The following is a 144,179-nucleotide window of genomic DNA, read 5'->3' as shown; positions in this document are numbered from 1 at the left end:
CCAGCCTACTGCTTGCCCCAACTGCTACCCACTGCCTCAGGCAGCCACAAAGATAATCAATTGCCTCTAATTGTCTTCAACAAGGCTTTTCACACTGGGCAGTTTCCAGTCAGGTCAAATAAAGATAAATGGCTTTGCAAGCGAGGCCTCCGGGGCCTGACAGGTCAAATAATGACAATTCTCTGGGTATTTGGCTTTGAAGGAACTCCAATTCCATTCTACCCCCTCCAGTGGCTGCCAGACTGCTGGTTTTCACCATAATTGTAGGCTGCTGGTTTTCAAGGTTTCTGTGGAACTGGAGAGGGAGGATGAGAACAAGCCAACTTATAATATCACAGTGCTCACTGTTCTTACAGAGATTCAGGCTTCTTGAATAAATGCTCCCCAGACGCTGCAAGCCTTTGCTTAATTTCTGAAGTTCAAAAAAGTTAATTCTGACTATTTTTGCTAGTTTCTCATTGGTTTTATAGAGGAGAGAATTTTCAGAGCTCCTCACTCTGATACCGGCTCAAAGCAAGGTTGACATGAGGGAAGCCATATTGTAGAAAGGAAACCATATTATAACTTTAAATGACCTCTGACTAACTAGCCCAGACATGCTCTGTAGATTTTGCGGCCCCTCACAGCTGCTTTAAGATGATAACTTTGTTCTTTTGAGTTCCTTAGGAATGTGATCACCCTGGGACAGAGAGCCTATGCTGATGACAACTGAAAGATCAGGGTATAGGGTGTTGCTCCATTCTATGACGCATATCTAGTAAAACAAAGGACTATCAGGAACTGGGACCAGATGTCTGTCCCCACCCAGAGGCTAGCTGTCTCCCCAACCCAGAGACCACTCTGTACACATCTGGCCTGTAGTCTTTGTTCCGTGAGATGGTTCTTTTGGACATGAGGTGGCCATCTTCCCTCTTGCTAGCAAGCTGTAATAAAGTCTTTTCTCTCCTATCAATTTGCCTCCTGACTATTGGCATGTCTTGTGGTAAGAAGAGGACCCACCTTGGGCAGTAACAATTTGGTGACCATGAAGGGACCACTATGTCCTGCTCATGGCCAGTCGACCTTGGATGGGCAACCCATTGGGTAAGTCCCTAGCAGCCACTGAGGCTCTTTGTCTCAGGGAACTGCCCTTCCTCCTTTCCTGTGCTACACTGGCTGCCTCCTAACACTGATTTTAGTAGAGACAGGAACGGCTGCATCCGGTGAGTCGACGCTCTCAATCTGGAATGGGTAAGGCACCTTGAGGACACTTATGAACTCCCTTCCCCTCCATCTGGGGTCCTTCCATTTATGGCAGGGCCATCTGGCATCCAATAGGACCATCTGGGCGCACCTTTGGAGTGGGAACAGTTGTAGGACTTTATACCCTAAATCTGGGAACTAGTTCACTGGTATCTGGTTTTTCTATGTGTCTGTGTCTGTGTCTGTGTTGGTAAATAGCTCAAAACTGGCTGTTTGGGGACTGAGTTTCTCGGTGATCATAACAAACTATCTTTAGAAATTACCTTGCTTGTTGAGGCCACCTTGGGAAAGGCCCCCTAAAATTGGAGATAACTGTAAATAGCTGGCAAGATAACCCAGGATAATTTAAGGTTACAGTGGCCCTATTGGGCTCTTTTTGAGCTTTCAAACCAAGAAAGAAAGAAATCTTTAGGGGCCAGCCCAGTGGCGCAGCGGTTAAGTTCACACATTCTGCTTCAGTGGCCTGGGGTTCATCAGTTCAGATGCTGGGTGTGGACATGGCACCACTTATCAAGCCATGCTGTGGTAGGTGTCTCACATATAAAGTAGAGGAAGATGGGCATGGATGTTAGCTCAGGGTCAATCTTCCTCAGCAAAAAGAGGAGGACTGGGGGCAGATGTTAGCTCAGGGCTAATCTGCCTACAAAAAATCTTTAAAGAGTCAAAGTCTCCACCCCTGGGATCCCTCCCTCTGGTTTCTGGGCCTGATTACCCTGGCAACCCCGAGAGGGGTGCCCTCTCTTAGCAACTGACTCATTGAGTATTTTAGTTGCCTACTGAGTCAGTTATGAGGATAGGAGACCTAGAATTTATTCTGTAATCTGTCCTGCCAGTGTTGTGTGCCCCAGCATGGGAACTGTTGTGTGACCCTCATCTTGATAACCCTTGGGAAGAGGCCATGAGGGTGAGACCTGATTCCCTCTTTTCCCTTCTTTGTCTGTCGTGTTTGTCACTTCCTTTGTTCTCACCAAGTCAAGGCTAGCTTCTCAGACTGGACCTGGGAAGAACCTGGACCTTCTGTACTTAACTCTCAACCCTGGCACTGGGAGCCCCAGCCCCCAGCCAGCTCCAAGCCCTTGCCTCCTCCTTTCCTGGCTCACCTTGTGCTGGCTCAGGGACAAAGTGCCCGGGCTGAGTGGGAATTGACTAAATCTTATAACTATGTTGATGCCCACAGTCAGGCTCTGCACCCTTTTTCTGGCTGATGTCAGTCAGACAACAGCTTTACTGCCATGGGGAACATCCTAAACATCCCAGGAGACTCACCCCTCAGGTGCCTTTTAACTAATTGGAAATGCTTTCAATTGGATGGTTTATGCCCCAGAAACTCCATCTTGGAGAAAACTTGAGTGGTTTCTCTGTGCCTTTGTGATGTAGTTAATTCCTAGGTCTGAAGGAAAAAAAAAAAAGAGAAAAGGAAAAAACACCAATATGAGTACCCTCGCCAAAAATCTAGCATCTTGAGTGTCTTCTCCACAAATATTGGTAAAAAGACTTAAAATTTGTATTCATATGGGGCCGGCCTGGTGGCACAGCAGTTAAGTTCACACATTCCGCTTCTCAGCGACCCGGGGTTCCCTGGTTCAGATCCTGGGTGTGGACATGGCACCGCTTGGCACGCCATGCTGTGGTAGGCGTCCCACATATAAAGTAGAGGAAGATGGGCACGGGTGTTAGCTCAGGGCCATGCTTCCTCAGCAAAAAGAGGACTGGCAGTAGTTAGCTCAGGGCTAATCTTCCTCAAAAAAAAAATTGTATTCATAACTAGGGAGCTTGATATTACATTACCTGATTCATGGCAGTAATTTTAAAGCAAAAGATCTGGAGACTCTGTGTATGTCTGTCTTTATGTATGTTATATATGTGTGATATTTTACCTCTGGATGGTATGGCCAAAATTAAGAGCTCTGTTTAACTGGCTTAAAGTAAGCACTTACTTAAATTCTAAATGTCATAGAAATTAACCCAATGTCTTTCAAGTTAACATGATATAGATTAATCTTTGCTAAATGAGAGCTTGTTTAGGATTGTTGGTTTGGTTGAAATAGGCCTGTCTTTAGAGTTGTCAGTATTTGGATATGATGCAGACGTGCAGCCCGGGTTTACTGGTCAAATAAGCTCAGGTCTGTTGCAAATTCATCAGCAAAATAATAGCTTTAAATAATGGCTGATTTTGTCTAATATCTCATGAAGTTTTCATGGATAATCTGAACATAATTGTTGGAAACAAATTATTTAGATGAAAATGGGTAACAATTTTTGGGTACAATAATTGTTTTATGGACTGTATACTTCAAAAAACAGCTTCCAATTTCTCGTTGGTAACTTAAAACTTTAGAGTTTTGCTAAGCTAAGTTAAATGATAAAAATCTGTTGAGTATCTGGGTCATTTTCAGATAAGATGGAAGACTGAAACATTATTGCTGAACATGTCTAAGTTATCTACTTTTGGCTTCTTATTGCAGAAAGGCTAAAAGTGTTTGGGTCTATCAATAAACATGCCTTGTGTTTTATTAAAAAATTGTGCTATGAAGTAGTATGTTTCTAGAAATTAAGAAAAGTGTTTAGAGTTCTGGTATAAAACACAGTTCGTAATTGCTTAACTTTTTAGTTTTTACTAGAGTCTGTAAGGGTTAAAAATTCTAATTAATATATGTAATGAAAGTTACTGGAAATTAATAAGGCAGACATCTTTGTATTCAAGGAAAGTAAAATGTATGTTTTCAGTAAAGAAGATATAAAAATGGAAGTACTTTTGTTTGTTGGGTTAAGAAGAATAAATTTATCCTAAAGTACTAGAGGGGAAGAAAGCAAGCAGGGGAAAAATGCTGAATGTAAAAAGAAAGTTGTAGAAGGTTTGTGAAGGAGTATTCAGAAAGGAGTTTTATGCTGGTCAAGTTGACTAAGATTGAAGTAAATCCAATTAAGTAAATGAGGTTTTTTTTAAAGATTTTATTTTTTTCCTTTTTCTCCCCAAAGCCCCCCAGTACATAGTTGTGTATTTTTAGTTGTGGGTCCTTCTAGTTGTGGCATGTGGAATACCACCTCAACATGGCTTGATGAGTGGTGCCATGTCTGCGCCCAGGATCCGAACCAGTGAGACCCCAGGCCGCCGAAGCGGAGTGCACAAACTTAACCACTTGGCCATGGGGCTGGCCCCAGTAAATGAGATTTAATGTTAAAAATAAGCTGGTGCAAAGATTAAAATTTAGTTTTCTCTCAAAGAATAATTTTCTAGAACTTTTGGCCTGCTCAAAGTCTACCTAAAAGACAGGAAATCTATGTTTTGCTAAAATAATTTCCTATGTTCAGAAAGAAAGAAGTCTCTCTCAAGATTTTTTGACTGTTTTTACTGTTCTTGACTGGTTCTGTTGTCACTTTGAATTGATACCTGAGCATTGTTTTGCAGTGAGCATTGTTTCCTATCTGAACAAGTATTTTAAAATTTTTTGATATTTTGGCAAACTCTCCGCCCCACCCCCCCAAAAATATTCAAGTCCTGAATAAAGGCTTTCTTTCAACCTGGAAGAAGGAAGTGAATTTCTCTGAGGGTTTTCAGAGGGCCCCTGAGTCTTCTCAAAGAAATTTGCTCTCTCTTCCTATAAGGAGGAATATACTAAACTAAATAGTCTTATTTGGTCTGGTAAATTAGACGGAAAGCATTGTCAAATAAGTGATGATAAACTTTCTTAGGTGGTATTATGTGGGTGAATGCTATTGATACAGGTGTTTTGAAATTGTATAACATTCCTAAAATTCTGGTCTGTCCTGGTTGTCAGCTATAACTCTGGTTATTTTAAAGTGTTGGACGTCACAAGATTAACCAAATTTCTTTGTCAATTTCCAGTTATGAGTCTTTTGTTGTCTACAGGTATTGTTTTGCTTTGATGCTTTTGCAAATATGTTTCATCTTCAGGGAAATTCATTGGAAGGACTCTGGTGCTTACTCTAGAGTACAGGTTTCTGATAAACTTTCAGATCATAAAACTGAACTAGGTAAGAAATTACAGAACTCTAATGGAGAAAATAATGACTTCATGAACTGCTAACAAGATTAAGGTCAAAAATCGATTACACAGGACTGAATGAAGCTGAGGATGATTATAATTTGTGGTTTTTCATTGAGATGTGGATTTTTTTTTGCTGTTTTGTTTCCTCAGATTTAAGGAAATCTTTTTCTCTTTTCTCTTATGCTAACTATGACTTACAGCAATTTGGCAAAATTATACCTTTGTGAGCAAAATTGAAACATTACATTTTTCTCCCTACCTGATCCTCCAGAATTTGGAAACTCTTAGTGAGTGAGTGAGTATGGTTATTTTCATGGCAATATAGTTTTTTTGCATAAGTTCAATAAGAATCTGTTCTCCTTAAAAGAGGACACATTTGGAAACATTGGTTATATTACTAAGGCTTTGACTGGAATGTCATATTTAAGAGAAACATACAGACTCAGATATGAAGACAGCGTTTGAGGAATAAAGCTTGACTTTCTGGAATAAAGCCACTTGGAAATATTGGCCTAGGACCTTATTTCTAGGTTCCTAGCAACCCTACCTGGTAAATAAGGAAGGTCACTTATCTGGCAGGGACCTGAAACCTCAAAATATTTTGGGGGACCTCCAGAAGAGAGGAATCCACCCAAAACTGTAGGTATTGCAGGAAAAATCTGATGGCAAGTCCTTGGCTTGGCTTTTGTGGCCTTGAGAGGGCTTCAAAGTTCAATCAGAGATTCCTTATAAAAAGTTCCAGCAAAGCAGATTTAAAAGAGCCTATATGATCAATGGCTATTCTTGCTGTACTTATGTAAATAATTGGACTAAGTTGTATTGAAACTAGACATTTGGCAAACCAGTTCATCTTAATTTGGCTATCTCTTATAAAAAATGAGGGTGTTTTTAGAGAGAAAAGTTATGTTTCAGTAGAAGCGATAGTACACATTCATGGATATTAGATTCTAGTTCTGTTAATTATCTTTGAAGTTTCTGTTACATCTGTTAACTGGACTGGATCATGAATTCTTCTAGTCTCCTGAAATATCTGGCTGCAAGTGTTCAAACTAAGGTTTTCAACTTTTTCCATCATTTTCACTTTGAATCATTGAGAACCGAACCTGCCCTTTTCCCTGAAGGTTTGCAATCTAAAGCTGGAGGACTTGATAGAAACTTAAGAGAGATTCATGTCTGCTGCTGTGGAAGCCCCTCAGAAAGGTACCTGAACATCCGATGACATCATCAGTGACACTTCAAACTGCAAAAGATGCTTCGACTAACACCTCGAGATCTTTTTGACTGTCTGCTATCTGGGCTCCAAAATTGGTTTATAACTTGCTCCCACCATTAACCTTGTTTTTCTTTTTGTATTTCTAGAAATACTTCTTATTAAATACCCAGTTAGCTGTTCACACGATATAGGCCTAACTTTGGGAGCACATCTGCTGCAAAAATAAGGGAACAAGCCACCTGGAAACAACAACTGTAAACCATCATACCCCTTTCTTATCAGATTTAGGTGACTGGTTTACTAACCTTTTCTCTTGGATATCAGCTGGGATCGGATCTATCCTTGTGGGTGTAATAAAAGGGGGCCTCACCTTAGTATTAATAGGTCTACTATTCTGCTTAGTCGTTAAATTGGGAATAAAATGTATATCCCCCTTATCCGCCAAAGCTTTCAAGTTGACAGCACGACAACTCCCTCTTAGAAATTCCCTGGCCCATTTTAAGAAGTGGGTAACTCTCTTCTATGCCAGGGTCCCCTCACACTGCCCTGATTCAGCAGGAAGTAGTCAGATTGGACATGACGGCCCTATTCCCTACACCAGCATATGATTATGCTGGGGGTCTAACTGACAGGGGGCAATTGATACCAGCTCAACACAAAGTTGACATAAGGGAAGCCATATTGTAGAAAGGAAACCATATTATAACTTTAGATGACCTCTAATTAGCTCAGGCATGCTCTGTAGATTTTGTGGCTCCTCCCAGCTGCTTTAAGACGATAGCTCTGGGGGCCAGCCCGGTGGCGCAGTGGTTAAGTGGGCACGTTCTGCTTCAGCAGCTTGGGGTTCACCGGTTCAGATCTCGGGTGCAGATTGGCACCACTTGGCACGCCATGCTGTGGTAGGCATCCCACATATAAAGTAGAGGAAGATGGGCATGGATGTTAGCTCAGGGCCAGCCTTCCTCAGCAAAAAGAGGAGGATTGGCAGCACTTAGCTCAGGGCTAATCTTCCTCAAAAAAAAAAAAGATAACTATGTTCTTTTGAGTTCCTTAGGAATGTGATCACCCTGGGGCAGAGAGCCTATGCTGATAGCCATCATCAAGGACAACCGAAAGATCAGGGTATAGGGTGTTGCTCCATTCTCTGATACGTATCCAGTAAAACAAAGGACTGTCAGGAGCTGGGACCAGATGTCTGCCCCCACCCAGAGACCAGCTGTCTCCTCCACCTGGAGAATAGCCCCATATATAACTGGCCTGTAGTCTTTGTTCTGTGAGATAATTCTTTTGGACATGAGGTGGTCATCTTCCCTCTTGCTAACAAGCTGTAATAAAGTCCTTTCTCTCCTACGACCTTGCCTCCTGACTATTGGCATGTCTTGTGGCAAGTAGAGGACCCCGCCTTGGTGGTACCAACTCTAACATTTTTGCTGATGTCCTGCCACATACTTTTTTTTAAATCTAGAATGCCTTTCTGTATCCAGTCCCACTATCCTGTTCAGATGTTACCTCCCGGGTGTAGGTGTGGCTTTTCTGAGGACACTGTCTCCTTGGTATTTGCTGTCATCTTTCCCCTCCAAGTCCACAGATGCCATAACAAAGAGAATTGGCAAAGAGGATTTGAATGCTTCAGAGCTATTGCTCCTGGTGATGCCAACTACAAGCTCAGGGTGGTCTTAATCATTGGAGGTGAGTAATCAAGAGTTGGATCTGTTTTTACAGTGCTATGTTCTGTCCTTAAAAGAACAAACTGATATAAGTTGAAAATCTCACAATTTTGCATAGTGCTTAAGGATACAGGTGCTGCAGTAAGACCATATGAGTTCACCACCTCCTGGCAGTGATAATAATGGTAGACATGTCATTGAGCTACTTTGAAGATTAAGTGGGAAATAATCCAAATGAAATTGTTAGCGCAGTGTCTGGCATAAGCACTGCAAGCATAGTTGCTGGGATTTTCATTATCATTGTCAGAGCTCTAATATCTAGTAGACATCCTGTATCGTATGTCTGAGTAGGAAGGGACTTCAGAAATCCACTAGTTCAATTGCATACACAAGGCGATTAACTCACTTTACCGCAATCCTTATCAAATGATACCTACCATGTTTTCATATTTCCAAGGACAAAGGAATTCACCATCTCAAAAGCAGCTTATTGCATTGCTGAATCACCCTCATCATTAGAAAGCTCTTCCCTCAACTGAGCCCAAAATCTTTCTCTCGTTCTTCCCTTAAACACTGTAAAATAAAGCTATTATCATTTCTGTATGACCACTCTTCCGCTATATGAAGGCTTCTCATAACCCTTTCCAGCTCTTCTTTCAGCTCTGGGGAAGAGGTTGATACTTTCTGTTGCACACCAGTTTCTCCCAGCCTTTAACTACCACGGCCTGAGGTGTCCTACCGAAATCAAGTGGAATCTGAAAGGTCGAGGTGGAAGAAACACATTAACTCTCTTTGAGATGACAAGAGGTCTAATCATCTCTTTTCTACCTCCCTTCCCACGCCCCTGCCCCACCACTACCCTGTGAACAGTACCAGTTAAAAACACGCCCACACACACATATGGAGAGGAGTTTCAATTTATTGGTTGCTCTTTGGGAAAGGTTATATAGAACATTATTGGGGTGAAATTAAATTCTAGCTACAGATTCCTCAAACTGCTTTAAACCAAATGAAATTTAATGAGATTAGCAAATCCCCTCTCATCCTTATACACAGCAAAGTACCTTACAATTAGAGTCTATATAATCCTCTGTTGTTTTTAAATGATTAAAGCAGACATAATACATAATGCAGTTGATATTAAATATCTTGAGAATGACAAATCAATAGAACTACTTTCACTCTTAAGCATTAACTGGTCATTTATAAATGTTCTGTACATACATTTTTCATTTTAGATTTTCTCCTTAAAAGGACTCGTGAACTATTCACTATTCTCTGCTATTTGTTTGTATACACATGTCATTAAGTCTTCCAAAATAATATTTAAAATCTTTCTTAATATTGCCTCAGAAATGTTAACCTTTAAGGAACATTCAATTAAAAAAATAAAAGCTCAGGTCTTGACTATGTAACACATGTTCAGCTATGTTAAGATTTTATTGTCTCCCTCCATAGAAAGCCTCCAACAACAGACGATGTGCCAGCCTCTTCTGCACTCAACTCAGAGGAAGTCAAACAAAGGAGAAAAAAAAAAAAAAACGCTTGAAATCACAGTGACCAAAGGATTTGAATTAATAATTACATTAAATAACCATAACTTTTTGTTTAACTATTCACATTCCACACAGTGGAAATTATCCTTTTCCCCAGATTTTTCGCTTACATTTTTAACTTTGAAGAACTACAATCACAAAAAACAACTTATAGACTTGCAGGATGTGTGTTTTTCTCTTTTAAGGCCAAGCACAAAATGTACATGATAAAATTCATATTTGGTGTTTGGCATTATTTTAATAGGAAAGATCGAGATCACAAATATCTGGCCATAAAAAAAAATCTACTATAGTAATGAAGAAAACATATCATTACATCATCGGCGACTCCAATACAATATGTAACAGATATGGCACTTTCAATAAATGTTGGAAGACACTCCGTACTTGTGCTCGTCTTATTATAGGCACAGTAAGAAAAGCACACGTTCCCCTCTTTGGCTAGTGCCGTGCTCTTAAGCCAGTTATGCTGCTGATTATCCCAGTGAAGTTAATTTTGAGGAAATTCTCTTTACTTAAGCCAAATCTGACTTACATGCAAGACTGTGGTACAAGCTACTAAAAGAAGATTACCGCTGCCAACTTAAGTCATCTCTTTTTAACAAAACTGCATGCCTGTGGCAGAGTTAAAACAGCAAGAGAAATTCAGTGTCTGCTATTCCGAATGTCATTTTTCCTCTCTAGTGTGGTTTTACATTTTCAGCTCCTTCCCCTTCCTTTTCCTCTCCCCCACCCTCAAAACTCTGGCTTAGCATTTGCGTGCTTAAGTAAATCCATTCTGTGCTCTATTGTTGGAGGATGTGGATGATAGAAAGATTTAGGGCAGGGGCATACAGTGTATACGAAATGCACAGACTATGTGTTCGCACAAATTCGCCTGGTGTAGAAGTATCAGTAGTGAGTTTCAAAGTTTTAAAATTAGACCCAAAATTTTGGGTGTTCAAGATAACTTCTGCCTCAAAGTATGGTTCCTGTTTAGTTGTAAGTTGAGAGAGCACTAGACCAAAATAAAAATAAAATAAAAGCAGCCTCTTCTGTTGCAATGGTTCTTTCAACATTGGAGTCATGATGGGCAACTGAAATGCAAGTCTACGGTGTTTGTCGCCCATGTTACATATGACTTGGCTAGGGAGGCTGATAGGAAGCATAAAGAGTGTTTGGCAGGGGCAAGGAGAGGGGTGTAACACATAAAACTTCAGGCTTGAAGAGAATAGGTTAGCCAAATCTAAAATGCATTATGGTTTACCCACCTTGCACGTTGGTTATTAGATAAATCCTAAATAGGCATTGGGAGTAGCCCAAGTTTAAAGAGAGGAGAGCATCTTACCAGTAGGTTCTGAATTGTTACCATGTTACATGATTCCCACCAGCAGGAGACAGGCAGCTAAATGCACTAAATGCTCTGATTTCCTAACTGGAGTTTCCCAGTAGACCCTCAGAGGGCAAAGGAGGAAGGGGAAGCCATATCCCTTACAGCTCCTCCCAGATATCAAACCACTCCTCAGCCAGAGGCAATCTCCTTTATTTCCTTACTCTCCTCTGCTCTCCAGCTCAAACTCCTATCAAAGGCTAAAATGAAAAGACCCAAAATATGCTTCTAGCTAAAATGGAGCAGGCCCTAAACTCTCTCCTTTAGACTGGTGTTCACTGTCAGGTACGCTCAGCAGACGCAGAATCTTTATAACACGGGGTTGTGGCTCTCAGAAACATTACACAGAAATAATGATCTGGGAATGAGGTGACTACAACCAGCAAAAGGAAAGATATTAGGTCCTTCTGCCTATAGGTTTTGTTTTTTCCTATCCCTGGGTAGAGGGTTTCTGAATTATATCTACTGTCCACCCGAGGGACAAAGCAGGAGGGGCTGTTCTGGTTTAGCTCACTTACTTGGTTCTGAAAATAGGAGTGGTCCATATGCATTTTGAAGGTTGGCATTGGGTTAGGACTAGTTTCAGCAGATCATAGTGACAGCCAAAGTTAATGATTTTTGGCAATCTCCTTTCTCCTCTGTTCACTTGAGTTCTGTTAAATACCAGGAAAACACTTGCTAAAGCTTGGGTCTCTGTGTTGGGGTTGGCCTTTCAAGACTCTGCACATCTCCCTACTGAAATTTTGCTGAGCCCAACTGGTCCTCATCCCCAGTCCCTCCCTTCTCTCACTTCTCTATCCTTTCTGCCCTTGTCCACACCAGCCTCCCCAGAGTCTGGTGGCTCTTCCCCAAATGGGAAACATTTACATCTATGGTCAACTGAGTTAATTCAGAACCCTTGGCAGATAGGAGACGAGGCTAAAATAGTCATCGAGCTCCTAAGAAGGATGGACCGTGGAAGGGAGGAGGAAGGGAGGAAGCAAGCACAGGCTGAAATACCTTTTCCAAGTCTAATGCAGCACTAAAACAGGTCTCTTGCCCTCAGAGTAGCCTCTTCCATTAACATTCATTCTGCAGGGAGATTCTGGTCCCCAGTAGGGCACACGGAAGACAAAGGAAGAACCAGAACACAGCCCTGCCCCTTTGAACGTGCCATCCCCTGTGGAAGCAGATACATTTACATAACAGGAAGTGCCCTGCAGCAGACACTGAGTTTCCTCTGGTGTCTGCAAACACCCACGGCACCCATGCACAATCATGCACACAAACTACGCACTAGCAGGCTTCTGTCAGGAGGCTGCTGATGGTTCTCCTTGCCTCTAGGTTTAAGCCAATAAGAATCAGGTCGTTTGGGATCTGGCTCTGCGCCTGCCCGGGGCTGCATCCCTAGGCCAGGCTGGGTGTGCCCGGCTTAATCCAAATCGATGGATATGCAGCGACACTGCTTCACGCGAGTGACCCTCCTCTTCTTGGTGGGTGGCTGTAGTTCTGGGCAGTTGAGGGTGACCATCATGGTGGTGAATTTCTTGGGCTTGCAGAAGGAGCAGGACTGAAAGGAGCCTTCCTCCTTCCGGATGTGCCTGGGGATGTAGAAGGAGTTGCATTGGCCGTAGCAGAAGCGGTTGATGATGGTGCGGCTATTGCAGCCCTCCTCGTGGATGGTCTGCTTAAGGGGCTGGGTTTTGCACCAGTCTCGCTTCAGGTATTTGCGTTCGGTCACATGCAGGGCCTCCTGGCTGGACTCCAGCACCTCCTCCCCCGGCATGGCAGTGCCCGGCCCTTGGCCCCGCCCCCGGTTCCTGGAGCCAGGCTGCTGGGGAGACTGAGTCTGCTCGGAGTCATTGTGCTGGGCCTTGTCTGGTGGGGGGATGGCACCTTGGGACCCCTTCTTTTTCCCTTCAGCAGCGGGCAACAGGGTCCCCAGGAGGAGAAGCAGGGCTCCCACAGCGTAGGCGGTGCGGCTCATGCTAAAGGAGGGAAGCACAGAGAGGGGAGACACAAAAGATGGAAAATTAATCAAAACATTAATAATAGCAACTAACACTTTATCAGGCACTTGTTAAATACTTTATGTAAAATCTTTCATTTACTTCTCACAATATCTCTATAAGTTAGGTACTGTTATTCCCATTATCCTCTGGGCCATCAAGCCATGAAGTAGCTTGTCCAGAGTCGCACAGTGAATAAGCCAAGATGTGAACTCAGCCAGGGCCTACCTCTTCATCACATGGACTCCCACAGGAATTTCTTCCTGCTTCTGACACCAACTACATTTGACTTTGTATTATGGTCACCTAACTATATTCATTCTTGTACATGACAATATTGAGTAGGTTCCCTCTGTATGAAGGCCAGATTACCTTTGCTCTTCTTTGGGGAAGCTTATTTTCTATGTGGTTTTGTAGCAAGATGAATCAGCCTCACTGCCCAGAGGACTCATCCGCCAGCAAACGCTCCCAGTCTTTTCTCCCCAACTAGCCTGAGCGCTTCTTGAGCTGTGCCTCATTCAGTTGGCTGGATGCTTACAAGATGCTGACTGCCTATCAGGCCTTGGGAGGAGACCGGGGGGGGGGGGCGACCAGAAAGCATGTGACAGAGAGAGAACACTTCCCAGGAAGAGCGCTGGATGAGAAGTCAAGACTGAGTTTCTAGTTGAAGTCCTGGGGTAACAACTTGCTATCTGACAGAAAGAAGCATTACTTTACTTCTCAACAAATAACTTCATTTGAGCAAAGAGACAAATACCCCGCCTCCCCAGATGGGTTGTTCAGATCAAATTTCATGTAGAAGTGAAAGCAGTTGAGAACTACCCAAATGTATGGCAGTACTGCAGACAGGACGAATTACTTTACCAGAAAGATCACATTACACCAAAGACTCCTGGACCCTTCACTTATTCTCATTTTTAAATTGGGCACAGATATTTGTTATACCATGATAGACATTTTTCTACTTTTTTTGTGTGTGTACGAGGCAGATTGGTGCTGAGCTAACATCTGTGCCAGTCTTCCTCTACTTTATGTGGGATGCTGCCACAGGGTGGCTTGACAAGTGGTGCTAGGTCTGCTCCCAGGATGCAAACCTACAACCCCGGGTACCGAAGTGGAGTACACGAACTTAACCACTATGCCAACAGGCCAGCCCCCATTTTTCTACTTTTAAATGATAAAATATGTCATTCACATAAATGTGTGCATGTGACAAAACTTAGAAGGTAGAAAACGGGCACAAGAGAACAGGTATGTGCAAATATTTACATTAGTAAGTGCCATAGATATGTTGAACAAATTAACAACAGAGAGTTATTGTGGATGGGTCTAGAGTTAGATGTGGGTCAGAAAGGGCAATGGCCCATGAACAATGACAAAAAAAATATTTAAATAAGGGGAAGAGGCAGAGGGAAAACTGACCAAAAAAAGCAAAACAGGAAAGCAAGGATGGAGAAACCAAAAAATGAATGGAGTGAGGAATGTAAATCAGAGAAAGGAGGACTATTCTAGAGGCAGGGTGTTCAGGGAAGGCAGGGCAGACAGAGAAGGGGGAAAAGGAGGAGGAGGAGAACCATATTTTTATTTCTGTATTTTTAAATTTTATTCCCTTTTTTTTTTTATTGTGATAACATGGGTTTACAACATTATAAAAATTTCAGGTGTACATCATTATATTTCAATTTCTGTGTAGATTATATCATGTTCACCACCCAAAGACTAATTACAATCCATCACCATATGTGTGTATATATATATATATATATATATATATATATATATATATACACACCACATCTTCTTTATCCATTCATCCCTTCCTGGGCACTTAAGTTGCTTCCAAGTCTTAGGTATTGTGAATAATGGTGCAATGAACATAGGGGTGCATGTATCTTTATACATTCATATTTTCCTGTTCTTTGGATAAATACCCAGCAGTGGAATAGCTGGATCATATGGTATTTCTATTCTTAATTTTTTGAGGAATTCTCCATACTGTTTTCCATGGTGGTTGCACCAGTTTGCACTCCCACTAGCAGTGTATGAGAGTTCCCTTTTCTCCACATCTAGGAAAAAGCATCGTTTTAAAAAGGAGAGTGCAAGAGAGAAGCATCAGCCTATAAAGATTCTCCTGGGACGGGGTTTCTCACACCTGAATGTGCAGACAATCACCTGGGGCTATTGTTCAAATGCGGACTTTGATTTAGCAGGTCTGCCTTTCTAACAAGCTTTGAGTAGCAAGACCTGTAGCGCTTGCAGCCACGGGGCACAGTGGGAGTTACTAAAATGTGGAAGGATTTTCTTTTCAATGAGTACAGTTTCAAATTCATAGCCTCCCTCCTCAGGCCATCACACCAAATCTGACCTGAATCCTGAGGCCTCCCCTGTCTCCCGCACCCGCCACGGATCTGAACCTGAGGATACAGCTGTGAAGCACCCATTGATTCCCCTGCTTTCTTCTGTACACCAGTGTTACCCATGATTACCACTAAGCGCAATTTAATAGTGACCTTATCATGGCCCCCCAAGGAACTGTCGAAGCTGGTATCAGTAACTAGAGCAATTACCTTTCAAAGACAAGGGCAGTGCGGAATCTACATTCTCTAAAGGACAGTCTGTGTAAGTCAAAACCAGGCAACCCTAAGGATAATGTCAAATTAAGATCATTAAATATTAAATTTAAAATATCCTTAAATGGCACCATCTTTCCAACACTAACCTAATACTCTTGGACAAGTTCAAGTTTGGAGCTGACAATGTGACATTCAGCCCCTGCTCTGTCTGTAGACTCCCTGGCTTTTGTCAGTTTATGTTACAACATCCCTGTTCTTTAAACAGAGCCTTTTTTGCCTCAACAACAAAAAAATCAATTTCCTTGTTTTGTCTTAAAAAAAAAAATCACTCATGAGAAAAGTCCAGTTACAAAGCAGTGCTGATTTCTCCAGAGACCAGGATAACCTGAGCCACGATAGGTCAGTCTCCAGGGCAAAAATATTGTGAATTTGAGAAGCTTCACAAATTTTTGCTATTTATTCAACTTGGGGCCAGTATCTAAACTAACATTCAGTCTCTCTGCCCATTTCAAAGAGGAGCACATAAGACAGCCCTGGGCCCACACCCACGTTCTTCCCCATCCCTCCTAAAAATGGCTCCAGGACAACTCAGCCTCGCAGAGCAAGGCCCTCAGAGCCCAATATCACAGAGGCCAATCTGAGACTGACTGGGGATGTATGTTGACTGTATATGACACAGGTTCACATCGTGAGGCCATCCCGTCCCACAACCATCTGTCCCCAAAATGCAATTTTCTGTCTCCAGACCCACCTTCTATATATTCAACTTTTCCTTTCTGGCATTTTCACATCTGTCATTAAATCAATACCCAGGCTGAGAGTCATGAGGGCTTATTTATAACCTTATCCTCAGGGCCCATTTGTCAAATGAATGATTGTTAGAGACCACATTGGTTTACAGTGTCTGTTCCTTGCATTCTAAAATGCCTCCACACGTGTCAAGGAGCAGCAGAGCCAACATCAATCCTTTTGATTTCTGACCCTCAGTGTAGCAAACTCCTTCTAACCTAGGGAGCTTCTTAAGACTTGTCTTCCTTTTTCTAGGAAACCTCCAAATATCCACTACTTTCTACCTGCTCCCATGCAGAATGCTGTGGGGTTTATTTTCTAACTGAAGCCATTGTATTCATTATGGCAGAAACCAACAATAAAGCAGTACATTCAAAATTAGTCAACTGTGGTTTTCAGTTTTAATTTGGACAGACTTCCTGTTCCCATGGGAACGTGTGTACCCCATAAGCCAAAGGGGTAGAGAGTGGCAAGCTGTTTTCTTGGTTTTTTTTCAAGTAAATGTTTCTCAAAATAAGATTTACTAGGTGTAGAAAATACTATGAAACAGTTTTTCATTTTTAAAAACCCTATGCTTTAAAGACCTTCAGCACTTATTGCAGGGCTTTCGAGTTCTTAAACCTTACAATTAATTAGTTATTTGGAAAGAAGTAAAAAGCAGCTTCAGGACTCTCCATCAATAGAGACCTGAGCTTCCTAGAGAAGAGCAGTCTCTGAAGGACTCTGCTTATTCCACGTGAGTAAGAGTAAGGGGCACGAGAACTATAATTAATATTAGAAGCAGGGCTCTGTCAAGTCATGTGGTCAATCGAAATAACCTCTCCCCCACACCAAACTCGTCTTGATTACTCAGTGAAGGAAACAGGACTGTTTGGCTCTGGAAATCCCAATTGTATTGCCACCAAATAATTCACACTTTGTAAATATCATAGGCATGGAGGAAATTAAGATGTAAATTCATGGAGGACGATTCTTTTCCACATCAACAGCTAGAAGAGTGCCCCATTATCAAAACCAATCTACATGCTTAATCCAGATTTAGGTTCCTATGAATTACCACCCATGTCCAACCAGCAGCTGCAAACATTGCATTCACGAAATGACCCACTCACATCATTAAATTAAAGCTGAAGCCCATGGTCCCAGAGTGCATGACAACATCCAAAGACCCCCCGTTATTCTCCTTTGCAGACAATATTCTTCTTTTCAAACCCTGCCTCAACTTCCCCTTACTGTATTTCTGCTTCTGCAAGTAATGTGATCCTATTTTCACAGTGAGCTTTCTCTGCTACTGTTCTCCACCAGCAAGACCCACACCACCCCCACCTTTCTTTTCCTCTCCCATTGCCCTCCCCTCCAATCCACTTGTCCCAGAGGACAGATACTCTCAGAGCTGGTCTTCTCTACCTGATGCTCTCCTTCAGGTTTCCCTGAGCTATCAAGAGCAAACATCTGCATGGAAGAGAAGGCTTATTAGCCACCTCTGTCCTATGCGTCATGGTGGTTTACTCCAATCTTCACAAGCTCTAACAACACAATCATCTGATTGTGAGGAATCAGAAATAAAAACACTATGTGTGAATTGTTTCCAATGTTCTCGATGTCTTTGGGAAAGTTTAGGCCAGCTCCTTCCAGCACTCTTCTTGCCCTGTTTCTCATTTTAGCTAACCAACCTGCTTATAATCAGTTAAATGGAGTATTGAGTGGGAATTACACTGAAGGGACAATGGTCAGCAAGCCAGATGTCTGTGCCTGAACGTCTGATCAGTTCCTCCTGATGAATTAAGTTCTGGAAAGACATTCAACAGGTACAACGTCAAATGATTCTCCCAGCATAAAAAAATAAAGGAAGTGCCAGCCAGGGCTCTAAGTGCAGGCCAGGTTTATAATCTATTCCTTTTCCTCAGGACTAAATCTTCAAGAAGAGCAAAGGTTATTTTTAATTTGCTCTTTAATTTTTAAAAAGATAGTCAACTTTCAGAAATTAAGTAGAGAATTTCTTAAGAATATAAAGGGTTAATTTTTTTTCCAGACAAGGTGCACCAGGAAGCTAAGATAAAGGCTTACCCTCTATGTGTTGCAAGTACACTAACTACCACCTCCCTATTCTGAAGACCATTCAGGCTAAATCAGGTGGGGCCCAACAAGGCGTAGGCAGGGAGCAGACGAGCTGGTAGTTAAGTACCCCAGGAGCTCTATGCTCATCAGAAGATTTTTTTGGTGAAGTTAAAGATTGTATCCATTTCTCGTGGTCAACAAGAAACAAGTTAGAAAGCAATAAATATTAAGTGTTCACTGAGCAGCACTACTGAGAGACAGCCAAGTTAGAGGTTCTGTACTGTAGTGAAACGTGTGTTCGTCCCTGTGTGAGTGGGATTTGGGCTTTAATTTCAGAACCACCTTGTCATATATCCTGGCGCCATATAATGTCATGGCCTCTCCCAATACCACTACTCATAATAAGAGTTACCTATGTTTTTGAACCTCACCATGCCGGGAATTATGCTAAATTCCAACCGAATTTTATAATCTATTTTTCACAACAAAATATGAGGTAGATGATATTGTCTTCCTTTTACCTGTCAGGGAATCCAGACTCAGAAAAGTTAGGAATCTCTCCAAGGTCACACAGCTCCTAAGTGGGAGAGCCAGGGTTTGAGCTCAGTTCTGCCTGGCCCCCAAACACACGTCCTTAACCACTATTCTATGGACACTCAGCACAGCGTTTACCAAGTGACACATGGACTTGTTTCTAATGCGATCAAGTTTGAGGAATATTGTAACTCAAGTAACTATCTATTTTGTATGTTCAGGTGTTGAAGAAAAAAAACTTCTCTTGTCCCAGGAATTACTGTTGCACTTTGCATTTCTAAGAGCATATGTTAAAACTAAAGAAAATTCCTTGCAGATGTAAGTCATAAGCTGGTAACACTTGCCTGATCTGTGCCTTTCAGCTGGATGCTCCAGTCATCCCACCACTTCCCCCCACCCCACCCCCATGTAAAAGGTTTAGGTTTTCCTGGCTGTCCTTTATTCTCTGTTCTAGGACACGCTCCACAGCTTTGCTGTTGACAAGCCTTTCTTGGGAGAGGGGTCTGTGGCATAAAATTTCTTGTCATTATTTCGCTTTTAGTACTTAAACATTAAGACTGAGGGCTTTGGTTTAGAAGACAAGGCAGGCAGCTCTCATTCAGAGATACGGGGATAGAATACCTTTCTATTCTTCCCCGTATAACCACTCATATAAAGACTGTTAGCCAACTTGGATTTCCTACGGATTGTGGGTTACCAAAACATTTCACTCAAACTGAACTTTTAAGAAAATAGGAAACCTGTGAAATTACAAAGTTTACAAAGACTTTAATTCCTACAATGCCCTCGGGTTAAACACACACACACACACACACACACACACACACAGAGTAACTACAGTTCCAAAGAATTCTTAAATAATTGGTTAATACTAACACCTGGAGAGTGCAATTTATCCAGTGATAGTAATCAAATCACCTATGTTGTAGACTTGGGTATGCCAGGGAGGAGATGAGAATCTGTAGTTTTCTTAAGATCTTTCCCTCGTTGCGTTGAAAAGTCTATCCCTTTAAGTCCCCCATGCACCCCTGCCCCCGCCCAAATAAAAGAAGGAAAGAACCAAAGGAAGGGGGGCTGGAAAGCCCTGGGGTGAAAGAAGACCCCTCACCCTGGGATCGGGGTTATCTTAACCTCTTCTCCAATATTTATTTAACTTGTGCGTACAGCCAGAAGGAAGCCGCTACTCTGGGGTCCCTGCGACAGCTTAAATCCCTTGTGACCCACTTAACACAATAGATTGTTTTAATCAACTCGTGTCCTGGCACCACCTCGAAGGGGAACATAAACAGACGCGCACACCGCTCGAATCTGCTGTTTCCAGCAGGAGATCCAATTACCTACCGATGGTCGCCTCTCTGCCCTTGTACTATTTAAGAAGAGATTTTTAACCCCTAACTTTGAGGCTATATTTCTGTCTAAAAGAGCCGGGATTCGGAGTCGCAGGGGAGGAGGAGGCGGCAGCCAGGTTCGTCCTGGGAGCCCATTCAGGCCCCTCTGGGCGCGGAGGAAGGGCTTCACTGACTACTACTTGGTCACCTCCTGTCTGCCCCCGACCTCGCCCGGGGACCATCACCAGAGCCGAGAGCGAACAAATGCCAGGCTGGGGCGCCCCCAAGGCGAAGCTAGGATCCAAAGACGATGCTAAGCTAAGCCAGAGTGGTGGCGCATCTGTTCCTCCCAAACCTGAAGTCTACAAATAACTCCGACTGGCGAGGTGACAGCCCCCACGTCCCAACACCCCCGGCCTTGATCCGCGAGCTGCAGAGGGGTCAGTGGGTGTGAGAAGGCAGCGGGCGAGGACCAGAGAGGACCTGGGCGTCCAAGCCGGGGACCAGCCTCCCGCCGCCAGTCCCGCGTGGTCCGTCGCTAGCGAGGCAAGGCGGGGCCCTCTAGGACACAAATTAAGAGGCACCCACGGAAGTGGGACCCGGCAGGTTGTCTCTGCCCGGCGCCAGGACGTCCGCGATTCAGCCGAGGCGCGCCTGGGGTGGAGAGATGCCTAGAAGAGGGAACCGAGCGCCCACGAGTGCACAGCCAGCACGTGGGTGTGTGCGGTGTTCGCGGCGTGAGCACAGCGGGATCACTGGACTCGGCGTCCGGGACAGGGCGCCCCACTTCAGCCGTCCGATTACACGACGCTAGCGTTTCTGCCGCAGCCGAACCGAACCCAGCGGCTCCGCTCTTGCCCGAGTGTCCATCTCACCTTGAGGATGGGCGAATGGACCCATCGCCGATTCTCCGCATCTTCCAGCCCGCCGCAGGATCACTCACGGCACTTGGACGGGAGCCCTCAGACGTCCCCAGCCCCAGGGCCCCGCCTCAAATACATGGGGGCCTCTCAGTGCAACTTGCCCCGCCATCTGCAGCGGAACCGCAGGTCCCCGCTGCTCCCTACTGTGCCGGCTCACCATAGCTCTGCTCCCGCGCGCCTGCCGCTGGACTCCGCGCCCTTGCGGTGCGTGCGCGTCTGGCAGGCGCGGCTGCCACGCGCACCAGGAGCGAGTTAGCCGGGCTCTGGGAGATGGAAACGCGATGCGGGGCCATCGCTCTGGCTCTTAACAGCCGCTTTCCCGGGCTTTCCCGGCAGATCGCGCAAGGTGAGGTCACGACAGCCACGACCTCGGCAGGAAGGACCCCGCTAAGGTTCTTCAAGCTTCATCCCAGGGAACCGCGGGGCCTGGGCCGGCGCCCACCGAGAGCTGCCGCGCGTCTGCACCGAGCGGGGAGAGGGAGTCGTTTGCAGACCCCTGCGCCTCCCCCTAATCCCCAACACACACATGCCCTGACCCGCGCCTGGGCGCTCACCTGTCAGTCCGGCGGGTCTTCTAGGCTTGCGCTCTCGACGCGTGGCGCGGTTGTGCGGCCGCGGCCCGAGCCGCCGGGGCTGGGCGCGGGGTCAGCCGGACAGAGCGTGACGCTCTCGCTGCACACTGGGTCGCCCGGTCCGCGGAGGGCGCACCGAGTGCGGGGCATCGCGCCGTCTCCCGTTTAAATGCCGGCAGCCGAGCGCGGCGCCCGGGCAGCGCCTCTCCATTGGCCAGGCGCCGCCGCCGCCGCTGGACCTGCTATCCGCCCCCTTTCCCGGTAGTGCCCCCGCCCCCCGCACCCCTCCTGCCTCCCCGCGGGGTCCCCTCTCCGCCTGCCTCGCCTCTTTGTCTGCTCCCCCCGCCCAGGCCGGCTGGGAGAGGTCACCCCAGGGAACCGCGCCTGGAATGCACAGCAAATCACATTTTCCGCTCCCGTTGGAGGGGGAAGCGCGGGAGGAAATCCCCCCCGGCTCCCGGCCCCTCATTCCTCCTCCGCCTCGGGCCTGGGCTTTTCCTCTCGCCAGCTCCGCTTCGCCTGCGTCGGCCCCGCGACGCGCCCGGTGGGGGAGACTGCACTGGGACGAGCAACATCTCCGTGGGATCGCGACAGATCGGGCGGTTCTTTCCCGCTGGAAGGAGCGGGACCGCAGGACGCTCTGGTTGAGCGGTCGCCGCGGCTCCGGCGCGGCTCCGCCCGCGGCCCCCAACTTCGAGGGCTCTGACCCCGGCGCCCCCGTTAACCCCGGCGGGCTCGCCGGCCGCCAGCAGGAGCCTGTCGCCAACATGACACCCTCCTCTCCTCGCCCGCCACGGGTTCTTTCAGCTCGGACGCTGGCGGCTTCGGCTGTGAGTGTACAGAAGGGAGTAACGGGGGAGAACAAACCGCAAAGGACCCTCAAAAGTCAAGATTTCCATTCCTGAGACAGCTTAAAAAAGAGAGAGAACAATCGCTAGGCGAGAAGAGGCTTTCTGTAGTACGTTAAAGATGAATAAATCAGGAAAATAAAACATGAGAAGAGAAATAACCCCCCAGAAATTTAAGACAAAAACCCACGTACGTGAAAAACCGATGTCACATTCTGTATTCATTAGTAAGAACCCTATGAATAGTGGCGAACACACCAAGCGCATAAATATTTTTTCAAAGAGGAGAGAACACTTTCGTTTGTTCTCTTAGCTTGAAAATTGGTTCCTCAAAGAGGCCTTCAGCTTCGTGTGTCAAAATTACAGCCTGTGCAAAAATCAAGCCCGCTGCAAGATCTGCAGACCGGCTGCGTCAGCCGCGGCGGATGACGACTTCGAAAAAAAGCTGTTAGAGAAGGGAATTTGAAGGTGTCTGTACTTACCACAGCAAAATAAACAAAACAATGAAACCCATCAAAAGATACTTATGAAACATTCGTGATTTAAGTACTTGGCTAAGAAAACAAAACAAAACCCCAAAAGAGCATGGTCTTTAGGCAGGCACTAGGGAGACGGGGCAGGGAACACTGAACGTCTGTGAGGTTCTGTTAGGAACTTGCAATCGATTTTTCAAAAGAAATGAAACAAGAAAGAAGTCTGCATTAAGTCAATATCTAGAGAATCCTCATTGCCTGAATGTTGTGTTTGTGCAAACCGCAGTTTCTACCCACGAACTCAGGGCTGCACTTTAAGTGTTTTCAGCAATTTTTTGTTAAATCATCCAGTGAGCCATAGCTTGCAGTTGGCTGCAGGATGGAAAATTCAACGGGGCTTAAAGACTTATCCTGGTCGAATGGGCTGCAGGAGAGAGAGGTGGTCAGAAATACACAAAACACTTAGGCGGTTAACAGTTCAGCCAAAACTCACCGTAAAGCCTAGGAGCCAGCTGTTCTCTGGGCGTGTAAACCATTCCCCAAAAGACAAGAGAGCATGTTTTACAGATTCATTAATTCCTTCTGATCTAAAATCAAGGCTTTCCTCACTTTTTTCAAGACTCATATAAACTGCTCCAAATAAAAATACAAAGAGATGGAGATTTCCTCCTGAAGTGGAAGTAATTGTTTCGAGCACTGACGCTGTGGTTTTGTATACCTCAATCTGTCTCTATCTAGTAACTGTTGTTGATAACTACACTCTGCAACAGAAATTCTCCCATCCCACCACCCCACAGCTCTCTATCCCATTTCACTGCATCATTTCTCTTCATTGTTACTTAACTCCCCTGCCACTAGAAAGTAAGTTTCGTGAGGGTAGGGACTTTGTCTATCTTGGTCACCTTGATTACAAGAAGCAGATAGAATACAAAGTGTCTAACACCGAATTGGGATTCAATAAATAGAAGTGGATTAAGAATGCTCAGCACATGCCACCTAACTAGGATTCTTAACTGAGCCGAATGCTGAGGACATAACCATCATGGATATAACAAACATGGGCCCTCACCTCCACAGGGTTTATACTCTAGTATGTTTGTAAATATTTATACAGCTATCCAAGCTTTTTGCCTCATATTTGTGTTTTCACGGTTCTCAACCAGTCATTGCAAACCATTATCCCATCAGGATGAAGGCATAAGAGTAAAAACTCTTCAGACCTCTTTAACCATAATTACATAACTGAAACCTGCTCTTAGTAAGAGGGGGAAGAAGTAGAATGACTCCATGTAGTCAAAGTTAACTTTTTAAATCTGAGATGCCTAAACAATGGTCACTAAATGATAAATTTCACTCACAGAAACTACTTTCAACTTACTTTGAGGCTGTTGTGAGAAGTGTGGATCCTACTCAGCTACTGATTGGTAAAAACAAAGTCCATTTCTCTTGTTTTGCACACCTATCCATAGAATGTGTTTGTCTCCATCTCATTCCCAAGATGCTAAGAGGGGGCTACTCTCCAGATTTGAGGAAGAACTGAAGGTCTTTATAGGGAAGTTTTTGCTTAGATCTACAGAAGCTGTTTATACTGTTCATCTAATTGCAGACTATCTATGCCATCTTGCATTGGATTAAAAACGAATAAAGCCCTATTTGGAACTGACCTTGTATGCCCTTCCTAAAGGAAAAAAAATTGATAATGAAATTAACAATGGTTAAAGAAAAAGATATTTGCAACTGTCAAATAATACTTAAATGATTCATATCCAGAATAAATTTCTCTTATAAATTAGTAGGAAAAAAACTCCACAAATAACCCAATAGGAGTTAGCAAAGCGCACGACTGGGCACTTCACAAAAGAAGAAACCTGAACAGCCAATAAACTTGAAAACATGCTAGATTACACTGGTAAATTGGGGAGATGCAAACTGAAATAAGAAGATACCCTGGTTTAGTTGGCAGATTCGCAAAGATTTAAATCTGTCAATAGCCAGCATTGAAAAGAGTATGGAGCAGCAGGTACTTAAATGCATTGCCAGTGAGAGTGTAAATTAGTACAACTATTTCAGAGAGAAATATGTCAATGTGTGAGAAAATTAAACATGCACCTAGTATCCCACCCAGCCATTCCTCTTCTAGGTAAACACCTTAGAAGAACCTGAGCACATGTACGAGGTCTAGAAACTTCTGCGAGCGCTTCTATTGCAATATTTTTTATAACGATCTTAGTGTCCATCAACAGAAGTAGCAGGAGGCATAAGAAATTATTTTATCCATATAACAAAATGCTCTACAGCTACTAAAAGGAATAGACTAGATTTTTATATTTCAATGTAGGGCTCAGAAACATAGTGATGCTTAAATAAAAACAATTTGTAACATAGTACAAGCAGTATGACACCATTATGTATATTTTATAATAAACAAATAAAACAATAATATAAATTGTTTATGAAAACATATGTGTTTATGTAAATGTATACACAGTGGATTGGAAACCAGACCTTTGATGGTGCCCACCAGAATGGAATCGGGGAGAGGGGTGAATTGGGGAAGAAAGATAAAAGAGATTTTACCTCCATAGTGCTTTTAAAAATTTTATTAAAAATCTTGAAACAGATATGATAAAATGTTGACAGTTTTAATTTCTGGTTGACAGGTACATGGAAATTTGTTAGGTTATTCTCTTTACATTTTGGAAATTTTTTTAATTTCTCAAGATTAAAAAAAAATTTGATCTTTCTGTCATGATTTCAAGAGAGTGATTTTGACGTCATTTGGGCACTGGGGATTTTTCCTTCCTGTATGTCCTCTGTAACCAGCTTGAGTCAAGGTAGGCATGTTTTCAGAACATATACAAGCCCTCATTGGTATTTATATGTCTGTTGATCTGTCTCCTCTAGGAGAGGGTCAACTCTCGGGTATCCACTTTGCTTTTGATGCATAAGTGGTAAAATATTTATCGGTTTCGTATATATGAAAAATGCATGTGCATATGAAAATTCTAACTAATGCTGCCAAATACAAGCATATGAAAGGATGAATCATGCAGACCATTGTAATGCAATTCAGACCTAATTCCATACATGTATTTATTGTGTATACTACATGTGCAGTGCAGTGTACAAAAACGAAAGCATAGAAGTATGAACATGGTCCTTCATAGTCAATATGTAGGCACAGTGGAAACAGGACTGGGCTTGGAGTCAGAAAAATCAGAATAAATTCCTGACTCCTCCTCATAGGAGCTGAGTGCTTCTGGGCCAGATATTTAAACACTCTGAGCCTAAATTCAATCATCTATGTTATAGGAATGTAATAATACCCACTTCTTGGTGGATGACGGAATTAAGTAAAATGAGCTCTGTGAAAGTGCCAGAAACATAACAGACACCTAATAAACGGTGGTGTCTGCATGGATCTTAGAGTTCAATTGGGGCTAAAACAAAAATAACGAAAGTAAAAGAGCACAGGTCTTGTCTTATATATCTATATTCACAGTGCTTAAGGCAGTGGATGCCACATAGTAGGTGGTTGATAAAGCTACTCAGTGAGTACTTGCATAGCAGAAAGGAAGGAGAGAGGGAGGGAGGAAGAAAAGCAGTGATACCATTCCAATAAATGGCACAGTAACTTCTATTTTTGGTAAAACTAGTAAATGGTATAAATACCCCACAGAGGGGCATGGACAGAATGGCAAACCCTTCTGGCTCTCTTTTGCCTACATTATAAGAATCATTTTAACCAAAAGTTAGAGTTCTCAAGATGTTTTCATTGCAGTGACAGAACTTGAGAAAAAGAGACCAGAAAATGCCTGAAATGTGTAGCAAGAGAGGCTGCTGGCAGAGACACGGGGGTGAAACAAGACAGAAATGTATTTCTCAGTAAAAGTTCACATCCCCAGCACCTAAAGATAACGGAACCGCCTCGAAATGGGGCTCCTGCATTGTCTGCAGACTGCGTGACTCGTTAAGTCTGAAAAAGTTCCTAGTTGTTGTGAGCTGTTTGACGTGACCTCACTCTTGGAAAAAATTGCATGGGACTTTAATCCGTTATTGATTTTCTGCTTTCCCTTAGAGCTTGAACTGCTGTAGTTTTTCATTTTCTAAATCTTTTTTAGTACAGTTTCCAAGAAAAGCTCATTCTGCTGTGATTTTAATATGCCAGCGGCCTGGAGAAGATCTGCCGAGGATGGTTATTAAACTGAAGGTCTCTTGGTTTTCCCCCATTGTCTTTGGCTGTCCCCTGATCTTTCTTCTTTTACTTGTGGCTTCTTTAACTCATTTCCAGCCTTTGCTCCCTCAAGCTTTCTGCTATTTGCTAGGAGCCATGTTTTAAGATTTACCTGTTCACTTTTTGTTCTTTTTTAAGGCATGGAAACATACATGTGATTTCCTCCTCCTGTAACTGTCCTAATAATTCATTTGTATTGGTTACATCTTTTAAAAGATTTTAGAACATTATAAAAAATACTATAAGCTCATCATAGAAAACTTGGAAAATAGAGAAAATAAATATTTCCCATAATCCCACAATAACCACTGTTTACACATATATAAACAACACACACACGTATGATATATATGTATATGGATACGGATTTCTTTTCAGTGATATAAAGTGTGTGTGTGTGTATATATAAAAGAATATATTGTGTATATATGTATGTATATATATATAAGTATATGTTGGCTTTTATTAGCTACTTAATATGTACCAAACACTAGGCATTATATACATTGTCTAACTTAATCTTCACAATAATTCTATGAAGTTGCTACTATTATTTGTTCTTTATAAAGATGAGCAAACTGATGTCCAAAATGGTGGTGTAACTGTGTCAAAGGTACACAGCTGTATGAAGCAGAGGAGGAATTCACTGCTGTCGGATCTTCATGACCCCTCCACGTCCCTTCTATACTGTACACTGCGTAGTGAAAGTCTACACTGTACACTGTGTTAGAATGGTATTTAAACACCATGATTACTCCACCAAAAAGCACCCTAAATGCCAAATGGTTTAAATAATTCAAGAACTGGTATTTTCAAGACATTTGGTTGTGTAAAATGTGAACATATATATGAGAAATATGCATTTGGATACTACATGAATTCACTTATAAAGAATTCTGAACACATGGCCATTGAAAGCTCAGCTATGCCCTGTCTTCTTGAGATTTTGGACGAAAGCTGCCTTACTGTCTTACTAATTGTTATTAGTGACAGTATCAGTTGACTTTTTAAATGAGGGACTCAAAAGTAAGTTCAGTGTTTTAGAGTCTGCTCAGGGCAGCGAAGCAAGGAGCTGAAGGTGTAAAAGTAAATTTAAGAGCTGCTTTTCCTTTGAAAGATCAACATGAACTGTAGGCCAATTTATACTTAGCTCACAAAGGGTCCAAATTTAAATCTCTTTTAAATCTCGGTTCCTTCTTTACTCCTCCTCTCCCCAGCTTAAAAGGTTGGATCATCTGGAATATGATTTCTCATTCCTTTTTAAAAGAAAGACAAAAAAATGTAAACTGTGGGCTCCTCGCTGCTTATGTCAGTGTAATACATGTGTGCTTTATATAAACCAGCCATTTGTCTATTAATGCTTGTAAAGAGCTTCGTAGACATAAGGCATTTGGGACCCACTCTCTAGAGAAATGTGGTGTCTTTGGAGAGGCTCAGAGAAAGAAGAAACCAACAGTAAGTGAAATTCCTTTGTCCTCACATCCAGAATATGAAAGGAAGACTTGAAGATGAGCATCACGCTGCATTTTCCCCCATGTTGAAGGCTGGGGCGGTATGATGGAAACATTTCCAAGGAAACTAGACAGCCTTGCCTGTAATGTTTGGTTCTACACTCTGTGATGCTTGTCTGTGTGACAAGAAAGAGAATAGAGAGGATATACTTTGGACTGGACAACATGACAGTGTGTCCCCAGATACTGGCTTCCAGATGATGTCCCGTGGGTCTCCCAGGTGCAGCAGGGGTTTCCTGGTGACTGGTCACCCCATCAGCTTGAGTGGTGACGGGATCTCAGGATCTCCCAGAGGCATATGTCCGCCTGCCCACATGCCCACCGTGCATGGCTGAGGACAGGACAGCCTCTGAAAGACTGTAAAGTGTGGTTCTTGGCCACAAGGACACAGAGCCAAAGAAGAAAAACTTTCTGAAAATAAATCAGGATTCCTGCAGCAGTTACTGTACTAGCTAGAACAATCCATGAATGTCCGTGGACAGATTAGTTGTATATGTTTCCTAGACAAATCTCTGTGGCCCCCTCTCAGCACTAGCAACCTCCAAAAGCTTGCCTAACGAAAACCTCAGGATACTAGCCTGAGCCCCTTGTTGTGTTTCCAATCTTCCTTGAAGGAAAGAAAGGGAGAGAAGGGGGAAGGGAAGGGAAGGAATCAGTCGTTTTAAATAAGAGAGACAAATTACTTCAGAAAACAGCTTCCTTAATTGGTACCTAAGCTTTAGCTCTGTAGTTCTAAGTGTCTTTTCAAAGCAGTTATTACTATCTGAGCTCTGTGCTGTCAATCTAGGGAAAAGAATCCCGCCACTAGGAAGATGACTTTCAAAGTGAGGGTTGCTTTTGATACAAATATTTGATACAAATAGAAAGTTGCACAAGTTCAGCAGAGGATGTGAAAGGAGGAGGCTGAGCCTCAAGTGTCTGCTACTACCCCTGGTGGTCAGTGCTTACCTAATGGCCTCAGTCTAACGTTCTGCAAATCCAACACTTGAGGCAAACGGGACCATGTTCTCCTTCCAAAACACATCCCCCAGATTCCCACCTCCATGCCTTTGCTTCTGCTGTTCCCTTTATGTGAATTTTCCCATCCTCATCTCTTCCTGTTGAATTCTTCTTCTTACTTCAAGGCTCCTTCTCAGACTCTTTAGCATTTTCTATGATTCTTGTCATATTTTTGCTCTATTTTAGTTACCTATATACTTGACATCTTCTTCACTGGAATGTAGACTCCTTAAGTGCTGGCACCATGTCTTCCCTCATCTTTGAGTTCCCTGTGGGTCTAGCGCTGTGTCCTGAATAAAGAAGATGTGCACTCAGTAAATGCTGGTTGAACTGGAAGCAAGCTTAACATAAAGAAGCCGAGTTGAATCGTAACAAAACTGCTCCAGATCTCTTCATTATTTCCACTTCAGTCTTCTGCTTTATCCCATCACCTACGGGAACTGTGTCACTAGTACTAAGTGACAGTATTCATCCAAATTTGGTTGGTGGTGGTGGCAGTACTGAGCTCAAGTCCATCCCATGTCTTCACTGTTACCACCCAGTTCCGGTCAAGGTCAGTTCTCATCCCAAGGGCTGCTGGGCCATCCTTTACTGCTCTCCTCACTTCCACCGATGCTGACCTACTGCTACTGGAGTAAACTTCTTAAATCAATCACATATCAGATCATGTCCTTCCCTTGCCTAAAGCCCTTTCTTCCCAGCTCTTTCCAAACTTTTAAATTATTCGGTTTGTTAATTTGCTTCGTTTCCGTCTGTCTCCTCCACATTGCCTATAAGCTCTGTGGGGTGAGAACCATCTCTGTCTGGCTCACTGTCTTCTTGGCCTCTAGCATGGTGTTTGGAATCTCACAGATGCTCACAAAGATTTCTGGAAAGAATAGATAAAAAGTGCAGAGTTGTTATCATTCTCCTTCATGTCGTAAGCCTCGTTCTACCTCCCATTTTCCTTGCCCTGCTTCTGGTTTCTGCCCTTTGACTGGAACTCACTGGAGAAAGGAGCATGGTGTGCTTCTGGATCTCAGCCCTCCAGTGGAACTCAGTCCTTAGTTTTGTTGTGGAATCAGAAAGCATATCCCTGTGCTCTGCGTGTGCCCCACCCATTGAGGAACAGCCAGCAGTGATGGCACAGATTCCCTCTGGGAGCTTTAGCCGCATCCCTGGCAACTTCCCAATCATGAGACAACATCCCAAAGACCCCAGAGAAGCAAGTAAATTTGATAGTTTGCCAGATAGGATAGCATTCACTCTGCTAAAAATATCACGGGAAAGTTTCATGAGAAATTAATAATGCTCTCTTCCCTCTTGTGTTTCCGGGAGACCTCAATGATTTGCTGTAGGCAGATGTTTTAGTTTTCCTAGCCTGGTGAAATAGGGCACAAAAGAAGAAAGCGATATTGAAGAAGAGAAGGAACATTTGCATATGTGACCAGGAATGAGGCACACTTTGCCACTGATTTAATTTTTTACTCTTTTGTGAAACAGGGTCAAGCAACAGGCCAAGTACATTGTAAGAGCATCCATAGTTCCAAATGCCTCTTCATTTGCTATTTATAGATGAAGGCCTAAGTATCTCATCCTAATTCATCTCGAGGAAGCAGGGTGTGGCAACAGCATTTTATCATGGTTGTTGTGGCTTCTGAAAGCAGAATTCCAAACCACAGGAGTATCTATCTGATAGGCATCTAGGAGAAAGTATGCTATTTAGGAAGGTCCGGGATCTTAGAAATAAATTTAGGTGACACCAAAGCATGTTTTGCAGATCTGGTAGAATTTTTTCAGACTAAAATTTTTTGTGACCAAATACCTCTTGTGAGGCCAGCTGTAGTTTTGCAGGCTGCTCACACAGCAGTGGAGTTCCTCCATTGTACCCTTTTCTCTCCCTGCCTTTTGTTTTCACCCACTCTCATGCTATCTCCGGTTGCAATTGTGGGCATTGTTTCCTCAAACTGGCCATGTATCAGAGTCACTGAAGGAACTTAAAAAAAATTTGATTCTTAGAGCTTGCTGTAGACTCCTGAATCAGAATTTCCTGGGCTGAGGCTCAAGAATCTGTATTTTTACAAAGCTCTTCAGATGATTCTGACGAGTAGCCAGGTTTGGGAATCACTGGTGTAGTGGAAAGAATTTTATTTGCACCTAGGCTCAGCTACCTAAGCAACTTTAGACAAGTCAACTCTTGGACTATCTGGAAAACAGAGGAAATGACACGTACGTAACAGAGTTGTTGCAGAATTAAATGAAATTACATATGTGATCCATCCCTATGTGTATTTAATAGGCTGAGTTGGTTAGTACTCTGCTGGTGACCTAGAAGCTTCCCAGAGTCTTTTCCTGAAATAGTGTTTAGCTTCCCCTTGTTTACCTCCTTATGAAACTTGCTTTCTCCCTTTGTCAGTCACCAAGCGTAAGGCCATATGTAGATGAATCATAAGACCATTATGCCATGTGTTCTAAAAGCCTTCCAAGTTCATTGCTGCAAGAAACGCTCAACATTTAATGTGTATTGTTTCTTGATATCTCTTTGCCAGTACAGTTTCCATTTCTGGGAAATTGCATAGACATGTCTGGATCCAACTCTTTCATCTTTGCATTTCCAACTGCTCTGTTTTCCTTCTTTCTTCCCATCAAATTATCATATTTTGACAGTTTTAAGACCAGCTCTTCCTTGATCTTTTCCTTCCTATAATATATTGAATTGAAATGAGCCCATTCTCCTTGGTGTGCCTTCCTTCCAAACACAAAATACTATGAAGTTCAGAGTCTCTGTCTGTGAGCAGGCTGACATTACACAAAGTTTGTGGTTTCAGCCACCGTAAACAAGAGTGTTTTAAATGAACTCTGCCTCTTTTCTCCCAAGATCACAGAAAGGTTGGGACAAAGGGAAATGAATTTTTAGTAAGAAAAGTTACTTATTAAAAATAGCGGTGATTAAAGTATGTAAATTGATTCAGTAGGAGGAATTCGTAAAATGCTTTAACTTAAAAGGAAATACTCTCGTCGGCATCCACAATGAATCAGAAGGAAAACACTCTGGCCTCTTGAAAAAGCTATTTACTCTGTTCAGTGTTGATAATATGTGCCCAAAAAAGCCCTTTCTCTTATGATGTGAGGGAATAAGGCAAACTGCGTGTGAGAGCATCTGATCACATTATTCGGGAATGCTACAGTTTTGCTTGTGGACCCAGTCGGTCTGAGCGTATTAACAAATGCAGTATTAGCTGCTGACATTGTTTTGTATCTAACACATCCATTTGTAAAAATAGAATAAATACTATGGTCACATTTTCAATCCTCCTCTTTATTTAAAAAAAAATACTGCAATGTGGTTTGAGTTGTGAATCTATTGAAGACATCTTTGATGAATCAATTGTCAAGGTATATGTAAAAAGTGACTTGGAAAATTTCTCCTGGGTTGTGGATGGGGGTGGTTGGGGCATCTCTCCATCCTTTTTCTGGCTCTTCATTGGCCCTTTCACTCTCTAAGTTTATCCACTGTTAAAATAAAAATAACTCCCTGTCTCCTATGCCAACCTCTCTCAGAAATTTCTGGTGTATGATTGACTAACTGCAAAGTAATTTGACCTTATTGGATAACTGATGTCATTTAAATATGATGCATTATTCCTCATCAGACACTCTAGAATAGCATCATCCAGTCAAAAGCTTCCAAAAGTTGTGGAGGATAACTAAGCTAACAGCTGATCCAAAAATCAACAACAACAAAGTCAAAGGATAGCAAAAAATGAAAAAGTAAAACCCCTATCTTCATCTTTTTCATTCATGCCATCGTACATCTAGGGGAAAAAATGGTTCCCATGTCAATACTAATAATAAAGCTTGGGTTTGATTTACATCTTTGCTGAAATTAGTCATTCTTTTTTAGAATGCACTTCCTTATTTTATCAAATAAGAAGGTTGTGAAAAAAAGCTGTCTCTAAAATTCCACAGTCTACCCTTTGGTCACACTTTCTCCTTTGGAGCTATTATAAAATAGTGAGTTGATGGACTAAACTGAGATCAGAACAACTGGTCTCGACTTTGACCTTTGAGCATTCAACTTAACCCACGCTTCAGCTCCTTCTGTGAGGAAAATACAGATTTCCTGATTCTATACTTTTGACAAAGTGGAGGAGGAAAATATGATGTGGACCACTTTCACTTATAAGAATAATAGCTTATGAATGCTGGCTTAAATTTGTGTATCAATTAATAATGATAGTTAACATTTAAGATCTTATCATGTGTTAATACTGTGATAAGTACTTTAAATATTGGATATGGTCAACTGGCACATAGTATCTACTCCCGTCCCCTTCTATGTGCCTTCTTGTGGAGTAGAGGCGGGAAAGCTCAAAATTATTTCAGATGACTCCCAGGCAGCTAGGGCTCTGGAAGCAAAATAGAACACTAAATAGGTGAACTCCCACAAGATTTTGTATGTGGAAGAGAAGAGAGAAAAACTATTTTTCTGCTGCTATTTCTGCTATTAGAAACCATAGCCCCAGGCAAACTCAGCATTCCCCTGTCAAGACTACAACTTTGGGGGTGTCATGCATCAGTGGTATCAGTGTGGTGGTGGTAGTGACATCAGCCACCACTTCCTGACCTCTGTACCCCAGCTATGCTGGTGACCTTGAACTAGTTAAGCCCAGCTATGGATCCCTGCCCCCTGCTTCTCCACATCTTCAAATAATTTTTGTAAGCACCCCATTCCTTATATTCAATCACTTTCATCTGAAAATATCCAGAGTAAAGAATTTGTTTCTTACACTGAAATCTGATTAATTCTGAATTCGGCATTCAACTCAAGGATTAAGACAGGTGCTGTATTGCAGGGAATTTATCCTCACATCAGTTTGATGAGGTAGGTATTACCTTTCCCGGTCGTCAGGTGAAAGAACTAAGATTCAACAAGATGAAATAACTTGTTCAAAGTCGCACAACTCATAAAGTAGCAGAACCCAAGGTCAGATGCACATCTAATTACAAAGTTCCGTACCTGACCGCTCTGTTAAACTGTGATGGTACAGGACCAAGTACATAATAATCATGTACAAAAAGCTAAAGATTTATTTACTTATTTTGCTCTAAACTACATGAGCGAAGGGTCTATATCTTGTACATTTTTGTTTAGGACTCCCAAATCACAGAACATAGCTCAGTATTTGGCACCTGGAACAAGTCTTTGATAAGTTACTGCTGAAAGAATAAATGAATGAATGAATAAATAAATGGTATTATGATGAGTCCTATCAAGGAAAGTGACACCAAAAGATGAAAAATTTGTGATGCCCTGCGTGAGGATAAATCACTATAGTTGCCAAATTGGTTTTATTATGATGTTTCTCACTCTTCGTGTGCTCAAATGCCTCTGCTAAAAGCTATTGCAAATATTTTTATGTTTTCTGTGTATCTATTTTTGGTTTCTGTTGAGAGAGATAGCTTATCAGCAAGTTTTGTTGTCACATTAAATCTGTTAGGATGGGCTTTTTGGTCTGTCTCACCCCATCCTGTAACAGCTTTTTCTAAAAGATTCTTTCTTTACAACTTACAAGTTAATGTCTCTAAATGCAAATTCAAGGACACATTTCTACTAGAATCTTTGTAAACACCTTGCCTTTGCTTACGAACTTCAGAAGCCAATGTGCGACATCCACAAATCTCTTGCCAGCTTTCTCTCCAGTTTCCTCTGTGCTCATTAGCAATCAAGCTTCTTTCACTAAATACTTATGATAATTTGTAGCAGCCACCCTCTTTTTGCAGGGCTGGTGGCCACCAAATCTGTTATACTTTACACATTTTCTTTTAATTGCCAAACCCATGTGTATTTTAGGAGGAAATTTGATGTGTATATTTCTGATTCATCTACAATAATGTCACCAAACTATTTGGAGAGAGTAGGCTGAAAGCCACAAAGTCTTGGTAGAGTCTCTTTTTCTTTAGCAACAGGAAGTCAGGTATGTGAAGAGCAAGCCCCCCGAATCCTGCCATGCCATGCCCAGGCTATTGATAAAACCCAGGCTTCAGGAGGCTTCAGGGAATGTTACGTTTTCAAGATACAGTAGTCCCCCCTTAGCTGCAGGGGATACACTCCAAGAGCCCCAGTGGAGAGTACTGAACCCCATATATTCTATGTTTTTTCCTATACATACATACCTATGATGAAGCTTAATTGATAAATTAGGCACAGTAAGAGATTAACAACAAAAACTAATAAAATAGAACATTATAACAATATACTGTAATAAAAATTACCGGAAGAAAATAAAAAACTTAAAGGAAGCCATTTATGGTTTCTCTTTGGCATATCCAAATTGCCAGCATCACTACTCTTGTGCTTTGGGGCCATTATCAAGTAAAACAAGGGTTACTTGAACACAAGCACTGCGATACCACTACAGTTGATCTGATAATCAAGCCAGCTACTAAGTGACTAACAGCATGGATCCACTGGACAAGGGAGGATCCACATCCCAGGTGGGAGGGAGTGGGACAGGTCAAAATCTCATCATGCTACTCAGAACAGCGTGTAATTTAAAACTTATGAATTGTTTATTTCTGGAATTTTCCACTTAATATTTTTGGATTGCGGTTTACCACAGGTAATTGAAACCGGATAAAAGTGGACTACTGTATACACCCCTTTAAGTAGGTCTGGGTTTCAATAGATCTCATGAAGTTTCTATTGAGTTTCTGGGAGTTTCTATTGACGAGTGATGGCGCTGACCTGACCCGCTGATTCCTCACTGGGGCTCTCCTTCTGTGCTCTAAGCAAGCTCCCATTGATTGGCCAAATTTTCCCAGTGTCTCTCTGTTCTATTTCCCAACGCTGTTGCCAAGCACTTGATGTAGTTAAAGGTTGGCATATGCCCTGTGTGCTGCCCACATGGCTACAGGATATCCCCATGGTCAGAGGATCACTGGCAGAGGAAAGCCTAGGATGTAAACTGATGCTGAGGCTGCCCATGGATCTGTCCTCTTAGAGACCATGAGGTGAGCAGACCAGACCACTGCACTAGTCTGGTCTATTTCTCTATAAATAGGTCATGCACAGCTATCCTAGGAGTGCAGCAAATTGAGGTATTCGCCTAGAACCCTGTGCCCTGACACTTCCTAACTGCCAACATTTGGGAAGTGACTTAGGAAAAAGGGAAGAAAAGAGAAGTTCTGTTGGTTGGTTTTCAAAGGAGCTGAGAATCATATACACAACTTAAAGTCCATCTGTCAACCCCACTAAAGGAAGAGGTGATACCACCCTTCCTTCTTTACACATAGTCTAAGAAAATAAACCTTTTGTGACTTCTTTAAAATGTTCCATAATGTTCATTCATTCAGCAAACAGTTTTTGCCTTTGTCAGGCCCCACGCAAGTTACCAGGATAGAATGAAAAATGAGACGCAGTCCATGGCCTCAAGGAGCTTATAACCCAGTAGAATGAGGCAGATACATGATGAGTAAGCATCAGATAGCAGTGTGGTACACGGGAAAGAGTATCGACTGTGGAGATCGAGAGACCGAAGTTCAGGTTCCAACTCTGTCGTTTACTAATTGTGGAGTCTTGGTTAAATCAAATAACCTCTCAGCATCAATTACTTCCACTGGAAAATGTAGGGAGGGAGGATTAAATGAAGTGCATATACAGAAACCGCTCTGCATATACAGTAACTCTCATTATTATGCCCCGTTACAGGGACTGCATGGAAGTGTGTGTGAGGTCCCCAGGAACACAGAGGAGGGTGATAAGAGAGTCAGGGTTGCCTGATTTGGGGGAAAGAGTGATCTGTGACCTGACTACTTCTAGGTGAACATTTTTGGGAAGAATACCTACCCAAAATGTAGGAGTTCATATTCTCCTAGAATTACCCTTAAATATTCTGACATAACGAGATGCAGATGGTACACACACCAGCATCGAGTCCATCTAGCTGTACAAATAGCTCCCAGGACTCACAAGACCTGGAAATTCTACATGCCTGGAATTTCAGTACTTCTAGTTCCCTGGCACCCTTCTCCTATTCTTTCTTGTCTAGGTTATAAACTTGAATAGCCTTTGGCCTGGTCTGTGTACTGTCACCAGTGATCTTTCTAAGATATGAACTTCATAATGGCCCTACCCCTTATGAAATCATCTTGGGACTTCCTACCCTTCAGGATAAGACCCACATGCTTTAACGTGGCTGGTTCAGCTCTTCATGACATAGTCTCTGCCTCCCTCACCAGATTTATCTCTTAGTTTTCCCCTACATGTTACCCCTAAAACTTTCACCAAACTGGACTCCCACATGCGCTATTGTCCCTTTCTCCCCTACAGTTTTGCACATGCATTCTTTTCCCTGAAACATCTGCCTCCCAGTTTCCCTCCTGGCTTTGAAAAACTCTTTGAGACTCAGGTTGGGTGTGAGCTTTTGGCTCCCTTTCCTGCTCCACCCACTCTGGGTTAACTGCCCCTCTTCTTGGTCCTTATAATACCTGCATGGCTTCTGGTACAAATTCTGTCACCCTATCAGTCTCTCTATGTTGTGAGTTGCTTGGGTTCATAAATCATTTCTATCTCCCCACCAGGGACAGTCCTCACTCATGAAATCTCTCAGCTATCCTCCTACTTGTTGGTGTAGGAATAGTCTCTGCACAGATTAAACTGAGTGCCCAATGAAAGAGCTACCTCTAATGCCAGTCTTTTCTGTGTTTAGGGGGAGAACCTGAAGGCAATCTGGAGAAGAGAGAAGAAATCAGTACTATTCCTGGGAGAAAGGCCACTGGCTCTTCTTGACTATATAAGTGGCATAGGGAGATCCCAGTGTCCTGGGAAAAGGATGTAACTAGACCTATTCTGTTTTTAGCAGTCCTTGGAGAGAGGGCAAGGGCGAGGATGGTGAGGCCGTACACGTTGCAGCTGCTCCACATGTTCTTGGAGTTGGATTACACTGTAGAAAACAGCTGTGACTGTGTGTTAAGAGAGTTTTAAATTCAGAGCCCAATCCTGGAGCCCTATGTCGGCCACCCTAGGGCCTGAGTCAGGCATCCCACTAGAGAATTGCCTAGGCAATAGGCAACACTAAGCTTCACCAACATGGCTGTGTGGCAGCAAGAAATGCCCGCCATGGATGACCACGCTCCAGTAATCCCACCCCATTCCACTTCAGGTTGATGAAGTACTCTGGGGTTCTTAGACAATTGTTTGGAGGGGCCCTAAGGAAGGAGATTCTGGTTGACAATCCAGCTGAAATTTGCTATTTTAAATAAATGTCCCCATTTTCCTGGCTCCGCTGTGCCCCTGGGCCAAGGCAGTGGCAACTTACTGGCAGAGTCTTACATTCTGTGGCAGGTACAGAGGACCTGATGATTTCTAGTCTCCAGGTCCTGTGCCTCTGGCTATGGCTGGCATCTGTGACATTTCTCAGTGAAGTTTGGTGTCTCTGAAAGTTCCAGAGGAAGAGGAAGGATGCATCTGCTGCCCTTTGTATCTAGGTGTGTAAAGCAGAAACATCCCCCTTGCAGGCTTGCCAAAGAAACAGAATTCTGTTCCAGAAGGCCTGGGAGGTGTGGGGTGGTGGTCATGCTGCCTCTTGTTGTGTGGCAGTGAGTGTGGAATTGTAGATTAAGTGGATGAATCCAGTTTTTCAAGATCTTGTCACCTCCAGGTAGCTGCCTAACGCAGACAGATGTCCAACTCGCGGACAGAAATGCTTCATGCTCAAAACTGGTCCTTTCAGGAATCCCAGGTGTGTCCTGGAACATTCCGCATTGTTGGGGGCAAATGTATTTTGAGGAGTCATCCCTAGAAGACCGAGTCTGGTGACCTGGCATTTGGCTCCATTTGTGTGTGGTTGGAGGGCGTGCAGAGGGGAGGGCAACTGGCTTTTGACACATCTGTGGAAAATAATGCAGTAAATTCTCTCTCCTTCTCTCTCCCTCTACTTCTCTCTCTCCTTCCCTCTCTTTCTCAGTAGCACAGAGGGAATTCTCTTCTAGAATGGCCCTTTTGTAACCTCCTCCAGGGCTAGGGCAGCGTGTCCTCAGGCTGTGTAACTGCTCCCCAGGGCCTCTGTCTGGCTATACCCACAGTGTGAGTTCAATCAGGATTAATGGCTGATGTGCTAGCACCGTATGTCTTACATTCTGCCCACTGTGCCCAGCATTGTCTTCCTTTGTTCTCCACATGAGGTGCGGAGCAGGGAATGTTGGTGGGGTTCAGAGGGTACTACCATCTTCCTGGTTTCAAAGATCCTTGGCTAGCATGTTGTGGAAAAACTGTTAGACTCCAGAGGTGAGGTAATGACTTATCCAGCCCCTGGGAAAATCTGTGTGTCTCTGCTGAAGATGCAGTCCAGATTCCACTAGAAATAAGTGGTCTTTTTGGTGCAGCCACTATGGAAAACAGTATGGAGTTTTCTCAGAAAATTAAGAATAGATCTACCATATGATCCAGCTATTCCACTGCTGGGTGTCTATCCAAAGAACCTGAAGACACAAATGCAAAAGATACATGCATCCCTATGTTCATCACAGCCTTATTCACAATATCCAAGATGTGGAAGCAATCTAGGTGCCCATTAAGGGACGAACAGATAAAGAAGATATGGTATATATACACAATGGAATACTATTCAGCCATAAGAAATCATGAAATCCGGCCATTTGTGACAACATGGATGGACATTGAGGGTACTATGCTAAGTGAAATAAAAGTTAGAGGGAGAAAGTCAAATATCATATGATCTCACTCATACGTAGAAGATAAAAACAACAACAAGAAAACAGAGACAGAGATTGGATTGGTGGTTACCAGAGGGGGAGGGGGGAGGGGGAGGGCGAAAGGAGTTATTACTCACAAATGGGTGGTGATGGATGGTAATTAGTGTTTGGTTGGTGAACATGATGTAATCTACACAGAATTCGAAATATATTATGATGTACACCTGAAAGTTACATAATGTTATAATCCAATATTACTGCAATAAAAAAAATCTCATAGTAAAACTAAAACAAAAAGAGAAAGAAAAAATTATTCTGGTGTACAATGTATTTTCATGATGGCAAATCCATGTCTCAATTTATTAAGTGATTTACAAAACAAAAACAAAACAAAACAAAAACCAAACCAAAACAAACAAATCAAAGAAGTGGTCTTTTTGAGTTTGTCAGTCTCATGGAGGTTTCCCTTCTTTACTGCCTCAAGTCTCCTTCCTCTTTCCTTGAGAATCCCTTCTCCTCCCAGGGACTCTGACTCCTCACCATTTAATTCACTCCCACCCCCAGGTTTGCTCTCGGAACCATCTGCTGCTTCCCTCCACAGCACCCTGGGGAAATTCTCTTCATTAATCTCCCTTTTTGCTTCCTCACATTTTCCATAGGCTTATCCAGTAAAGCTTTATACCTTGTCCCATATTGCTATTTCTAGGTCGATGCTTACCATAATCTACCCTTACTTTTTAACCATGAATTGTGCTTTTATTGTGGAAAATTTCAAATATACACAAATGTAGAGATAGAAGCACAATGACCCCTATGTACCCACGACCAGTTTCAACAATGATCAATTTATGGCCAATCTTTATTCATCTGTATGCCCAATTCCCTGCCCCACCATCACTACCACTGAAGTACTTTAAAGCAAATCCAAGAGATCTTAAAATTCTATCTGTAAATAATTCAGTGTTTATCCTTAAGAGATAAGGGCTGTTGTAAAAAATATAGTCATAATGCCATGTAACACCTATGTGTCACCAAATATCCAGTCACTACTCAAATTTCTCCAATTGTCTGATCAATGTGTTTTTCATTTGATTTGTTTGAGTCAGAATACAAAGAAGACATACATCGTATTTGGTTTTTATGTCTCAAGTCTTTCTTTTTAATCCCTGACATTTATTTGTTGAAAAAAATCTAGGCCACTTGTCCTGTAGTCTCCCCGATTCCAAATTTTGGTGATTGCCTCCTCATGCTGTGTTTAACATATTTCCCTACTCCTTGTATTTTCTATTAGCAGGAAGTTAAATCTAGAGGTTCAGTTTAGACTGTTCTAGCAAGAATATTTTATTGACAATGCTTCCTATTGATCCCATCAGGAGGCACATCTTATTGGTCTCTTTTCTGATGTGATTGACCGGTAGGTTCTGATGCTGCTGGCCTCATCTATCCATTGGGAATTAACTCCTTGGTATTTCGCCCAGTGGTTTGGAAGCCACTGATGATTACTGACCATTACAATCTCCTTTGGAAATCTGTATAAAACGAGTTACTCCACCCTCTTTTTTCTTTCTTGAGAGCCCTTTATGACAAACTTTTACCTTCCTCAGTGACTGCCAATACGGCTCACACTATGACTCTCAGCAGTGATTTCTAACTTTTTGGGGGTCACAGATCCCTTTGAGAACCTGGAACCTGTTCATAAGAAAAAAAAAACACATAGATGCGTAGCTGCACAGAATTCCAGTTAGTGCCAGAAGCTCTTGGGCCTCAGGTTCACCCTGTACTCTACAAGCTTGTGGAGCAGCTTTGACTTTCTCCAGAATCTTTCTACCCTGCTCTTCTCTAAATCGAAGACTCCAGCTCTCACATTCATGATTCTGTCTTTTGTTCCCTAACCTCATGGTTTTGCTACTTCCTCAAGTCCATTGATCTTCAGCTCCACTTAACTCTCCCTACTTCCTGTAGCTGTCACAACTGAGATACCATTTACTGTCACTTGAAATTTCCCTTTGCCATGAATCCAAACTCAGCTTCCTTCTGACCACCAAACTCCTTGACATTTCCCTCTCTTTTTCCTTTATACCTATTGAAGCTTAGTTTGGTCCACGTCATGTCCTTCACTCTTTTGACCTCTCTCAGATCTTTGCTCTCAGCCCAACCCATTACAAAGCCTCAAATCTATAATGCCTGAAAACACAAGCCTCAGTGTTGCTTTCTCTGGTGTTTCAGAATCTTCGACTCCTTGATGTTCTACCATGTGCCAAATCTGTGGGGCTCACTCGCATACCTGCCCTATCTGATTTTCCTCCCAAGGTGCTGGATAAGGTTACCAAGCAATGCTGACAGGGTCCTTACAAACTCAGACTCAGTTAAACCAGTCTCTCAGCACTGTTTGCCTACTTTCATTCATCTTTTCCTATTTTCCTATTTCTATGCTACTTAAGATGCTGTCCATGGACCAGCAGCATCAGCATCACCTAGGAACTTATAAGAAATGCAAAATCTAAGGCCCTACCCTGGATCTACTGCATCAAGATGTGAATTTTTAACAATATCCCCAAGTGAATCATATTCACTTTAAAGCTCAAGAAGCACTGCCCTGTCCGTTCCCCACAATGGTGGTTCTAAATTTTTCTCGTAGTACTTAATCTTGATTCCCTCCAGACGACTGCATCAGTCAGGGTCCAACCAGGAACACAGAAAATACTCTAAGGATCTCAAACAGAAGGATTTTAATATAGAAAATTGGTTACCCAGGTGACGGAAGAGACAAGTCAAACTTGTGGGTGAAATAACCCAGAGATTAACAATATGGCATAAGCCATGGCCTCCTTAGGCTGCAAGGACCAGAGGAAGAGATGACAAGACTAGAATCTGGGGGCCATGTTCACCTGGCAGGAGACAGACCCTCAGAGAAGATGCAGCTACTGGGAGAGAAAATGAACTACCTCACTTTCTCCCATTCTCTTACCTTCTACTCTTCTCTCAGTAACCTCACGTTAAATCTAGCCAGAAATCAGCTAACAGGGGAGGCTGGGAAACCCCACTTGCTATCTGGAGAACAACAGGGGAGGGCAGAGAACGTATCCGAAGGCAAACAGACCAAAGACAGGCACAGCGACCTAGACACAGCGACATAACTCCTTCCTGCTTCACTATACTTCCTCCATCATGACCTCAAAACATCTGTCTATAGCTATTTTTTCTTCCTTCTCTCCAATCTCAGAGAAAGAGATGTCCTTTGGTTGTTCTAAGAGAGCTAGAACCGAATGAAATATAACCCAAATGCCTACAAAACACAGAATTCAGAGGGTACCCATTCCCAGCTCTATACATCTCCAGAACGTGAAGGAACTATCTTTTGGAATCAGGTGACAAGGATGCTTCTGAAGTCATGCTATGGAATGCAGAGAAATCGCCTGCTGAAGCTCTCTAGGAAAAATGCCTCATGTTACAAAAAATGTGTCAATACCTTTCTTGATTTTTATAAGTGATAATAACAGACTCACATGTCAACTAACTATGGTCAAGCTATTTCTATTAGACAAGTCACTGACATTCAGATGTACTCTGCACTTATTAAAATTAAAATCAATGGCTGGTCCCATGGCCGAGTGGTTAAGTTTGCATGCTCTGCTTCAGTGGCCTGGGGTTCCCCAGTTCGGATCCTTGGCACAGACCTACACACAACTCATCAAGCCATGCTGTGATGGCATCCCACACAGAAGAACTAGAAGGACTTACAACCAGGATATACAACTATGTACTGGGGGCTTTAGGGAGAAAACAAACAAACTTTAAAAGCAGAGTGGAGTTGACTGATCTACTCAGTACTTACGGAGATGCTTTGAGACCTGGATCGTACACTCTGCTGCCTGAGGGCCTCAGTTGTGTCAGTCTGAGTCCCCAATGCACCCCCAGAGCCCAGCCCTGTGCCTGGCACATGGTATAAACCCAATATTTATTGAGTAAACAAAATAACTCAAATTCAGAAGACCTTAGTCATCACGTATGGACTTTTAGCTTTCCACGGAAGCTCTCTGAGTCTTAGTTGCACCATCTGTAAAATGGGGATAATAATACCGGCCCTCATTTACTTCACAGTCTTATTGATAAGATCAGATAAGATCATATTTGTGAGTTTGTTCTAGTAAACCAAGAAATTGTTTTCATAATAAACTAAATAAAAAAACTTCACACAGCAGTGCTTGCATGCACATTTATTAAGATGCAGCCAGGTGAAATGTGTCGGTTCCTCCTCTTGAGAACAATCTTCTTTATTGGTGTGTAGTGACACCCAAGGGCTGGATGAACAACAGAATCAAAATCAAATGCCAGCTTTTTACAGACTTGGCCAAAACAGTGCAGCCCAAAACACCATTTTCAACTGCAAGAAATCTGAGGACATTTCATTCATAGTCTTGCTTTTTATTGTTGTTGACATATCCACTTTAATTTTAATACTCATTGCAGAGCCACATTTTAAAAAATGCTCTTATTCTGATTTAGCAGAAAGCGGAGTGATCGTGTGAAGGACAATGCAATATCAAAATACAGCTACTTTTCATCCCTACTTGTCTAAACTGGAAACATGCTGCCATTCACGGGGGCTCTAACAACACGTGTACATAAGCCAGACGGAGGCCTGACAGGTGGTGTGGGTTTCCACCCAGCATCTTCACTTTACTCTGGGTCCTTATTCTCGTCTGAAAAATGGGGGACCGACTTCTTTGCAACAACATTATCCAGTCTCTGTCCTTGTAGATATGGATTGACACTCTGAAAAAAAAAATATATGGTTTGGCATTATACCTCAACATCAGATTCAGACATCTCACAAAAGAGGTGAATGAGAATCATTTCCGACCTTTTGGGTACCTACCACCTACCAAATGATTACTCCAGTGCACTAATCATTACTTCAGTGCATTGTCTGAGAACCACTGTCTGACTGACAGATGTGTCTACACACGACTGTGTCTTTAATGCAACTATAGAGTTCTTTATCGGATGCAATATGGGCTGCCCTTGCCTTTTTTTGGCGCAAAGATTTGGAGTGAACCAGGTAATAAACTTTCACTATGGACTCAGATACCAAACCCCATATGAAAGAGAATTATTATTCTACGGCCTTATTTAGGTGGGAGAGAGAATCCGAAATGCATTAAATTATTTTACAAGAAGGATGTTTTCGAGAAGATGACAGAGTGGGACCCAGCGGGAATGAGCATCTGCACACCGGTCACAGAACATCCTGTGCTGTGCTGCTTCTTCCACGCAAGCCTTCTGCTAAAGAGGATTCATCAGCAGGCCTGGCAATCATTTCCACCTTTCCTCACTCAAATTCAAAAGCTGAAGAAAAGAAGGAAGTTATACAGAAAGTTCCTTTATTGTTGACTCAAGACTCCATAGTCTGAAATCTCTTTCAGCTGTTAGTATTCTGAATGAGTCAAGGTTTTTCCATTCTTTCTCTCATACATATCTATTTTTTGCGGTTTGGATTTGAGCTAGTAAGTGGAGCTTTATGACACAGTATTTAGCAAGCAGAAAAAATCTCAAAAGTTTTGGATGATATTTGTTTATTGAAGTTGCCTTCCAATAATTGAGTAAAAATAGAAGGCAGAAGCTGTAGTACAAATGATCAGCCATCCTGTTGCACACCAACTCCCCATGAACGAATGGAGGCAGTTCACAGGTGGGTCTCTCTTGCCCATGGGACACCGTCTGCCTGGCTCTTTTGAAGGGTGAGTAGACACTCTCCAAAAGAGAACGAATGGAACCTGACTTTAGTATTGTAAATGTCCCTCCACATTCTGCAGGTAAAAACATGAATCATGCAAGGTCCAACGCATCCTGCAAAAATGCATCACACACAAGCTGAGAATGACAAAGTGTGTGATGCCCTCATATATCTGAAAAGTGACGCATCACAAAAAGACAGTACTTTCCTGGGAAGGCATCATTAAAATATTTAAAATAACTAAAATACTTTTTATATCAGGGACTGTCAGCTGGAATGGCCTGGCCTACCCCAGGGAATCTTATCAGAATCTTTGGCTAGGTGGAGCAAAGGACCATTGAAAAAGTGTATTCACTATCATAAATACTTTGACTGTTTTTTAGTAATAATATTTATTCTGAAAATTCTAATATATTCAAAAAGGATATGAAATTTTCATGTTTATCAAATATGGGAATAAGAAGTTGATAAACTCTTTAAATAAGATAGATAGATTTAGAAGCAACTGGGAATTCAATTGGGTTTGAGCAAGTAAAGAAATCACATAAAACCACCTGGGCTCTGGTTGTAACTTTGGGGAGAATCCTTCTTGGTAAGGGACTCTCAGAGGAGCAAATTATTTGGCCCAGACCCAGAAAATCCAAGGGTTGGAGGGGAGGGGAAGCAAATTAATGAGGAGGAAAAAGGAGTAATCACTTGAACTTTTTCATAAAAGTTTAACTATTAGTATTGAATCCTACACCTAAGAGTAATATTAATAATGATACATGGCTTTAATTAGCCTCTGAAGACCTCCAGGTACTTATATATTTATCTTCGTCCTTGGGTGAGAGACTGGTTAGGTTACACAGGGAACATTATTCCCATTTCATAACTGGAAGAACCATTGAGATTGGATCCTTGCTTTTGATGTCCTCTGGAAACCCACAGCAAATGCTGAGCTTCATTGGAGAAAGCCTTGATTGTTCACAAAAACAAGCCCATAATTTCATGCACTTGAGGGGGTAGTTAAAGTCTTCAATCAAGATGGGAACGCCATTGGAGGCCTGATGACAAGGGCGGCAACTTCTGTTTCCCCATCAATCCTGAGAGGCCCATGGTTTATGGCATGAGCATGGGTCTTTGTAGATGCCTGCGAACAGGAAGAACTTGATACCTCTTGGTCAAAGTGACCCTTATTTTCATAAATTTTAAACCTTTCCCATGTGGAGGAAGTGAGGCCAAAGTAAAAGCCTTTATAACACGTCTTTGCCAGAAGTCTGAGTTTTGGTAATCACTGGTCTCACGGAAAAATGACGTAAATTGTGACCCACAAGTCGTTAACCAAGTCAAAGAAGAAGGAATGGTGAGCCAGGAAGCAGAGACAATTAGAGCTTCATGCTAAGTTATTCATTTTGGGTCAGTCATTGGTCTTATTTGGAAATGTCCTTGTTGTGCCATGGGGAGATATACAAGCCATCTCACTGGTAAATTATGTGTATTCCGAGCTCCCAGAATGGAATTTCTTGATGTTCTCTCAAGACCACATTGCACCCTTCGGACCCTTCCTGCCACCATCTGCCATTGGAAACTGTAACAATCGACCCAAGAAAAACCCCTAATAAGCCCATTAACTCTCCCAAAGGAGATCTGTTTCCGGACATCGACACTTTGCTTCTCACAGAGAAAACTGGCTGTGGGTCTTCTGTGTTTTGCCAGGTAGCAGGGGCTTGGAACTCTGTGTTGCATGGACCTGAGAATTAATGCTGAGTCCAAAAATCTACACCTCTTAAAGCACTCTCTGACTGGATTCGGCAAACTATTCAGAATGGCCACAATTACCACCATCCAGATTGCCAAATTTTGCCAGGATCCAGGCACCTGCAATTCTAAACAAACAGTCAATGGCCTTGGGTTTACGGTTTGGTTGGCATATTTTAACTAAAACGGTTACTATCTGGCAGCACTTTGCTATGTAACAGCAGGATTTTAACTTTTTCCTCCATCTGATCAGGAAAAGACGGCAGGTGGCCGGACGATCCTGTCTAGTAAGGCACCAATGGATTAGCAGAATGGACATTGACCACTTATTCAGGCTCGATGCCAGAAAATGCATTGGAAACCCAAAGCAAATTTGATATTCAGCTTTATATGAGACAACAACGTGGTGGCTAAATGCAGAGCACCCAGATTAAGGTCCCACCTTGGGCAGCCCTGAGATGGTTCATAACTAAGCCTGCAGTAAACTCACCAGTCAGTAAACCAATATAATAGATCCAGTGGATTTGACATCAATCTGGTTAGGCCAAGGGAAAAGGTATGTAGGAGGAATGAAGTTTGTTCGTTTTATCTTTTGCCCCTACATTCCTTCAAAATTATTGCCTGGAGCATGCAGTTCAGCACTTCCTTGTTCCTGGTTTGTGTTTTTTATATAACTGATGCAGATGCGTGAGCAGTTTCCCTCAGTAGCCTACAGACACTTTGAGGAGAGACATACCCTCACTTACTCCCCACATTCCCACACCCATGGGAAGCTGCAAGACACATTTCCTGATGGTAGGTGATAGAATCACCACAAAAAATGGGCTTTCTACTACAACCCCTGTGCTAAAGCCTGAGGAAGCCATCGCAGACACCAAGGGCGGACTTTCTGGGTGTAGCCCCTGTCACATGGGACGACTGTTCCGCCCTCTTAGAACCACAAGTGAGAGGATTCTGCTACTTGTCAACAACTGAAGGCTACAGCTTGTCAACAGAAAGCTCCAGGCATGCCCGCAAACCCCCAGCCAGCCACGCGTTACCCTCCGCTTCCGTCTCTGTCCTCCCTTCATCTTCTCATAAAGGAGTTTCTTGTTCTAGAGTGGAGAGAAAAGAAAACAGAAATGCAGAAGTATGGATCAAATTTGGTGAATGTCTATTTTAAAAGCAACACTTGGTGTATCCCCTGGATATTTGCATACACATATTTTGGAAACAAAACTAGATGAAAGGAATGTCTTGTCAGAAAGATAGACCACAAGAGAAAAGCTGGTGGTTGGGCAGCTTTTAATAAAGTTCTCTGCAATGCTCCAAGGCACACCAGTGTCATCAACAATCATATAAACAGGAAAATACGACATTCTACAACACAAGGGGTGCTGGAAACCCATCTCCTCACTTTGAACAGCTTTTGCTTAAAACAAGCAATCGTATCTCATATCCAACTCCCTTTTTACGAATTATACAAATAAATCATTCTCTAGAGTAGTGTCTGATGATTAACAACAATCCTCTATGTAAATAAACGAGACATTCTGACTTCTGCCACCTTCCCTCCTGAGGCTTCACTCAGTGCCCCCAGTCAAGACAATCGGAAAACCATTCAGTCTATATAACATTTTTAATAGAGCGAACCTTTTAAAAACTGCCAAAAACTTCTTGGCAGAAGGAAAGTTATGTTGGGGGAAAAATCGGGCTCTGTTACCACGGTTTGTATAAGTGTTTCCACATATTGCTGTATTTCAAACACACAGTGGACTTAAATGAGCTCTAGAATATCATTCACATGCTCAACAGATCTCCCTTCTATTAGGATTATAGAACACAGAACCCTTAACCTGAAGGCAGAACAGGAGAGGCGGAAGGGGGGGTTACTTGTGTTGGTCTTTTTTCTTTGATTTTTTAATCAAAAGGGAAATCATATATAAAAGAGGTGATTCATCTCACCCTAAATAAAATACCGGGACACTGATTTAAAAAAAAAAAAAAAGATGACAGAGTTCTGGTAAGGAACAAGTTTATGCAACACTTGTATTCTCTGAGCTGTCTGGGGATAAAGTTTTTTTAACGGTAGATTCGGAAATGAAAATGACAAATGCCAAGAATGGGCTTGATGATTTTCATGGTCATTAAAACTACCCCACCCACCGTCGACAATGCGTATCTCTTGCCCAACCTCAACTATGCACGGAGGCCATGCCAGGGAGTGAAGGAGCCTCCACTGCCCAAAGGCCAGGACTGGCAGCAGCCTCCCTCTCCTGCTCTCGTGGGAAATGGTCAATTTAATATTGGAACGGAAAAGATGGAAGTGCGGATCACTCCCTTGAAGAATGAGGATATTGCCGTGAGGCTCATTTCTGTCATCTGTGGTTGCCTTTCTGTGGATGTAATAACTCCTGATGCACAGAGAATGTTCTGGGTGTTTGTGCCAGAGTGGGAGAAGTGGGTTGGGAGACAGGGGGCCAGGGCAGAGGCTTCTTTACTCATGTGCATCATTGGGTTCAGCTGCCTGAGTGGAAGGGAGTGCACAGTGGCCTGAGAGATGGCACCACAGAGTACGATAGCCAATCAGCCATGACAGAGTTTCATTGCGCCACTAGCAGGGGAAAGGCAGCATCATTTTGGTTAGTTTCCTTTAGAAGGTCAAGGAGTAGATTATACCCATAAAAGCTTTCATTCAGAAAGAAATGCAAGCAGCCAGCCTGTGGTGCAGTGGTTAATTTCGTGTGCTCCGCTTAGGTGGCCCAGGGTTCACAGGTTCAGATCCTCAGTGCCGACCTACACACTCATCAAGCCATGCTGTGGCAGCGTCCCACATACAAAATGGAGGAAGACTGGCACAGATGTTAGCTCAGGGCCAGTCTGCGTCACCAAAAAAAAAAGGACATGCAAGACTCTGGCAAGTCTTCCTTTCAAAGATGGTCCCTGTGTTTCCCTAAGAGAGAGGGTTAGGCTTAGCAGGATGCTGCTTCCCTACCCCTGCATGAAAGTGGTGGAAGTGGCAGGGGCATTCCCCATTAGCTCTGCTTTGTATGGATTTAAAGGCAGGGATTGGCAGGCATAGTGTGGGTAAAAGAAGTATACACAGCGAACGAGAAGAAACAAGCCCCCTCTCCTGACACCCATTCCTTATAGATGGGATGGGGAGGGGAGAGCAGTGAGCCTGTTTTCCATGTGAGTAGCAGGTTCGAGTTCATAAAAAGGGCTTTCCATTGTGCCATCAAGATTTTGGACAACTGCCCAGATCTTGGTTTCAAATTCCATTCCTAAATGGAACCAGGGAGGCTTCTTGGAGAAGTGTCTGATTCCAGGGCTAGGGCTGAGAAAGTACAAGGATGAATGAAGCTGAAATATCTGATTGGGCCAGAAAGTAAGGAAGTGCTCAAACAATGATAGGACACATGTCAAAAGGAAAGGAAAGCCAGCTTGCAGACTCCCACTGGCTAAATCAAGGACAGTTTCAACACCAAAATAAATAATAAGAGGAATCAATGAATCCATATTGATGATAAATAAACAAATGTAAAAAGCAAAAAATAAATAAATGGGGGAGCATGGGAAATCCTTGCTTAGACTAGAAAGCCAACCAACAAATGCAGAAAGAATAATAGAGTTAAAAAAAAATCACCATTTTACAACTGCTATAATTAAAATTGATTCTGGTGAGTATCATCAATGGATTCTAAAATAGTTGGTTGAAAGTTTAATGGGGACAGGATATGTACATGGGGTGAAGTATCTCCTTACAGAGTAATTATTAACTTCAAAGGGAAAAATAGTAATTTTACACTGGAGAAACCTGGCAGACACCACTCTAACCAAGTCACCACCAATTCTGGGACAAACCAGCATCATGTGTGAAGTACTAAGAAGAACCTATCAGAAAAGCATAACTCAAGTCTGATCACAGGGCAACAGGAGACAAACTCAAACAGAGGGGCATTCAACTCTTCAGACACGTTGAGATCATGAAAGATACAGAAAGGCAGAGAGGGTCCATGTTTCTCATTCCTCCCATAGCTCAGGCTCTGGCCATGATCAGTGGCTTCACTTTAAAGAAGAGCCTCTAATCACCCCAGCTGCTGAGGAAAAGGTGTGAAAAGCACTTGGAAAGGAGAAACATTTGCTTTTGGAGAGAACTTTTTGCTAAGTGAGTAACACTCAGCAATTAATGTGTGCAGGAGGTGGGTGACTGACATTTACAGCAGCCGGCCTTTGGGTACAGCCACTCAATGCTGTGGGCACACACATTGTCTGAAAGGCAACCAGTCCTACATAGGACTCAAGAGGACCGCTGTACAGGACACATTATGAGCAATGAGCCAGGAAGAGATATGGAATTTATCCAGTTTTTAAAGAATTCCTGGAGTCAGGTGATCTGGTTCAAATCCTAGCTCTGCCGATCGTCAGCTCTGTGGGGTCGGGCAGGCTGTTCAAACTCCCTAAGCCTGCATTTTCTCATCTGTAAAATGAAAGTGATGGGGATGGGCAGACTGAACGAGATAATTCTTGTAAAGTATTTAGCATAGTGTCTGACACACAGTATGTGCTCAATAAATAGTACTATTTACTATCATATTATAACATACAATTATTATGTATTATCATCCATCTTTGTATTCCCATCAGCTAACAGAGGGCCTGGGAGGCATATGATGTGCATTTAATAAATGTGTCTTGATGCACTGACAAAGAGAGAGAAATGCAGGAAACAAGACAGACGCTGATATTTGTAATGTAGGAACCACTGCTAAAGACCCAGCTGAGCTCCAGCCAATGTCAAAAACAGGGAGCCATTATTAGCAAATAAGGAGTCAGGGTCTTGTGTGTGGTTCTCTTGTGAAAGATAAGTACTTTGTTAACTTAAAGGATGGTTGAGCTTAAGATAAGCTTGAGACCATCATTCTACATAATCACTGAGGAAGGCTGGTGGACCCCATCTAGGAAAAGCAAGACACACTCAATTCACACTTCCATGCGAAGGTCAAGCAAATCATGTTTTACTGCTGGGTGGTAATGAGAAAATACAAGAAGGAAACTTAAGGTTAAACAAAGACATAATTACAGATGATAAAAGGTGTGTAAACTTTGTTTTGGTCATTGATCTTTAATAGTCCTAATTTCCAGTCTTTAGCTATGATGTAGATGAAGAATGGGAGTGACTGAGAGAAAACAAATCAGTATTTAGAGATGGAAGCAAAGAGAATGAGGGGTGGTGGTTCATCTCTTACTGGAGTGTTGGGACTCAGTGAACTTGGTGAAAGAATTCTGCAAAGGTTTTCAAGGAGAGGCTAGGAAAGTTGGCAAGAAAGAAGTTTCCGTCTCTCCCGCTTCTTCACCTGGGCTCTCTGCCCTCACTCAGACTTTTCTCAGTCTCCCTCTTGCTTCCTCTTGCTCATTTCCAGCCTACCAGTTATGCAAGGCACCTTTTCACCTTAGACTTCACTGCTGCCCTTTCTAGCACCTTTGACTTCCTCGATGGCTGTGGCACAATGGGCCATGGGAGTCCTCAGTACGGGATCTTCCTCTACCCTTATCTTCCATCTTTCCCAGTAATTGCACCTGATGCTCATGCTATAGCTAGAACATGAAGCTGAACAGTGCAAAGCTCGGTTCCTTTTATTTTCATGCACTTCATCTCAAAGTAAGCTTACTGAAGACCAGTAGCACATCTTGATGACTACTGTCTATCGATCACCCAGCACAGCACCTGGAATGAAGCAGGCTCAACATCTTCTATTTGCTCATTCTTGAACATGCTCCCGTTTGGCAATACTTTTGCCCAGTGCTTCTCTGTGATCTTCTACTCTTTCCCATCCTCTTTCTGCTCCCTTCGCTCCTTCCTGTCTCCCTCTTGTCTTCTTTCCTTTCTTTTTAAAATTCCCTCAGAGGAAAAGTTCACGTCATCCATTTCATATAAACCTGACATATCTCTTCTTCTTCTTCTTCATGTTATATTTATGCCATATATCAATTCTAAGCAGTTCTCTGGCCCTCTTTGAAATGTCTTGGATTCTCATCACGTTGGTGAGATTCCTGAATTCACTATGTTCACAGCCTTCATAAATGCAGTTACTTCCTATATTTTTTCCTGCCTTTATTATCTTCTCTCTCTATTTCATCCTTCCGTATACCACCAGGATAACTTCTTTAATAGAAGACTTTCAGGATTTCAGTCTCCTATTCAAGAACCTACAGATATTTGCCTATGTAACTCAACATGTTTAAATTCTACCAGTATGCTTTAAAATGGCTCCACAAATCAATTCTCCCTAACAGAACCGCTGATGAAAAAGAAGAGAAATAGAATAATGCATATTGGAGGAAGCAAAATTAACTTAGAGGGTGTTGTTGCTTTGTTCTTTGAAGATGGGAAATGTATGCATGTTGAACTGAGGGAATCACCTCAGTGCAATGTTAAGGTAAGATGATGGGAAAATGAAAGTGGTCATTAATGGGGAGGGACTCTCTCTAAAACAGTGTGAAAGGGAGGGAGAGAGTTTGTTCCTGAGACCACATTATTCCCAATAAAGCAGGAAGCAAGGTCAGCTGCCAGTAATGAGCTGAGAAGGGATCAATGGCTTTAGAAGGGCTTCAGCAGTTCGGAATTCTGCTCATTCACTCATTCTACAGATGTATTGACCACCTATTTATCCGTGAATTAACACTTACTAGTATTTTTCCACTTTTATCACATGACTCCAGCTTTTGATTACATAGGCCCAACCACAGGAACACAGACATATCCCCATTCAGTTGTGATTTTGTTTGACTCATTGTTCCAGCCTGTTGGGATCTTCTTGAATCCTAACTCTTATTCAGTGTTATTCCTTCCAACTCTGTGTCATCCTTCGAGAATCTGGTAAGTACATGTTCTATACTTTTTATTGCAAACATTATAAAACTGTGGAGCGGAGTGGCGCTAAGACATGTAGGCTACCATGTGAAATCTCTCTCCCTACTGACACAGACTATTTAATAAGCTCCCTTTTGGTGATGTTCTCTTGCCTAGGCTGTATCTCTCCACCTCTTCCAATAGGAGATCGTGAAAGATCTCATCAAACACTTTGCCGAAGTCCAAAGGCACCATGCTCTCTTCATTTCCCTCATCAAACTGGCAAGTAGATGAATAATGCTGGCAAGTAGACGAATACAATTAGATTGACAAAACTTGTTTTGAGCAAACCTATGCCAAATGGTTATGACTTCTCTTTCCAAGCGCTTATAAACAATTTCCTTAACCGACAGTTATAGACCCTTGCCTGGTATTGACAGCAAGTTCACTGCTACATGTTTGGGGATTTTGTATGCAAAACACTCTATGTTTTTTAAAGCCCTAAGCTTCTGGCATCATTTTTTCTTGGTTCTTCAGAGATCATCTCTCTCAGGCTAGAGATAAAATTTGCAAATTTTCTCAGTATCCTTTTTTTAAGAAAAATCATTTACTTCCTATAAAAGCTGCATGAAACACTGGTGAGACTTTAAGACGTGTTATGACACAGGCTGTGGAGTAGACCAAAGTAGAAGCCTCTGGAGACTATAGCTGATGAGATCAGCTGAAGTCACTGACTCTTCGGGTGGGTTGGTATATTGCACCCTAGACATATGAGTGCAGTTTGGAATGTAATTACTTAAAGTCCTCTCAACCAAAGATTTCTGAAAAAGCAGCTTCTAAACAATGTTTCTTCTCTCTCTCTACCCATCTTGCTCATCTCTGCCATCAGTAGCTTAAGAGTACCAGAGTGTAAAATCCACAAGTAATTAAGAGTGGACTTACCCACTTGCCCAAGCCTGGATAGTCATGCTCTGGATCAAAAAGGTGCTGGTGCAACTGGAATTCTCGACTGAACTCTGCTGTGTCAGGGGTGTTTTCTAGACATCCATCATCTACTGCAAACAGCAAAAGGTTTTTGAGGTATGGCCAAGGCATTTATCGTTATTCTAAGAGTTAACTTATTAAAAACAACTAGATGGCCAAAGGTCAGAATCTATTCACATCAGTCCCTCTAAGCCACTTTCCCTCTGGGCTTTGCTCTTCCCAAACTCTCACTCCTCCTCCAACCTGTGGCAGAGACTGGTTGGCTGCTCACCAAACCCACTTCCCTTTCTCCCTCGGCACACAGCTAATTTCCCAGCTTTGCTTTGCAATCAGGTGGAGTCATATGCCTGAGTTTGGGTCAATGGAATGTGGGCAGAAGTGATGTATTCCACTTCCAGGCTTGGCCCATAAAAACCTCCTATATGATCCCCTCTCCCCCCCCGACCCCACCCGCATCTGTTATTCTGCTTGCTACATGTTGCCGATCACGGCAACTGTGGATGTCAAGTGTAAAGATGAAAGATGGCAGTCTGGGATGCTGAACCATCCACCCCCACCACACTCTCACCCACCTCTGGCAGGACTTCACATGAGTGAGAAGTAAACTTCTGTTGTGATAAGCCATTATAATTTTTTGTCTATCAAACAGCAATTATTTCCTTCACTAATATACTTTCACTCCACATGACTCACTCTGTTTTCTCTTGGATGAGCTCTTTAGAAACAGTTTCAGCTTATAAATGAAAGCACATTACACAAGAACAATAATAATCACTAGACAGTACCGGATGTTGTGTGTTACAGTGGTAACAGGGTAAGCTTGGAGTCAGACAGACCAGAGCTCAGGGTTCAAATCCTAGCTCATAGTGATAGTTGGGTTTAGTTTCTTGGGAAAGCTAACTTAGTCTCTCTAAGTCCATTTATCTGTGAGCTGGGAATAATCAAATCCTTACCTTACAGGATAGCTGTGAGGAACAGAGATGGTCACACATAGAGCATCTGGCATGTAACAGATCTGCTCTATGTTTTACTTCTCTTCCCACCATCTCTCTTTAAATGACAGTTCACACCAAGACTACTCTTTGAAATAAAGCATGTCTTTCATTCAAACCCAAGAAAGGTTATCCCTCTCGGCTGCTGCTTTTACCTACACCCTATCATTACTGGACAAGAGGCTCTGAAAATGAGTCATTTGTTCCTGTTTCTGATGTGCTTTAGACAACAGCTTTAAAAGGGGGGCAGGGGAGGGATTATGAATTTTGTGCAGGGCTAGGTGGAGGAAAGAGAGTCCCTTTTCAAAGGGATAATGAGGCATCAAAGTCAATGCTAGAAGGGGTCTAATACAATCAGCCAGGTAGTCTAGCCTCTTGAGACTGCTCTGAAGCCTTCCAGCAGCTTTAAGCATCCAGCCCCTCTGCTCTCAGCAGCAGGCAGCTCGTGTGGAAGTCATTAGCATTCTGAACGAAGCCCTAATGTGACTCTAATGTGGCTCTCCACTTTTCACTGGACTATTTATCTAACTTCTTCATCTATGGCAATTACCATGTAGGAAAGCAATGGCAACTCAAGAGAGGTCAGGCAGTCTGCATATGGCAGCTTTACAACCTTCTCATAATTGTTCTCAAGTACCTTTGAGTGGGCCCAGACTGAGATGCAGAGATAAAGCCTCGCTCTGGGAACCGAAGGTATCTTAGGGGCTTGAAAATGTGCTCTGGAACTCACATCCTCTCCCTGAGGATGGACTCTGAGTTCTGTTGCTCTGCCCAGGGTGAGTGGGCCATGAATCAGAGGATAGCATGGCACGGGAGGGGAAGTCAAGGTTTTATTCTCGGATTGCTCAACTGTGCGGTGCGATGATTCTCAGTGAGGAAGATTTCAAGCAATTTCTTACAAATAATGGCTAAATTTAGCTTGTGATTTCCTTTTCAGAAGGCAAATTATGGTAGAACAAAGAATGAGAAATATGTTAGCTTAGTGGAAAGACAGCAAAGGAAATGGCAGACAATCTGTGACAAGAAGGGGTCTGGGAGTTGTAATTTTATCCAACTCTATCAGCCTGCCTTGATTACTTTTGACTTAGAGCTCCTAAGTGCACAGAAGTAGTGCTTAATTGCATAGACTCACAGTTTTCTTTTTTCAGGATAACCCAGAACTACATTATATGTTTTTTAAAGCACTATGTCTTCATTTTACAGATGAAGAAACTGAAGGCCAGGGAAGGAAACTGACATACTGTCATTAAGGTGAGAAGTCAGATCTCTTGGTTCAAACCCTGGCATTCTTTCCATTCTCCTACAACATTGGTTCTGAAACTTTAGTATGCATCAGAAGCACATGGAAAGCCGGTTAGAATGCAGATTTCTGGGTCCTACCCCCAGAGTTTCTTATTCAATAGGTCTGGGGTAGGGCCTGAAAATTGGCATTTCCAACAAGTTTCCAGCAAATGCTGATGCTGCTGGTCCTGGGACCACACTTTAAGAAACACTGTACTATACGATATCTAATCAATTTAACCAAATCCCCATGGAGACTGTCGCTCTTCAGACTTTGAACTGGTCTCTCTTCCTACTCTACCCAAACCCTACAAGCAAGTAGAATGTGGCTGAAGTGATTGGCTGTGAGCAGTGTCTCAGGTTTTCTTGCAGTCTTGGGCCAGCATCCCCACATTGGCTTGGCCACATCCAAGTACTATGGTTGTTCTATCCCAGGATGGAGGTTCTGTGCCCCATAGGAAATAGAGACCTCACCCTAAATGAAAGGAGAAATATCTTTGAGAGAGAGCCTCTTTCAGAGACAGCCTGCATTGTGCTTAAGAAAAGCTGAGGGGTCAATACTCTCTCAATTTTCAAAGCAGGGTGATATGTCATGGGGGTTGAGTACATGGTCCTGAATTAGGTAGACCTGCATCTGAGTTTGGTTCAGCTACTTACTACAGAGATAACCTTGGGTTTACTCTCTAAGCTTCAGTTTCCATAAAGTAGGGATAATAACTACTAACTTTTATTATTATTAGGTTTGGGGAAAAAGACTACTTTGGTGCTAGAAGCTAGCCCAAGCCCAAGGTGAGAGTTACATTATTTGCTAGTGGCAAGGCTAATTATAATCAGGAAGCCATTTAATGAGTCCTTACTGTGTGCTAGGTGCTTTGTCAAGTGCTTCGCATGGATAAGTTCATTTAATTGCCACAACACCCCCCATTTTGAAAATGAGGAAACTGAGGTGCAAAGCGGTTAATTAACTCATTCAAGGTCACATATCTTGACCTTGGTTTTGAATTCAGGTAGCCTGAGTCTAGACTTACTGCTTTTAACCAGCAAGGTAAGCTGCTCAAAGTCCAACATAAGGGTAGCCCACTCACCATTCATTCTCCTTGCCATTAGGGGTAGGAAAGTGGGAGAGATACAGGAGTCACAAGGAATGCTTCAACCTTCTTCTTTAGCCAGCTTTTTACCTTACTGGACCCCTTCTCTTTAATTCCACCTTCTAGGCCCCAAAGAAATATTTCAGGATAAATGCTAACTGTGACATAGTCGAAATGTTGATTGTCAAGAGAAGTAAGGAAAACATATGGGCATGGATAATCCACGAAATACATAGTAAGTTCCAAAGACGCTAAAAATGGGCAGCAGTTGTATCATAGAAGAGGGAAAAAAGAAAATCTGTCTCCCTTTTTATGAAAAAAGTAGCAAGTGCAGAAAAGAGCATCAATTCCCAAAGACGGAGAGAGACAGAAGGTAAAGCCTTGGCAAGGGAGTCCTATGTGGGTGCATCTGAACACCAGAACTCACCAAGGGTTCTAGAGGAAACTTCCCTTTCCAATCTATTTACAAGTACATAGGGGCTCATCGGACTAGAAATACTATTTCTTGGAATATTTATAGCTGATGTTAGAATTTTTAATTTCCTCCCAAAGCCTCTACCTTCCATGGGAACCCAAGCGCATGTCCGTTACCTGTTTTTCCAATGGGACAGGGATTTGGAGGGTCTGGGTAGCCCTGATCTTCACTGAAGTCCTTAGGAATGTTGTCACCAGTCAACTCTGCAACGATGTTTGGGATGTTGCCGAAAGGACCCAAGTGCTGCAGGCCTTCGTGCGCTCCACCTGCCCGGGAAGCAGAAGCCGTTCATTTCAGCGTAGTTAAATTCCTTTCCAACTATTTATTTATTTAAATAAAAATATTTATTCAGGCATACCATACAGGCAAAACACTGTGCTCTATGCTGTGGGAGAGAAAAAGAAATCAACCAATTCCTGCCCTCTAGGGGTTTAAGAACTTAGTTGTGGAAACAGACACATACAGCATGTCTATCATTTCCACATAAGGCACGTTACATAAGCGCCATAATAGACATGTTAACATGGCATTATGGGAGCATAGTAAGGGGAGAGTGTCCTTGGCTGATAGGATGGAGAGGGCTTCTTGGACGAGCTGGAATTTGAGTGGCACTGACATAGATGGGTAGGGCTTTGGAAGCTGGGCATGGAGCTTGGGGGTGGGGAGAGGGAAGGTGGGGGAAGAGAAGAGAGGCAATTGGCGTCCCATGAGAATAGGTAGAATAATACATAACGCCCAAAAGGTAGATAAAGAAAAAAAGTCACTATCCTCCTTCCATACTAGATGAGCCACTTAAAATTTGGTACATTTACTCCAACCTTTGCTCCTCTGCATGTCTTTTTACGTACAAATGCTTATTCATTTTTCACTTAATATTAAGCACAAGCATCTTCCCATGTGGCTGCATGGTCTCTATTCCCATAAGTATAAATGGCTATGCACTTCTCTACCCAGAGGCTCTATTGTGACATATTAATCATTTTACTATTGTAGGACATTTAATGTTTCCCAATTTACTCTTAGGCATTTAATTTTTTCCATACTTTGGATTAATTTTCCTCAGGACAGATTCCCAGAAGTCAAATCACTGGGTCAAAGGCTCTAAACATTTTTCTGGCTGTTTACATTACATTGTCAAATTGTTTTCCAAAAAGGAGGTACCAAATTATAAAATATCATCAACAGAATATAAGAATACCATTTCACAACATCCTTACCAACATTGGGTTTAGTAAAATAAACGCTGATGTTTTCCTTGCTAATTTAAAAGGTTTTTAGAAAAATTACTGTTTTATTTTGAATGTCTTTGATTACCAGCTCAAATATTTTTCCAGGTGTTTATTTACTAGTTCTAATTTCTTTTTTTGTGAGTTGTCTGTTCATGCTCTTAGAATTTTATCAATCAAATCTTATCAATTTGTATGAACATTTTACATAACAAAGATATCAGACCTTTGGCTGTCACACTTCCTGCACACATTTTCCCAAGCTGTCTTACTGTGAATTCTGGATATTATTATAATATTTTGCTAACATAAGTTTGTAATATTTATGTAGTCAGACTTGTTGCTATTATTCTCCTTTGTGATTTCATCTCATCCTTCTAAACTTACAAAATTGTTGCCTCTTCAGCAGTACTACCAACAATTGGGTTTTTCTATTTTTAAAATTAACTTTTAATCCATATGCTGTGTGTTTTAGTGAATGTAAAATAGTTAACCTATTTATCCCATCAGCATTTCTTAATTCTGTCCTTCTCCCCTTATTTCATTCCTCCAACAAATATTTAAGTGCCCCCATGTCCCCAAACCTGCTCTAAGTGCCAACGCACAGCAGTAGATAAGAACAACTTACATTGTGTAACTCGCCTTACTTAGCTATCCCAATACACATCCATTTCTGGACTCTTCCTTTTCTTGTAGCCTTACTACCCTGTAAGGTTCAGGAATCCTACTCTTCCAGCACTAGAGCAGACCATTTCTTGGAATGAATTTCTATTTACTAGCTTTATTGGGACACAGAGGCCCCACACTCCCAGCTGCCTTAATGCACAATCTCCCTGTACATAGACCCATACCCGAAGGGCCAAATCAAAATCAAAAGGCGCCTCGGTGTAAGTGAAATTAGAACCAAAATCAGGCTAAAATGACTCCACACGTCCACCTCCATGAGATGGATGGTCTTGCCACAGGTCGTATTATTTAAGTGCAGCTGGAGGAGGCTCCTTTCTCCCCTAGATGAGCACTGACTGCCAAGGTGCACCTTCTGACACTGGGGTTTCTTTTTTTAATTTTTTGGTAGAACCATCTCCCCTTTGGATTGACACATTTTTTTCCTTTGGAAATACTAATACATTCATTAGGATCAAGGCTAGATCTTAGTGTCCTGGGAATTATACTGACTCTTTGAAGTGACTTTGTATTACTCAGTCTTAATTTATTATGTTTGATTAAAGTTTATCTTTAAAAGGATAATCTTATCTTCATTAATTCCAAATTCCTGTAGTCCTCAAATATAGACACCACTAAGTGGCTGGGTTGTTGGTTTACCTTTACATTATATTTCATTGCTTTGTGAAGAGAGCAAGTAGCCTACAAAATTTCTGCATTAAAAAAGTACTGTTTTGTAAATTTTCCATGTAAATATTTAAAATAAGGCATATTTTTATATAACCCATAAACATCTACATATAGCAAAATATTCAATATTCTTAATTATATTCTTTTTCTTTCCTTATTCATATGTTATCTGTTTGATCTATCATAATCTGATGGCTATATGTCAAAATATATTACTAGCAATAAGTGTCTGTCAATCTCTTGAATTCTTACTGTTTTTGCTTTTGCATTTTGAGGCTATGCTAGTTGGCATGTCCAAGAGTATAAGTTCCTCATTTTCCTTGTGTTATTAATTGGCTGTTAAGTAAAAAATTAATTGACAAATCATACTTTGATTCATATTTCTTCTCTTAGCATTGCCACTCCCATTCTGTTGTTTGCTTTTGGTAAATCTTCGATCATCCTTTTATTTTTAACCTTTCTGTATCTTTCTGATGGTTTGTCCAATTCACACTCTGCTTTCAGAGACATCCTAAGGATTCCTATTTATTATCCCACGTTAACCCAAGACCCGCAAAAGGTAAACACACAGATCAGAACACTCGGTATCGATATATTGGAAGCTTTGTACAATCTTGGCACTACAGCCACTGCTGAGCTTGCCCTAGGGCATACTCTCTGGTGTGTCAATACATGTCTCAACTTTGGAATGCACCCTAAGTGCCAGGAATTATCCAACTTGGCTTCAGGGAGACGGCATGTCTTAATGCTCCATTAGTAATTAACGAAGGAAGAAAACACAGTTTCCTTTATGGAAGGCCTGCCAAGGCTCTGCTTACCTCCATGCACTGGTGCCATTAACATGAATGCAACACTTGTTAGTAGCAACAGATGTTTAGCACCAGGCAGATACATTATAACACTGGCTCTTTTATTTTTTATTTAATTTTTTACGTACATACTTGACTTTATTATAAATTCTACTGTTATACAAGATATGTAGCACAGAATTTTCAAGTACATAATATTAAAATATTCCTCACTCTTTGCTGTAAATTCCATATAGCAGGTTGATTCTCACAGGATACTCTCACTGGTTTTTGCTTAACTCTTGAGTGTGTGGCCAACCTATGGTTACCATTGACGATAAAGTGGTTTCAACATGAACATTGGTTGGTATTTTCATTTATCTTAATGATGAAACAAAGATATATGCTAGAATTTATGTGAGTGACTTCTTTGTTGAATTGGGTAATAGTTTTTGAATACTGGAAGAATGCTTCCTCAAATTTTTTGTTGCTATTTATAGTGTCATAGCTATAGACATGAATACTTTTGAGTTTAATTTGCATTATGTATAACCTGCATTTTCCCCATCATTTTCTTAAGTCTAGATAATAAAAAAAAGAAAACGGTAAATCAAACCCTGATTTGTAGCATTAGCCAATTTCCATGGCTCACTTCAAATTTCCAAAGTGACATCACTGAAGAGGGGATTGGAAATTGACGCTCGATAGCACACCATTATATAGAATTTCCAACAAACAGATATATAATGGGCATGAATAACCTCAAGAGCATAGATAATAGTAAAATGTAGTAACATAATTAGGAAGTGATGAGTTTTGAGTATTGATTGCTGTCATTTTAACATAATTTATTTAATTGTAAATTACTATAATTTAATTTTTATTAAGACTATATTTACGAACGCTCTCACAAAATCCCTGAAAATTTAAGTTGGCTTTCACAAGCAGTACAGCTGGTTCCAGCACACTACAGACATAAGGCTGTTGTTGGGTGGACATTCCTTCCCCCAACACTGGCTCTTTTAAAACTACATCGAATGACATCAAATCAAGAAACACTCACTGAGGGAGGAACTGTAGGAAATATGTGGAAGTAAAAACGCTATCCTTTGCTCTCCAGAGGCTTGAATTTCATAGACAAGAAAAGTAACCACGTACAGAAGATAATTTGAAAATGATATAGTTGGGTACACAACCAAACGCTAGTTATCTGGTTCATTACAATGTTTAAATTATGCTGATCTGTTATTCCTGAAGCCAAATCAATCAAAATGTTATGGTGCTAAGGATGCTATTTGGTCCATTTGTCCCAGTTGCAAGCAAACATATACTTTTAAATCATTAATTATTCAGTTGGTTTAAAAAATATGTACTGAGCACATACTACATATTGAGACCTGGACTAAGTGCAAGAGGGTCAATGATGAACCAGAAAAATGTGGGCCATGCTCTCATACAGTTTGCTGCTTATAGGGGATACACAAAGACACACACTTAAAACACAGAGTTGTGTTGCACTGGTAATGTAATTGGCATACAGCAAGATGTCACAGGTGTGTTTGTTGTTAGTGTCGTTGAGTCGATTCTGACTCCTAGTGACCCTGTGTACAGGAGACCCTGTGTACAGCAGAGCAGAACCCTGCCCGGTCTTTTTGTGCCATCCTCTAACCTTCTGGCGCTCTATCAGACACTGCTCCCCTGTTATTCATAGAGTTTTCATGGCCAGTGTTTTTGGAAGTGGGTGGCCAGGTCCTTCTTCCTGGTCTGTCTAATCTGGAAGCTCCAATGAAACCTGTCCACCATGGATGACCCTGCTGGTATTTGAAATACCGGTGGCATAGCTTTCAGCAACACAGCATGCAGCCGCCACAGTATGACAACTGACAGGCGGGCTGTATGGTTCCCTGACTGGGAAATGAACCCTGGACCGTGGCAGTGAGAGCCCTAAATCTTAACCATTAGACCACCAGGGCTGGCTTCACAGGTGTACAGAGAAGAAATACCTAACCCAGATCTAAGACATAGAGGACTTCCTGCAGGAAGCAACCTACCAATGACTGTTAGGTGTTGTAGAAGATATAAATGTGAAAGACGTGGCTCCTGCTCTCTAGGTGGTTGTTCATTCTAGTTAATTATTCGAGACTAACACAATAATCCTGTGGTACATGATAAGATATAATTCATTATGGTACAGACTATAAATGACGTAGAAATTCAGGAAACAGGGAACCTGCCAGGGAAACTTCCATGCAAGAGGTGACACTTGAGTTGAATCATGAAAGACAGGATCCATCCTTACATGTGGCAAAGGAAAAACCCCAAGTGAGGGCACAGAGGTAGGTGTGAGCATGGGGTGTTTGAGCATCAGGGATGAGCACTGTTGGGGAAGGGAGGAGCTGGACGGGAGGGGAGAAGGCCAACGCCAAACAGAAAAGTATGAATTGATAGAGTATTAAGTAGCAACCAAAGCTTTCTAGGAAGGGATGTAATAATTGGATTTCCTGTAGAACATTAATCTAGCAACAGTTTAAAATTCTTGTTCCCACATAAGGGTGCTTATCAGAATCATTTGTGGAGTTAAAAAAAAAAAAATTCCAATACCCTCTACCCCAGATCCACTGTATTCAAGTGTCTTCTGCAGACCACAGTACAAAGGTAGATTAGAGGGAAGTTAAGAAAGCCTGCTATAAGGCTATTGCTGAAACTCAAGGCAGAAGCAACAAGGATTGGGGTTAGGATGGCCTCAATATGAGTAGAAAAAAGAGAGGTTTCAAACATCACACGAGAGAGAGATGAGTCAGAGTCCATGAGGTTTCCAAAATTTGGAGGCTCCCTGATTTGGGAAAATAATGCCATTGGTAAAGACAGGATCTTTCGCTACAGCTTTAAAATTATTTCAGGCAATTAATTAATTCTATCCTGTGATGATGCTTTATTTATGTGTTTCCATCACAGCCATAGCACTCCACATATGTCTCTAGAACAAACAGAAAACATTTAACTCTTGCCAAATAAGTTTTAAGCCCAGTTTTGTTGATATAAACTTTGCTTTACATAATGAGATTGGTACCATCCAGTTATTTTTTCCCGAGCTTTAGATATCACATGATTGGTAGGTCTTCTTGGCATTGTTATGGCAATCAAGAGCCAGTCAGTTGTTATTAACGTTCAGAGGCATGGAGGGCAGGGAGTGAGCAAGAAGGGGAATGGGACTGGGTTGGTCTGATACAGGCCAGGGCCCTTAAATCTCCCTGGCCAGTGCTCGAACCCTCCATAAAATCTGCCAAGGCCCTTTTCTACATTTTGGGACATTTCTCCATCAGCTTTCAGCATTCCCATTCCCTGATTTGTGCCTGGATTCTCCCTCCTCTGCAGGTCTCCTTTAGGGTGGCAATTCAGCTGGGCAGTTTCTCATGTTGGTTTCATTTGGCCACCTGGTCAACCTCAGCTCCATGCTTTGCCACCCATAGATTTGTCTAGTTGCAACATGGCAGCTCCCAGCAAGACTCCGGAGGACCACCAGCTGGGGTCCAGCACCTCTAATACTCACTTAGAAAATAAAGGAGCTCTGTAGAAGGCCAGAAAATGGGGATGCAATGAATCGGTGAGCCAATAGATCACATCAACAACATTGACTTTTCTGTTTAATTAAAAACTCCTTTTGATTTCAAATCCATTTTCCTGCCTTAGTGATTTTGAAGATCAGCTGCCAGTATCTAGTAAATAAAAATATGAAAATTGAATATTTATTGACCCAAGAAATTTTACTTGGCTCTGAGCAGTCGTGAGTTTTTTCTTGTATTGGCTGGGTTTTTTAGTTGTTTAGTTGTAGGGTAAATCTCTGGTATTCCACCCTACCTTCATGTCATTTGACTCTCCTAAGTGTAGTGCATAAAAAACAAGATCTAAGTGAACTGAGGTTTCCAACTATAGTAACGTCTCATTTACCTTTTTACTAGAGAACGTAGTTTTCCACATAGGATACAGATCACTGAAGCATTCTCTTTAACATCAATATTCATTTACGTAACCATTTTAAAGGAAAAATTTTACTATGAATTTTAGGTAAATACTTTAAACAGCAGCTTTGAAGTATGACTTTACCTCTTGATGATCATCTGGGACTACTATTGGGACTATCGATGACTATACAGTACTGCGGCAGTGTGTCTCCAGAGTATTAAAGTGTGAACAGCAAATACAACTATATTAAATGGTCCCGGGTGCTATAGCTTTTCAAGTTCTGTTTCCTCCTTCCCTGTAAACTATTAATCCTGGTCATCCCCCATCCTTTCCATAATGAAGTACAGTTCACAAATAAATAAGTGGAGAGTGTGCCCAGGCCCTGCCAAGTCCTGTCTTCTAATTTGCTTTACAGCACACACGAACCATGTGCGGATCACGGCAAAATGTAGATTCTGCTTCAATAGGTGAGGGGTGGGGCCTGAGGCTCTGCATTTCTAACAAGGTGAAGATCATCCCAGGTGAAGTGATGCTGTTGGTCTACAAACCCAGCTACAGTAGCAAAGGGCTGGAACATGGCAGAGCCAGACTTATTCAAATTAGTGATACGTATGATTAAATTAACTCAGAGAGAGACCCTGGCGTGACGATCTTGGTTCACGGAGCTTGTGACACCCAGTGTGGCTCCTGAGAGGCTTTTTTAAAGTCACTTGAGATTTCAGAGAAAGCAGCTATAGCTACCATTGAAGTCCTTTTATTGAAGGTTTTTTTTAAGCTTTTATTCTAATTATAGAGGCACTCCCTGACATTTCACAACAAAAGGATCCTGCAGAACCCTTTCTCATTCAAACCTTATCTAGAGATAAGGCCCTTCTTCCTGGCACAGAGAGGTGAGGACGTCCCTCATGACGGTAAATCGTCCCAGTGCAGCGATGTCCTTCACGGAGCCTGAGCGGATCACACTGTCATGCCAGAGCCCCTCATGGCGGGCGGGGGGGTGGGGGGGGGAGAAGGGGGGGAGGAGCAGTTTTGATAGAAGTTAAAGTCGGTCAGAAATGAAGCAAATAAACAGGGGCCTGCGCCACTCCCCTGACCTTTTTGTAATATTATGGTTTCCATAGTTTCAAAGTACTTTTGTATCTTTGCTAAAAATGTTGTGGTGTGGCCAGTCAGACAAGAATTACTACTCGTAATTGATGAGGATTTTTAGGCTGCTTAATTTTAAAACGGTTTATGATGAGGACTTTTAGGCTGGTTACTTTTAAAACTACAGATGAGAAGCAGGCTCCAAGGAGTGGAATTTGCTTGCTTGTCCCTTTGTTGGGAAAGATTTACATTTCTAAGGGAAACCTCTATCTGTAAAGATGCCTCCCTCTCTGTGCCAGGAAGAAGGGCCTTATCTCTAGAAACTCTTAATGCCAGAGGCAAGAACTTAAGTTGGTTGCTGTCTGGTAATCTCATGTAACTGATTTAGGATGGTGGCTTCTAACCTTTCTAACCTTTATTTAATCCAATTTGATTCTTGTCTAAAAGTCATGGGATCACCCAATGACCAGACCCCACCTGCACTGACACCATTTTAACTTTTTCATGTTCTTTCCTTTGTCTTCGTAAAGAGATGACTCACATACCTATGCCTTAAATTTAGCCCTAACCCTCAACTCGGGGCAGCAGCAGGAGCTCTGACTGCCCGTGGGTCCTGTCCCCACGCACCAGCTCTGCCTGCCCATGGGTCCTGTCCCCATGCCAGCGGGGGCAGCAGAAGCTCTGACTGCCCATGGGCCCCGTCCCCATGCTATTCCACACTATTCTCTAAATAAAAGAGCACTACTGCCAGATCTTGAGAGTCCAAGAAATCTTTCTCTCGACTCCTCGGCTCACCGACCCCGCATCAGTAATTATAAGTGAAAAAGCAAGTCCTGGAAGATGGTTACTTGCCTAAAGCCACTCAGCAAGTAGGTGCTATTTGGAGATGGGGATCTCAGCACTGTTTCCACTCCACAAGGGCACCAGGAGAGCACCCAAGGAGCCTTATGCAGCCCATCCATACCCTTTACAGTGGGTTTTCATCTTCCAAAGATTAGCTCTAGCTCCAGAGCAATAGTTGATAGAATGGCCTGTCAGAATAAAAGGGAACTGTCTTGTATTTTCCAGCTCACTCTGAGGACCCAAAGGGTCAGTGACCAGGGAGGTCAACTTCCTACCATAGTCAGGCACCAGATGAATGACACTGAGATGGGGAGCCAGCTGTGGTCCTCGCTACTGTGGCTTCTTTGTGTCTGAGTGTCCACCTCATACCAGAAGGTTTAGAGCAGAGACACAGCCCCTGCCCTGCAGGCTCTGCCTCACAGTTTGGTAACACCCTGACAAGCTCGCAGCCGCAGAGTCTCATCCATACCGTCACCCCCGCCCAGAGCCCCACACTGGGGCAGCCCGTAGAACCATGTAACTGGACATCAGTTACATGGGCAATAAAGGAGAATTGTGGCAGGGCAGCCGGGTGCCAAGGGGCCAGTCACCCACCTCATAAAAAGGGAGTTCCAGAGGAGAGTCTGGCAGGGAGCGGGCACACTCTCCTGAATACCAGCCATTCAACCAAAGGGAAAGGATCCAGCAGTTTTCACTTAAGTTACCACAAACAGCAGACTCTAAAAATACACTGTGGGCTCGGCCTTCATTCCTCCAGCACAACTCGATACATCATTTATAAAGCGATGACCAGTGTTTCTTTTGTTAACGGGCTGGGAGACTGAAGCAGTCAGATAGGCTGGCTATTCCAGCCGAAGCTGCCTCCCTTGGCGTTTTCCCTCAGACTCCTGATAGAGAGCGAAGGCTCAGAGGAGAGAGCACCTGAAGGAATGAGGAAAAAAGTGGGGATGGAAAAGGGCCCCCCAGAGCCAAGAGCAGGTGAAAGTAAAATGGAGCAGACAAGGCATCTGACATGTGGTTTCAGAGGCTGCAGAGCAGATATGAAAGGGGATGAGGCAGGTCATGGTCATCGCGCAGCACGGGGTGGACATGGCGGACGAAGAGGAGCTCCCCCCCCGCCCCAGGAATCCCTGAAGGCCTTACTGAGGAAGGTCTGGCTTGCCCTGCAAGTTCTGGGTTTTTCCATAACTTGAAGTAAACATACACTGTTACAAAAAGCAATCACTTCCCAAAGATCAGAGGACAATTCTGTCACCTTCTGTACAATCCCTGCCTTGGGTTTCTCCTTCTTTAGCAATCAGGCCATTGCACTATGCTTACTGTCTCCCCTGGAGCAAAGAAGACAGAAGCAAGGAGAAAGAGCCAGAGAAAGATAAATTAGCCCTTATTAATGGGGAGGGCAAAAACACCTGAAAGACATGGCCAAACTTAACAGTGAAATTTTAACATTTTAGATGTCTAACGCCCATGTTTCTGCTTCCTTCAAGCCAAGTAATTTAAGTGGGCTAAAAGAAAGAAATGAAAAGAATTAAGAGTATTTTCTGCACATGTCCATCCTCAAAACTAACTTTGCGCATTAAGACCTTTGTTGCCTAGATTCCTGGTGAGAAATGAGAGTCCTAAAATTCAAACATAGTTTTGAAAGCAACTAATTTTCATTTACTGTGGACCCACAGACAGAAGATCACCTTTTATACTAAGAATCTTTTATAGCTTCCTGTTGTTAGGGCTGTGGGTTCAAGTTCACATTCTGCCACGTATTTCATAATATCCAGCCTCTCTGGACCTCAATTTCCTCCTCTGTAACTTGGGGATAGTATGCTTATGGGAGGATCAAGTAAAATGCTCAGCTCGGTGGCTAGTATGTAGTCAGCACTCAACAAATATTAACTAATTTTATTATCCAGTCAACATTTCCTAACAGCACAATTAACAGAGCGCAAATTAATGATCCTACATATTTTTCCTTCTGGTGATCACAGTCCTGTATTTGGGGTAATGAGCAACAGGGGCTCAAAATGTTTGAACTTTTTATTAACAGCAGTGCCTCCTTATCCACTTAAAATTAAATAATTAAGTTAACACTTGGACTTAACCTACTCATTTTTTTGGGCAGGCATCCCTCATCCCCACCGAGGCAGCATAATCCTTCTCTCCAGGATTTGCCATCCAGTTATAGGGGACAGAACACATCCACATAATCACACCTCTGATGTCTAAGTACCAGTTTAGTAGGAGAGACCGTGAGCCCTATGGGGGAAGAGAAATATGTATCCTAGAATGAGAAAATGAGCACATGATCGTGTACAATCAGAGATGGATGTTATGGCCTCAACTCTCCACCTCCCTAGTAAGAGAATTTAGTTTAAGCTGTTTAGAATGGTGAGGACTTATGTTGCAATATCCACATTCTCTAAACCCATGACAAGTGACCCCAAAGCACACAGCATTTGGTAATTGAGAAAAACAAAGCAATGATTCTATCTATGCTGAATTGGCTTATTCATTGATTTGCCCCAGGGCAGGGGTTTGGTTCAGGCCGTTTGCTAGAATGATCCTAATGCTCTGAGTGCGAGCCTGGTCCCTCTCAAGGATTTCCCCACATGGCCTGCATCTTTGGCCAACACACCGCACTTCACCGGCACCATTCTATGCGTGCAGGAGAGATCTGAATTGAGTTGAGTCTGCTGGCAGATAAGCAAAATAAAACTCATTGTTCAGATATTTTGTCTTGGCATTTGTTTTCATTCGCTTTCTTTCTTCTGCTGCTTCCCCCCTCATACTAGGATCTAAAAAACTCAGGCTCCTTCGGGACCAGGGGCAACAACATCATCATCTACTCGGAGGCACGCAAACAGTAAAGGGAGAAACTCAGAGCCGAAGTGTCCTGCGTCTGTAGCTTTCCCATCTACATATGGTCCCAATTTAGGATCACAAGCAGAGTTGTTTATTTTAGAAAAGCTTTTTAGTTCACTTTTAAGGTATTTTGCTTAGGCATTGTTTGCTTTTCAAAAGACGAAAATGTGTATTTTTTCCAGAGTGGTGTTTGTTTTGGCTGTTTACTCATTTGCAAAAGTTCACATTTTATTCTGTGAATTTAACTAATCTTCCTGCAGCCACCACGAGCCCTCCCCCTCCCCAATGCATACACCCAAAAGCCAAAGTTAAAATAAAATGCATTAATTTTAAAATGAGGCATTTTTAGGATGGCTGTGAATTTTGCAGGCTTTTGAAAAAGTCATCTTAATAGGCAATTTGCAGTAGCACTTTTGGCCCCTTCATATAACTTTATTCGCTGCCTGAAATGAAGTCTCTACTCAGCAATTTGTATGGAAGACAAGTACATTTCTGTACAGAGGTTAAGGCTCATTTTGGGTCCTTTAAAATCTTTATTCTATGATTCTTGCTGAAATTCTATGACAACTGAGTAGAGCTTAAGTTGAGGTATCAACTATTCTTGAAAACATAACGTGACATATAAAAGAAATTGTGCTGGGGGTTGGGATTAGGTGAGGATGTGGGGAAAACTGTAAAAAAGTCAAAATATGACTTTGGGCCTTCTAGCAACTGATTCCATCTAGAGTCCTGCTGTCTCCAATGACGTAAAGCTCCCAACTTCATCTTCCTTTCTGAAACTTCACTTACGGATGATGTCCTTCATCCAGAGCCTGGACCCTACTTCTCTGTCCTCCAAGACGTGACAAGTCCTGTGTGTCATTCCTTTGGGTAACGTTCTCTACCAACATGATAATGAGTACTAGTTAGCATGTGGTACTCCGCTCCTGTATAAGATATTTGCACCTCAGAGAATTTCCTGGATAATTATTATAGCTTAAAATGATGACTTCACTAACAGGACATCCATGCTCCATCATGTACCAGCTAGAGAGACAACCAGGACACACCAGGTTCCCATGTAAGAAGAAAGGGCAATGGCAGTGATGATCCTGGTGGGCCGGTAGACATCAACGTAAGTAGGACATCATAGGCCAAACCCGAGCCAAGCAAATGGCTAGGAGGCTCATAATTAGTGATCAAGCATCCAAGGAGAGAGTTTCCAACACAAAAGAAAATACAGGAGATCTGTAGAAGGCCAGAAAATGGGGATGCAATGAATGGGTGAGCCAAAAGATGACAAAGACACCAAGACACTGCAATGATGGATGTCCAGGACACTGCAATGATGGAGGTGATCCTCTGCCCCAGACTCAAAGCTCTTGGATGGTTTCTGTTGAGGCCGAACTTTCCCAGCCAGCCTGGGCTTTACAGGAGAAGCAGGTCATTGGGAACGTGTGTGAATAAGGGTGGCAGAGGCCACGATTCACCCATTCTGGATGGGATGGAGCCGGGAGGTGCAGGGCACTGCAGCGCTATGCCAGCCCACAGCCCACTTCTGTCAGCCGGCTTGAGGTCAAGAGTCTTCTTTCTGAGGTTCTGCACTAGCCATGGGAGCAGCAGCCGAGCCCAGACTAGGGGCACATGGCTTGGGAATGCAATGATCTCATATGGCAGCGCCGGCTACTCGTCTGTAGATTAAGACAAGGGGACTCTATTTGGGTCAGGGAAGGCCTTCGGGCCCTGACAAAGAACGTTCTCACTTGGGCTTACAAATCAGTACCTGCGTAATTAGCCATCCCTGACTTCCCTTTCTCCATCCAAAGCTGGTGTAAATACGTGTCTTCTATAACGTGCAGGCATAAACATTTGTTTTAGACAAGCAAACAGTGGTCTCTATGGAGGACATTCTTTTCTGTTTCTGAGTTTCTAGCAGTTCCTACCTTTTTCTATTTTCCTTTTTTAAAATTCCAGCCTTGGGAGGGAGGGCAAGCAGAGGGCGAGTTGGTAGGGAGTCGGGGGGACTCGACGACGCTCAGACTAAAATCTTCTGCAAATCTTTGGTATGGTTTTTCTGGCCTATAGTTTTTCTGTCTCACTTGAATAATCCCAACTTCTTCCTTTCATATCCATGTATCTGCCTGGCAATAGTTATTAAGAATAAGGGACTGGCCCAGTGGCATAGTGGTTAAGTTTGTGCGCTCAGCTTCGGCAGCCCTGTGTTCAGATCCTGGGCACAGACCTACACACCGCTCTTCAAGCTATGCTGTGTCAGCATCCCACATACAAAACAGAGGAAGATGGCCACAGATGTTAGCTCAGTGACAATCTTCCTCAAGCAAAAAGAGGAAGATTGGCAGAGATGTTAGCTCAGGGCCAATCTTACTCACCAAAAAAAAAAACCAAATAAGAACAACACAACATCCTCGTATGCTGCCAGTGGGAATGTACGATGTTGCAGCCACTTTGGAAAACAGTCTGGCAGATCCTCAAACAGTTAAATCATTATATGAACCAGCAATTCCATGCCTAGGTATCTATCCAAGACAAATTAAAACATACACCCACACAAAAACTTGTAGACAATGTTCATAGCAACGTTATACACAATAGCCAAAAAATAGGAAAAAACTAAACGTCCATCAATAATTTTTAAAAAGAATAAAACAACATCCAAAACAACACAAAACACTTAGATACTTATTGATTGTCAGCTAAGTGCCAGGCACCACACCTGGAGCACTGGCCCCACGACATGTTGGGGGAGACACGAAGGTGGACATCACAAAGCTGTGTGGAAATTGGTAAGCAACTCACAGCATGGAGTCCAGAAGAGGGGCATCTGACAATATGCACCCAGATAGCACTCCATGTGGACAGCGAAATGATAACTCACCTGTTTCTTTAGAACCTTACAAATGGCAATCTTTCAGACCCACAAATGGTAATGGTGGTGAAAAAGCGTAATTCAAATTCATAAATGAACCCAGACTTACATTTAAACATGACTTTTAAAAATAATTTTAAAAAAAATTTTTAAATGGCTTCAACCTCTCCACCAACCAAAAGTTTAACCAGCACTACTGCTGAGAAACAATGTTGGCTTGAATACATCTCACAGTCTCTCCTCACTTGGGTCAGTACGTAGCAGTGCTAGCTGATAGAAATATAATGTGAGCCACAGAGTTAATTCTTAACTGTCTAGCAGCCTCATTTCAAAAAAGAAACAGGTGAAATTAAGTTTAATAATTTATTTATCCCAATATATCCAAATTATTATCATTTCAACATGTAATCAATATAAAAATGACTGATTAGGGGCCGGCCCAGTGGTGCAGCGGTTAAGTTCACACGTTCCGTTTCAGCGGCCCAGGGTTCACCGGTTCGGATCCTGGGTGCGGACATGGCAAAAGCCATGCTGTGGTAGGCATCCCACATATAAAACAGAGGAAGATGGGCACGGATGTTAGCTCAGGGCCAGTCTTCCTCAGCAAAAAGAGGAGGATTGGCAGCAGATGTTAGCTCAGGGCTAATCTTCCTCAAAAAAAAAAAAAAAAAGACTGATTAGATATTTTGTATTCTTTTTCTCATACTGCCTTCAAAATCTGGTGTGTAGTTTATACTTAGAGCACACTGCAATTCAAACGAGCCATATTTCAATTGTCTAGTGGCCACACGTGGCTGGACTGCTCAGGTACATGGAAGAGGTCTGGCCTGGAGAGCAGAAGTGCCAACTCTACACTCCAACTGCTTGAGTCTGAATCTTGGCGCCATCATACCAGTTGTACGCCCTCGTCTGTAAAATGAGGATACAATAATGCCAATCTTAAGGAATTGGTATGAGGATAAAATAAAATAAAATAGTCCTAGGGAGACTTTTTCTTTTTAGGAAAATTAGCCCTGAGCTAACATCCACCGCCAATCCTCCTCTTTTTGCTGAGGAAGACTGGCCCTGAGCTAACATCCATGCCTATCTTCCTCTATTTTATGTGGGAAGCCTGCCACAGCAATGGCTTGACAAGCAGTGCCATGTCCACACCTGGGATCCGAACCGGTGAACCCTGGGCCTTGGAAGTGGAACAAACGTGCGAACTGAACTGCTGTGCCACCAGGCTAGCTTCCCTTGTAAGGCTTTTTGCAAATACTAAGTGGCTGTCATTCTACAATGCATGAGCCCTATACTTAAGAACTTACATGATCCTGGACAAGTTATCTTACCTCTTTGAATATTCGTTTTCCTCCTCTGAAAAACAGGGGTGATAAGAATACTCCATTGAGAAGATTCACTGGTACGAACATTGCACTTAATAAAGGTTCGATTCTTGCCCCTTGGATTCAGGTGTCAATAAACAGAGAAACAGCCGCAGGGCCAGCACAGCGGAATGGAGATAAAGGACCTGGATAATTGACAAACCAGACCATCTCGAGGTAACTAGGCTGCAGGCAAGCATCCAGATGCCACCAACCTCCCTCGGGCAGTTTGAGAGTGTACACTAGACGTGCTTCTTTTGTGGTCCCTTGACTCGAAGCTATACGCCAGCAGGCAGGTTCCCTGTCTCACAGGCTGCTGGAGGACGGTATGTGCATCTTATACGCTAACTCCCCATGTATGCCTAATGCAATAGACAGCCAGCCAGCATTTTAAAGCTACAGCCATGACCGGATTCCCTTGGTGTTAATAAGAAGAAAAACAAATAAACTATTTGCTTCTTATATAACTCAAAATCTCTAATGGTATTGGCCTTGACTGCTTCCCTACTCAGAGGCTTGTTTTTTCATATTTAATGGCTTATACAAGATTTTGAGAAGGAAAACTTAAAAATTTTAATTAAAACCATATCCTAAATATCCTTCTGCTCCTCTGCATCTTTGTTTATTTTCTCTTAGGATTGATTTGTTAAGAGTTTTGGAATTACCAGGGAAGAGCTTTTGAGGATGTTTGAAATCCATGATTCAACACAGGGAGGGACACAAGAGTGATGGGATTGGTTATGACATCAGAAGTGACCGGCCACTCCTCAAACCGCTGGCTCGGGACCATCCACACTGCACTTCAAGGAGACGCCGTAAACCCTCCGAAGGTTTAATGCCCCTTCGAGCTTTCACGTTCCAGGAGGCTTGTTTCCGAATGACAGTAAAACTGCCATGAAAAACGAAATGAGTTTTGGATGAGACTGAGGACTCAGTCATTTCTCCTGCCAACGGAACGGGAAATTTTTGATAAGACACGAACGGTATTTGGTTTTACCTAAAGGGACTTACAACCCCACAGTTCTGACTCCCCACTTCCCCACGGGGATTCAATAAAACTAAACGCAGCAATAAAAAATGAAATAACGAAAACACCCTCCACTAAAGTAACTCTCTTCCTCACCCAGATTTATCTCTGTCTCTGTGTTATCTTTCAGAAAGCGGCAAAAACCAGACTTTTTTTTTTTTTTAAATATAGGAGCTAATGCCGATGCAATCATTGAAATAAACAGAACTGGATAAAGATATTGTCTCACCAAAATGGAAACCCATTTCCTGAGAATACGCACAGAGATTATTCAGGATACTCCTGCTATTCTAATTATTTTAGCGGCATCAGGTACTTTTTAGGGAAACGTGGCCCTGATGAGTAAATATACTTTTAATTCATTTCAAGGCAATGATTTGAGATTGAAGGGACTTGGTTGGCGGTGGGATGGAGAGAGGGGTACCCAACCACAGAACTGTCACCTAAACCTTAAAAAGTTTTTCACCAGAAATCCCAAAGGGCTTTACTCCTGTCAATGTCCATTCTCCACGCGACAGAGGGAGAAAAAGACTAGGAGAGGAAGAGGACTCTCTGAGACCAAAATTAGAGACACAAACAGAGGCTGGACTCCCTCAGGCCCAGATCACAGGGGGGAAGGAAGACGGGCGCCACTGTTAATGATGCGTTTGAGCCTCATCTCCCGAGTTAGGCTGTAGCTTCCTTACTCCTCTGTCCCCTTCAGCATTCTTTGCATACAGCAGATACTCAATACTCATTTGCTGACAGAATGGGCTCCATTCCTTGAGACTGGAGGTGACCAAATGGTTCTCAGCAGGATACATGTTACTTATACAAAGAAAAGAATCCAGCAGAACACATGTGACGAGGGATCTCGCTGTATCTGTTTCTAGAGTTGGATTTACAGTGAAGTGAGTGAAGCTAAAGATTCAGGATGCCTCATCTGCACAGTCCACTTCCAAGGTCCTGGACCTAATTTGGTATTGGTTAATTTTGGATTATCTTTCTGAAAGAGGGTTTCCAAATTGTGTAAGTTTCAGACCTCACAAACTTGGATCTGCTCTGGGCTGTTCTTAAAAGCCATCCATGAACGCCATCTTGGATTTTTCATCTGTTGTCATTTTAACTCCTACTCATCCAAAGCAAACATAAATCATTTCACTCTGTAACCACAGACAAATTAAGCCTGGGTTTCCTCACTCCTGAAAATGAAAGGTGATTGGACATTATTCCTCAGAACCCAAAAGGGAGAGAGTGGAGAAGGAAGGCGTAGTGTGAAAAGAGAGGAGGCAAAGGATCTGATCCCGCAGCCCTGGTGCTGACTGTACTACTAAGAGCTGGTACACGGCCTTCAGTGAGGAACTTCACCTCCTGGGACCACTACGTTGCCTACTATGAAACGAGCCAGGTGGACAAAATGCTCTCTGAAGTCCCATCTTGTCCTGTGATCCCAATACCCTAATTTGCTCAGTGTGCCACATCTCACACCCTCTCTCACTGGATGCTCACAATAGCCCTAGGGAGTATTCAGTGGAATCTTCTGGCAAGCTTCAGACTTCTGATTCAGTGTTCTTTCTGCTATACCACATTGCAGATATTTGCCAGAAGAATAGTAACTAAGGCTGACGTCATTGGTTTTGATGGCTTTCAAATATGCACAGTTGTCATGCCGAGTCAAAGATGACACTCTGACATGAACCAGCGTTGTAGCATGTCGACATGGCAAATGAGGAGCGTGCAGCTCCTTTCCCAGAAGAGGCACAGGATTTGAAGCTGCAGTGGGTCGAGCCAGTCTGTGGGGAAGGCCATTTTCTTCTCATGCCTCTATTCAAAACCATGTTTCCTCTTCTCCATGACTTGACTGCCCATTGCTGACAGCTAGACAATTATTAGATTCACCTGGGGCACCAAAAAAGCAGCCCGACTCCCCAAAACTACCAAATTTGAATTCCTGGAGAGATGGGGGCCAGGAATCTTTAACGCTAGGAGCTTCCCAGGTAATCGGATTATCTATCATGTCAGCATAGCACTGTTCTGAGTAGTTTTCTCTGTCCCAACAGGCCTGGAAATGCTAGAGCACTTGAAATAATCAGTCGACCTGGCCACCTGGATGCCTCTTGCCACAAACTAAACTGGGGTAGCGTTGGCTGGGGCAAGTAATAACAAGTCAAGGGCTGAGGCAAGTCAGAAAACAGCCCTATCACAAAGGACCACCTATTATATGATTCCATTGATATGAAATGTCTGGAGTGGGCAAATCCATAGACACAGAAAGTGGATGAGTGGTTGCCAAGGTTGGCGGGCAGGCGGATGGAGGTGAAGGGACAGGGAAAGGGGGGGGGGGTGGAGATTGGGGAGTGATGGCTAAGGGGAATGGGGTTTCTTTTTGGCATGATTAAAAACGTTTTAAAATTGATTGTGGTGAGATGACTATACTAAAAACCACTAAACTGTATACTTTAAATGTGTGAATTGTATAGTATGTGAATTAGATCTCAATAAAACTGATACATCTATTTTAAAAACCAGCCATAACCTTCCCTTGCTCCCCAATTCCATGTGTGTACACGTGCACCACACCAACTCGTGATCAGCGGCAGGTTAATTACAAACGCCCAGCTAATGAATGTCCTTTGTGTGTGACCGGCCCTGAGCCTCCTTATCCCTTTACTCCCTTATGACTACTTATTAATCCCCTCCCCCAGCCCTCCCACCAGAGAAACCAATTCGTCCGGGCCAATGGCACCACCTGGTGGCCATCACAGGAAATGCCTCACCAGATATTTCTGCTCCACCTTCTCCCTCACCACCCACGGCGCTCATGCACAAGCCATTCTCCTCTCTTTTCTTCTTCCAGCTTCAAGGTTCAGTTAATTCTAGTTTAGGTAATCTCCATTCTATACAGAAACATTCCCTTCCATCTCTTCTCCCAACTCTTGCCCCGTGTCTCCCTCTACGGCTGCTAAAAAGCTTAAGGAACTTCAGCTACAAGTCTGTGCTGTGTGAAAGGAGAATAGCAAACCTTCAAGTGGTGAGACACAGTCAGATCTAATAAAGAAGCAAAGGGTCTCATTAACAGATATTTCAGAGAAAATGAAAAGCAAATAGCTATATACTGGATGGAAAGATGGTCAGTTTTGTTGGTAATCAAATAAAGACCAATTAAAACAATGAGATGTCATTTTTGCCTCTCAAATGAAAAGATTAAAAAAGGTAATACTCATAGTTAACAAGTGAGACAAGATTCGCAGGAAGAGACAGAGAGAAGCAGCCATGTTAGTCTGACATTTACAGAAAGCAATGTGACAGTATGGAGGACGTGGAGCCTAAAAATACGCAGGGAGCTTGACCCGCTTCTTCTTTTCATAGAAACATAGACCCCAGAGAATTTATCAGGAGTCTACACAAAAAGTTACATGCAAATATCATCACCGAAGCAATGTTTATGATGGGGACAAATTGGAAAAACTGAAAGTGTCCAACATTTGGGGAATGCTTGCCTGAACTGCGGCATAAGCATATAGTAAGACATAATGCAGTTACTAAAAATAATATCAGTGATTTTTTTTAATGATATACAAAAGGCCGCATACAAAAGTATAAAAATCCAGATAAAAATATCTACAGTATGATTTTTAAAAACCACATATAGATGCATTAAAAAAGGTACTAGAAGGAAAGACAGCAAATGTTGAAAGTGGGTATCTCCAGCTGGCAAGATGATAAACAATGTATTTTCCACATCATCCACAATGGCCTTTACTACATTTATAAGAAAAATTGCTACAAACATAAGCAATCCATACCACGTATAGTCTCTAAAGGTACCCCAAATTTGCTTCTGAACGTGCAGTGGCAGGAGAAATTAGGCATTTAGAGAAGCAGACCTCCACTGCTGACTGGCAGAGGAGATTGGCAGTATCTGGAGACACTGCTGGTTGTCACAATTTGGGGGATTCTACTGGCATGCCGTCGGCAGAGGCCAGGGATGCAACACCCACAACGGAGAATTCTCTGGCCCAATGTCATGAGTGCTAACGGAAAACCTTGCTCTAGACACCAACTCCCAGGATTTCAATCCAGATCCCATCCCCCTTAGCTGGTCAACCCTGAGCCAGTTGCTCACCTACTCCACACCTCAACTTGCCCTCGTCAAAGGGAATCATTGCACAGACTTCTGAGGACAAAAACAATATACAAAGTGTCTGGCACATAGTAGATACAAAAGAAATATTAGCTCTCTTCCCCTAGAACCATATTTGAAGAAATAACACTATTACTCAATTTTGTGTTTCGTTTTGGTAGCTATTATAAAAAGAGTGTTTTCTAGCCTTTTAATTACATCTCACCGTAATGAGATTACCCATTTCAAACAGAATTTCAGAGTCAAGTAAGCTTTGATGAGCTCTCCTCAGATTCTAGAACTTTAATATTCAGGTTGATAGGATGAAAAAAATGAATTCTTGGGTCTACAAGAGTGATTACCAAAAACTCATGGAGGCCAACATTCTAAGTACTGGGGCCAATGTCAGTCAAAAGCTGATCTCCTGTGCCAATGCTGCCCAACGGGTCTGCCCTGAAGTCAAAAGGCTGAGCCTGGAGAGGGGACCAGAGCACCAAAGGACACAAGCATAGGTGTCCTGTGTGCGTCTTTCATTATTGACCAAAGCTACACATGAATGATTGACAGCTCATCTGTCCATTTGGGTTTCCTGTACTTTTCCCCTTCCCTGAATGACTCAAGCTCTATTTACAAATGTGCTCACAGAAATTAAGAATGGTTTAGAGAGAGCAAAATTCTAGTCTCAAGATATCCTCACTCTTACTGCTTCTATGTCAGACTGTATTGGTACTACCTGGAGCAGTGGGACATCCCGCCAGTCGCCTCTCAGCGCCTTTGCCTAAATTGGAGCGAGGCTAGGGGTCATCCACGTACTCTCCTCTGTACTGGAGCTGAGGCTGAGGGAGGTGATCTGACTTCCCTGGGAGCCCAGATGAATGCACTGAAGAGGGCCAGAAGGCCTGGGAGGGTAGGCAGGCTGTGGAGAGAGCTGCATGGGTCGAGAGAACTCCCTCGGGTCACAGCCATGGATCTGGTGAGCTGGGAGTGAGCTGACCACTCCCTGCCTGCAGGCACGTCTTGCCTGTCCACAGCCCAGACCCCGAGGCACCAAAACCCTGCCTGTAAAAAAAGCCAGAGTCACTTACCAGGCTCCAGCGTGCTGTATACAGACCTAGTTAAATGAGAGCCAACTGTCAAAAAATTCTCTTCACTGACCACACATGCGAAAAAAAGATCCTTCTGATATTAGTATAATGCATCATTTACTGTCAGAATAACTGCTGTTCTTTCCCCTTCCCTTCGAAAACATTTTCAGACAATACCACCTGCATCGTTGCCATATTTTTGCACACTTCAGCGACAAAGGACTATTCAGAGTCTGGACAAACTCAACAAATGGTCCCTCCCATTATTTTTTAAAAAAATGAAAAAAAAGTGAGAGACAGGAGAAGAGACCCACTGGTTCCACTCAGGAGACAGGCGTCTTTGGTAGTTTACAGCACAGGAATCCTTCCCAGCAGGCCCCGCCATTCCTGCTGCTTGGAAGGAAGACGTTAGTCACCCACATCTTGTCCAAACCATGCAGGGCTTGTCAACACAGGCCTGCTGAGCTATCGTACCAGAAAGATGGCCTTAGGAAGCTCCTCTAGGCCTCTGCAGGGCAGGCCAGTCACCTGGACTGACGGTTCCCTCAGCCACAACCTCTGTCTCACGCAAAGAAAAACTCTGACTGGCTACTGGGGGAAACGACCAGTGGTACCACGAGACTGCATGGAGGGTCCATCACCAGGGTCATTTCAGGGCCTAGGAAGTATCACTCTGTCTTGGTCGGGCCAAATGCCAGTGGAAACCTTCTTTTCTCACTACATGCTACACCATGTCCCACCGGGCACCCGGTCTACTCCAAAGAGTGTGAGGTCACTCTGGGTCAGTGTCTGACCTCTGGGAACTTATCATCAAATGTGCGCAAGCGAATAACCACATGGAAAAGGTGGAGCTGCCCCAGGAAAGATCCATTCTACAGATTATTCAGCACGTGCTGAGCATTGCAGGAGCCCTGCCCCCTTTATTACCTCTCTGACATCCATCAATGCTGAATGACTGAAGAAATGCCTACCTCCGTCCCCTGAGATCCCAAGTGTTGGTCCTGAATGTGCATGTATTTGACCAACACGAAAAGAAATATCCACTCCTCCCTCCCGCCCAATACCACCACCAACACCACTGCCGCCATCAAGGGTGTCTCCAGATTTGGGGCATCCTGTTTATCTGCAAGGAGAGAGAGGTGTGTGGCACACTCTGCAGGCAAAGGGATAGGCTTTGGGAGGCAGGAGCTTCTCTGGGGGAGCTTAGGGCCTTGAGTAACACACACCACATGCTCTTGTCCCCACATGTTCTCTTAAGTAGAGAAATTTAGTGACACCCTTAAAAACATCCAGCCTTCCCTTCACCTCCCACCATAACCACCCTGCACTCAACACATACTGGCTAAAAAAGTATATTTCTTCCCCCTTCTTCCCGTCTGAACCTGAGTCCCCATGATCCGCGTCCTACCGCTCCTCAGGGAAGGCCAGCTCGAGTTCAACTGATGTGTGACGTCTTTTCTGGGGGTCAACGCCTTACCCCCACCCAGAACTCCTTTTGCGGTGACTGTCTGATCCACATGCTGGCTCTCAGCTTCTATCCCAGCATGTTGCAGACATGCATTTCAATTTTTATGTCCCTTTCCCTCGCCTAGACTTCAGGTTCCTTAAAGAAGGGCTGCAAGTCACAGTAAGAGAAACTGGGCCCTGTTCCTCTTCTGCGCAGCTCCTCGGGTATCAGCTTGTATCTCGCCCATATCGCTGGCCCACCTCACCAGAGTGAGGAGATGTGTGAAAACACAGTGCACCATTCTGATCTTTCTTGTGTTCTGTCGTTCTTACACCTCTGGATGCCTCTAGACTGACGCACCAGTGGAAAATGCAGCCAGGGAAGGGAGGAGTAACAGAAGCAAGGAGAAGTAAGGGAAAAAGCAGTCCCATCCTGTCCATCCTGATTTTCTGTAAAATTACTCAATGCCTCTGGTCAGAGTTTAACCTTTACGAACAGGTTAAAAGAAGATAACGCCTAAATCTCACCTATTTTACAAAGATCTTATGGAAATAAATTAGATCCATGTTCGTTGGTTTTAAAACACAGCAAAGCCACAGTTCTTGGCATGTGGTAGGCATCCAATAATTAAAAATGGAAATATGTTAGATGCTGTTTTGGTAGGATGCATGGTTCAGGGGAACGGCATTGATCACGGCCTGCCTGACATGCCAGCAGAGAGTCTGCTCTCAAACCACTGAGGGCAGCACGCTTTGCAATTCATCTGCATGCTTTTCCTACACTGACTCACATCCACATGAGCAGGCTTCACTCTTGGACTGGTGGCTGACTAAATAGCCTTCTTGACTTTAACGATGCTTCTATAACCTATTTCACGGCAAAACAAAATCATTACAAAGCCACAAGGACAAGAAATAGAATAGGATTGAGTATGGAAAAGTTGCTGTCTACCAGGGTTTTCAGGAAGCGTCCGTCCTCACTATAGTCGCACGTTCCTAACTCCTAAGGTCAGCACGATAGGGCGCAGAGCACTTAAGACCGGGGGCAGAGTGGTCTCTTCAAAGTTGAACATGTGACTATGGGGGGCAGTTTCCCCAGACCGAGCCTAGGAGGACACAGAGAACAGGGAACATTGGATATGACCATAGATAGGACCATCTTCCAGCCCTGAAGCCATTTACACCTGGAAATGTTTGTGGTGGGATGGAAGAGGTAACGATCGTGAGGATGATGCTTCCCATCTGCGGAACATTTTACATTGTCCCAAACACTTTTATATACGTTATTTGACTGTCATGTCTTTCCTGTGAGATGGACTCGATTGGGAAAATAAACTTCACAGTGTATAACGGACTTGCTCAGGGCCACATGGCTGGTCTGAGCCAGGACTAGAACCCTTGGGCTTCCTGCCTCGGTCCTCTTCCTGCAACCCACACAACGACCTTCCGCATCATCCATCCCACGGACCCCTTCCGCTACTCCAGTCACATGGCACATCATGGTCAAAAGTGCATGCTTTAGTTTTCATTGCCGTGCCAAGTTGTGGTCCGCAAAACCCTTCCAGCCTGCTTCCATGGCTTTCCTTACAAACTGTGGTGCCCAAGGTATTTGTGCCAATTTTTTCCATGAGGGCAGTCTGTCAGAAAATTTGCTTCCTGAAGCTTCATATCCCTGAAACAACATCTGCCCAAATCGGCATGTGGTTTACCACGACTGCCAGCATCATTATAGCCTCTCAGCTAACGATGCAGGATTATACAAGTCTATGGGGACAGAAGACAGCTGGTGGGAGAGACGCATTCAAAGCCAACACAGCTGGCTTGCCAACTGACTAGTAAATCTCGAGCTGTGTGATTGTGGGCAACTTTAAACTTTTTTATCTGTTATAAACGTTGTATCAAACGAGACGGAGCACAAGAAAGTATTTTTGCAAACCATAAAATATTATATAAAATTTAGTTACCACTATTTCATTTCCTACATGTGCATGACCCACTTTGCCAATTATCCATGGAAAACTGGGTCACTGCGGCATCCCTGAATTGGCATGCTTCTTGTTGCCTGACCCTTTTTCCAGATGGCACTCTCAGGTGACACGGAACAGGGTTCCAGCTTGAACCTACTGTGGGCTTCAGATAGGACAGCATGTCTGGGAGGACACCTGCCAGACGCCTATTTGCATGAGGAACTGAGACACCGCCTGGGGAAAAGCTCACACTAAGGGAAAGAGGAGTCTGGCTTGCGGACCCCGAGGCAAGAATAAATCATGTCTTCACGGCCCATGGGGAGAGAGGGAGTTTTAGACCCTGTGGTGCCCAATGCTTAGTTAGATCTATCTCTGTGCCCAACTGCTCACGTGAATCCTATGAAAAGCAGGGGTCGGGGATGGAGGGGTTTTTGGGAACAATGAGAAATAAAATGGAAAGCTCTGTTTTCCTAAGAACTCTCTGGGACTTAGAGGCCCAAGGTACACTGAGGGCCTCTCCCCTTGCCCTCTCCACCCAACACATTACAACAGAACTCCCTGAGGTCACAATGGCTCAGTGGCTGGAGGCTGGAGGACCGGGTGGCTCACTATGTTCAGGATCATACATGGAGTGTGCTCTAGCATCTCTGGAAATATTTAGGGCACTTTGTAGGAAGTTGAGGTCCTGAGTGAGCAGCTGTGAGAAAAGTCAGTGAATTTGGATTATTTGGGTTAAATACTCCAAATGCACTTACAGGTTGTATTACAGGCTGGATGAGCTTGACTAGAATAACACTAGTCTCGTTTGCTGGCATCTCAGAGGTCAATGTTGTTTCAAAGGAGCAAATACAGCGAGGTTACTTCAACCACTATTTCGTGAGCGCCTATTATGTGCCTGGTCCTGTCTCGGCCCTGCAGATACATAAAGCAGGCAGACATCACGTCTGCTCCTGAAGACCTTGCAGTCTACTAGGCAGGTAAGCAGCGTGTCTTTGGAAATGCCAATTCACAAAGTGTCTGTAAGCTGTAGATTCAAAGAAGGATCAACAATGAGCCCAGGAGGAAGGATCCTCCTCAAAGATAAACCTGTTTCACAAATGGGTCTAGATCAACCCTGTCCACAACTATAACTTCAATCAATTAGCCTAAGAAGCAGCACGCTGTGCTGGATGGAACAGAAGAGAACTAGCTCAGGGTCGAGTTCAGGCTCTGAACCCACATAGAAATACCAGCTGCAGCCCTAGATAAGTCATTTCTCTGAGTTTCTCTTCCCACATCTGGAAAATGTGAAAGAAATACCTGCCCTCCTTGTCTGTCTCAAGGAAGTGACTGTGAGGGGCAAGCACGACACTGAGCATGAAGACAGTCTGAGATCCAGAATCTATAAAGACGTATTCAAAAGCAAAATATTGTCTTTTTGTGGATTATAATCATTTTCCTTAGAAAATAGCAGCATGATGGCAAATGTATTACTGTGTTGCTCATCCACTCTGGTGTGATGGTTAATTTCACGTACCAGCTTGGCTGGGCTGTAGTGCCCAACCACGTGGTCAAACACCATACTAGATGCTGCTGTGAAGGTATTTTTTAGATGTGCTTAACATTTAAAGCAGTAGACTTTGAGTAAAGCAGACTACCCTCCATTATGTGGGTGAGACTTGTTTAATCAGTGGAAGGCCTTAAGAGAAAAGACTGAGGGCCCCTGAAAAGGAAGGAATTCTGCCTCCAGACCACTTTCAGACTCAGGATCACAACATCCGCTCTTCCCTGGGTCTCCAACTGGTCAGTCAGCCCTGCAGATTTCAGACTTTCCAGCCCCTACGACTGCATGAGCCAATTCCTTAAAATAAATCTCTCTCCTTCTCTCTTTTTTTTTTTACTTTAACCACCTTTAATTGACTGCATCTTATGCAGGCAGCTTGCACATTTCAAATCCTGTTAAATCTCTCTCCAAAAGGATACAGGACAATAGAAGAAAATTATGCAGCAATATTCAGTCGTCAAACAGCAGCCCGATATTTTGAGATAGATGTGATATTTTATAGATACCCAGGTCATATATGATGTCAATGTAATTTATGGCTATGTTTTTACAAACCTGAAAGCCCTGTAACACTACAGCATTCATCTGAGTGACGTCACGGTGCACTGAGAAGTAACTCTGATGCACTACCGATTTGCTTCCATCTGTGCTCCTAGAAAGTGATGAACTCCATGAACTTTAGAGACCATAACAAACATACACGCCCAGTTTTATACGTCAGCCTACATAGAGACAGACTTATTTAGAAACAAATAATGTAAATAATTATATATCATATACTAATACTAATCAATATTAATATAATTATATATTAATTTGTTCTATTTCTATTTCTCTGGAGAGTCCTGACTAATACACCTGTGTTCCACTGACTTCCACGAAGACACGCCGTGGCTCAGACTCACTGAGGCTCCAGTCTGTACGGCGGTGAGCTCTTCACAATGATTGTCCCAGAGTCAGACACCTGGCAGAGCAATTAGGAGTCATGATAGAGGTAATTTAATCTCAGTAATTGTGCGGGTTTTCTGTGCACCTCTTTGCCATTCTAAGACAGTCACATTGTATTTAAGGGATGAGCTGAAGATCTCATATGATTCAAAATTCACGTAATTCGAGAACAATCCTGACCAAGGATGATGACTACTTCTACTTATCAGCTAAAATGCAATGAGCATTGTTCACAATTATTAAGCCCACTACTTTGAAACGACGGTTCTTGACAAATTGTTACTTTGGGGGGATTCACATTACTCCATATTTTGTGTATGCAGAGTGACTGTACTAATTTCTAATAGTACACTGCTGCAAAGTCACATAAAACGTACACATAGCATTCCCCAACAGCTCATTAAGATTAATGGCCATTGTTGTTCTTGGTTTGTGCCTCACGAAAACATTACTATTAAGCAAAAAAAAAAAACAAACAAAGACGACACTCTCTTGATCCTTTGATCTTGGATTATATTTTATAAGATATCTAGGAGTTATATAATGTCAATATAAAAATTTTATTATATATTTGCTAAATAACTACTAGTTAGATTATATTCATGTGAGATAATAGAAAATATATATTGGTCTCTGCCCCTGGTTCCTGCACTGAGCTCCTGAAATCTTTGTAATTTCCTAAGCCATAAGAGTACTAGGAACATCTTTTGTTCTAATATTTGGTCTTTGACTCTCATTTCTGATGCAGGGTTTTTGAAACCCTTGGAGTTTCCTGGGGGATAGCAGTGTCTTTAGTTCTAATGAGGTGACTCTGGGTAGGATCCTGGATGGCTCCCGGATGACGGTTGGTTGCCAGAAAGACCAAGCCAGGATTAGAAGCCTGGAATTTTCAGCCCTGTGCTCCTATTCTCTTGAGAAGGGAGAAGAGCTGAAAATGGAGTTAATGATTGATCATGCCTATGTGAGGAAGCCTCCATAAAAATCCCAGTAGTAAGAGGTTTGGAGAGCTTCCAGGTGGGTGAACACATCCACATCGGGAGGGTGAGGCACCCCAACTCCATGGGGACAGAATTTCCTGCACTCAAGACCCTCCCAGACCTGCTCTATGTATCTTTTCATCTGGCTGTTCATCTGTATCCTTGATCATGTCCTTTAATAAACTGGTAAATGTAACTAAGAGTTTCCCTGAGTTCTATGAGCTGCTCTAGCTAACTAATCAAACTCGAGGAGAGGGCTGTGGGAATCATGGACTCATGGCCCAATTGGTCAGATGCACAGGTGACAACCTGGACTTGCGATTGGCCTCTGGAGCGGAGTGGGAGCCCTCTTGCAGGACTGAGCCCCTACCTGTGGGCTCTGATGCTCTCTCTGGGTAGACAATGTCAGAGTTGAGTTTAATTGTAAGACACCCAGCTGGTGCTGCAGAGAATTGCTTGGTGGGAAAAAACCCACACATCTGAGGTCAGAAGTGCTGTGAGTGAGGTAGGAGTGTGATGGTAAAGGGAAACAGGAGGAAAAGTGAGTTTTTCTAATACAATTCATACAAAGTTAAAACCAGTCTTGTCTGATATTTTAAAATATCAAAAAAACATATAGGTGAGGTAAGATGTATGAGGTGGCAAAGAATATAGATTTGGGAGGCCGACTGCATTTCATTCTTGTATTCTTATTTTAATTCTGAGCAAGTGGCTTGAAATAGTAAAAAGTATCGCAAATACTGAGGCCAAAACCTCTGAATTTTACTGCATCCTGAGGCACTTCTGCCTCTTCCCTTTCTTCCCCGTGGAGGAGAGACCTCAGACCCAGGGCTCCCCCTGCGCTCCAGTTCTCGTCCCCTCCCACCTCCTCGGGAACTTGTACCACTCGGGTATCTGCTCTTCATCCCACATCTTCTACTCCCCCCTCCCCCAGTTCTGGCCAATTAGCACTTAGACAAGTTCAGATCTCGCCCATCTTAAAACAACCACCTAAACAAAAACCTTCCTCATCTCTACATCACCTCCCACCTCCTTCCACAACTATTCCTCAGTCTTCTCCCCCTCACCTGAGAATCTGGAAACAGATTTTTACATTGTGCCTTCTTCCCTGTTTCCTGCACTGTGGTTTCTGCCCCGCTACTCTGCCCAAAGCCCCCAGGGACTTCTGTGTGCTGTATCCAGTGAACACTTGACACCCAATGGTCCTTATTTCGCATGTGCTCTCTGCAGATCTGGACAATGGTGACTGCTGCCCCTTGCTGAAACACTCTTTCCTTGTTTTCTTTACACTTCATCTTTCTGGTTCTCCTTGATGCCCAGTCTTTCTCAGTTTCCTCTGCAGATTCTTCTTCTTGTACCTGGCCCTTATGTATCGAGTCTTCCAGGGCTTTTTCTAAGATGCTCTGCTCTTCTTCCTGATACTGGCCCACGGTCACTTCATCCATTCCTGTAGCATCAGCCACCACAAACACAGGATAACTCCCAAATCTCTCCCTTCACCCACACATATCTCCTCTGCCAGAGACGTCTAAGCATCTTCTCACACCTCCTCCTGGGAGCCCCAGAGTACCACAAACACAACATAAAAATAAGTCATCATTGTCATCTCCCTATCCTGCTACCCCCTAAAAAGCCCCAACCCTCCCTCTCTTTCTTCCGAATTTCTTATCACCATCTGTGCAATTGCCCAAAACAAAAAACTGAAATCATCCAGGGACGTTTTTAAGGATTTGAGTTCAGGTGGGCCTATGGAACCTCAAAGTACATGGGCCAAATGAGGCCCTGGCCACTCAAAGACAGTCTTCAAACCCTCAGCTCTCATTGGGTCCTCCAGGATGGGGATGCACTACAAAAAGATTTTAGGCAGGATACTGGGGTCAAGATCAGCCCCACTCCTTCCTCCAGCTGCAGAGACAGGAGAGCCAGAAACGAAGTGAGGTCTCTGTCCTTTTCAACGTTTAAGTCTCTCTCCGCTCCATCCTTCAAATGGGAGGCAACTGCTGCCACCCTGTGGCAACATGGAGGCACTGCAGCTCCTATACGCAGGCCAAGGGTGGGCTAAGCAAAGGCTCCTTAGATCTGCCCCTTCAAACAGACATTATCTTACAAAGGACTCTTTTTCTACTTGATATTTGTTAAGAAAATAGTCTCGGTTCTCTTTATTTTGAAATGAAAAAAGCGAGGTCCAAAAGTCAGTATTATAAAAAAGAATTTGGGTATTTTTATGTTTGGCAATATAGGTTTAAAATTTTTTCAGACATTTATAAATATCTACTCAGTGGCTCGATATCTGGTGTCACCACAGTGCTAGATACCTGCTGGCCTAGAAGTGTGGGGAAAATGAACCCGGGGCACTGGAACGACTATTTGACCCGAAGCTGTTAACATTCCGAAAACTAAAGCACATTTTCTGGTTGGATTCATCCAAGGCCAACATGAGTGCCAGTTGGCAGAGCCTGTTCTGACTCCCAAGAGTCTCTATCCCATGGCAAACGGCTCTCTGAACCAACCCCTTGGACAGCTGGTGGCTTTATTTGTTTCCAGGGATAATATAACAACAGTAGCCATTTGGCTATGTCATAGGGGCCAATGAGCAACTTTGGGCTCAGGGGAAGATGGCACTGCTGAAATACAGGTGTCTGGAAGCGTATCTGCACTGTGCTGCTAACTGGCCGGGTAATCAAAAACAATACCGGGGAAAGCTACCAAGGACTGAAATTGTGTTGTCGATAATCCACCAAGCGAGAGGAGGGGCCAAGCCTGCAATTCGGTTACCAACAGCACCCCCTTACTGCACACGAGAGAGCGGGCCAGAAGCCCCACTTGATACATGAGAAAACTAAGGCTCAGAGAAGTTGCCAAGATCATGCACAGCTAATAAATAGTATGGCCGAGACTCAACCCTGGGTCTCCTTGCCATCAAAGCAACGTTTCCTCTCTATAAATCAAGTTGGTCCCTATTTGTCTTTACTTTGTGTTTTTGTTTTGCTTTGGGCTAAGAATTTATACTTTGAAAGATGCTCTTAAGTCATATTTAAGGTGCCTATGAAGAAGTAAAAAATAACCCCCGATCCTCCCTGGATGTTTTTGGCAAATGCTTCCTCCGCAGTGACCGCTTAGAGCAATCAACAGGCAGGAGGCTGGCCACCAGGTTTCAGGAATCCTCTGATAGGCAGGACTTCCAGTCTAGTCGGCCCCCTGCTGGTTTCGTTCCAGAACTGCAAAAAGTCAGTTCTCAATAGGCAGCTGTACCAGGGGATCACAGTCAAAGGAAATAGACGTTTTGCTGAGCACACGTCACTGAGCTCTTGGCAAAAACTTCTAGGTAGATTTTTTTAAAGTACAGAATAGAAATGGAATATTTTCCTTGAACTGAAAAGAGTCTCAACAGCTCTGGATGTCATATAGTGCTTACATACCTATTGTCTCCAGATACATTTACTTTTCCCTGAGATTATATGTTCATTCTTCAAATATGTACTAAGTGCCTACTATGTGTCTTGGAATAAATCAGTAAATAAAACAGACATAGCCTCGTGGAGCTTAGATTCCAGTGGGGAGGCAGACAATAAGCAAGGAAACAAATATTAAACATAAATTACAAAAAATGCTATGGAGCTTAAAAAAACAAAAGGACACTGTGACAGAGAATGGGGCTCCTCAGATAGGGCAGTCAGGGCAGGCCTCTCTGAGGAGGTGATTTGAAACTGAGACCTGAAGAGGAGGATACAGCTACCCAGAGTGGGAAGGACAAGCCGTGTGAAAGACAGGAGGTAGGAAGAGACTGGTGTGACCCAGGGTGACTGAAGGACCGAAGGGAGGCCAGGGTGGGTGAGAAAGGAAGCGGGAGGGCATACAGGGGACATGATCCTTCCAGGTCGTGGCAAGAAGTGTTATTTTTATCTAGGTGCAATGGGAAGCCACTGACTGAATTTTAACCATGGGATTGACATTGATCTGACTTATTTATTTTTAAATTTTAACTCCGCCTTTCCCACAGAAAACAATTTGAAGGAAAGCAAGAGTAGAAGCAGGAAGACCAGTGAGCTGACAATCTTAGAAATCCATGCCCGACTCCACGGCATCTTGGAGAAGGGTGTTTGGAATGGGACTAAAGAGAAGAGAGGACAGGCAAATGACAGATGTATTTTAGAAACAGAAATGAAATAAATTGCTTATAATTTTGGTTTGATCTGTGATGGAGAAAATCAAGGATGACTTCCAGGTTTTTAGCTTGCATGTATGGCCAAGTGATGGCACTGGTCATTCAGATAGAAAAGATTGATATAAACAGGTTGAGGAAGGTGGTGGCAGAGAAATTACGATTGGCACATGGTAATAAAGCAATCCATTAAGCCTATAGATACACAAGAAAGAAGTTTGGCTTGAAAATACAAATATTGGAGATATCAGCCAAGAAATGGTATTTGGAGTCAAGACAATGAATGAGGTCATCTAGAGGGAGAATTGAGAAGAATAAGAGAAGTGGATCCAGCACTGAGCCCTGGAGAACTCAAGAATTAAAGTCTGGACTAGGGGAACAGGAGGAACCTGCAGACAAAACTGTGAAGAAATGGTTAAAGCAAAAAGGGAAATGAGGAAAGCCCAAAGTGTGCCATCTCGGCATGTCTCGACACCTCGGCCCCAAAACCAAGAAACCAACGAAAAGGGTTTTAAGCAGGGTATGGTCAAGTGTGCTGAATGCTGCAGAGGGTGAGTAGGATGAAGGCAGAATGTGGTGAATTTGGCATGGAAGTTGTTGGCCTTGACAAGAACAGTCCAAAAGGCATCTCAAAATTAACATGCACAAAACCGAACTTGAGATCTTCCCCTGAAGATCCTCAGTTTGCTCCTCTTCTAGAAAACTGTTCCTCTCCAGTTCCTCAGGCCAAAACCTTGGTGTCACCCTCAATTCTCTCTTTCTTTCAGTTCCTACCTCCAACACACCAGCAAATCCTGTTGGCCCTAACATCAAAATATATCCACAATCTGCCCATGTCTGACCACTTCTCTAGCTATCATGCTTGTTCACATCTCACCTGAATGATGACAATAGCCTCCTATCTAATCTCCCTGACTCCAGGCCTCCCTCCCGACAGGAATGTTTCCAACCCAGCAGTTGGAGGGATCCTTTTTGAAGCAAGGCTGAGCACATCACTCTGTACAAAGACTCCAACGGCTTCAGACACACATTCAGAAGAAAAGCCAAAGTCATTACAGGACCATACGACTCTATGATGCAATCTGTCTCCACGCACTCAACCTCCTACCCCGCTTCCTGCCATTACCCCAGTCTCATCTCCTACTCTCCTGAGTCTTGGACTTCCCCACACTGGCTCCTTGCCCCACTGTACGGCTTCTGCACTCGCATTGTCTCTGCCTGGAACCTCTTCAAACATCACACAGCTCACTCTCTCAGCCCTCAGATTTTTGCTTACCTTCCCAGTGAGGAGTCCCCTACCCCTATTTCAGTTCTTTCCTCCATCCCCCTCCTCTGCTTTACATTTTTACAGTACTTACAGCCATTTGACATATATTTTACTTATCCGTTTATTTAGAGACTATGTCTCCTGTGCCCCGCCACTCTTCGAGGTTCATGTTTATTTCCTCAGTACCTGAACCAGCACCTGGCATTCAAGAAATACTTGTTGACCTGGAAAGTGAGTGGTGGGAACAGTGGACAACAATGGACAAGGACAGAACGGGAGGTAAGGACGTACAATTAGCATGTGTCGAAAGGATGCTGGGACGGAGAGCAGAAAAATCGAACAGTAACTGGAAGAGATATGGAATCAAAGGAGGAATTTTTTTAAACGGGATATATGATCTCAGTAACCTAATAGTAATTTGTACTGATACTACATCCTATACTAAAAAGCTAGTTTATAATCCTATGTTTGAGAGCTAATATACATCTTCAATAATGAGATTAACCTCAAAATCACACAATTAATTACAGACTAGACAGAATAAGAGAAAATTGTCTTCTACATGCCACGTGTTAGCCTGTAAGGATCGTAGTGTCCAGTAATTGTCATCTAAGGTGATGATGATTCTTCAGAAATGATTTCACAGCAGTGCAGTCATGAAGGCTGAAACTTTATTTTTGCTTCTCTGATCTGGAATATTACCTGCTTGCACGTGAGTAAATTTAAACCCTACCCCCCAGCTAAGCGGAAACTTAGAGAAGTTAAGTAATTTGCTCAAGGTCGCATCTCTAATAAATGATGGAGCTGGCACTTAAATCCGGGCATCTTTGGGAACAGTCTATGTTAAATGTGTGTTAAAAGTCACATCAGAATTCGTGTATTACGTATATTCTTTTTATAAAAATTAGAGGAAAGTTTTTCTAACTTGGTCCTTCACAATAAAATCCTAAAATAAATGTTGGAAGGGCTATAGAAGATACTGCTTCCATCTGTCAGAAGCCTGGGAATCAGCAGGAGTGAATGTCTGAGCAGAGACAATGCAAACAAACAGACGAGTGGAAATGATGCTACACTCACATAAATAAGTATTAGACCACTCAACAAATTAAATGCCAAGGTTCAGGACTGGGAAAAATCCAAGTTTCTTATTTTGTTTCTTTTTTCCCCAAAGTCTTTGGACTACTTTCTCTCTGTTAGTTTTCATCCAAGCCGTAACAGGCAGAACTCTAATGTGACCCCCAAGATTCCCACCCTGGTGTACATGCCCTGCAGAACCCTCTGCATTTGAGTGTGGGTGGAAGCTGTGAATCTAATGGGATAGTGCCCCCTTGATAAATGACAAAGGTGATGCGAGAGTCACTCCCATAATTATACATTATAATTAGGAGACTAAAGGGGTATTCTTCCTCTGGCTTTGACGAAGTAAGCTGCCATGTTGTGAGAGGGCCATGTGGCTTACAACCTGAGGGTGGCCTCTAAGAGCTGAGAGGGACCCCAGCTGACAGCCAGCAAGAAAAAGGGGACCTCGGTCCCACAACAGCAGGAAACTGAATTCTGCCAATAACCTTAATGAGTTTGGAAGAGGAACCCCCCTCCAAGCTCCAGCTGAGATTGCATTTCTAGTTAACACCTTTTTTTGTGTGTGAGGAATACTGGCCCTGAGCTAACATCTGTTGCCAATCTTCCTCTTTTTGCTCGAGGAACATTGTCACTGAGCTAACACCTGTGACAATCTTCCTCTATTTTATGTGACATGCCACGGTGTATCTTGACGAGTGGTACTAGGTCTGCTCCCAGGATCCAAACCTGCAAACCCCGGGCCACCAAACTGAAGCACACAAACTTAACCACTATGGCACCTGGCCAGCACCTGGTCAACACCTTGATTTCAGCCTGATCAGACTCTGAGCAGAGGGCTCAGCAAGCCCACGCCCAACTCCTGACCAAAGGAAACCATGAGATAATACATGGATATTGTGTTACAACGCTCCTGGGTACTGCGTTAAGATGCTGTCTGTTACACAGTAATGGAAAACTAAAACACAAGCCAATATTCCTCCCTTCCACAGACACTGTTAGAGGAGACCTAACGTGGCAATGACCGCACATCACCCCAAGGGTAATGATGAAAACAGAGTTTTTAATTGGAAAGTGTCATAATCCATGCTCTTGCATACCCCCATGCCTTTTCATTGGCTCTTCCCTGATGAATTCCTATTCAAACTTTGAAACTCAGGTCAAACGTTGCTTCTTCAAAGCAGCATTTCCTTACAGCCACCCCCAGCCACTCCCAAGCAGAATAAATTACTCCTATTCTTTGCTTCCAGAGCAGCAGCTTCTCTGTACATCTACTAAAACTCTTGCCTTGATGCACTGTAACAACCTCCCCTCTCGCTCCCACCCCAGGACTGAGAATCCCCTAGGGCAGAGCTGCCCCAGGCTCCTGCACAATGGCTGGCACAGGGCAGGCGCTAAATAGTTGGAGACCCAGTGAAGAAAATGAGGCTGGCGATAAACACAGGCTTTTAATGCCCAGGGAGTTGCTATTTCTTTTCCACACAGATGATCAGGCTGCAGGTATTAATGGAAACTCGGAAAGCCTTCTCCATGACAGCAGCTGGGTGACTAACCAAGCACTTCCTGCATCAAAAGGGCAGGTGTTGACTGTCTCCAAGGAGCTGGTCTGAAATGGACAGGGGAGCTTGAAACAACAGGAGGCAGGTGCCGGGAAGGGTTTCGAGTCTCCATAAAAGCGGTGGTGTGAAGCCCTGTCTGATCTGCTCTGATTCAAGCCCTGTGCGAGGTTTGTACGCTCGCTGACTCACATCACCTGTGTTAATCCGTTCCTGGACTCAAACACCAACCTAAACAGACCACTGTCCCACAGAGCTAGTTTTACTCAATGGCTTAAAACTATGGGTATCAAGACAGAAACGAGAATCACATATCAACAATATCCATGGCATTCACAGGACCCAAAGGTAGACAGCATTTTTAGGAAATTATAGACACAGGCAAAATTATGCATAATCAATCTACAAGAAATAGCATTTGCTGGGTGTGTGTTTTGACAAAACTCAGAGAAAGAATTCACGTTTTTCCTTAGGACTCATTCCCGTAGGCAAATACCTCAAGTGCTGCCTTGTGTTTAACCTAAACTAACCATGCTATTGCCCTAGGCCTCCACCTCAGCGGAGGAAGAGATCCTTCAGAATCAGAGAGGACACAAAGCCAGGCGTGGAAATAAGGCAGCTGCTCCTAAGAGCTGCTCGCCACCAGCTAGTAAGAGCCAGATTCAGATTCTCTCCATAAATAAATCATTGAACAACAGAGTACTGCTTTCTAAGAAAAGTATTACAACCACATTGCCAGAGGCTTAGAAAAATCTTGGAGGAAAATGATCTTGCCACACAAAAACAATTTAATTAACATTTGTTATATTTTTAAATATTTTTTTTAAAGTTTTTGACATAAACTCAATGTCAGTATCTCGCTTGGATCCCTTTGGGTTTCTATGGTGTCATTCGTAAGAATCAAATCAGATCCCACAGGTCCTCCTACGTTTTGAGGATCTTTTACAGGTACTGGCTGGCAGTGGCTCAACGAGGCAGCCAGCTGGGGGACACAATTTCCCGAAGATCAGTACGGGCGAAGATGTGGGGTCTGGGTTCTAACCATTCTTCAGGGATAACACTAGATGCTCCTTTATTCACTCAGTAAATATTCATGTACCAGACTGTGCCAGACGCTAGGGCTCTGGCTGTGAATTAGATGGTAATGTCCCTGATCTCATGGGACTTAGACTCTCACACGGATGTTTGTATGTAGATACAACGCAGAAAAAGAAGAAAGGGAAAACAGAGGAAGTAGAGCTTCTTCAATATGTGTTAATAATTTTAAATGCTAACGGAAGTCTCAAACTGGCAGAACACAGTAAGTACCTTCGATGCTCTGTGGGCCCACAAGATTCATGGCCTGGTGAGCTGGATACTCTACCCGTGGCCTGGCAATGCCCAACTGCTCCATAACGCCGTGGAGTAGCCTCTGGATATCTGTTTCTGAGACCCGGTCAGGGGTCCTCGGGCTATAAGCAGATGTTGGGGTAAATCCAAATGTCAACCAAAACACTAGGCCAGACAGCATGGTAGAGACCATCCTGGAGACCATTTTTAACCTGCAGGAAAGAGACCAAACATATATCGATTGGCCACAATTGGTAATTGTGACGATGTAATCATGCAGTCACTCCAGGGAGTGACTCAAGGACCACCCAGAAAAGGACTGTGAGGACAAATCCTTAAGGGTTTGTTTTTGTTTCAGGTGACCACTCCAGGCAGGACATCTACTGTGGGATGGTATTAAAGAAACAAAACAGTCCGAGATAGCCAATGCCCTCTGGCTTGCGTTCTTGGGAAGGCTAGACTGGAATGGCAGTTCTCACTCATTTTTTATCTTCCTTGCAGCTCCCTGAAAGTTCTGCATTACCCCTAATCCCAGCACTATCGCCTTCTTACTAAAACAAACAAACAGCAAAAATGTGCTTCAATTTTGAGAAAGAGACAGAGAGGGGGACAGCCTGAGTGTTCCCAGTCTCGGGGAGGAAAGGCTCACAGGAAGGAGTTAGGAAGCTGAAAACGGTGAAAAGTCACAGCAGGTTAGGAGCGGTGGAAGGGAACATCTTAGCTTAGAAACATCTAATACGTTTGAGATCCTGAGCGCGGCTGAAAGTCCATGCCACTCAGGCCTGCTCTGCATCTGGGAGAGACGAGGTAGGCTTGTTGACCATGTAACAACTGGGTGATCCTGGCCAAATGCCTCAGCTTCCTCCTCTGCAAAAACGGGATGAGAAAAGCATCTGTCTTACAGGGTTGTGGTGAGGATAAGTGTGGGAGCACATGCAGGACGGATCAGAACGATGCCAGGCACAGAGCCCCCTATATCGCTGTTATATTGACAACATTGCCTGATGGTCCTGGGGGTTAGAATCTGGGGAAGCGGTAGTGATGACAGGGAAGACAGAACAGGTGAAGGAGAAAACCAGTCTGCAGTCAGCCTGTCCTAAATGTTGGCTTCTATGGAACCAGAAGCCTGCAGAGCAAGGGGACAAATATTCATGCCGCTTCCCTCTGCAGGTGTTGACCCTCTTTAGGAGGGACGCTGCAGGCAGCGGCCGTGCAAATCCTTTTTGATCATTCTTGGGGGGGCGGGGCATGCATTTTCTTCCCTGAAACGGAAATATTCATAACTCCAAATTTCTTTTCCTATAAAGAACAGGGTTTTTCTGGCCACTCCTGGATATATAACCTTGTTCCCCAAAGAGCTGAGACAGCAAAGCCTGCAATTCTGACGGAAAAGGCCGGAGGCAGACACCAGCTTCTCCAGTCATCTCCATCTTTCCCTCGTCCGCTCTGAACGCAGGATGTCTTCCTGTTTCATTTACACCCCCAGCCCACACCAGATTTAGAGCTACCCAATCTCCTTCCTCAGTACTCTTTCCCTCTGATTTAGAGCCGAACCTCCTAATCCCGCAACCATCCTTTGTCTGCCCCCAGCCTCCAGCTCAAGGATTTCAGCAGGATGCCCTCCCCCACTCCCAATCCCGAAGAAAAACCCGCTTGTCTCGGGCGGCATCAGGAGGTCGAGCGGGCATCAGCGCAGGACTCACCGAGGGGCAGCCGGAGGAGCCTGCTGCGGTCTGGGCCTTGGTGGGGGGCGGGCGGGGTGCGGGGCGCTCGGGATCGCTCTTGCGTCACCTCCCTCCCCATCGCATCTTAGCTCCGCCCCGGCCCCTCCTTCAGCAGGTGGAGGCCGCCTCGCCCGGACTCCCTAGAATGCAAGCGAGATGCTGGTGCCTTGTGAGGCAGCGTTCAACCCACACATTCCAGGTACGCGTCTCCTAGAGACCCTCTCCGCTAGCGATTTCTGTGGAATTAAGTCACCTTTTCTCAAGCAATTATCTAAACAATGTGCCATATCCACTTCTGTCCTTCGCCCCTACTAGCACACTGTTAATTTTGCCACCTTCCAGCTATTTTTTTGAGTTTTAGCTTGAAGAGGGAAGAGGCAATGGGGCAATGGTAGGACAGACAAACAAAAGATGAAGAGGTCCGGAGAACTTGTAATGATGGCAGTGATAGGGTATATCCTAAGGGTTTTCAGGAGCCCTTTCATTGAGCAGGAAAACTATGGGGATATTTAATATAAGATGCTAGAAACTTCTATCAAAGTGATACAGCAAAAGCACGTGAAAACCTCTAAGAATATTAGTTCTGAGTGTTTTTTCTAAATTTCCACATCAACTATCAAGCAGAATTCCTTTGGCCTGAAAAGAAACCATACTCCTGGCACATTGCAGAAATTTATCCAAGTAGACTCAAATTTTTTGTTAAAGATTCATAGAGCAATCTTGAACATTTGAATTTTGTTCAAATACAAAAATTGAAATGTAAACCATACAGTAAATATAGTACTGCAAATTTCTTTCATCAAGACTGGGGGTCTGAGAATAACTAACTTGGTGAGGTCAGAAGCCAGGTCTCTGCCCTGGCTCTACGCAGCAAATCCATCATCTGTGGTAATTTTGTGCAGTGAAGAGGGGCCCACAAAATTCGTTCAGGAGACATGTGGCCTTTAGCTTGGGAACCAACGCTCCTTCCAGCGCCTTTTCTTCCACGGATACCCTGGTTTCCAGCTTTTTGTTTCAGTGCATGGTAAATCAACAGGACAAATACTGTCTATTGATTCCAGGCTCAAAGACCATGCTGGGGTTTAGTATTTATTATTCATGCATACTGAGGTTTGTTTTTCAATTCTGAATTTTAACATTGTTCAGTTACCTTCATTTTGTACTTCGAAAAATGGAGGTCATTACAATTTACTGCTTTTGTGTTGAATGAAAATTTGACCGAAATACACCAAAATGTTTATGCTTCAGATGAAATTTGCTATTTTAAAAACATCTATCATATATATCCTGGGCTTGATGATTATCAAAATCCTTATAAATTGTTAGTGATTATAGAATGTTGCCAAGCAGCCTACTAAGTTCTATGTAATTGTAGTTTGTTGCTCCTAACAATCACATTAACATTAGATCTTTACTTACTTGTAAGAACAAAGTGAAAATAATCCTTAAGTTACTGCACATGTCCAAGACAATTTTAAGTATGTTTGTATATCATTTGATCAAATATTCCCATGAGGTTAGTAGCATTATTATCCCCATTTTGTATAAAATGAAAACAGAGGTTAAATCAAGTCTGAAACTCAACTTTCCTAATTCTCCAATTACTACCACTCTAAACTATTCACTTTCAGTCCTATACTCTGTATTGAAGCTTTCATTAACCAAAATGGGAGTGACGTGGGTTTTTTTTTTTTAATATCTTTCATGTTGATTACTGATTCATCTCTTAGAAAAGCCACTAATTCAGGTGATGTGTACAGTTAATCTCCTATGCCTTCTTACTGAATTAGTCCTCCAATTCAACATTTCGCCCACCCCCCGGATATAAAATGACATTAATGCATTTTTAAAAGTTTAAAAAATTGCTTTGAACCAGGCAACATAATTTCAGAGTTTATGAATATTTTCTGTCTGTACTTACTATTAGAAATACTATAAATATCTGAAACTCATATCCAGTCTATATTACAAACCTATTTCGATGTCAGATAAACATGATTGTTTCAGATCTGAAAACCTGAAAATCAACAGATTTTCACAGTCTTTATGTAAGTCAAATACTTTCTAGTTCTGAGAAAGGGCTGATTCCTAGGTAATAAATATAGAAACAGGAAAGAGCTTTGAAATAAAACAGATGTACTGCTATCAAGCATAACTTGGTAAAGCAAACATCTGGTGCCTCTGAATTCCTCATCTAGACACACGCTGTGAGTCTGGTGGCTCTGAGTTGGTGTGCAGGGCTCTTCTAGTCTGCCAACATCCGAATGTGGCATTCTGACAACTGACCTACACAACTCTCTTTAGTGGTTGATTCTGCCTGCACACTCCTCCTCTAAAACTTCAGCAAATATCCTCTATTGTTGATATTATTCTTTCCTTCAAGATTTGTGATTTCTAACAATTTAAAATACAAAATTTAGATAGACGTGCTTGACAAACTGGAACAAATTCTAAAAGGTATTTTGAATTTCATTAGAGTCTCAGGCAGTCATTTTCCAGAAAGTTGTCTTTAATGTCTATGCTAAATAAATAACATTTACACATAAGACAAAACCATCATAGACTTTTTATAAGAATCCAAGGTAAATGTACAGAGGTGCGACTATTTCAAATTCTAAAATCAAGCATCTGCATATAAGAAAATCACCATGATTAAAATTTTCCAAGCTTAATTATTCCTCCTTACATAATTTTAAATTCTATATTGGACAAAACAGACACAAATGTATTTGTGCAAATTAACTTAAACAATATGGTATGGCTTCAAAGTCATCAGTTACTTCTACAGCACCACACTACATGAGCACACGTGAGTCACTCTGATCACCATTATGCTTATTCAGTGAACACACTGTACACACCTACAGGCAAGACAAACAATTACACTGCGCCAAATAGGAAGAAAGGATGAAGATGCTATTGGAGCATATTACTATCTAGGGGTTTTAGTAAAGACAGTGAACATAAACGTAACTCAAGAAATACGATTTGCAGGGCTTATCTCTTCCCTTTATGCGTTAGAAATTTCTTGTAGAAACCTTATGACTTAAGAGGAAAAACAGGGCATTAGGCACAACTCGTTCCACTCTTCCTATCACACTTAAAAAATAAAATTCATTCAATTTTCAAAAATTAATTTCTTATAGGCGCTGGCTGGGTGGCATAGTAGTTAAGTTTGCGCACTCCACTTCGGTGGCCAGGGTTTGCCGGTTCGGATCCCAGGCGCAGACCTACGCACCACTTGTCAAGCCATGTTGTGGCAGGCGTCCCACATATAAAATAGAGGAAGATGGGCACGGATGTTAGCTCAGGGTCAATCTTCCTCAGCAAAAAGAGGAGGACTGGCAGCAGATGTTAGCTCAGGGCTAATCTCCCACTACCTCCCCCTCAAAATTAATTTCTTATAAACTCAGTCAACAATTTCTTTAAAAAAGCGTAAACTCTGCTTTAAGAGATCAAAATAAAATTAAAAAGTTTAAGTATTGCCATAATTAAGAAGAACAAAGTCATTTATGTAAGCATAAGAATCCAAGTTGCTTGGATAGATGCGCACAGCAATAATCCTGAGCTACAGACTGACATGTGGATTACCTTGCAAGTCATGTCACCAATTGCTAATTTTATTTACATTAACGACAACTCCTAGCAATTACAAGTCCACAGGTTTACTTGTTGGCAATAGTTGAGCTTTTCCAATAGGATTTTTTGGAGACCCTTTATACCAGATTCTTTCTCTTTCTGAAGGTTTCCTAAGGATCCTGTTATTTATCCCAGAAAAGCCCATATTATTATTTATGACAGATTTTAATATATTATGATTTGTCAGATCATCCAAGGGAACCTTAATTTGGCCATCCGATTTCACTTCCTGTTGACAAACTCTGGTAGACCCAAGAGAAGCATTCACGGAGTCCGGGAGCCTCTTCATCTGTGAGAAAGATTTAGAAGTTAACTCCAAGCTTGATTTTGAGACTGCATCAGCATTTGACTGTTTGCACGATGCCGACTTCTGTTCTTGAGGACCTGATTTGGGACATGAAATAGAGGAATCTTTTGACTTTGTACTTTCTACACAAGAGGAAAGAGCGCTGTCACAGCTCACTGATTTAACCAGAGGAGAAGTGGCGTCACCGACACTTGCCAGTTTATGCCTTACAGGTTGTCTGCCATACTCCAGCAAAGAATTAATTCTTCTGACAGACTGACGGACAGGCGTTCGCTGAAACTTAAGAGGTGACTTTACTTTTGTCTTATTCGGTTCATGTAAAGAAAGCTTGTTAAACCACTGTATGTGGTCTGAAACCTTCCCCTGCTCTGTCATTTGTAAACTTTCAGAAACCATTTTATCACGTGTTTCCACGAGTGATTGCTGTTTAGCAATTCTCACAACTCTAGGTTTTGACAAGTTTGTTATGTTGCATGTACTCTGCTCAGAGGAAGAGGAGTTAGCCGCGTCCTCCCTACAAGCTGTGCATGTCTGTAAGTTCTCTTCAATCAGATCCTCGTTCGCCTTTAATTCAGTATTTCGTTTATCCCTTGGGGACTGTTGTTTCTTTATTTCTTCATTACTGGGCAATTCTTCTTTGCTTAAATGATCTTTCGGTATATTTGAATGAATGCTTTTTTCATGTTCCATCTTCATCTGAGTTGAGTAACATTTCATAGTTGCTTCTTTATCCAATTTTTGAGTTGGATGTGATGAGAAGTCTCTTTCTGAAAAACTATTTTCATCTTTACTAGTGTGGTGTTCATTTGATTCTATCACAGTCAAATCATTAGTTTCAAGTAGGTTTTTCTCTGGGCTATATTCCATAGAAGACGTTTCATTTAATTTTACTTTCCCCACATTAGTTATTGATGACTGCCTGTGATTTATCAATGAATGAAGATTACTTCCCGATTCAGAAAATGCTTTCTGAATTTTCACCAAGGTCTCTGTGGTCAAGTTATTTTCATCCCCACTAAGAGAACTTCCAGTTGTGTTGCTATTTTGGTTACTGTGTACATTAGAAGGGGTGAGTTCATATGAACTAACAGGTGACTTTTCAACCGTACTGTCAGACTCCAAAGAAGAGTTTTCCACCTCAAGATTTCCTTCTATTGGAGAAGCTTCATTTGCCTCTATTTCTTGAAAACTTGAATTACTAGGTCCTGTCCAAGACATCCGGTAACTTGTTCTATCTAGTCGCTCTGGAGTTAATAAGTTTTCCTCAGACTTACTGATCTTTTTTGAACCTAAAATAAAGCAGTTCAGTGTTTTTAATCATTTATATTTGACTTAGTTTTGCAATATTGTCCAAATACGTGGCAAATAAAGGTACTAAGCATTTAATTCCAATAAATTAAAGATTTGTGTTGAAAGAAATAATTTTTAATATAAAAACATCAAACATTTTCATATTTACATTTATAAGCATCCTCCAACTGTTCATAGAAAAATACATTGCCAATTCAAATATTTTCACTATTCAAACACAAAATTTAAATTTCTAGAATAGTAAGTTACTTAATATATTTTATCATTAAATAAGCAACTAAAGGTTGTATGTCAATTTGATCTCAATAAAGCTGGGAAAAAAATTTATTTAAGAAGCAACTAAAGTAGACCTTTGGGGTAATACTCTAATAACATCATGTAAACGTACCTTTCTTTGTTAATCTTTCATCAATATCTGGGCTAAAAAGCAGACCTGTTTTTACAGATTCAATCCTATTTTTTAAATTTTGTTGATTTGCAAGTCGTCGACCAACATTTTCACATCTATTGACACCAGAACACCCATTCTGTACAGAAAAGAAAAATTGAAAATGTTTTGGTTAAGAAATAAACCTAGTTAATTCAAGATATTAAGACAAAGTTTTAAATTTTTTATAGTTATCAGAATCCTCTACAGCTAATAAGAATGATACATCTAATTGAGAAACAATTTTATAGCAAACACAAATATACTTGCATGCATGCTGATGAAAACAGCAAGCATCTGACTTGGCTATTAGTTGATATTTTATGATCTAAAATAAAAGCCCCATATATTCATTACGAAAAAAAAGGAAAAAAAATTTGTGCTGGCTCTGTGCCAGGGCCTGTTCACAAAAGTAAAAGAAAAGCAAAACAAAACAGACCAAAATCTTACCTTCATGGAATTTACATTCTAGATGGGGAATTTTGACCAGAACAAGATAAACAGTAGATTATATTGTATAATATACAATGTATAAGGTGATAATGCTGTGGAGAAAGGGAAGCAGGGTAAGATGGATATGGAGTGGTGAAGGGTAGGGTATTACTAAACAGAGTGATCAGAAGAAGATGATTTGTGAGTAAAGAAAAATGAGGGTGAGAGTCATGAAGGCATAAGGGGGAAGAACTTTCTAGTGAGAGGAAAATGCCAGTCTAAGGCTGAAGCCAGGTCTGGCACATTCGACAAATAACAAGGAGGCAAGAGTGGACAGAAGGGGGAGTGGCAGGAGGGCTCAGACAGGTGGGCCAGGTACAGATCATGGGGAGCGTTGCAGGTCAACGTAAGAACTCTGGTTGTTTTCAGAGTGAAATGAGGAGTCACTGGTAGATTCTGAGCAGAGGAGTGACATGACTTACCTTGGGTTTTAAAAGGATAATTTTGGCTACAGTAGTGCAGCAAGGTAGAAGCAGGTAGCCCTCTAGTAGGAGCTTAGTGCAGCAAACCAAGTTTGAGATGACAGAACTTAGAGAAGGTTCGAGATGTAATACCGTGAAAACTGGTCAGTCTGGATATGCTCTGAAAGCAGAGGTATGACAGGATTCCTTAATGGTTTAGACAGGGCCTGAGAGCAGAAGTGAGGGGTCCAGAATGGCTGAATAGTTTTTGGCCTAAGAGACTTGAAGAATGAGCTGCCATAACTGAGATGGCGAAGACTGAAGGCAGAAGTGTGGTTAGGAGTGAGGGGGAGGAGCAGAGAAACAGCGGCAGTGAAGAAATGCATCTTGGGAACTCTATCTGGGACAGGTTATACTTGTGACATCTATTGGATTGACATCCAAGTGGGGAAGTCAAGTAGGTAGATGTTAGGAATCAGTCAGGTTGTTCAGGAGAGCCTTCTGGGCTGGAGATACAAACTTGGAAGTCTTAAGTAAATAGTGTATGATGATTAAAGCTGATGATCACCTTGAGTGAGTGCAGAGAGAAAAGAGAAGTCCAAGGACAAAGCTTGGGCATTCCAATGTAAAGGAATTAGAAAAGTAACCAGTGAAGAAGGAAGCAAATCATGAAAGTAAAGTGTCCTTGAAGCAGTGAAAGAAAGTATGCCAAAAAAGAGCAATGGTCAGCCAGGTCAAGTCTAACAAGGACTCATATTTGTCTACTGGTTTGAGCAATGTTGAATTCATGGGTGACCTAATGAGGGTGTTGGGGATGAAAGCCTCACTGGAATCAACTTAAGCAGAATAAAAAAGGAGCAACTGGAGACAGCAACTCAAGTATAAGAGTTTGGTATAAAGAGTAGAGAATGGGACAGTAGACAGAGGAGAGGCAGGACTGAGAGGGTCTTTTAGCATCAAGTCTACAGCTCTATGCTCATGTGAACATCAACGAAATGGTGAAAGACACTTACTACATCTTTGCTACTTTTCCCCAGACTAAATTTCAAACGAAGAGATCTTCGAACCTTTTCTTTACGACTGATTTTAGGAGAGAAGCAACCTGCTTTTCCTGATTCCACCCTAAGAAGAGTGAAATTAAAAAAGTCAGTTTACAGCATAAAAACTGGAGAAATTCTTGAAAAATTAAATTTGAAAGTCCAGAGCAAATCACCTTGCTAGTAATTGAATGGAGTAATAATTTTCTAAAATCAGTTAAGCTTTAAGACACCATATATGAACACTCTTGTTTTGCATATAAAAATCATCTTTCCTTTTTATCACAACAGTTAGTCACCTATAAACTAGAATTATTAGAATAGGCTAGAGCTTTTTAAATTAACAGGAAATTTTAAAATTATACACATCAACATAAAATAGGATTTTAAGCAAGCAAAGTGGACTCAAATTAGGAATCTTTCTCTGGAAGATGTATAAAGGGTATTTGACTAATAAGACTATAAAAGCAGAGGAGATTTTTTAAAATTATGATTCAAATATGATTCTCAATAGACAAACAAAATATTTTCTGAACTATATATACCTATATCTATCTAGTGAAAATGAAATGTCCTGGGTAAATTACCTGCAAACCTTTTTGCTTGCAATCCTTTTACTTCGCCTCAGCACATCTGTACTGATCAAATGGTTTCCACTGACGGCTACAGGAGAGAGTGAGCTCTGAGATGACCCTTCTGGGCTTGTATCACAGTGAACTATAAAAATAATCACATGTAATATACCACACATACTTCTTTTCTTTTCAAAGTATAAAGGATTAATAGCAATTAGATTTAAAGTCTTAATTTTTACCCCAAAGCAACAACAAAATCATATCATTTCTGGTTAGAAATTTTGGGAGCCAAATAACCCAACTCAGCTAAAAAAAAAAAAAGGAAAAAAAAAAGCAATTCCTTACTTTTTACTTGCCTATTAAAGGTCAGGTTAAACATTACTTTCATATTAGAGTTTTGCTTTAAACTCTTTTAATAATTCAAGGGAGGAGTGTGCACTGTTGCAGATTGGAGAAAGAGCGAGACAGACTTGAGTTTGTCCCACCACCTACTAAATGGCTTTAGGCTCTGAAAATGGACTTCCATGGTGGATATAAATATTACTGTAATGTATATAAAATGTCCAGCATAGCACCTGGTACATAAGATTAATTAATGCCATTATCAACAATGAACTATTGAAAAACAATTCAGCTCAGAATCTCAGTATCCAGTATGCAGCTGCTAGCCAACTGCCGTCCACCTGACTCTGGAGTGTAATTTGTCCCATATTTTTGACAAACAAACAAAAATTAATTATCTATAACTCATGCCTAACCACTTGGCTACTGCTATGTTCCATTCTAACAACTGGTGGTTACAGGAGCTCATTTTGTTTTAGGGTATTTAATACTATCTTATGAAACCGACTACAATAAAAAATTAGGAAAAATATAAAATAGTTATGAACAAAGACTCGATATACATTTGGCTTATATTTGAATCATGCTCAGGTACTCAACAAACAGAAACCCTCTCAACTCATCATTGCTATTAGTAAAGAATTCACCTAAGTCCCCAAACAGAGACAACCAATATTTTTCAGTTACAAAACCAGAAAATAATACAACCATTCCAGTGACTTTTGGGTGCATTTGGCTAAAGAAAGTTTTGGAGGCAACATAATATATCCAATGAGACACAGGCGGCTTTATCCTAGGGATGCAGGCTAGTCATCCTGAAAATGCAGCAGTGGTTACAAGGAGGCGCAGCCAGAATATACAGAATAACGCACAGTTATGACACATATAAGAAAACAATTATAAATAAGTACTTTATGGATTATAGATTAATATTGTTGCCGTTATACATTTAAAAAAGCATCATATCTGTTATAATCCAAACTTACAAACCAACCCATTTTCAATTTTGTAGATTAAATGTATTGAATTCTGGCTGAGAAAGTAGGGTCAAAGAAAAACGGTGAATTCAAGTAATAGGATTTCTGATGTTGAACTTATTAATTTTTTTAATTAAAAAATTCACTGGTTAAGTAGGGTCATAGTAATGGTACAGTAACACAAGAAAGTTTAACCTCTTTTTGGGGAGCTTGGAACAAAGGAATCAACAGATGTTAGGGAAGATGTGGTAATGCTAATAAACAAAGGCAGGTAGAACTACAATTCATATGTGACATTTCGACATAGTCCTCCAAAGAGGAAAAGCCTTTAAATATTAAGAAAACGATAAGTTACTTCAAAGGAGTTTAAGTCTCCAACCTCTGAACAGTGAACGAACCATAGACATAGCGTCAGCGTTCTTATCGTTACGCTTTAGTGAACTGTAGAGAACCTGTGGAAGGCCATATAGAGAACAAGTTGCTATTTTGTTCAACTTTTTAATAAAATAAACAAGGAAAATATAAACCTTTTGGGTAATAGAAACAAAAGAGAGGCTTTTGGGAAGAAGATCATAACCCAGATAATGAATTCAAAATGAAACTCTTAACATTGTCTGAAATCAATAAAAATCTAAAAGCATCAGAGATCACTGGCATTTTGACTAAATGTGAGAGAAACATGAGATGGGAGACTCTGGGCTTAGTTAGGGTTTCATTTCATTTTGGGTTGACCAAAAGGTTTATCTGAGCCAACATGATAAAGGAGCCAACTCAATCTAAGACCATGCTAACAAAAGTCTGGCATCCAAATGAGCAGGATTATATTATATTTTTCTCTGCAGGCTCTGGTGGGCCACATTAGGCACTCAGAGTCCATTTGGAAGAAAATGGCTGGGCTGGTAAGGGATCTGGAAACCATGCCACAAGGAACAGCACAAACAAAGTTTTCATTTAAAAAATGCTACTTGAGTATAAAACTTTAAAAATACCCACTCCTGCCTCCCCAAACAACAATCCGCAATGGTTACTCCAATGTTAACACCCTCACTTTGGATTCAGAGAGGCTCAAACTCTGGCAACCTCAACTCAACAGAAGACAGCAGTACAGTCCTATCTATAGATCGGGAGGTAACTAAAGTAGAATTCAGGATGTCTCATCACACTAAACCTGAGCACCAGTGCTCAGATAGCACCAGTGCTATCCACAGAAGCCCAAACTCTCACTCTGAGTTATTTATCCTAACTTTCAATAGGCATGGCCATAAAACACACACACGCGCACACAGACACACACACACACGTACATTAATTATACTGAACTAGTATCTAAAAATGTTTAAAAAATTAAGGGACTTTATAAAAATTCAGACATTTGACAAAACAGAATAAAGCTCTGGCTCCTCAAAGCTGGTATTCTTATAAAATAGCACTTTGCCCAGAATAGGCACTCTTGTGAATGTTGACAACACAATTACATAAGTTCTATTTGCTACCTGATACTGGTGTAGAACTGCTACCGAAGAGGTTACTTGGCAACAACTCAAAGTTAAAATTGTGCTTGATGGCCTTCCTTTTCTTACTTGAGAAACCTTGAGAAGAATCTACTGGCAGTTTACGCTTAGCATTTGGCGTAAGAATCACTGGTGATACAGACAGCTGGGCTGAAAAAAAAAACAATTTGTTGTTTCTCCCACAGAGTTGATAAAATACAAAAACTTTGTATAATTTCTTCTTATAAAGCTATTACTTAGCTCTAACCAAAGAATGGGGGAATGGGGGATATGTTTACATTATCAAATATATAACTAAATCAATGCTACGCAATTACTTAAAATGAAAATAGGAAAGTCTTAGAGGCAAGATTCTTAAGAAACAGTAGTAACTTAAACCAAATAGACTAAAATATGCACATCACTCATATTAAGAATATTAACATAGGAAAGAAAATTACAACAAAGAGTTAAAACAAAAATGGATCTAAATAGGATTTTTGCTTATCATCATGACTCAGTGTTAATGAGTTAATTTCTTCAATCTGGAAAACAAAACAAATTATCATATTGTCTGTTATTGGGCTGAATAATTTCAACCACAAGCAAACCAAGATAAAAAATTGGAAGATATACTAATAAACTTCTGGTTGTAAAACAAAAATGAGATTGAGTTATTTTTACATGTTCAATAGCATTCAATTTACAAGCAACAGAAAAACAGGATTTAGAAGATTAAACATGTAACAACAGACTAAAAGAAATTCTTATCTACAATTTTAGGTTCATTATATCCAATGTAATTAGCAATGTCACAACACAATATTATAATACATTATCTCCATTGAAAATAATATTTGGTGGGGCCAGCCCCGCGGCCGAGTGGTTAAGTTCATACGCTCTGCTACGGCGGCCCGGGGTTTCTCTGGTTCAGATCCTGGGCACAGACCTGGCACCACTCATCAGGCCACGTTGAGGCGGCGTCCCACATACTACAACTAGAGCATCCCACATACTACAACTAGAAGGACCCACAACTAAAATACACAACTATATACTGGCAGGATTTGGGGAGAAAAAGCAGAAAGAGAAAAGAAAAGATTGGCAACAGTTGTTAGCTCAAGTGCCAATCTTTAAAAAAAAAAAAGAAACTAATATTTGGATTTGATTAAACCAAAATAAGTTAGGGAATTATTATCATAATTACTTTTTATATAATATACAGAAATTTTCATTTAAATAAATATATACAATACCTACCAATTCTTTCCTGTTGAGGTGTAATAGAGGGTGTTCTGTTAGATTTAAGTTTATTTAATGCTCCACTAACAAAATCTGAAATGCAAGACATATATAATCATATAATCAATTATAACAACATTTACCTATCTTTCACCAATAATTCTTTATTGGTATTTGTGGCCTTCTAGAATCTAAGTTTATATCAGCTTATACATTTTAAAGTCACTTAAGGTTATTTAAAAGAAATTACTTTAAAATAGAAAAAAACCTAAAGGATATATTTTTAGTCCATTCCCCACTTACATTCCCCTATCTCTTTCAAAAAAAAAAAAGACATACAATACAGAATGAAATGTAAAACAAGTGTGTGTAGATATGCAGAAAGAGTATGGAAGGGGAATCCTTACTTGTTGAGGAATGGAGGAAATGGCAATGAGAGAGAAAGCTTTGTAAGTGAAGTAAAACCTGGACAGTGTTCTGAAGGACTAGTAGGTGCTGATTAGGTAGGAAGATAGCTTGCGGGCAAGGTGAACAGCATATGCAAAGGCACGTGAGTGAAAAGAGGATTTATGTACTCTAGGAACCAGTAGTTTAATATTGCTAGTGTAAACAGTGAGCAGCAGATATGGTGAAAGATAAGTCTTCTGTATTAGGCAGAACAGGGCCTGTATGTCGTTGTGAAGAACTTGAACTTCTTCAAAGGCAAAGGGGAGCAAAATCATTAGATCTGCATTTTAGAAAAATCACTTTGGCAGCCATGTGACAGATATAAGGGGGTAAGCCTCCTTGGAAGCAGACAAACTAGCGGAAGGTTCTTCTATTACTCAGTCATTCAACAAATATTTATTTTGTACCTATGAAGTGTCAAGCAGAGTGCTAACACTGAAGATACAACAGTGACCAAAACAGACATGGTCTTTGCCTTTATGGAACTCGTTCTAGTGGAGAAAACAAACATTAAATATCCTAAGGACATAAATACATAATGACAAATGGGTAAGTAGTCTGAAGTACAAATGTAACTACAGATTTAGACTGGGGAGTCAGAGAAGGTGTCCCTGAGGAAGTGATATTTAGGTTGAGACCTGAAGGAAGAGTGAGAATTAGCCAGGCACGAGATGAAGGTCGGAAATGAGGCAGGTGCAGTGGAAACGGAAGCAGGAATAAAGGGATTTAAGACATCAAGATGAAAAGACTTGGTGATCAGTGGGATGTGGGATTGAGGAAAGAGTAGATAAGGGCATCTAGAATTCTGACTTTGATGACTGAGTAGACAAGGGTGCCACCCAAAGAAAAAGGTAATTATACAAAGAAGAATCCGGCATGCCTATGAGACACTGAAATGGATATGAATCCATTTGTGGGAAGATCAGGACTAGACAAGCAGATTTGGGAGCCATCGGCCCAGAAATGGTAGCTTTCAAAAATAAGAGTGAATGAGATCATTAAGAAGGGGGTAAAGAAGAAGGTCAAATATGGAAGAATGGAACATTTAAGAGGTGGTCAGAAAAAGAAAGTCCAGAAAGTGAGACAGAACAAATGGCTGTAAAGAGGTTGGGAAACAGAGAAAGCACAGTATTATAAAACACAAGGAAAGAAAAAAATATATCAGGGAGGAAATAGTCAAGTGGCCAAAGAAATTCTGAAAAATACAAGTCTAAAAAATATACATTAGATTTAGCTACTGGGAAATTGTGATTTCAATGGAAACAGTTTCATGCAAAAATATGCCCCTAATTTTCAGCCACAATGAAACACAAAAGTCCTTTGAATGTTTACCTGTTTAATCACCATATATCAATCAAAATAGTTATTTAAGTTCTGTTAGAGCCCACTTATGTATTGAGAAATCATACACCCTCAAGTGAAATAGGTCCAAACCAGAGGAGAATACTGAAAACCTCAATGAAGAGCCAAAAATAGGCAGTGCTCTAACTGGCAGGCAATGGCTTAAACAAACCTAACCTATATGGCACCTGGGCATTAAACCAGGTTAATATGGGAGAGGGAAAAGAAACAAAGGAAAAAGGAAGAGAAATGAAAAGCAGAGCAGAAGAGAGAAGAAACAACTAAGCAGCAGACTCAGCCACAGCAGATAACACGATTAGTACAGCGCAGCAAAATCAGAAGTACGGAAAGATAAACTATTCCCTCCTTAATCTGAAACTGTCTTGACTGCATCACGGGCCACACTGAAAGTACAGACTGTGTCTCTGGAGAAAGGGAAAAATTAAGTCTCAATCCCTTTAATAACTCATGAGCTTATTATATGTATTTCAGGAAGCACCGCACTATTAAGGGCATCGTATTAATCAGATCAGTTCAGTCCTGCACCACCATCCATGACAGACATTCGTTAGGGCAATAACAATACAGACGAGCACACACACTCACGTACAGAAGCAAGAACAGGAAAATTATGACAGACAAATCCCTCTTGCTCAGATTATAAGAGTTTGCTCATGGAATCCTGTGTAGATTCTGGGGCAATACAATCATTAAGAACTGTCATACCCAGCATAAAATTAAGGTAGAGTAACTAACTCATAAATAATAAATACCGAAATTAAAAGTTCTGGAGATTGGTTGCACAACAATGTGAATGTATTTAACACTACTGAACTGTACACTGAAAAATGGTTACGATGGTAAATTTCATGGTACATATATTTTCCCACAATTTAAAAAAAGTCAAAAGATTCTTCAGAGCAAATGCAATCAAATAATATGGATGTTTGTGACATTTGAAAGTGAGATGCAAAAAAATAGAAGGCTAGCCTATAACACGAAAAATAAACACTGATGGTTTAGAGCTCCTAAACAGTTTCAAATTGCAATGAAATTGATGTATTTTAGTGACACTTGACAAACGCCATCTTTTCCTGTTCTAATGAATAAAGTACCTCTGGGTTTAAGCCAAATATTAGTAACTCGATTTATTGTATTCATTCAGTAGTTTACGCCTATTCAGTAAAGAACGCAAATAAAACATGTTCTCTGTATTCAAAGAGTATGAAATATAACTGGTAAGAGAGTTTTGCACAAGGAATAAATATAAAACCAGATAAAAACTGTTAGAATCTAGAATATTATAGAATGTTGGAGCAGAAAAGAGATTATTTGTCCACTAAAAAAAAGTAGGGTGGGGGGGCGGCTTGCTTGACATTTCAGCTGAATTTTGACAACTGGATATAATTTGAACAGCAGAGGCAGACAGAAGTAAAAACATTATCATCAATAAACGGTATAAGCAAAAGAACAAACTGTCTAGAAAACAATAAATAAAGAATGCAGTTTGACCAAAATATAGAGTGCATAAAGGAGAGACAGGAAACAGTAGAAAGGCATGCTAAAGCCATCCTACAAAAGACCTTTAATCTAGGCTATAACTATCAGTATTATCAATGAAAGTTTCTAAATGGGTGTGTGTGTGAGATACATGATTAGAGTTCCACTCCTCTATCAGTGGCCATGCTGTGACAGAATTGAGACACTAAGTTTTGGTTGTTTTATGCCACCCAGTTTGTGGTACTTTGTTACAACAGCCCTAGGAAACTAACACAGAAGGTATAAGGCGAATCTACAAAGGAGGCAAAGAAGAAACTAAAGAAGGCAATGAATGCCAAATAAGCCAAAAGATTCAAAAAGGCATGGGATAGTTAATAACAACTGGTTCTGATACTCAAAAGATAAGAAATTTCCTAAGGCAACTGGAGGACGAATGGCCTCAGTCTTCTTGATCAAGAAGGAGACAAGAAGTCTTATGACTGATTCCACATGATGAAACTTTGGGTCTTTTTGATTCTTCCTTGGTAATGTTTCCTTCATTATTTAGTTCATATGCATAACTAATTTATATCACTATTTCAAATCATGATCTCACAATCGGATTATTGCCACACATTTCTATTCTCCCTACCTCTATGTCTCAATTCTTCAAACCAGATAATTTTCTAAAATATTTTAATCATGTTATGCCTCTACTCATAAGCCTTCAATGGTTCTCCAGTACCCAGGTTAATGTTTTAATTGTTTAGCCCAACACTGAGATCATCAGAATATCATCCTAATCCTCAGGATGAACCCTTCACTCAAGTCACACTGGTCTATTTACAGACATAGATTACTTCTTCCTTACACAAATCTTTCTTAATATCCTTCGCATCTAGAATAGGATACAAGTATTCTGACCCTCCACCCAATTCTCCCAGATTCCACCTATTCTTCAAGAAGGTTCAGTTTGACCTCCTCTTTGAAGAGTCCCTGATCATTACAACCACAGAAACTGTTCTTCTTTGAACACACTTTATGTTTGTGCTAAAGATCTAGCACTCAATATTAGATTGCATGGTCATTTTTACTTTTCACTTGCACGTTATGTCTTTCCAGTTATGCTGTAAGCACCAAAAAGATATACACCACAGCTTATGATTCTTTATGTTCAAATGCATTTGAGGGATAAAAGCAAGTCGCTGACCTCTGCAAAATGGGACTGCGACTGCCACTTACCTCCTACACTTTGTCTTCGCTTTCTCTTACAGTCACCAGGAGTTTCACATTCACCGTCTTCAATGAAGCCTTCTAGTGATGGAGTAGCACAGAAACCATCAATGCCCAACATAGCTGGTATCTTTTCCAGGATAAAATCTGGAACTTGCCCTAAACAAAAATGTTCATAATTAAGATCTTTCCTCTACTCCCCCTCAAAATGTTTAAATAGCACATACCAAATTTCTAACATTTGTCTTCATAGTTCACTTGGAAAGAGCTGGGATCTCCCTCATTTAAACAAATCCTGTAGCTTAATAATGCAACTATAGCTTACCAATATCTGATGCATAATCAATAAGAGTCTGCACTACGGCAGCCTGTAATCGTAGCTTTTTCTCTGTGTTAGCAGACATCTTTTCATGTCCTTCACTTGTCTGAAGAAGGTTTGGTGCAAATATTACAGCAAGATTGCTGCTATCCATCTTATTCTCACTGGACCTTAAACGAAAAAAGCTTTTATCAGATGGAGCCAAAGATAAAAATACAGAGTTAAAATAATGTTATTTAGCACATTTTGAAGATCTCTTACTTTATCAAACACAAGTCAAAATACAGTTACATTTCATCTACCCATCTAGGTGAATGGCTTGAAATAAGACAGAATAGGAAACATACATCTTCTGTGTGCTTTATATCATAAAAATCATGCTAACCATAGACTCCAACTTTTGTTCTTCCACACAAATTTAACATGTTTATTTGATTTTCAAACCCACACATGGAAAATTCAAAGTATCAGAAGGCCGCAAGTATGTCTAGAACAAGCAGCCTCACTGAGAGCAGGGAGAGGGGACAAATTTGAAAAGTAAAACACAAATATTTTAAAAACACAGTAATCTGAAGCCATTCAGTGGACAAAGAATCCTATAACACCAATAAGCCATTAAGGCATTCATAATGATGACTCTAAGACAGCAAGGAAATATTAAATCATTTGGTATACTGTTTCTTGAGGGTATACTTCTTATAGTAAGGAAATATATAATATTTTTTAGAAAAATTTCCATTCCAAATGAAATTTAATTTATTATCTATAAGGGTAAATCTAGCTAGTTGAGAAATCAAACAATCATTTCCCAAGACTTTTAATTACTACTTACCTAAGAGAAACATTCCTGAGAAAGTTAAAGAAGTATCTTAATATATCAATTGTGTGGTCAGCCATAAGACAGGAGAGCAACAATGTAGCTTTGTTCTTCTCCTCTGTTCCTAATTGTTGAGCTTTGAAAAGCGCCTCATGCAAATCAACTGGGAGAATGGGCTCTGGCAATTCCCTAAAAAACTGCTTAAGAAGTCCCGCAATGTCACAGGGAGGTGCAGAAGACAGGCAGCTTTCTCCGTGATCCAGTTTATTCTGAAAGGAATGCAATCACCATGAGCAGATGGGAGCTTAAGAGTTTATTGCAAAGAAAGTATCCTTTCTTATACCCTAAAAAGCTATCTTTAATACATTTCTCTTAACTTTTTTAAAAAATATGTCATTCCCTTTTAGACGGCTAAAAAAGATAAAATTAAAAAATTTTTTTCCATTTCAAATAGTACTCTATAGGAACAAGGACCATAAATTTCAAAGTACTCTAAACTTTTTTAAAGCATTATACATATAAATAGCTTGATTGTGGTGATCATTTCCTAATATATACGTATATCAAAACATCAAGTTGTGTACCTTAAACGTACACAATAAAACTGAAAAAAAAAAAACAGTATATAAATGATATACAATTTCTTTTAGTAAAAAAAGGGAGTTCTTCTGCCATGAAAATTTATTTGCAAATTCAATTTCTGTCAGTAATTCATGGATAGTTCTAAATATTTCAATTGTAAAAACCAAATCAAAAAGTGGTACAAATGAAAAACGATCATTCAAAAATATGCTTACCTTTAGTGCTTTTAGACGAATAACAGATCCTGATTTCCTGAAAAGTCCTTCCGTGTGAATATGCTCTTCTAAAGATGTGCAAGCATCAACAATAAAACTGAAAGAGAGAAATCTTTTCAGGTGGCCAGATACACATCTTACTAAATCCTATTCTCCTGCCAAAGTACATGAGCAGACCAAGCACTATGCCCCTTTTCAGAAGCTCTGATGCCACAAATCCTTTCAATCTCTGTGATGAAAGGTTACTTTTAGTGGTCCTTCTTGCTTCCTAAATTGTTCTCTAAGGCCCAATTTTACCCATGGCAGCTTCAGTGAACTGCTTAATCCTACAACCTTGTCAATCCAACTCCACTTCTCTGCTTCTACTCAGAGCACAACATTTGTCTTTTTTACTGCCTCCACTTCTTCATATCCCAGTCTCTACTCAACCATCTCCAGACTCTCCCCCATTACTCCAGGAAAACAGCTCTCATCAGGATCACCAAGGACCTCTGCCTTGCCAAATCCATGATCAATGCACTGTCTTCATCTTGCTTGTTCTACCAGCATTTGACACACTTGACCTCTCACTGCTCATCTTGAAAATACTTTTTTACTACTCTTCTGGTTTTCCTACTGTCTCCCTGACTGCTCCTTCTCAAACTCTTTTCCTGGCCCTTCTTTTTCTGTCAGACCACTACATGCTAGGATGCCTCAGAGCTCTGTCTAAGGCCTTCTTTATCTATTCACCCTCCACATATGATCTTGCACAGCGTACATAGCTTAAAATATTTACCGTCTACTACATTTGCCCAAAAATAAGTCAGGGTTCTTTTCTCATCCCAACATTGCCTCTCAGAAAAGTCAGATATGTTATGGGGGAGAGTCTGGAAAGGGCTGAGTAGAGACTGGAATAGATTTATTTGTACAAGATGACCCAGGATCCATTTCCATATTCTGCTCCAGATCTAGAATCAGCCAGATTCACAGAGCCCTGCTTCCCTTTAATGGGAAATGATATTTAGAGATCACAGTCTCACAACATAACATATCTGACTTTTCTGAGAGGTAATGTCATTATTACTGGGGATACGACTTTGCAATTCTAAACGCTGAAAATCATTATAAACAAACCTTTTACAGGTCATTTAAAAAGCAAAATAGTAAGTGGTTACCTTATGAAGGTTGTGAATCTACACCTATAGGCTGAATGAGGGAAAACTGTTCTAAGGTAGCAAGGTGTTCAATAAACGCTTTTGGACAATGCGTTAATTAAAAACCTAGGTTACTGGACTACAGCAGCCAGAATGAACTCTATTTTGGAGAGAGGGGAAATGAATTAGTAAGAGCTAAGATAGTTTCTTTATATGCATTTTTAAATTATTTTCTTAAGATATAAACTTCCCTAGTAATTTCTGATACAGTCAGTCCAAAAGGTTATAAATAGTGACAGAGAAAAGCTCAAGTGTTGCATAATTATTCACAAATACTCCAATATCTTAGCTTAAATATTCTTTTATTCAACATTTCTAAAATGAACAGAAAATATTAAAATTCTAATTGAATTGGTATTCAGTATATTACTCAATATAATCGAATTGGCAGCAAAAGACTTGGTATAGAAGTGAAAACTCTGACTTAATAAAACAAAAATAATTTGCTTTCTAACATTCATTCATTACTGAATCTTAAAATTCAATCCTGAGAATGAATACAAATTACAAAGTTAAAATATGTAAAAGGTTAAAAGCAATTTTTACATTAGTTAATATTGAAAATAAAATAATTGCTAGTTCAAATCAAATGTGTGAGTCAAGCAACTATTTATTTTTAAACACTCAAACACCAGTTTGAAATATTTATTCTTCATTTCAAACTTTGCTTACCTTGGAATATGTCCATATTCTGGTACAAGAGAATGGGGCAATGCATTAAAAGGTACTCCAAATATTTTACCCTGAAATGACAAATTCAGTTACTCTAACACAAATATTAGACATAATATAAGTTTTCTTAAACAGGCAAAATAACCTCAGAAAATAAAAAAAGATAGCAGAAATAATCAGTCACGACAATGAAAACAATTATTTCACGTACATTTGGTAAAAAGTAACCACTTTACATTACTTTACATTATACCAGGAGTACAAAAATAGTTAAGATAAAGTCATTGCCCTCAAGCAACGTAGCAAATTCTGTCAGTTTCCAATCCCATAATGGAAAATCAATCCAGTTAGCATTCAGTCAGGAAATTCTCAAACAGAATTTGGCCCCCAACACTAACATTTCCTGAAAAATACTACAGGCTCCTTCAGTAACCTTATAAATACTGTGCTGCCCTTATACTTTTCTTCCTTCACCTTATAAATACTAACTTGTACAAAAGGCAAAGTTGATATAATCAAAATAATAAGTTGATATAATGTAACTCCTGTCACTCATTGAGTATTTCCTAAAGTTATACTGAAGTGGCTGTTTTTAGATCTGATTATCTTTTCTACACTCAATGGAAGAGTGCTATTCAAACTATGTTCTGAAGTACCCAAGGAGGGATCCTGCAAACATTTAATTCAAATTTCATTTAATTACTTTGAGAACCATTTTTCAAAAGTCACATTCAAATTTTATCCATGGAAGATCCCAAGAGTAAATTGGTTAACTCGAGGGTTTGTACACACCTCTGAATAAAGAATCTGCCACTATCTTTGAGCACGCATTCAACCTTAAAAATGTCACTGATGAAGATGGTAGCTTTCACTGGACTTAAAACTAAACTAAAGCCTGTATATGTCGCTTATATAAAATTAAATAAGTGCTATACCTAATCTCACAAGTGTTAATGAGCTGAAAGGCATACGCTCTACAGGAATGCTCCTGAAGCACTGTTTAAGACTATCTTATCTAACCTATAGATTTCTTATCTACACCAAGAAATCATTCAGCATTGTTAATGATTCAACAGACTAACAAAATCTCACTAGTTCCTTTTCAAGCATCTGGCTCCATTTAATTGACAAATATGGAAAAGACAGTACAGTATAGTGCTTAAGAGAGCAGGCTCCTAGAGGGAGGACTGCCAGGTTTTAAATTCTGGCTCTTCCACTTATTAGCTGAGTGACCTCATCATGCCAACATTCTCCACGACTCAGTATCCTCATATAAGTCCTAAGTCATAGAGTTGTTGAGAGAATTAAATGAATTAAAGATGTAAAGCATTTAAATCAGTGTCTGACACAGAGTTAAGTGACTCAAAGAACATTTGTTGCTGTTATGATTGTCACTTCAAGATGAGCTATTTAAAAAAAAATGTTAGTATGGGCAATCCCTTATTTGGGTAAATCAGAATTTCCTTGATATTGTGCAACCAAACAAAATGCAAAAACAAATCAGATGCTGAAGCATCACTAGAATTCAGGGTTGTGTTTTTTTTTTCCTAAAGTCTCATTATTGTCAACAATTGGCTTCACAAGTAACTGCTATAATTTATTTATTTATTTATCTTTTGGTGAGGAAGACTGGCCCTAAGCTAACACCTGTTGCCAATCTTCCCTTTTTTGCTTGAGGAAGATTGTCACCAATCTAACTTCTGTGGCAGTCTTCCTCTGTTTTGTATGTGGGAGGCTGCCACAGCATGGCCCAATGAGTGGTGTGTAGGCCCACACCCGGGATCCCAACTTGTGAACCTCAGGCCACCAAAGTGGAGCATGCAAACCCAGCCATTACACCACTGGGCCAGCCTGTAACTGCTATAACTTAATATCACAAAATAAAACTAATAACATGCTTTTTAAATTTTATGTATTGAAATACCATTTACAATCTCATCTTTAAAAGATTTCTAGTACTTTTCTTAAAAAGTTCAAAACTATCATTAGCTAAAAAAAAATCAAAGAGCTAAAGAAACCCAGTTTTCAAAGAATTACCTATCCTGCTAGATGCCATTCTTATAACACAATGATCTTCTGTATTTCTTTATTAGAATATTTTTACTAGGGTCATGACTATCAATTAGGATGTAGACCACTGATTATCATAACAATGATCATCAGTTGAATAAATGGCATGTGACACTGTGCTAGTCCTATCTACACATCTTGCCATTTTTTAAATCCCCTAAACAATCCAAGGAGAGATAGCATTATTCCCACTTTATAAAGTAGGAAACTGAGGCTTAGGCAAATTAAACAAAGAGCCCAAGATCACATACCTAGTAGAAGTAGGGCAGGATTCAAACTCAAGTCTATCTGACTCTAAAGGCAGGTGTCAGTTTTTCTTAAGGAGTGAAAAAAAAAATCCACGTGCAAATTCATATACATACAAAACCAACCATATTTGAGATCTTGGACTGCCAGTTTTACAATCAGAAGAAACCACTCTAGTTTTTAAATATAAACACATTATGTTGCTATTAAGTTGCAAACAACAAAAATAATTTCTCCAGAATTTATAACCTATTAAAAGGTATACAAGTTATTTTTGTAATTTTCTTCTCCACGTACTATTTTCTTTCAGAAATTATAGACTCCCAAGAGCTATGCAAATTAATTATACTAGTTTTCTTCTCTAAGTACTTAGAAAGTACCATATAATTAGGCAAATAAATTTAAAATAAAATGCATTATATTCTATTTATTTTATTTTTCACAGTGAAATTGATGATTCTGTAGAGACATTAAAATCTCATTCAAAATCCCCTTACCCTCAGCACCCAAAAGTTATCAATGGCTTTTTAATCATCACACTGTGGCTTGTCAGTTTACCCACTTAAAAAAACTGCTTTATGTCTCCAAAGTCTGATATAGCCAAGCAGCAAGCTTGTTTTTTTCAAATTGATGAATATAGAGGTATCATCTGAAGCCTGTTTCTAATGCTGTCATACCTCCTGATTCATTTGGAAAACGTACTGGTCCCCCATCCCTCTCCAAATCTTACTCTAAAACACTGGCGGTGGGGTACTGTTTGTCTCCCTTCCCACATGCTACATGTTCAAAATACAATTAAATGGCAATATCTGGAGACATTTTTAATTGCCACAATGGAGAGATGCTACTGGCATCTAATAGGTAGAAGCCAGAGATTCTGCTAAACATCCTACAATGCACAGGACAGCTACCCCCTGCCCCCAAGAATTATCTAATTCAAAATGTCAATGTTGCTGAGGTTGAAAAACTCTGCAACTTTCTCTCAATGACCAAAAATCCCTGTAAAGAATCAAGAAAGCCATTCTTTAAATTTCAGCTGTTGACCATCTGGAGTGAATTAGACACACTTAACCACATTTTCATTTGATCCATACAGAATGAACATTTTGGCATGATCTGGCAATAAGTGATGGTACAGGGTGAGGCTTTTTCTTTCTTTCTTTTTTTTTTTTAACCTAAACTTCTTTCCCCAGAACTTACCACTATTTCCGTGGCTGCTGTTTCATGTCTCCTGCGATCGCACTGCCCTCTGCCACCCTTGACCTTAATGCCATAGGCAGCCCGAAGCTGCTGCAACAAGGCCAACCGCACCAGCCTCCGATCCCACATCCCGGAAACGTCGCCCACTTTCCGAGGCAGGATCTGAGTCCTGACCCTCGTTCGCCACCAAGTCTTCCAAGTTCCAAACACTCTCAGGTTTGCCCTCTGCTCCGCTGCCTTCCGGCCCCGTCTGGCACTGTTCCGGCCCCGGACCCCAGCCACTTCCACGGTCGTCCTTGATTCTCTATCCACTTCCACCGACTGTCTTCTCTTAGCCCTTTGATCTACCCACAGCTCACCTTTCCTTCACTTACAATGACCTTCTTTCTTGTCCCCCGATCCTTTCAGTCACTTACACAGACCTCCCTTCTTTCTCCCTGATCCTTTCGGTTCCTTGTACCAACGCCTGTTACCAGCTTCCCACCACTTCCGGCCACTTCCTAAGATCCCGTTTCCTCCAAACCTCACTTTGTCCTCATCCCTCTCCGAACTGTAAAGACGACCCTGCTCCTCGCCCCTCCTGCCCCGGCAGGCTCAGTTGGGTGTTCGTCTCCCCGTCCCCGCGCCCCCCGCCCTGGTCCAGCCGCCGGACCAGCCGGCTGCTGGGGCGCGTCTTCCAGTCCCGGTCCCCGCCCGGGCTGGTGGCCGCCGTCACCCCGTTTCACAGGCTGCTCCTTCCCTCCCCCATCAGCGGGCCTGCCGCCCCCGGCCTGCACATCCGGGTGCGCTCACTGAAGCCCAGCAGCTCTCCTCATGCCTCCGCCCCACCGCCTCTGCAGACACCGGTGGCCACTGTGACTGTCCCACCCTCAGTTGAAGCCCAGGCTCAAACGGCAGCGCCAACTTGCGCTCCGCACTCTGATTGGCCCGCTCCTCTTTTCAAAATCAGGACCTCTGAGGGTGGCCAGGAGCTGCCTGTTCAGACCGCGAAGGGTGTGGAGGGCAAACCCAAGAAACATGAAAAGAAAGATGAGTTCTAGTTGCTCCTTCAAAGCCTTATTTTTGGAGCAAAAATACTGTTTAAAGCGTATTTTAATAACCTGGCCTGCGCTTGAGACAATATATTCGGGGAAATGTAGTAGACACCTCATTCTCATTTTTTCAGAACTTGGCTGAAACTGAAGACCCTCTTCCGGAGAAACCGGTTCTACAGAACGCGAAGTGAGACAACTTAAGTCGGGATTCACAAACGCTCATTTTAGTAACCCCAACCCAGGGCCTCTAATGGAAACTTCGACTATGGGAGCTGGTCCGTACTTGGGGGACTGATGGTGACGCTCAAATCTGATCGCATACTTAACTACAACAAAGAGGACCTGTCATGAGAGAGTAGAGTGCGGGAGAAATACGAAGTCCGCAGGAGGCAGCAGCTGCAGAAGCGTCATTTGGTGGGATTTGAAGTTAGGAGATCCGGGAGGAGGCCGGCTCCGCGCCCACACATTGCCGAAACCTTGGTTAGCTTGTTGACAAACAGGACTGCACATCCTCAGCTCGTGTCCTCAAGCTGTTTTTCTATTCTCAAACATCAGCGATCCCGTCGGGGTGTTCTCTGTTTTCTGGGATGTAATTCATTTAGAGCAGGAGACTTGGATTCAATTTAAATACAGACAACCTACCACACTTTTACTACCACCTTGCCTCGTGCCCACGTCTACTTAGTAAGTAGTAGGGACAGAACTTTATCTGCCTTATCCTCTGTTGTATCCCCAATTGCCTAACACTGCCGGGGGCTAAATGAATTTTTGCCTAATGAACAAATTTGAGTAGGGAATGTTTTCTTAGAATCATTTTGCTCTCTTTGGAGTTCAAGTCCTTCCCAATCTAAAGAAGATTCTCTGAAGAAATGGGAAAAAATGGGAGTTAAGGGTGTTGCTTTACTTTAACAATTGTTTATTGCGCGTCTGCTATGTACTGTGGTATAGGATGTTGAGCAAAATCTGCAACAGCTTCGGCCCTCGAAGTGGGGGAGAATATGAATCAAGTGGTTACATTAATGGTGCATGCATATAAACTGAAAGAAGTGCACTAAGGAAAGAAATATGATTCTATGTTATGGTAGAATAAAAGATCCTTGTTGAGGATGGGGAACAGAGTGTACCAATGATTTACTGATCTGAAGAATCAGTAGAAATTAACTTGGTAAAAAGTGAAAGTAGGGATGGACGGAGTGGGACCCCATTTAGGAGACAAAGGCACTGCAGAAAAGCCATCGTTTAACAGGAACTGGTGTGTCAGAGACTAAACCAAACCATTCCTCCTCTTTTCTTCTTGCTTCAGACATAAAAAATTACTTCTATTGTCTTTAGCCTTCTCCCACCCCCAAACTTGACATTTTTTTGGATTTTAGATGTCTCAGATTTCCTTTTCTCAAAGACCCACGACTACTCTTGAATACTAAGTGCCTTTTTCTATCTATGTCCCAATCCTTTTTTAAAGCTAATCTCTTTGATTTTGTTTTTTGTCTCCTTTCTATTAAGATGAACATAGAGGTTCTTAAAAATATTAACATAATTATTTGCTTTATCCATATATATATACACACATATACGTATATAGAACAGAATAACAATATTGCTAACAAGACTGCTGAATAAAGTTTAAGTTTGTGCTTTTTTTTTTTTCTTCATATGCTATCCCATTAGGGATGTACAGACAAAATACTGTGATTTAAATGAATTAGACATTGTTCTTTGGTTATCTATGGATGCATCGAAGTTTATTTAACGAGGCCCCTATTGATGGATATGTAGCCTTTTTCCAGTCTTCTGCCATTACAAAAAGTTCCTTGTGCACACATAATATGCTTTTGCTAATGGATCTTTAGCACAGATTCCCACAAATGGAATCGCTAAATCACAGGGTAAAAGAGCATGTTATTTTATTTAATATTACCAAGATCACCTTCACAGGAGTTGTGTGATTTTGTATTCACAGTAGCAATGTATCAGGGTTCCTGTTTCCCCTTAGTCTCTCCAATAGAGTGGATTGTCAAACTCCTAGATTTTTGCTAACTTGATAGTTGGGAAATGGTATCTCATGGAGCATCTTTTCGAATGGTGCATGAATACAGCAAAGCACGATGAGTCTGTTAAGGAATGTGGGAGACATACAGCTACGAAGTGAAAGGGGAAAAGCAAGGCACAAAAGAATGTGTGTAGTGTGCTACTTTGTGTATTAGGGGTGTTAGAAATATGTACACAAACAGACACTTGCTTTTATTTTTAAAAATAACAATGAAAAGGTACACCAAAGTGTAATAAAAATGGTAACCAATAGGGAGAGATCAAGGATGGGGTAGGGGGTAGATAGGAATGGAATTAGACCTCTGAATATATCTTGTTTTATAGTTTGACCATGGAACCGTGGTTAACATGTTTAAAATACAAAATAAAATTTAAAAGCAACCTCTAAAATGGAAAAGAAACTGAAATACATAAATTAACATTTTCACCAGTTGAAGGGCAATTTGCATTTCTTTTTACTTGAATTGTCCATCTTTTGCCTATTTTCCATTGGGATGGCCTTATTTTTTAAAAAAATTTTAGAAACTTTGTACATATTAGCCCTATGTGATATAAGTTAAACTTTTTAAATGGCTTTCATGGAACTTTTTGCTTTGCCTTTTTTTGTTTGTTTAAATTGTAGTTGATAAATCTCTTTCCTTAATTCTCTGGATTCTGTCTTCAGAATGTTTTCTCCAGTCCCAGCTTACAAAGGAATTCACTGTTCTTTTTTTAAGTACTGGTATGGTTTTATTTTTTGTATTTAGGTCTCGGATCCATTTGGAATTCCAGTATGGAATAAAGAATGGATCCAATTTTATCTGTTTTCATCTGGCTGTCCAGCCCTAGATAGTTTTATTTTATCTCACTTCGGTGAACTCCCACACCTACCTCTAAAAGTAGCAAAGCACTACTACTGACGCCACTGTGGAATACCTTGCCTGCATAAAGGGAAATGATCTTTATGGAAACATTAGACTTTGATTATAGTTAGTACCACTAGGTGGCACACATCATTTTTCTTAGATGTTATCACCTTGCTCTCTTCTGTTAAATCCATCAATCAAGTAGCTACTGAAGTGCCTTCCTGAACCTTCTTCCTGCATCCCTGCTTGGAATGAGAAGACTTGTGTAGCCTTTCAAATCAGATCCAGTCTCCGTAAAGCCAAAATGCTTGTCCTTGAAATCACAGCTCCAAGACCTGACACATTGCACAGACACATGATTCCATTTATTAATAAAATGGAAACATTAGGGGAAACGTCTATGTTAAATTCGGACTTGACTAAGATAGAAAATAATACAAGGATTTCCTCAGGTCACTGGAGCTATCACCAGAGCAACGGTGCTTCACCAAGGTCCCCTTCCAGGGCTGAGGTGCTCACTCTCTCCCCACTTGCAGGAGTATTGGCTACAGATGGCTCACAGCCGAGTCCCCTCTGAGGACCGCTCTCATGGAAGGGAGCTCCCTCACCCCAGAAGATGCCTCCTCCCTGGGGCAGTCTGCAGTCTGCATGCCATGTCTGGTTGATGTCGGGGTGCATAAGCCTGGCCCCCTTGCCTCAGTTCAGGACAACTGAAGGGCCTCCCAGTTTCAGAGCTTCCTACAGGATGTGCTGAGACCTATGTGGCCACTGTATCACAGCTCAGCCTTTCCATTTGCCCAATCCTGCTTCCTTCACTCCTTTACTCATGTTATTCCAAGAGCTCACCCCAGCAAGCCTCCTGCGTGCAAATCTCCATCTCAGTGTCTGCTTTTCAGGCAGCCCAATTTAAGATACAGGATTAATGGTTTTCCCTAACCAATGCTCTCAACTAGAACCTTGCTATCAAAATGTGGTCCATGGGCCAGCAGCATTGGCATCACCTGGAAGCTAGTTAGGAGATAGATAACTCAGGCCTCCCTCCAGAACTACTGAACCAGAATCTGCATTTTTATAAGATTCCTAGGTGATTTGTCTGTACATTAAAGTTTAAGAAGCTCTGGTCTAGGCTCAAAAGACAATGGTCTCAGCTATTCTGGATTATTAGTTGGGAAAACCAAACAAAATATTTTGTTGTACTTTATAGTATGCAAATTAAACAAAAAGTGGAGAAATGTGATCATCTGGCGAGACAATTTTAGGTCTGCTAGTCTCTCAGGTCCCAAGGCTTTCTCTTGACCTTGAGGTTGCCTTGTATGGTGCTCTGACATCTGAAAGTGTAGTCCAGGATCTGTGCCAACTCTGAAACGACTGACAAAACATGTCAAATATAAAGTAATAGCCTTCTGAGACTTGTGAGTCATAGAGATCAACACGTATTTCTCTTTAGGAAGTAATTTCTGTTCTGGAGCAAGAAATTCAAGCTGCCGTTTTTTTTTTGGAAGGTAGGAAAAATGAGATGGTAAAAGATGATGATAGATAGACCAAAATGATTAAATAAAAACTATAAGTACATAAAGGCTTGAGAACTTTTTTGTGTCTTACAAAGCTAAGAAATGGACAGTTTAATAATGCCTTCAACCACAGTACAGGTTTGATTAGATAGATTATTGTGTACCAATTATGTGGGTGATATGTATTTACTGATTTGGAAGATGTCCAGGATACAATTTGAGAATAAGCAAGTCACAAAATTATATGTATGATTATTGTACTTTATACGTGTGTATGCAAAGAAAAAGGGAAAGACATTAACAGTGGTTATCTCTGGTAAGTTTTCAGGTGACTTTTACATTCTTCTTTGTGCTTTTCTGCTATTACCATCTGAATTTTTTATAATGAGTGTGTTGTGATGGGTTGAATTCTGTCCCCAAAAAAAGATATGTGGAAGTCCTAAGCTCCAGAATCTCAAAATGTGATCTCATTTGCAGATGTACTTAGTTATGATGAGGTCATACCAGAGTGGAGTGGGTCCTTAATCCAATATAGCTAGTATCCTTATAAGAAGAGGAGACACAGCCGCGTGAGGTGAGAACACCCTGCGATGATGGAGAAAGAGTCTGACGTGCTGTGTCTACAAGCCAAGAAACACCAAGCATTGATGGCACCACCAGAAGCTCGGAAGAGGAGAGGAATGGCTTGCCCCTACAGGTTTTAGAGACATCACAGCCCTGCCAACGCCTCAATTTCAGACTTCTGGTTTCCAGAATTGTGAGAGAATTAATTTCTGTTGTTTTAAACCACCCACCTTGCGGTACTTTGTTACAGTAGCCGTGGAAAACTAATACACGCGTGTTACCTTATAATCATTAAAAAGTAACGTCATTTCCATTTTGGAAATTAAATGGAGCTATAATCAACAAGAAGGAAGATGACGCTGGTTGGCCAGCACGAAGGTGACTTCTCCCACACAATGTTCCCTGACAGCTTCAGGCAGCGACACTAGAGCCCTCGTCAGGAGCAACTCCCGTTGAGTGATCTCTTTGCATGACTTACCTGTCTTCCTCTAGGTCTAAGTCTCTTGAGAAGGCAGGGGCCAAGTTCATGCTTCCTTCCCACAAAGTGTAGCCCAGAGCTTTGAATAAAGTTCCCAGTGAATGCTTTTCAAATGAATGAATGAAGAATTCCTATTAGCAAGGAAAGCTTTCAGCCACCACTCTTATAGAGCAGGGTAAACAAACAAAGGCAAGAAAATAAAACACTCTAGCTTCGGTAAGAGAAGAAGGCAGGGGAAGCTGTAGACCAATGTATTTACATGCCCCAATTCCAGCTCCCTGAAAAGCAGATCCCTCACCAAATAAATGTGGGGATTTAAAGCAGTTTCCTTGCCGTAGGATCTCCAGGGGTCTTTAGTATACCACTGTAGGAGGGAATCCGGCTGTACTTCCTGGAATTTGACTGCTGGCCTATCTCTTTCTTTCACTATTTCAAAGCACTTGGTGGCTGGTGTTTGGGGAATGAACTTTGGTGCCCTCTGCACCAAGTTCATGTAAACCTGTGAGAACACCCTTCAGGGCTGCTCTTCTCATGCTGCGTGGGCTTTCCCATCTGCACTTGCACTGTGTCTCCAAGCTTTAGTCAAACGCTTCTGTGGTCCCTCAGATCAAAGAAACTTGGACATAGTTCAGGATCAAACACATTTCCTCATTAAAAGAAGGAGAAGACAGAGTGGGTTTGAGGGAAATAATCATTTGAAACCATCAAAGGCCTTTTAAAGACACACATTCCATCAATCTAAGATGTCACTGGCAATTCTTGCTTGAGCCTTGGAGTAAGCAGACAAGGATAGGGAGGTTTAAGCCACTCTCCAGAATAAGGCAGAGGTGGTGTGTTGCTTGGATCCTCCAAGAAGCAGACGCCAAGACATATTTCGATGTGCGAGAGATGGATTGGGGGAAGTGCTTGTGAAGGACAAGCAGGAGGAAGCAGGAGTAGGCAGGGACAGCCTTAAGATCATGATGTAGGCCTGATACCTGTGAACAGGGATGGGGGAAGGAAGGAGGGTTGGGTATACAGCAGAGTTCTAAGAAATTTTGGCCAGGCTGACGGGGAGTTCCTCAGTTAAAGTCACATGTTAGAGGACTCTTGTATCCCACAGGACTGGGCCAACACTGGTAACCCTCAGTCACTGGCTGCGAGCAGCCCATGGTGCAGATGTCATGGTGGATCCAGAGGGCCAGCAGCTGGGGCTGTCAAGTCAGCTATGCTCCTTGGAACAGGAAAACTGAGTGGTGAATTTTTATGGCCCACCAGAGGGAGTGAAGTGAGATGACTGGGGTTTAAATTCCAGCTCTTAATTATGGGAAAATTAACTTGTCTGAGCTCCAAATCTCTCATCCGTAAAATAGAAATTAATGAAGTATCCACCTCAAAGAGTTGTTACAAGAATAATGTGACTCATGTGAAATTCTTAGCATTTTGCCTGGTACATTGAAGACCTCAAAAATGTTAACTATTATTATTATAGGTACTTGTTGCTGAGACAAAGTCAGAAGTCTCAGCCCTTAGGGAATTCTGACAGCTGGGTGAAATGCTGGAAGGTGGCAGAAAGTCTTTACCCTGTGTGCTGTACTATGGGTAGAACTCTTCTCCAGGATCCTTGGAGTATGATCCTTTCTCCTAGCTCCTCAAAACCAAAGGCCTTTTCTGCTGAGCTTCACTTCCAAATCCTTAATATAAGGGAAAAGGACAGCATCCCCATTTCCCTGCTAGACTGACATGGCTGGTGTGGGGACTCCCTCTTGGCAAGTTTCCCTTGAAGAGTTTAGTGTGTTTATCTATGGATTCTGTGTGCCTCCTGCAGAGATCAATGATGCTGTAAACAGAGGAGAGCTCCAGGCTCAGTCAAGCAAATTACAGAGTAGGGAAAAGGTCATGGCAGTAAAGTACATCACCATAATCCACAGAATATATGAGGCATTAAAATCCTCATGCCATGACTTGTGATCAGAATTTATAGGAAATGAGAGGAATGAACTACCTCAGTGCCTTTTTACGGCCAAAATTAAAACAGGGATGGATTCACTTAACCCCTGCCAGCAGTGTTAAATTCGTTGAACCACCTTCCATCTTCATAGAATTCTGTGTGTAGGGAACTCGATGTGATGCGGAGCTGTTATTGCTTTGGAATCTTCCCTGAAGATGAAAGGAAAGACAAGAGATGGGTGATAATAGAACAAGCTGGTGAGACATCTTCACATATTTGAGACCAAGCTGATGGTTAAGGGAGTGCTGGTGCTTTCTCTAGGATATTGGGCACCTGACTCCCTTAGGTCTGTGATGTTAACTGTTTCAAATGCGTGACCTGTCCTTCCATTGGCCATGGAGCAGAGACAGCTCTACACAGATTCTGTTCCTCTGCACCACGCCAAGAAGAAGTGGTTGTTAACTAAAGACAGTAGCTTCTCAGCCCAGGAATAGAGAGGACAAAGAGAAACATGAAGCTCTGTGTATATCTCACATCCACAAGACAGTCCTCAATACCTATTGGAATTCTGGGTAAAGCAGCTATGGGGCCTGATTTGGAAGTATTTCTAGAAAATGTCTCCCAAGAAAAATCACCTAGGAAAGAGCTATTCACCTGCACAAACTTGTAACTGAAATTATTAGTGGTGTTACTGTCTAACCTTTTGCAAAACTTAAATTATTCTGCCATCTGAGAAGCTCTATTGAGGGAAGGGGCAGAGGGAACTAGTATTTGTTGTATACAACATGTCAGGCGTTAATCCTCACAGCAACCCTAGGAAATGGAAATTATCCCTGTTTTACAGATGAGAAAGCTGAGGCTTAGAAAGATTAAGAGAACTGCACAAGGTCCTAAACTGTCAAATGGCAGAGCTGAGATTCCAGCCTGGATGTGCCTGGCTCCAAAATCCGTGCTCAATGTAACCCACACACAATGCTGATTGAGACACCTTTCCTCTGGGGGAGATTGGGGAACTCGGGAGCAGCCTTGATTCAAAAGCCATCAACCTTTGATCTGAGTGGCAACTGAAAACCACTCTATCTAAAAATGTTTCTCTGGGCCGGCATGATGGCATAGTGGTTAAGTTCATGAGCTCCACTTCAGTGGCCCAGGGTTCACGGGTTTGAATCCCAGGTAGGGACCTAGCACCACTCATCAAGCCATGCTATGGCAGTATCCCACATACAATAGAGGAAGATTGGCCCAGGTGTTAGCTCAGCGACAACCTTCCTCAAGCAAAAAGACGAAGATTGGCAATGGATGTTAGATGTTGGCGCAGGGCCAATCTTCCTCACATGCACACAAAATAATAAAGACAAAAATAAAAATAGAGGCCACCCCAGTGGCACAGAGCTTAAGTTCGCACTTTCTGCTTTGGCAGCCTGGAGTTCACTGGTTCACATCCCAGGTACGGACCTACAAACCGCTTGCCAAGCCATGATGTGGCAGGCATCCCACATATAAAGTAGAAGAAGATGGGCGCGGACGTTAGCTCAGCACTGGCCTTCCTCAGCAAAAAGAGGAGGATTGGTGGCAGATGTTAGCTCAGGACTAATCTTCCTCGAAAAAATAATAAATAAATAAATAAAAATAAAAGTGTTTCTTTCACTAATCTCTGTAATTTCCTGTTAGGGGCTGGTTGCTTTGGCTTTCGTTCTGACTTTCTTTTAAAATGCAAGTTATCATGAGAAATGAGACACTGGGTGTGAATAAATGTTTCAGATACTTTGTTTTCTCAAGGGAGATCCTGATACATTAGACCGTGAGCCTCCTGAGGAACAGACAGAGGGGTTTACAGAGAAAATGGCAACAAAGGAGCAGAGGGAGGTGCCAAGTATGTGAGTCTATTTCAGAATTCTGTGTGAGGCTGACCCCAGTGACCCTTTTTGCTTTTTAGGAAGAATAAGTTCTATATTTTACCGTGTGCATACTTATGGTATTGTTGTGAGAAATAAATAAGACATACTTGAGAATGTTTTGTAATGTCAAAACTTAATATAAACAGATGTGGTACTATTTCGGTTTGTAAATGAACTCAGTTTTATGGCAAAAACACTCTTCCTATTCCATGTGGTGCCATTCTCTTGACCATCCACCAAATGGAAGCTGGCATTATATTTTTTACCCCCAAAAAGCAGGGGGAAAATATCCGGACACCGAAAATGCATTATATAGACCAATGATTTGTTCTAGAAAATAATTTTTAATGTTTAAAACTGAAAGAATTTCATTTTAGGAAATGACTCAATACATTTTTTTATGATTTTCAACATTATTTTCTCTTACAGTTCTAAAATCACAATTGATGTTTCTATCAATTTGACATTTAAAAAAGTGCTATACTGGAACTTACCAGCAGAGGGGAGCAAAGGAACACAAAACATCTTTCACTTTAGGATGATTTTTGTGCATAAACAGGGCAGCAAAGTCCTCAAAGCTATGCTTTTTCATTAGCCAGTGGATCCACATTAAATATTATGAACAGCTTAGCAGCAATGGAGGCAAAAAGATCTGTAGGTTACCAAGTCATTGAATTTAGATCAGAAGTTATAGGAGATAAGAAGAATGAACTACTTCTGTGCATTTTTATGGCCAAGTTTGCCAAGTATGAAGATTTATTTTCCAAGTTTCTTAAAACTATAGTGAAGTAAATTTTACTACACTAAAATCAATTTCTTAATTTTGCATACCTAGTTTTGAATACTCATTTAGAATGAAATTCCAGTGAATTGCATTTTTAAAGGCAGCTCTATGTCATTATGGATGGAAATTTGACTTTCACAAACAGTATCTCAGACATAGACATTCTTTATTCAGATGGAAAGGGGATGTGGAATCCAGTCTGATGCATGTCCAAAATGTGCCAGAAGCACATGCATACATATACACACACACCTTTGAGAAGCCAGTTATTTACCTCTAGATGGATGCTAGTTAATGTTCCAAAACCTTTTTCTCTACATCTTGAAGGAAGGTGACTTTACAGATTAGAATGTATGAACCCTTACCTAAAGGGAATAGATTGCGGCATCATTGTCAACAGCCTGAAACTATATTGAGTGATTCCTGTGCTAGGCATTAGGGACACAAAAATAATGAAGAGGCCATTACCTTCAGGAGGAACAATCTATGTAGTTGAGGAGACAAATAAGAGTATAATTTTACAATGGGATATCTCTTGTAGGAAAGAGAAGGCCAATCACCAGTAGATGAGAATTCCAATATCTAACTAAGGTATTCACCAAGTTTTACCTCACATTCATTCAATCCACAGTTCTCATAGAGTGGTGTTAGATAAACTGAGGCATATTAAAAATTTTAATAGTTTATTTGAGCAAAAGTCTATTTGAAGGGGGCAGTACCAAATGGGAAGTAGTTAGGCAAGCTCCTAACCACCAAGAGCAGCTCAGGGAGAGACTTTTATAGAGAAAAGCTGAAGCAAAGTAAGGAAATTATTGCCTGGCTATAGCTTGAAGCATAGTTGGCTGTTTGTGATTGGTTGTCCTTAGTTTTGATTTCATAACCTTGAGGCATTTACAGGCTTAGATTTTCTTTTACTTATGTAGGCTGCCAAGGCATTAGAGCCATCTTGGTCTAAAGCACTTCTTGTTTAATTAACAATTAACAGTGGTAACCAGAGATCTGTGCTCTTAACAGAGAGTTCCTCATCAATTTCATCTTCGTTGGATTCTTATATAAGACCTAGAAGTAATATCATCCTCTTTTTTTAATGGATATACTGTATACATTTTTATTCATCTGCTTGGCAGTTTTGAAGGTCTTCTATTCATATTGATATTTTCCATGCCAGAATTTCAGGTCTTGATAGAAGGACTGGATATCTTATCTCTTGACCCACCATGGTTTCAGGATGTGTTGTCAGTGATAAGATAGGCTTGGTTTGTTACTGGTCTTAGTGAGAGCCTTGGAGGTCAGCACACCAGGCAATCAAGGAATTCTGGGACTGTGGGGGAGGGCCTAATGAGGAAATGGAATGTTAGGGGGCTTAAAGATAAGGTAAAAATAAGATAATTCAAAAGGGAGTAAAAAGCAGTCCAGGTGGGAGAAAGTGCTTAGTGAGAAAGCAGCGTGATAAAGTTAATTTATATACTGGGACCCACAAAATGGAAGCCACTCCAGTGGCCCAGCTGATGTCACAAATCTAAACCTAAGTCAGCATGCACCTGTCAAAGAATTCTAATATACACCAGTCACTGTGCTCCAACTCAGCCCTAGCTAGCTCACCATAACCTAGAAAACAAAACCTGCTTGGCTTACAAGGAAATCTCCCGCCTCCTGGCCGATCATGCCGTTTCTGGCTTGCCTCTTCGAACGCTATGTAAAATTCATGCTGCCCAAATTCCTCTGGAACAGTGCACCAGTGCTGTGAGGCACTGCGCTCCCCCATTCCGTGGGCTGTTTTCCATGAGTAAAGGACGTCAAACTTGTTATTAAATTATATTCTTTTTTTTATTTGACAAGTTGTATACTAGAAAATACCTGATGAGTTATAAGGAATGATGAGTAATGAGAGGGTTTAAGTGTAAGGATCAGTTAGTCTTCCAGAGTTTAAGGGATGCCCTACTAGAAAACATGGGAAAAAGAGAGGAGACTGTCCTGTATCTAAGCATGCACCTGGGAGCGACTCCAGTAAGTTTCTCTCTCCCTAAATTAATAAATGTCAATATATTGAATAGCTAAGGATAATAACTATTTCACAGGTTTGAGAGATGAATGAGATTATCCATGCAAGGTTCCCAGACTACGGGGGTACCAAATCAATATTAGCTCCCTTTCCATGCCCCCGATCATCATAATCCATCTTAAAAATACTGTTCTCCAAAAAAAAATGGCAGTTGGTCAGCATTAAATGTTATAAATCTCAAGGTGTTACACAAAGTACATTATCATCCATAATTTTAATAATAAATATAAGCGTAAATAGTAAATATTATATTTCTCTATAACCATCTTGTACTCTATGCTAAAGAAAATAGTCTCTTGAAGTTCATAAAAAGTGTTCATATTTAAGTCCTATCTATAATTCCCTTTGACAAATCTTTTCTATTTTTCTCTAGTGACAAACATGATGCAACTGTATAATGGATGGGAGTATTTCTAAATGAAATCACTCTAACAACTCTTAAGAATTCCCCTGGGTTCTGTTCTGGAATGGACATAGGTACTGTTTTTCCGTCATGGGCTGAATTGACTTAACAGATTTCAGTGTTAAGGAAACAAATATCCTTTGTGTTTTATGGCAAATTTTCCCTATCATAAAGACCACCAAATTTATGGGGGAAGGGGAGAGAGCAAAATGAAGTAGGGAGTTAGGTTTGCACTTAAAGTAAGATTATTTCCTGTGTCAGGCCAATTTGGTAGATAATGTTAGACAGTGACATGGTTGCTTAGCAACCCTGCCGTCAATGAACTCGGGATTCCTGTTTTGCTGTGAAATCCTAGGGAGCAATACCTAAGAGAATCCTTGTATTGTTTTTGCATCATTCAAACAAAAGGTGATCTTTCCAAAAGATTTAATTGGAGTTCAAATGGCTAAAAGAGGAGGAGAAATTTAGATAATGGAGTTTGCATTTATCTGGTTGTTTTAATAATGGAGAAAGACGTTGATCCATTTTCCATCTTTGCTGAGATTTGCTATAAAGTGCAAGAAGGAATGATTCAACTTATGTAAGATAGAGATGTGCCCTAGAACATCTGTTCTTACCTCCTCTTGCCCAATGCTAATGTCTCCACTTGCACTTTTGAGCTCATCCAGTTTTTCACTTCAGGATCTTGTTTCATCAACTTTCCCCCTTGTCTTCCATTTCCAATTTTTCCTTCTCCACTGGTTCCTTTCTTCTAGCCTAAAAACATACTCATCTCAGAAGAACAAAAAGTAAGAAATAAAAACTTTCTTTCAGTTCTTCAGCTACACATCCTACCCTCTCCTCTTTTTACAAAAACCTTGAAAGTGTTCTACACTTATGGTTTTCAGTTCCTCACCTCCATCGGGTCACTGCCATCTGAGTCCTGTGGTCATCAATCCACTGAAAATGCTCTTGCTGAGGTGACAATAATCTGGTTGCCAACCTTACTGGACAATTTCCAGTCATCATCTCACTTCTGTGGCCAGCCAGAGAATTCTTTTCTTCTGGCTCTTCCCATCTTTTCCTTCATCTCTCACCCTGTAAATGCTGCGCTTCCCTGGAGTTTTGTCCTGAGTCTTCTCCTTCTGTTCTGCATGGTCTTCTGAGTGATGTCATCACCTCCCATGGGCTTTACTAATTTATCAGTGGTGACTTCAAAATCTATGTTAACCTGGCTCAGAACTCATCCTGGGGCTCCAGGCTCATTTTTCCAACTGTCTCTCTAAATATCTCTTTTTCTGTATCTTATAGGTACTTGTCACGGCTCTTCTATCTCCTGTTGTCCTCCTAGGGTCCTCACTGCAAGTACCAACAGCCTGCTTGTTCTTCCTATTTTCTCATCTCTGTTAATGCCATCACCATCCACCCAGTTTCCCAAATCAGTAATCTCAGAGTCATCTTGGATTCCTCAATTTCCATTATGTGCCGCATCAAATGACTCATCAGAGCTCATATAGTCAATCCCTAAGTATCATTTGAATCTGGTCCTACGTTAACATTTAATATTTAATTCCATCCATATAAGGACAATTGAAATTTCTGAATTGTCCTCCTTATCTTCAATCTCGTCCTCCCCACACCTCGACCAGCCCTATTATATTTTCCATCCATGTCACTTTTCTGATTATGGGAGTGACGTCCTCTTCTAGAGCATGACACACAAAGCCCCTCATATCTGACTCTTGCCTACATTTTAGCATTAACTGAGTCATTTCCTTTGTCTCACTCCTTTGTGCCTTTGTCACACTCCACCCCTCTACATATCCTACGCTCGGACGATATCTACAGGAAACAGCTGGTGGTGTCCTAAACTTGAGCACTCTTCCATTCCTTTGTACTTTTGCACATGCAAACCGCTGGGCCTTTCCTTTCTCCTTCTCTGTCTTAGGAAGCTTGTGCTCAACTATCATTTCCCTGGGGAGTTAAGTACTTCCACGTTAGTACTGTCCTGTCACATTGTACCTGGTGCATTTTGACACTCACCACATTGCTTATATGATGTAAATGTAATGTGTTGTATCACATGTAAACACACAGGCCAGGGGCTTGATAGGAAGACTAAACATTTATGACCTCTGCTTTTATAGGTCATATCAGGCTGAGTGTCTTTATATCACCTCTCTTGAATGCTTTTCTTTGTAAAAAATTCCAAAATACAGATAACATAATCTTTGAATATAATAACAAAATATGACAGCGTGAATTAATCATATGAATATGAATTATAACATGATATGAATAACCAAAAAATTCCATTTCCCTCTTCAGGAAAGCTGCCATCTCCATCGTGCTTCTGTTCTGAGTACCCCGTAATAATAGAGTTCAATATTAACGGACCCAGGAGTAGTCCTCTTGGAGCTTATAGTCCAAAGACTATGACTCCAATGCAGATGATTGTCTGGAAAACTAACAGAGTTGTCCAAAGAGAGCACATGAAAATATACCCACAGGTACATGTGAGCACACACACACACAGAGGCTGAAACTCATGGAGCACTCATGAGTCAGGTTCTTGAATAATTAAATAACGTTGAGAAAATAATTAAATAATTCCATAAAAGGCGTATGTTAAGAAAATGTCTCTAAAGAAGAAAGCGGAGTTGGAACTCCAAAATGTCTCTATATAAAGTCATGGACTTAAAAAGGTTGACATAAAATCTCCAAATAGCAATCACCAGTCACCCCAAAGGTGGACTTCAGTTTGAGCTGATTCTTTGGTCTTTAACAATCTGTAAGCAGCAGGAAACATCCAAATTTTCTCATTAGGGTTTCAGAAATTTCCTTTTTCAGAACTTGCACATTTTTATCTCTCCCATGGAATACATAAACACCAGGGGTGAAATGGAATTCAGGATTCTTAAATGATCCCCTGCTCTAATATGGCTCATTTTCCCTCATTGAGCCTCTGGGGTTACTTCAATAAAAAAGCCTGTTAGCCACTGAAATTGAGCAGTTGATTCAAACGGGTGAAACTGACAAGGAGAGGACCTGTGGAAATTGCCATGTGTCTAGGGCACAATAGAAAAATCCCTGATATAATACCGCACTCCTCTATATCTGCAGCTGGGGAACTGAGCACAAGCCCTAGCCTTGGTTCTTCATCCCTCCCAAATCTGCAGGAAGTGCATCTCTGCTAGTCTGAGCCCTGCCATTTCTGAGTTGCCTGGGAGCTATAGGAAAACATCATTAACTCAATCTGTGTTAACCCGAAACGCTGAAAATAAAAATAGCATCGAGGCAGCCAATTCCTTACATTCCTGTTATTTCGTATTAAAATTTTATTTTTCCTTGAGCTACTTTTGCTTTGCTGGCCATCTTCCTCATTATAGCTGCTCTTTTATTTTTATAGCTTTATTGAGATATAATTGACATATTGTGTAAGTTTCAGGTGTACGACGGGATGATTGGATACATGTGTATATTGTGAAGTGATTACCACACTAAGATTAGTTAACATATCCATCACCTATGTATAATTACATTTTTTTGTGTGCATGTGGTGAGAACATTTAGGATCTATTCTCTTTATAGCTGCTCTTTTAAAATTTCATTTTGCATCCAGTTCTGCCTGCTGGCGGGTTTACTTGGGAGAAGGGGAAATAGCCTTCTCCCGTCTGTGCAGAGGCAGGAAATGGGGCGAAGCATGTGCATCACACCATGGGATCTCCTCCTTAGGCCCACATGTATTTACACAGATAGAACCAAGTAAGAGTGAGTTCCTTTAAAGAGCAGGCTTAATGGGAGAAACCACAAAAGCTAAAACCCTTTGAAAGAATATGGAGGAAAACAGGTCAGGCGCAGCTGCTGCCCTGTGTGCATAGCCTTGGGTATGGTGGAGGGTTTCTAGGCTGATGCTGTATGTGCCTGTGTGTGTGTGTGTGTGTGTGTGTGTGTGTGTGTGTGTATGATACAAAGGCCTACAGTAATGTACTAAATCTTGCTTTTTATTTGTTTGTTTTCTTGTTTGTTTTTCGGAGTGAGCCTGCCACAGAGCTACTGACACTTGACACCTTTTATCCTTCAGCAAATCATCCTGGGCAACTGTTGCTTGGTTTTCTGCTCCGGGCTGAATGAGATTTCTTATAGACGCACATTACCCCAACTTACCCATGAAGATGACCATATAACTTATCGTATAAACCAGGACCCATTTCAAAGTCAAAGTGGGCACTGAAGAGAACTAATAAACAGTCATTGATCTACAACAAGTGACCATACATCCTTGCGTGGTCAATAGTTCACCACTGGGCACCTGGGTAGTGGAAGTAATGCAGATCCAGAATTGGCCCAATTCAGTTTCTCTGAGGTTCATGGGGGATGCTCTTTCCCTCCAAATCCCCCAGAAACAAGGATGAAACTGTAAGATCATTGGGCTATCTTATTTCTGCCTCCCACTGTAGCCTCAAAAATAAGTCTCTTATTTTGTTCGTTCAATTACTTGTTAATAACTGCCTATTAAGGTTTGTATTAGTTCTCTAGGGCTGTCATAACAAAATATCACAGACTGAGTGTCTTAAACAACAAAAATTTATTTTGCGACAGTTCTGGAGGCTAGATCTCTAAGATCAAGATCAAGGCTAAATCTCTAAGATCAAGACCGAGTTAAGAAGACAGACTCCACGTCCAACCCCTCCTCCCTACTCGCTGTGTCCTCACCTGGTCATTGCTCTGTGCACATCCATCCCTAGTGTTTCCCTGTGTGTCCTAATGTTCTCTTCTCATAAGGGCACCAGTCAGATTGGATTAAAATCCTCATTTTAACTTCATCACCTCTTTAAAGGCCCTGTCTCCACATACAGTCACATTCTGAGGTAATGGGGGTTAGGGCTTCGACATATCACTTTGCGGGGGGGGGGGGGGGGCACAATTCAGTCCATCATACTATCTCTTCTCAATCTGTCTCTTCATCCTGTGAGGACACACGAGAAGGCAGTCATTTATGAACCAGGAAGTGGTGTCTTACCAGACACTAAATCTGCTGGTGTCTTGAGCTTGGATGACTCAGCCTCCAGTCTGGGAAATAAATATTTCTTGTTTAGCCACCTAGTCTATGGGATTTTTGTTATAGTAGCCTGACGGACTAAGACAAGAGCTGATCATTTTGCAAACTGTAAATACATGGATTTCCTGAGAAAATCTGGTGCTGTGCCAGGCGGAGCTCCAGCGATAGTGGTGATGCCATCAAAGCTGAGCCAGGCACTGAAATATAACGAAATGTGACCTGAGAGACAAAAATCACCTCAAAACACTACAGTCAAATTCCTTGCATGTCAAATGCCTACTGAAGTCATAAAGTCTGTCTGTTTTCATTAGAGCCCAGAAGGAGGGAGCCCCACGCAAACAATCTGGGCTGATGTTGCCTTGATGCTAGTCAGTGTTTCGGCTCTCATTATCCTCGGGGTGAGGAGAGCGGGGTGGCGGCAGCAGGAGAGCTCCCAGTAACATTGCATTCTTCCTTTGAGACCGTCAACATAGTTTCCTCCGACACAGAAAAGTGATCTACAGGGATCAGAAATTTGAAAAGAAAGAATGCAAAAAGTATTATTTAGCTTTCATTGTTAGTAGCATTTATGGGTTGTGGATAAGTAAATCTAGAGGTAGAACCATGAAATCATCAGAATGGAAGGAGCTTTGAAAGGTTCCAAATTCATCTTTCTATCTTCAAGAAGGGTGGTGCCAAACCATGACTGATGAAAGAGGGGAGAACACTGATGATGAGACCTTTTGGCCTGTATGGCCAAATGGCATTGATTGTTGGGTCCAGTGTATGTTTTCCAATACCCCTATTGACACAAATAATCCATAATCAATCTATAAATCAAAATTGGGGTGAGTTTATTGTGAGCCAGATCTGAAGACTAGCCTGAGGCCTTCCTTCCCCAAGGAAGGAAAGACATCAAAAAAGTGGGGTGCACAGAGTGGTTATATACTGTCTTGGAACAAAGAGTACACATCACATATGATAGGAACGTCCCTTTTACAATTATCACGAGATGCTTTGCTGGCACAGCAGATCAGTAGTGAACAGATCAGTGGTCACAAGGTGAGTGGTTACAAAGTGATTATAGCAGGTCAGTAATTAATCCATAGTTTTTAGGGAGAAATGCTGATCCTAAAGGAAATGCCACTATGGGTGGGGCTACATCCCTATCTTTAAGGGCATCATTCTCGTCTTTGGGGCATAGTAAATGTCTAAAGCAGGTGTACAATGCATGCTCAACAGGCCATGTCAGTCCCTTTTGGAAAAACAAGGTCAGGCCAA

At 41.8% G+C, this 144,179-nt stretch overlaps 3 protein-coding genes and 2 long non-coding RNA genes across 10 annotated transcripts; 2 read left to right on the top strand and 3 right to left on the bottom strand.

The window, feature by feature from the left end:
- Positions 1-9,033: 9,033 nt before the first annotated feature.
- GREM1 (gremlin 1, DAN family BMP antagonist) lies at positions 9,034-23,020 on the bottom strand. 3 transcript variants are annotated; one of them, XM_070272490.1, is made up of 2 exons: positions 22,865-23,020; positions 9,034-13,024 (listed from the first exon to the last, which is right to left on the bottom strand). In XM_070272490.1, exon 2 carries the CDS (start codon positions 13,021-13,023, stop codon positions 12,469-12,471), a length of 555 nt encoding a protein of 184 aa, XP_070128591.1. In that variant the 5' UTR covers position 13,024; positions 22,865-23,020; the 3' UTR covers positions 9,034-12,468. The 3 variants fall into 3 exon arrangements, with proteins under 3 accessions (XP_070128591.1, XP_001503709.2, XP_070128581.1); XM_001503659.7 differs by lacking the exon at positions 22,865-23,020 and adding an exon at positions 21,805-22,111; XM_070272480.1 differs by lacking the exon at positions 22,865-23,020 and adding an exon at positions 21,203-21,627.
- A 21,764-nt stretch (positions 23,021-44,784) lies between these two features.
- On the bottom strand, positions 44,785-100,477 carry SCG5 (secretogranin V). 3 transcript variants are annotated; one of them, XM_001501620.7, is made up of 6 exons: positions 100,246-100,477; positions 98,522-98,754; positions 59,828-59,977; positions 55,834-55,946; positions 49,100-49,153; positions 44,785-45,358 (listed from the first exon to the last, which is right to left on the bottom strand). In XM_001501620.7, exons 2-6 carry the CDS (start codon positions 98,745-98,747, stop codon positions 45,263-45,265), a joined length of 639 nt encoding a protein of 212 aa, XP_001501670.3. In that variant the 5' UTR covers positions 98,748-98,754; positions 100,246-100,477; the 3' UTR covers positions 44,785-45,262. The 3 variants fall into 3 exon arrangements, with proteins under 3 accessions (XP_001501670.3, XP_005603222.1, XP_023476373.1); XM_005603165.4 differs by having other exon boundaries at positions 55,834-55,943; positions 100,246-100,442; XM_023620605.2 differs by lacking the exon at positions 98,522-98,754 and having other exon boundaries at positions 100,246-100,380.
- On the top strand, positions 86,244-93,864 carry LOC111768358 (uncharacterized). Its single transcript, XR_011440361.1, has 3 exons — positions 86,244-86,660; positions 88,068-88,220; positions 93,152-93,864. It is a non-coding gene; the product is annotated as an uncharacterized lncRNA (long non-coding RNA).
- A 2,280-nt stretch (positions 100,478-102,757) lies between the features above and the next one.
- Positions 102,758-125,244, bottom strand: ARHGAP11A (Rho GTPase activating protein 11A). Of its 2 annotated transcripts, none has more exons than XM_001503656.7 (12): positions 124,321-125,244; positions 120,805-120,875; positions 118,940-119,036; positions 118,158-118,411; positions 117,332-117,495; positions 117,016-117,165; positions 112,525-112,599; positions 111,268-111,435; positions 108,468-108,597; positions 107,857-107,965; positions 105,912-106,050; positions 102,758-105,501 (listed from the first exon to the last, which is right to left on the bottom strand). In XM_001503656.7, the coding sequence occupies exons 1-12, from the start codon at positions 124,447-124,449 to the stop codon at positions 103,916-103,918; spliced, it is 3,072 nt and encodes a 1,023-aa protein (XP_001503706.4). In that variant the 5' UTR covers positions 124,450-125,244; the 3' UTR covers positions 102,758-103,915. The 2 variants fall into 2 exon arrangements, with proteins under 2 accessions (XP_001503706.4, XP_023476350.1); XM_023620582.2 differs by having other exon boundaries at positions 111,355-111,435; positions 124,321-125,208.
- Positions 125,245-125,503: 259 nt separating this feature from the next.
- Positions 125,504-130,634, top strand: LOC138924942 (uncharacterized). Its single transcript, XR_011440360.1, has 2 exons — positions 125,504-126,038; positions 130,237-130,634. It is a non-coding gene; the product is annotated as an uncharacterized lncRNA (long non-coding RNA).
- Positions 130,635-144,179: the final 13,545 nt, after the last annotated feature.

The sequence above is a fragment of the Equus caballus genome, chromosome 1, assembly GCF_041296265.1.
Source record: "Equus caballus isolate H_3958 breed thoroughbred chromosome 1, TB-T2T, whole genome shotgun sequence".
NCBI lineage: Eukaryota > Metazoa > Chordata > Mammalia > Perissodactyla > Equidae > Equus > Equus caballus.
This window is presented reverse-complemented; position numbering and strand designations above follow the sequence as displayed.

Coding starts and splice junctions, on each gene's coding strand:
- SCG5 (XM_001501620.7), bottom strand. CDS start 98,747: ATGGTCTCCAGGATGGTCTCTACCATGCTGTCTGGCCTAGTGTTTTGG. Junction 49,154..55,833: donor ATCCAGGCTTGGGCAAGTGG/GTAAGTCCACTC, acceptor TCTCCACTCTAG/AACAAGAAACTCCTTTATGA. Junction 45,359..49,099: donor GACAGAGACGGAAGCGGAGG/GTAACGCGTGGC, acceptor TTTTTTTTTCAG/AGTGTCAATCCATATCTACA.
- GREM1 (XM_070272480.1), bottom strand. CDS start 21,243: ATGCGGAGAATCGGCGATGGGTCCATTCGCCCATCCTCAAG. Junction 13,025..21,202: donor TCCATTCGCCCATCCTCAAG/GTGAGATGGACA, acceptor TCCCTCCTTTAG/CATGAGCCGCACCGCCTACG.
- ARHGAP11A (XM_001503656.7), bottom strand. CDS start 124,449: ATGTGGGATCGGAGGCTGGTGCGGTTGGCCTTGTTGCAGCAGCTTCGG. Junction 119,037..120,804: donor GAATATGGACATATTCCAAG/GTAAGCAAAGTT, acceptor TCTCTCTTTCAG/TTTTATTGTTGATGCTTGCA. Junction 108,598..111,267: donor CAGTTCTACACCAGTATCAG/GTAGCAAATAGA, acceptor TTATTTTTATAG/TTCACTGTGATACAAGCCCA.